This window comes from Vitis vinifera, chromosome 11, assembly GCF_030704535.1.
Source record: "Vitis vinifera cultivar Pinot Noir 40024 chromosome 11, ASM3070453v1".
In the NCBI taxonomy this organism is placed as follows: domain Eukaryota; kingdom Viridiplantae; phylum Streptophyta; class Magnoliopsida; order Vitales; family Vitaceae; genus Vitis; species Vitis vinifera.
Genome location: NC_081815.1, coordinates 16,058,187 through 16,202,365, shown reverse-complemented (window position 1 = coordinate 16,202,365; position 144,179 = coordinate 16,058,187). Strand labels below are relative to the sequence as shown.

At 34.3% G+C, this 144,179-nt stretch overlaps 5 protein-coding genes and 2 non-coding genes across 7 annotated transcripts; 6 read left to right on the top strand and 1 right to left on the bottom strand.

Moving 5' to 3' along the window:
- Positions 1 to 32,935: 32,935 nt before the first annotated feature.
- LOC100264221 (methyltransferase WBSCR22-like) lies at positions 32,936 to 39,618 on the bottom strand. Its single transcript, XM_002269232.4, has 9 exons — positions 39,405 to 39,618; positions 39,134 to 39,209; positions 38,563 to 38,646; positions 38,401 to 38,456; positions 36,675 to 36,731; positions 35,647 to 35,696; positions 35,297 to 35,449; positions 33,517 to 33,652; positions 32,936 to 33,430 (listed from the first exon to the last, which is right to left on the bottom strand). The coding sequence occupies exons 1-9, from the start codon at positions 39,501 to 39,503 to the stop codon at positions 33,266 to 33,268; spliced, it is 876 nt and encodes a 291-aa protein (XP_002269268.1). The 5' UTR covers positions 39,504 to 39,618; the 3' UTR covers positions 32,936 to 33,265.
- Positions 39,619 to 72,856: 33,238 nt separating this feature from the next.
- LOC100254023 (protein NUCLEOLAR FACTOR 1) lies at positions 72,857 to 121,644 on the top strand. Its single transcript, XM_002267138.5, has 25 exons — positions 72,857 to 73,226; positions 73,563 to 73,664; positions 73,977 to 74,112; positions 75,008 to 75,102; positions 76,049 to 76,208; positions 80,973 to 81,117; positions 83,804 to 83,927; positions 87,558 to 87,658; positions 87,766 to 87,897; positions 95,181 to 95,261; positions 106,205 to 106,407; positions 109,309 to 109,381; positions 111,687 to 111,746; positions 111,872 to 111,910; positions 112,034 to 112,122; positions 112,451 to 112,515; positions 113,063 to 113,109; positions 113,384 to 113,443; positions 115,959 to 116,030; positions 118,990 to 119,019; positions 119,128 to 119,222; positions 119,387 to 119,492; positions 120,656 to 120,718; positions 120,825 to 120,896; positions 121,049 to 121,644. The coding sequence occupies exons 1-25, from the start codon at positions 73,190 to 73,192 to the stop codon at positions 121,121 to 121,123; spliced, it is 2,262 nt and encodes a 753-aa protein (XP_002267174.1). The 5' UTR covers positions 72,857 to 73,189; the 3' UTR covers positions 121,124 to 121,644.
- LOC132254703 (small nucleolar RNA snoR109) lies at positions 94,221 to 94,316 on the top strand. Its single transcript, XR_009467009.1, has one exon. It is a non-coding gene; the product is annotated as a small nucleolar RNA snoR109 (small nucleolar RNA).
- On the top strand, positions 105,426 to 105,529 carry LOC132254707 (U6 spliceosomal RNA). Its single transcript, XR_009467012.1, has one exon. It is a non-coding gene; the product is annotated as a U6 spliceosomal RNA (small nuclear RNA).
- Positions 121,645 to 123,027: 1,383 nt separating the features above from the next.
- On the top strand, positions 123,028 to 125,005 carry LOC100259048 (large ribosomal subunit protein P3). Its single transcript, XM_002269577.4, has 2 exons — positions 123,028 to 123,457; positions 124,647 to 125,005. The coding sequence occupies exons 1-2, from the start codon at positions 123,260 to 123,262 to the stop codon at positions 124,812 to 124,814; spliced, it is 366 nt and encodes a 121-aa protein (XP_002269613.1). The 5' UTR covers positions 123,028 to 123,259; the 3' UTR covers positions 124,815 to 125,005.
- A 3,222-nt stretch (positions 125,006 to 128,227) lies between these two features.
- LOC100248929 (F-box protein At5g07610) lies at positions 128,228 to 132,342 on the top strand. The gene is made up of 2 exons (XM_002267190.5): positions 128,228 to 129,609; positions 132,230 to 132,342. The coding sequence occupies exon 1, from the start codon at positions 128,334 to 128,336 to the stop codon at positions 129,579 to 129,581; it is 1,248 nt and encodes a 415-aa protein (XP_002267226.1). The 5' UTR covers positions 128,228 to 128,333; the 3' UTR covers positions 129,582 to 129,609; positions 132,230 to 132,342.
- A 95-nt stretch (positions 132,343 to 132,437) lies between these two features.
- Positions 132,438 to 134,000, top strand: LOC100253912 (spermidine hydroxycinnamoyl transferase). Its single transcript, XM_002269754.4, has one exon. It carries the CDS (start codon positions 132,451 to 132,453, stop codon positions 133,819 to 133,821), a length of 1,371 nt encoding a protein of 456 aa, XP_002269790.1. The 5' UTR covers positions 132,438 to 132,450; the 3' UTR covers positions 133,822 to 134,000.
- Positions 134,001 to 144,179: the final 10,179 nt, after the last annotated feature.

Here is a 144,179-nt window from a genome sequence, read left to right as displayed (position 1 = left end):
ATATTTATGATGTAAGAAAGTTTGTTGGGTGATTTAGGAATTTTCCTTGGGATTTTTTGTGTGATAATGGAAGCATTTAATTATGGAAAATAATTGTGTTTGATTGTAGGAATTATTGGGATTGTTGAGAAATAATGGAATGTTGGTGGAAATTATGCTCAAGTGATATTTGAATTATTGGAAATTTATTTGGTTTGTTTTTAGTAATTTTATTGTGGAAAAATAATTATATTTGATTATTGGAATTATTGGGGTTGTTGGAAAATTATGGAATTTTGATATAATTGTAATTTTAATGATATTTGAACTAATTGAAATTTTATTTGATATTTGTGATATTTGTGAATGAGGATAATTAATCTCATTGCATTTCATTTGCATCATGGTTGTGTGAAGAAAAAATAAAAAACTGTGAAAAGTGCATGAAATGGAAATAATAATAATAATAATAATAATAATGAAAAGTAAAGGTTCGTGTGAGACGAATTAAAAAGGGAGTGAGATCCCTAAGTGAAAGACCCAAAAATCTACCTCGGGAAGACTTCGAATTGGGAGTGTATTTGGGTATGGATGCGTATTCTTCGGTGAAAACCCAAAAACGATAATGCATTATATGATTGTGTGTCACATATCCACATGCATTTTATTTAATTGTTGAATTGTTATAATTATAGAAATTAAAATACGTGGGTTGATCAATTACGATGGAATGTTTATTTTGTGTTCACTTGAAACTTAGTAATCCCAATTAACCCCTTGGGTGTAAGGCACCATACTGAGCAATGTGAAATGTTCACCCCTTCCTTCTTATATCTTTTTAAATGTAGATGTGACTCTTGAGGATCCACAGATGGGGCAGAGAGGACTTTAGGATGCCCCAAGAGATTTTGGAGCAGTATAGTGGATTGTGACGTATTTGGTATGTTGACTTATTTTGGAACTTGTATTAGCAAACTTGAAACTATATATTTGTAATGAGACTTTATTTTGATTAATTTGCTCAATTGTGAACTCTTATTTCTAGACTTTAATGATAATTATTATATCTTGTCACTCTTGAATAGTGGTTGGTAGATTGAAAAATTGGAATGTTAGTGGAGGGACCTCTAGTGTGATTTATGTTTTAAAAAAAATATCAGAGCGTTTTGGTTAACTGCCAACATGGATTAAGAGAAACCCTTAGAGTCAAACCTTTGACCTGGGGTCATGGGCCAAATTCCGGGTTGCCCAGAATTTGGATCGTGAAAATTCTCTTCTTCGGCACTGCCATGGGTATTTTTCACAAGCAGCTCCAACAGGTAAAGGTGTGGATGCAGTGTTCTCAATCACAGGAGAATCACTCTAACGCCTTGCATATAGAAAGTCAATTGCTACCTCCAATTTTCTTCACTTCGCAAACTTTAGTTTGTTTGAGAGTTAATGCATACCCAAACTCGTCAAGACTGATGGTAAACCAATTGTAACCTCTTAGCAAAAAATGCACATATGAACGAAGTTGGATATTCTGAGTGAAAATATCATAATAGTGTTTAGATTTTATGACATGCATGGATTTCGCATGTCTTGCGGAGTGCAAGTTCCAGAATTTTCCAAGTCTTTTATAAGGAGTTCAAAGTTTCATATTAAAGGCCAACAAGGTTCGAAGCTAGTCCAAATCTAATTGGATGAGTGGGGGGCAAATTGGGGTTCACTGAAGGCGCTCATTTCTGGATTATAAACAACACTGAAGCAAACTAATACCTCTAACAGTGGGTTCCATGTCAAAAACCCATGTAAAAGTGGTCCACTATCAACAAGCTTTTGTTGTCCAATATGTGTCCCTGTAGTAGTTGTTGCCTAGATTCATGAGAGTACCCACAGTCATTCTTCACATACTACACAGTATTCGGGTCTAGAATGACATCGGGGTCCTTGTGGGTATGCGCTCAATACGATTTAGGTTTAGCATAGGATCCACCTTTGGGCCTTGGGATAAAAGCCATGAAATCATTGTCATGAAGAATGGTATTGGGTCGAGCATAGAGCATGAACTGGGAGGAGAGTTGGGTGCTTAATACACAGAAAGAAAATGTGGCCATGCATGGATTTTCATGAACGTAGGGGGTGAGTGGTGGACCAACTAGGAAGTGGGTGCAATTAGCATCAAGACTAAGAAATGGGTCATTCTGATTCGGGTGCTCTAAGCGAACTCATTCCAACTTGTCATATCATATTTTCTAGAATATCAGATGTCCTAATATAACCGAAATTCTTGCTTCTTGAACCATTCATCTAGTTTATGTTGGATACATGCAAAGAAGAACTAGACCAAAGTGTGCATCGGGTTTGAAGTGATCTTCCAACCCACTCACATTCAACCCCATGGCTCTTCATTTCATTCTTCTTCGAGCTTCATTGCTTGTAGCACTAATGGCAGAGTTGGAACTTCCTTGAGCATTTCTCACATCTACGTCAGTTCTCTTCATCCCGATAATCACTTTCGGCTACAACACTTCTAGTTAAATCCATCACACCATGATGGTCCTTCGGAACATATTCATCTTCTAGCTCATGGTAATCACCATTTTTTTACAGGTGGATGGAACCCACTCTTTATTATCATTTGATGGCATGACATGGGAATAATGGAATAAATAGACATAACAATTACCAAAATCATCCAAAATTTCTAAGTCTTTCACTAAATAGATTCTAACAACCTAAACATTGCTGAGATTTTACCCATTAAGAAGAATATACATGAAAAGGTCATTATCTGGATCTTAAGGTTACAGTGGGATTCAGAAGATTCTCTTAATAGAGCAATAATTTCAAAGGAGCCTTGGACCCTCTTTTCCTCACAGATTCAACAATGTCGTCCATCTCAACAACAATTTTTTTTGTCGAGGATGCAAGTTCCAAGCAGGACCCTTTCTTATGAGCAAAAGAATGATAAGCAAAAGCATTATCTTGCATGTGATGTTGAGATTAGGGGCACAAAGACCCACATTACTGAAACCTTGAGAGCTCTTTGGAAAATGACCAAGAGAACATTGCTCAGATGACTAAAACCTATTCAGCTTTTCTGGAATCGACTTAACAGGACCCAACTCTCTCAAAAGGATGTCAGAAGCAAAGAAATCCAAAATGGGTGAAATAAAGACGCAACAATAATGAACAAAGCAAAATACCCATTAAATATAACTCTATTTCATGGGTTGTCAATGAGCTTTAAAAGCTGGTAGGAAGGTCTGAATGATCTTAACACATGAACAGTGGCATAACCATCATGCAACACACAGGTGAAACAGAGACCAAATAAACAGAATGGGGAACATACTTAACACATTCAAGCATCAAATAAAAATCCAAATATCAGTAAGAAACATAGTATGACAATGTAAAAAAAATGGTGAACCTAAAGTGTGAAATGGTCATACCTGAGCAATTCCTCTTGAGCAAATGTTGCTTGGCTTCCACCAAGCTGCAATCACTTTCCTCTGTTCCTCGTTTCCTCCTCTCTAGCCCTCTGTTTTGCTCTAAATCTTCCAAAAGCTCCACTTCCTCAAAAACAACTACCTCAATCTCTTTAAAAACTAGATCACAACTTGCTCACCCTCCCTAAAAATAAAAAATAAAACAAAAATAAAAAACCTCCTTCACCATCATAAAATGCTCATCTCTTTTCTTTGTTCCATACTCTTTTCTCCATCTCCTCTCAACCTTTTTGTTTTTCCTATTGTTCTTGCTTTTCCTTCCCAACTCCCCCAATGGTCTTTGAATCATCCCCTTACGTGTCACTTGTTGGTTTCCTATAGAAAAAATCCTTGCCAGCCCACTATCTCATACACCTACTGCCAAAACCTCCTAAAAATTGGTAAAAATATGATCCAAAATATCTCTTATCTCCAAACCAAAAATGAGGGTCTACACTTATTTAAGTAAAGAAACATGTGCATATGATTTTTCTTTTTTCTTTTTCTTTTTTATTTTTTTTCATTTTATAAATTACCATTGTAAAAAATTTTGTTGCTAAAATCAATATATAGAATATTTTCATTGTGAAAAACTATGTAGAAAATATTTTTTATAACCAAAAGCAGTGTAGAAATGTTGTACCAAGAGTTTTGCAAAATATATAAAGTCCTCTAAAGTTATGTAGAAAATTATGTTATTTTTCTCATAATTAGAAATTACAAAAACATCACCAAAATCTATATATGCAATTTTTAATTCTTTTTAATTATATAATATAGCTGAAAATTATACAAAAGGGAGCAATCAAATAGCCATTTATATAATTTTGCAAAATTCATATAACTAGAAGTCATACAAAGAATACTTGATAGCCCAAAGCTATGCACAATCTAATACATTTTGTCACAATAAAATATGTAAAAAATAATTCATAATACAAAACTATGAAAACTATTGGTTCTCAATTTTTATTTTGTTATTGTTACCTTATGGTTATGGATTTTTTTAGCATATTTGTAATAATGTTATAGCAATAAAAAATATAAAAAATCTTAAAGCATTGTATTCTTGTCGTAAGCAAATATTATATTTTATTTATTTAATAAAATATTATTCATATTAAATAATTCCATATATTTTTTCAAGTAATATTGAATCTTACCAAGCTTGAATTTGTTACCCTCAATATTTCAAGTGAAAACTACTTATCATAGATGCAATGAATCTTTGAATAATTAATAAAGACAAAAATGAATCATCTTTTCAAGATCACATCAAAGCTTTAATACTCCTTCACCATCATAGTGATGAAGAATTAAAAGGTGGATATTTTAGGGCTAAAGATCTTTTCATCATTTGGAATATTTTGAAGGAAGAATATGACCATCAAGAGATGATAATCCTTTCAAACGCATGTTATGTGTGGATGAAATAAAGATTTGAAGGAGGAATATGACCATCAAGAGTTGATAATCCTTTCAAACACATATTATGTGTGACTGAAATAGAGATTATAAAATTTCAAATTTGTCAGTGACTACAACTCCACATTATTCAAAATTAAATCCCAATTAAAATTATATAAAGAAAAAAGTCATGAAGAAGATATGTTTGAAAAGACACTTAGGACATGTTTGGTATGTGGAAATGAGGAATAAAAATGAATAGTTTTATTTCCATTCTTATTTCCTCTTGAATAAGAATGAATTTGGTAATTACAATTCTTGTACTTTGATGTATATAAAAATGTAAGGTTGAAATGATAATTTGTTTCGGTTTAAAATATATATATTTTTTTATTTAGAAAAAATCTCACATTGAACCTAAATTGAAATATTTATTTTTTATTTTCATTTCAAAAACTCCTTGAGAGTTTTTTTTTTTTTTTGCTAAATGATAAAAACCTATTTGGACATGTGATTTTAAAAGATTTAAAAAAAAAACCAAATTTATATCACTATTTGGTTGTTGTTCTTTGAAAACAATTTTAAAAAGGAAAATAAAATAGAAAATTGTTCTTCCGATTATTTTTCACTAGAGAAAATGAATTTTAAATCAAGTAAGACTTTTTATTGAACTTATATATATGTATAAACTAATAGACATAATTAACGTTTTAAATTCTTTAATAGATCTTGTAATTTTTAAAAATAATTTGAAATTCAAAAAATTAATTAATTAATTATAAATAAAATAAAATAATTCAAATGTCATCTTCGTAATTAAGGAATAAATGTATGGATATAATGAAAAATTTAGCTCATTTATACCTTAAAAAAATATTTTACTTGTTTTTATATTCATTTAAAATAGAATAGTATTAGCAATTTCTAATTTTGAATACTTATTCTTTATTTTTAACAAAATGAATTAATTATGCTTTTATAAGAGGTTAATAACCATATTTTTATAATATTTATAAAATAATATAAATAGTCTTAGAAGTTATTTTTAGTATTCATAGTTTATTGAAAAATATATATTTGTAATTCAAAATTTGTTTTTATTTTTAATAAGATGTAAATTAAATTTTAGTTTATATTATATAAATTGAATTTACAATTTATATTTTTTATAAAATCAAAATAAATAGTTATTTTTAAAAACAACTTATCTAAAAAAGTCTTTAGTTTTTAGATTTTTAAAAATAATTTGCATTACGGAATCAAAATATCTCCTAGTAAGATGAATTGAAATCCTGCTTATAAATAAGATTTCATTTTTATTAGAATCACTTTTAATTTTATTCCTATTATCATTTAAATTATCCAAGCATAGAAATGAAGGACAAAAGGAATGAGATAACCATTCTCACTCATTCTCGTGTACAAAACACATCCTTAATACTTATATGCCTCAAATGTACTCTTCTAGTAGCAATATTGATAGAGTTATTTCATTAAATATTTTAAATTAATCTCATGTCTTTTCATAGTTGACAAAATAATGAATTTTTATTAGAAAAAACATCAATCTCATCATGTTAGGTCTATGCTATTGCTTGTAGCAAATGTCACGTTTGTACAAACTCATAGATGTAGATGTGGATATCGACATTGACATGGACAAGGTTGAACACATGATCATGGTTTTGATAGACTCAATTCCTAACAACGCGACGGTTATAGTTATTCTCAAAATAGAAAAAATAATTCAAATTATTTAAAAGAAATAATTCAAATGCAACACCGGAAAGAAAAAGGAAATAAAATTACAAAACATTTATGCCCCGTGAGAATCAATGCTAAAGTTGCTATATATTTAGGCATAAAACAATGAGACCAAAACTATAAAACAATGAGATTAGCATACGAAACAATAATATATTTGGCCATCCTAAGCAAATATACAAATTTATGAAGTGGAATGATTAATTTTGGGAGTGGTATTTGTAATTTTGAAAAGATTTACTGATTTTATAAGCATTTCTACTACTTTTAGGTGTAAAATTGTATTTTGATACTAGAATTTATCTCCATATTCGGTAATTTCAAAAGTAATTGTGTGGACCCCGCATTTCGATCTATCTCAATGCGTTTCCCACTCGATGGCAAGCTCGATTTTTATTTTATTTGAAAATTTGATTTTTATTGATTAGGAAAATGACTTGGAGTCGCCACTTATTTTTGTTTTATTTTTAAAGGGTAAACAAAATAAGAAAGAAAAACCCTAAGTGTGACTCCTTATTTTGGAAAAGGCGGTCTATGAAAAACCGGATCGGATTAGGGGTCAGGTTACTTATTGGGAAAGTACGGTAAAGACCGTAGCACCCCTCTAAGTCCCTAAAGTCGGGTCTCTACTAATGAGATGAAGCTGACATGGCAACCGATGAGAAAGTCAATGAATACTCAAATCGATCATGCACATATGAGAATTAAAACAAGCATAAGGAGTGTCCATGATGCGAGAAAATACGTACCAAGCTCAAAAGCTGTTTAGGAGTTCACCCATGCTATTCATCCGCCACTTCATCTTCTTCCTCAAAGCTTCCTTGCCTCTCAAGCTCAAGAAAACCCCAGCAAAACTATCAAAGTTTACTCCTCAAGAAAACATCCTCCTAAATGACCAGAAAAATCACCTTCCTCTCTAGTTCTAACCCTCACCCAAAAGACCTCACTCCTTCAGCAAAAGCAGCTTAAGCTCAAGGAAACTCTCCAGAAAAATCTCTCCCTCTCTCTAAAGCTCTCTGCTCTCTTCGTCCAACCTCTAATGTCTTCCCCAAAGCTCTCTAGCTTGCTCCTCCCTCAAACTCCAAATCCCTCTCTACAACTCCTCACCTCAGCTTAAAAGAAATCCTTCCTCCCAATGCCACTGCATCCCCCTAAAAATATCTCTAACGGCCTTCCCAAAAGCAAAACCTCTCCCCCCCACTCCTCTGCCAGCCTCCACTCTCTCTGCCCAGACGACACCCCCTTCCTGCCGCTGGCAACCTCCACTACTCCACTAATAACAGAAGACGCTCCTCAAGACAACCGCCTGCAGATCCTCATGCCACCTGTCAACCTTCCATTGGCACTTCAAAAGCAATATATGATTCTGCACTGTCCTCTCAAAAGAAGACACGTGGTTGAGCAAGGCTCTTCCACGTGGCAAAATGAGCAGCTGCATGAAAGGCCCCAAATGGGGGTCTACAAATTGATTTCTTTATTATCATAAATAAAATTTCAATTTTTCTATAATATTAATAAATAATTTTTGTTTTTTCAAATTGTAGCATATGATCATCTAAATGAAATAAACACTTTTTTTTTTTTCTAATTTTCCCAATATTTTATATCAATAATTTCTTTTGAGATAATATTTTATTTCAATAAAGTAAGAAAAGTTTCTTACTTTTTTTTTTTATCTATTCATTGAGATAAAAATAGATTTGTATATAATAATCTTTTAAAAAAAAAAAAATCATTTTTCCTATATTAGTTATCATATACATAAAATTAATTTTTATAAAGGCTTTTTTAGGATACATGTAACTTTTAGGAAGTGTAATTTAGTCAATTTAATTTGAATCCCACACGCGTGAGGTCATACGTGCCACTTTCAGATCGATAGAACGACGTCGTCTCGAAATTGTCGTGGAAGAAGCCAGACTAATCGAGGATTAGAAATAGGTGAGAAGGGGGAGAAGGAGAGAAAGCGCTAGGGCAAAATCTGAAGAGAGCAATTAGGAAAGGGAGAATGGGGTGGGTATGGTTGCAAGCAGCTCTTCCTCTGGGAATCATTGCCGGAATGCTCTGCGTCATGGGCAATGCTCAGTTCTACATCCATAAGGCCGCTCATGGCCGCGTACGCTTTTCTCTTATTTGTTTATTTTTTATTTTTCTTCTCAGATCCAAAACCCTCCTTTTCTTTCTTTTTCTTTTCGTTTTCTGTTTTTTTCATTTTGTTTTCTTCCAAATTTCTGCAGCCGAAGCACGTAGGTAACGATTTGTGGGACGTGGCTATGGAGAGAAGGGACAAGAAGCTCGTGGAGAGCTCCTCTGCTGCTTCTCTAAATTAGCCCTAATCTGTGGTACTATTTCCTTTCAACTTTGTCATTTATCGCTTTTTTGATTGTGATCGTGGGTTTTTTTTATATATAATTATTATGAATAAAAGATTGATCCTATATATACTATCAGGAATGAGAATTGTCATTGTATTAAGCAAGTGAATTTACACGGATAAAACTGAAACATAGGAAGTATGTGAAAGCGTAGGGGGCATTTGATGCCAGACGATGTCAACAAGAGAAATGACTGCTTTCGTAACGAAGATGTTGCCACTATGATTAGCGGATGTGGATTTTAAGGATTAGAATAACCCCAAACTCTGGGGAAATCCCCAAATCTTTGGATTTAATTGACATATAGTTATGATCCTCTCCCTTCATTGGCAACACGAAAAAGAATTGTCTCCGAGTCGCCCCCCCCCCTTTCACCACGAGACTGGGGATTCCCAACCCTCCGGCACTCTTCAGGCCTTTTGGTAATGCTAGGATTTTTGCTTTGATATCCAGGCCAAAATCAGTTATCTTCAAGAGCTTGGATAATCCTAACTGTGTGGTCCGTATGATATTGCCAATTCCCAATTGACACGAGTTACCTAAGGAGCAATTGTTGAAGTTGAGCTTCAAGGTACCTTTAGACAGAGGAGTCACTGCACCCAGATCTCCATCACTCTTCCATGTGAGAGGCATACTAATCTCCATTCTCAAACGCCCCACCACCACCACCACCAAAAAGGGGGAAAAAAAAATTAGAGAACTAGATAAACCCAAAAGTGTCTTTATGCATTGACATGGATTCTTTGTTGGGAAAAAGAGGAAGAAAGCTTGGAGACCAGCTTCATTGTGCTTATTTTCGACAATCTGGAAGAAGAGAAATAGGAGAGCTTTTGAAAACATTGGATGGGATCAAGCAATCAAACAATTCTTTATGTATAACTTTTTGGGATGGGTCAAGAGTGTATTATGTGATTACTCAATATTCACGTTGGGCTTCATTGATTGATTGAGCTTTTAAGTAGGGGGAGAGTATTGTTTTTTGTGCCCTTCTTTGCTTTATTTTGGCCTTTTGGCATCTTTTTACACACCATGTATACTTTTATACACTTTTTCTAGCCGCTTTTAATAGAATTGATTTTTGCTTATTAAAAAGAGAACTACTCTTCTGCAGATCCATTAGCATTCTTTTTCTGTCCAAAAAGTCTGGCATTTTTACCCATAATGTTGGTAGAATAACCTTTCTCCGTAAAACCATCTTCCTGTGACTGCTTCTGAACCCCCTGGAAGGAGATAGTCAACATGTTGGATTGTGTTTGCAAAGTTGATACAAGATGATGGTTAACTGGCCAGTGGTGGTAGCTTTTAGACAGGTAGAATATAGAGGTCAGTGGGCACTGTTGTTTTGAAAGACGATTCTATGGTGAGGATAGATTTTATGACTAGAAAGTATTTTAAAATATGCATAGAAATTCAGGATAAGTTTGTTCTCTTGATGGATTAATCTATGCCATTGAGATGGACTAAGAATACACGAAAGACTTGAAGACACATTCTTGTGATTATATACAAGACTTAAGGTGGAACTGTATTAATTGGATTGGATCTAAGTTAGTGGGTATATGGTACAATACATGCAAAGTGATGTGGCACAATTTGGGTCATAGGGTGCTTGTTTCAGAGCCCCACTATTTTGCGGTTGTTTGCACAAGTATCATTTCAATATCCTGATAATTAAAAATTTACTGGTGAGCTTTCATTTTTCCTTAGGACTGCTGAGCCCTCATTCTTTCTACTTGTCCCTTGAATGGTTTAACTATATTGCTCCTTCTTGGTGTAATACCAATTACTTGTCTTCCCCCTCATATTTCTTGTGTGCTCTTCCAAGTTCTACCACTTGCATCCTTTATTGTAGAATTCGTCTATTATCCACACATAGGCACGCACATGACAAAGGCAGTGAGCCCTAATAGATGGGAGGCATACATTGAAAACCTAAAAGAAAGAATATGTGATTCAGTAAAAAGAAAAATAACAGACCAGAAAAACACGGTCTATGAAACAAAAAACAGAACAGATGAAGGCAAGATCCCCCTCCACGAAAAGGCCATCAATAAAGTCCCCAAAGAAACAGTTCTGGGCTAATCTGAAGGTTGAGATCCAAGGTTTCAAGGATGTAGCCAGGTTGCCTTCAGCCTTGTAATTGTATACTTCTCCCTCAAAATTCATTGTGTTGTGCTCATTCTAAATGACCAAAACAAACATAAAGGAGTCGGTTTCCACTTTTACATCTTATTTATTAGATGCTTTGCATGGCAGTTGGTAATGACTTCCTATATCAGTCCAGTAGGCACCTGCACTGCTCTGAAGAGGAATTAAAAAAAAATTAGGATAGGAGCTATTTACTCATTGGATAATGGGAAAGAATGTGATTGTGTGACTTCTTATTACTTTTGCACAAAGTACACTCATTTGCACCACTGCATCAACTGTTCAATGGTGAGGATTTCCCTATTATGCCTTCTGCACAAGGAACACCATGTTGGATGGAACAACTGCCCACCAGATCTTATAAGTTGGAAACTTCCTGCCCACTTACAATTGTTGGATAATTGTCCATCCCCTCCTAATGCTCTTTAACAATCCCTGGATGAAATTTACCGTTTTTATTAATTTAATCTAATTTAATTTTTGAAATTTCATAAATATCAATATGCATGCACCAATATATCTCACACTTACCATGGGATACTTGGCTGGTTGACTCCTTTGACTGTGAAATTGCCTCGGACCGGTAAAAAGTATTTATCTTTTTTATTTGTTGAATTGTCCAATGCAGATTTTTTTTTTTGACCAAAAAAAAAAAGGAAGAAAATCTGTCAGATTTTTAACCTTGAATCCTTAAACTGTTTTATCTTATTGAATCACATGTTTTGTACTTGATAATTGTATAATTGTACAGTGTTAAAAACTTATAAAAATACTGACTTTAAATAAGACAGGCACGGTTTTTGCTATGTATCAGCCTTGAAAAAGAAAAAAAAATGACACTAACTTCGCATCATCCTCTGTTCTCTACAGTTGAGCAAGGCCGATGTTGGTGCTTCTGGGTGTGAAGGAAGAACATTGAGCTTTGAGGAATTTAGCTTGTTCATGAATCATAATTGTCTGCCATTGTTCCCAAAACTGGCTTTGATGTAATGACTTTTTTGGAACTCGTCACTTTTTCTGCACATTGTCAACAAATAAAGTTTTAGGATCGGGGCGCATTGGTTACAAGCTTGGAAAAAATGGCGTTCTTGCTGCTTGGTCCTAACTTGGACATTGGGTTAATGTGCTTTGAATTAGACTGTTAATATGGAATTTGAAATTTTATCATTGTGAAATAATGTGGCTGTATCAGGGTGATATTGATGATCTTCTTGGAGCTTATTTGGAATTAAGAGTCTGTTCTGTTTAAAGTAAGGGTTATTTGATTAAAAGGGATGAAATCATCCCCATTTTGTAAAACTAACCCCCACTTTAAAAAAAACACTCATTTTGTACAAAAATATTCTCATTTTTTTCTTGCAATATATATATATATATATATATATATATATATATATATATACACATGTTTCGGCTTATATTCCCACGAATATAATTTTCATTACAGATGGACAAATATTCTTATCCATCGATTTATTCAATGCTGGAATCAGGTTTGCTATTAATGTGGGTATTTCCGTCTCCAGAGTAGGATCCGCGGCTCAAATTTGAGTAAATAATGGAAGTGTTTGAGGATATTTATGAATTGGTTACATTTTAAGTTTAGAATTAGGAGAGGTTAGTTTTATAAATTTGGGATGTTTTTATCATTTTAATCATTTGATTCTTAAAGTTATTCTTAGAAGATTTAATGGGGGTCTTTGAGTCCGTTTGACATTGAGTGTTTTTTTTTTTTTTTTTATTTATTTTATCTGAAAGGTGTTTTTCTTTATATATATATAAAATGTGTTTGATAAATTTTAAGAAACACTAGTCAAAATCTAAAAAATCACTTGTAATAATTATTTAGATGCAAGAAAATATTTTTACTACTCTGAAAGTTTGGAGCCTTTATAAAAATGAGGCGATTATCAAAATTTTAGAAGTCTACACTTTTTGGTTTCTATATCCTAATTTTTCTTAGAGGGATTGCACTGTTAAGACTGTTTTAAAACTGTTTTTGAAATATTAGGAGAAACAAGAAATGATTCTTAAATTATTGCGAGGTAGATTTTCTTATAAAATTGATTTTTCCTTTTTTAAATGAAACATTTTATCAAGGAACACTGAGAAGAACATTTTTAGTTTATATCTAACTAGGCATTTGAATATGATTACAAGAATCATGGCGAACTCTGTAGGTGTCTTTTGGATTCCGTAAATTTGTGAAAACCATTTCTTAAAGTATAAAGAATCCCTTGAAAAAGTTCTTTCAAAATTACTTTCATATTATATAGCACATTATTAAAAAAATTGTCAAAGTAATTTATTTATTTATTTTATATATTCAAATATTAAATGATCTTTTGACAAAAAAAACATATTTGATGGTAATATTAATAATAGTATGTCATGGATTAAAAATATTTTGATAGAAATTACTTTAAATAAAGCCTTAACTAATAAGATAACCGATTAAAAGGAACAAAAGAAGCGTCAAATTGCAAATTTAAGGTGGTGTTTGTTTTTTTACTTAATTCTAAATAGAACTTTAATACTTAATAGTATTAAATATTAGGTTGTTTGTTTTTGTAGTATTTTATTTCTATTAAGTATTAAAAAGTAAAAAAAATCATTGTGTTATTTTTTCTATTTAGAAAAAGCCACATATTCTGGCTTTTTCTATTTAATAAAAAGTTTATAATAAGTCATAAAAAAGTAAAAAAACAAACAATCTAAATTCTAAAACTAAATGGTTTTCAACAAAAAGTCAAAAAAACAAACACCACCTAACTTTTCACTTTTTTTTTCACCCAAAAAAACACCCATGTTGGATAAGAGCTCTCCATTCTTGTTTCTCTAGGTCCTCCGAAACCACAAGAATCTTGAATTAGAATGAGATTTCAACTCAACACCTTTTTAGATTTTGAGAAGAATTGCTCTTTGAAGAGAGCAAGATACTATAAAAGTTGTAAGTTGTGTTTGAGGAGGAGTTATTGTCTATCATTTGCCCTTATGGTAGAATCAATATGGGGACACACTTTTTTCCTTACAAAAACAAACTTTTCTTTTAAAACACACATGTAAATAATAAAAATATTGAAAGATAATCATGTAAAAAATGAGTTACTCTTCAAGTGAAAAAATAAAAGAGATTAATTTTACAAATTTAGGATTTTTCATCATTTTAATCAATTAATCCTTAAATAATTCTCTTAAAGAATGCCTATTTTTAGAATTACTCTGGAATCCATGCCGTCAATTCCCTAATCTAGTGTTTTATTTATTTATTTATTTATATTTAATAAACAAGTATATAATATTATCAAACTTGGTGAGTATGGTTTGAAATTTTCTAAAATTTTAAAATTATTAATAAAAAAAATATTATTATTTATTTGACAAGAATTTATGTGTAACAGTTTAGATTAAAAAATTTTAAATCTCAATCTTGAAATTGAAAGAATGACCTTTGTACTCAAATTTTTTTTTTAAATGACTCTATAGACAAAAATTTTAGTAGATTAAATTACCACTAATTTGGTATTCAAAATAAATAAGTAAATAAATAAATATCCTTTTATGAATAAGTTTTGTAAGAAAAAAGAAACTAATTCCCAACTATAAAAAGGATAATAATAATAAGGAAAATATTATTATTTTTATCATCTTGTTGGCAAAACCTCCAAAAGAAGAGAAATTGCTAAAATCAAGGAACTAAATCCCTTGAATTAAGCAACTAAAATTCAGAAATTCGAAATTCAAATTTACTGTCTTCACCTATAAATAGAGGTGACTTCTTTCAAGAAAAATGGGGAGGAGAAATTCAGAAATCAAAAAAATTCATAAAGGAAATTCTAAAGAGAAAATTTAGAGGCTACTTCGTATGAGAAAGAGGCTTCACAACAAAAGAAAAAGTTTCATCAAAACTCTTTGCAAGTTATGTAAACGACAAAAAGACTACACGTGTGTTCTTCGCCATTTAACAAGTTCATTCGAGAAAAAACCATTTAGGCCATAGATTGATCTTCAGATTCAAGGAAACAAGTTTGTTATCGTTCTTCAAGTTGTGGTCAAAACGAAGAAATCAGAGAAAAAAAAATTATTTTGTAAAGAATATTATATTTGAGATTGTACCCCACAATATTTTAATTTCAATAAATATTTTGTTTGCATTATTTTTTCTATTGTTTTGCTAATTTCACAGGACTTTTCCAAAATTTGTGTGTACAAATTTATGGCAGACTAGGTGGGACTTCTTTGTGCCTCATCTCTTTCATTAGAAGATTGATCACTACTACGTCGATGACATCCAAAATAACTTAAGTTGTGCATGTCAACAAGGGCAGTGACAAGATCGTCATTATGTAATCGACACACAATACCATTATGGGCCCTATGACTCATAGCAAAGCGAAATCAACATCTTCACTTTCAAAAAAACAAACAAGTGAGCCTACTTGTTTTTTAAAACTGGTATGGACACGTAATAAGCACCAACCATTCATCACTTTGGCCTCTTCAAGGGCAAGGAGCCATAGTCCTCATAGTAGGGGAAAACTCTCTTCAGCACTAAAGGACTTTGGGGATAAGTCTCTCAATTATGCTACCAATGCCAACTCTAGCACCAACTCACACTTAGTATCACCAACTGAATTGTCAAAAGAAGAAAAATACTCCAATCATTCTAACTCTTTTACTTCTCCCTTTTCGATGACTATGCCAATAATGACAGCCGACACTACATTTGTAGAAGAACAATTGGCAGAGATGGCTCACGCCATTGCCAAACTCACCAAGACAATCGAGGAGAAGGATATGCAGATAGCTTCCCTCTTAAACAAGGTCGAGACACAAGTGCAAAATACAAGTGAGTCTAGTCAAGGATTCAACCACCTTCCGAATGTTTCATCTCCTCTCAATTATGCATTACATGCATCTAGGACAGTACAAGTCGAGAGACAAACGACGGAATTTGCCTCGGTGGCGTCATTATCTATCTAGCAACTTCAAGACATGATAACTAACACCATTAAAGCACGGTAAGGTGGACCCTTATAGAGTACGTTCATGTATTTTAAACCTTACACTAAGAGGATTGATCACCTACGTATACCTGTAGGTTGTCAACCTCTAAAGTTTCAATCATTTGATGGGAAGGGGAATCCAAAACAACATGTTGCCTATTTCGTTAAAACTTATAACAATGCAGGTACAGATGGTGACTTGTTAGTAAAACAATTTGTTTGTTCTCTCTGAGGGAATGCTTTCAATTGGTACATAGACCTTGCACCTGAGTGTATCGATAGTTGAGACCAAATGGAACGCGAATTCCTCAACCGTTTCTATAGCACCTGATGAACTATAAGGATGATGGAACTTACTAATACTAAGCAATGGAAAGATGAGTCAATTGTAGACTACATCAATCGTTAGCATTCCTTAAGCCTTGATTGCAAAGATAGATTATTCGAGATATCAGTCATGGAGATGTGCATACAAGGGATGCATTGGGTTCTCTTGTACATCCTCTAAGGAATACGACCCATACCTTTGAAGAGTTAGCTACTTGAGTACATGACATGCAGCTCAACATAACCAACCATGGTTTTAAGAAGGACCTTGTCGTTGACTAGCAAAAAGAAAGACATGATGGGAAAAAAAGTGACAAAACCTCAAAGAAACCCATCCAAGAGTCAATGACAGTAAATATGACTCCTATCAAAATCTCACCAAGAGATAAAAAGAAGGAAGTAAAAAAGGCTAGACCAACTTAGGAAAATGAGAGGCGTCGATTCACCTTAAAGGAATTAGAGGATAAGAAGTATCATTTTCCTGACCCTGATGTGTCTAACATGCTGGAAGACCTGCTCCAGAAAAAGGTTATTGAGCTACCTAAGTGTAAGTGTCCAAATGAAATGGGTCATGTTAATGACTCTAACTATTGTCATTACCATCGAATCGTCAATCATCCGATGGAGAAATGTTTCATCTTAAAAAATCTCATAATGAAACTTGCAAAGCAAGGAAGAATTCATTTGGATCTAGATGAAGTAGTAGAGTCAAATCATGTTATAGTCACATTTGGGTCATTCAATCTTGTTCCATTACATGTTCCACTTATGAAACTGGGGACATGCACCAGTACTATTCAATGTGAGTCATTGAAACCAAAGCAAACACAAGTGTCATGTCGGAATAGCCTTTTTCGCCTTTACTTTGATAATAAATCAATGTCATACGACAAAGAAGGTTGGACATTGGTGACACAAAGAAGACCTCGCAAGAAACAAGTGTCCTATCCATACACTAGTCTTCCTAGGAAATGACAACATGAGTAGAATAGTTGTCAACATCCAAATAAGAGAAAAAAAGAATTATGAAAGAAAACAAGAGATTGTACAAATAAACGACCTTTTGGTGCAGAAACTCATCACCCCTGTCACCCTGGGAGAATACTTCCCTCTAGGGTTCTTTGGTAAAAGGGTGACAGTATTAACTCATATGGTCTCTTGCAATGAGACTTCAAAACAAGAAAGGTCAAGTGAAGATGAAGAAAACACTCTTGATGTAGAGTCAGGCAAAAATAAGGAAGAAGAGGGGGTAGTGGTAAGCCTACAATACTTACCCTCACTTTTTAGTAGCAATAAAATGCTACAACTTCCTAATGAGATGCGAAATGCATTAATTCAATCATTTAAGAATCCAACACCCTATGCCACCAAAATAAAAAGAGGCAAAAAGACTTGAGGATGAAAGCCAAAATTGTGCCAAATATTGTGCAACCATCACCTTTACCGATGAAGACCTTCAGTTACGGTCAAAACCACATAATCAACCCTTGTTTGTTACTTGGTACATACGAGAACAAAATATCACTCCCATCTTAATTGTTGGAGGGTCTGCAGTAAATATCATGCCTAAAGCAATGATGAAACTACTCGAGATTGCTATGAAAGAATTAATTTGAAGTCATCTAATGATCTAAGGCTTTAATTAAAGGGGACAACGAGCTATTGATATGATTTTCCAAGTGCTTGTTATAGTTGAGTTGAGTTCAAACACATTATTTCATGTAATTGATGCAGAAACATCTTACATTGTATTACTCGAGCGACCATGCTTTCATGAGAATGAGGTAATTCCTTCGACACTACACCAGTGTTTCAAATTCCATAGAGAAAGGGTAAGGAAAGTAGAGGCTAATACTAAGCCATTTACAGAAGTCGAGTCTTATTTCGCTAATGCTAAATTTTACATAGAAAATGATGTCATACAGGAAGTCCTTCCTTCAATCATTCCCTCCACTGGAAATGCTAAACTTAAGGGAAAAGTTTAGCAGTGCAATTTGACATTATGAAGGGAAATCTCATAATTGATAATGACTCAAATTGAAGAAAAATACAATTCCTCAAAAAAATTGACTCTAGACTTAAGGAGTGTCATTACTTCCCCAGTCTTTAGGTACATCCCAAGATCTCGACGAAGAGAGGGTCAACCACCTTTCATAGAAGATAGAAGCAAAGTACAACCTTGAAGATTGGAAAACAGGAATCTTCATGTTTTAAAAGAAGATGTAATAATTCCCCTTCCAAACTTACAACTTATCTCTAAGGATGAAACACAAAAATCCGTCAAATCCTTAGAAAATCAAACAGAGCAAGAATTCTTCCCTAGTAAAAGAATAAATGAGGGGTTCAACCCTAAGGCTTACAAGTTGTTATCCATGACGGGGTATGACTTCACTTCCTCATCATGATTAGGAGAACTTAGACTCGAGACTACAGGTGAAAAGATGTATGACCTTAACGAAACTCGAAAGAAGTTAAAACAACAAGGGTATACAGTCAAACCTTCTAGGGTTGGTTTAGGGTTTGTACTTTTCGAGCCTATCAAAATTTTAGTGAAGACTAAAAAGACTAAGGCAAGTACACAACATAGCACTGTGGAAGACGTAGAGGAGAGTAGTGGGTCAAATTCTCCTCAAATTTCAGTATTTGATAGGATTGAAGCTCCAATTACACAAGCTTCAATATTCACTAGGTTGGGTAGTTTTAACCAAGTAGAACGTAATTCAACACATATTCCACAAAGGTCAATTCAACAAAGGATTAGAACTCTACCCCGAAAGTCATGGCAACGAAATCCCAATAAGAAGCGATGTATTGAACTAAAGGAGGATGTAGAGACAATGAGTTTAATCCCATCAAGGATGAAACACCATTCAACTTAGGAAATCTGTACCAATGGTTTGTTATAATTAAAACGATGTACCATCATGATCACCAACCAATTGGATGAGGAATGCCTTGAGGATGTTGAAGAAAGTTTGATGCACACTAGCTACCATGTTAGTGGTAGAAGTTGACCCTAATCCACAATCTTCAAAAGACAAACCAAGGGAAGCTTATCAAGCATTTGAGAATGGGGGCAAGTCACTATAGATGAGTTGAAAGAACTCAACTTGGGTACAAATGAGGACCCAAGATCAATCTATGTTAGTATGCTTTTAAGTCCTTTTGAAAAGAAAAGTTATCTTAAGTTGTTACTCGATTATAAAGATGTTTTTGCATGGTCGTACAAAGAAACGTCAAGTCTTGATCCAAAGGTTGCGGCACACCAACTCGTAATGAAGCATGGTGTCCAACCAATTAAGGAAGCTCAGAGACGATTTCGGCTAGAACTTGTTTCATAGATAGAAACAGAAATTGACAAACTGATTGAAGCTGGTTTTATTAGGGAGGTAAGGTACCCGACATGGATTGCAAACATTGTTCCAGTTAAGAAAAAGAATGGGTACATTCTCATTTGTGTGAATTTTAGAGATTTAAATAATGTTTGCCCAAAAGATGACTTTCTATTACCAATCATTGAACTCATGGTTGATGCAACTACTGGTTATGAAGCTTTATCCTTCACAGATGGATCATCAAGGTAAAATCAAATATGGATGGCGCCAAGGAATGAAGAGCTTATTGCATTTTGTACTCCAAAGGGTATTTACTATTACAAAGTGATACATTTTGGACTACAAAATGTAGGTGCAACATATCAACATGCCATATAGAAAATCTTCGATGACTGCTCCATAAGAATGTCAAGTGCTATGTTGACAACCTGGTGGTAAAGTCTAGGAAGAGAGAAAACCACCTACGAGATCTTCGTATGGTGTTTGACAGGTTAAGAAGGTATCAACTCAAAATGAACCTACTCAAATGTGCTTTTGGTGTTACTTTTGGTAAGTTTATAGGGTTTATTGTTCTACACCGTGGAACTGAAATGGATCAATCTAAGATCGTAACCATTCAAGATATGCTAGAGCTGAGGAATCTTCAAGAACTTAAAAGTCTTCAAGGACGTCTTGCTTTCATTCAACGGTTTATTTCAAACCTTGTAGAACGATGTCAGCCCTTCAACCAACTTATGAAGAAAGATGTCCCATTTGTTTGGGACGAAGCTTGTCATAATGCATTTGAGAGCATAAAAAAAGTATTTGGCTAATTCACCAATCTTAGGTGTTGAGTGCTCATATGGCAAGGAAGCCATTGATACTCTACATTACTACATAAGAATGCTCTCTTGGAGCATTACTTGCATAAGAAACTGAGGAGAACAAAGAAAAGGCATTGTATTACTTAAGTCGAACTCTAATGAGGCCATAACTAAATTACTTCCCAATAGAGAAGACTTGTCTTGCCTTAACCTTTTTGGCAAAAAAGTTAAGACATTACATGCAGGCATACATGATACACTTAATAGCACACGTTGATCCCATTAAGTATGTGCCATCAAAGCCAATCATTTTAGGATGATTAGCAAGATGGGGGTTGCTACTCACTGAATATGAAATAATTTGCATCCCTCAAAAGGCAATCAAAAGACAAACACTTGCAGATCTCTTGGCAAATCATCTTATCTCTACAGGATGGGAAATTTTAGATGACCTCCCTGATAGAGAGATCTTTTATATTGACATTTTTCCTTCATGGATGATGTTCTTCGATGGATCAACACACTATGATGTAAAAGGTGCAGGTGTTGTATTTGTCTCACCACAAAGGCATATACTACCATATTCATTTGTTCTTAGTGAGTGATGTTCCAACATCACTGAATACCAAGCCTTAATTATTGGGCTACAAATGGTGATCAAAATGAAAATCACAAGCTTGGAAATATGTGGGGATTCTAAGTTGGTAATTAATCAACTTCTAGCCTTGTATGAGGTTAAAAGTGATGACTTGGTTCCTTACTTCCAATATGCTACCCAACTAATGGAAAAATTCGAGCCAATCTTTTTGGTTCATATTCCAAGAAAAGAAAACCAAATGGAAAATGCTCTAACTAATTTAGCTCCAAGTTTAACACTATTTAAGGATAAGACTGTGCACGTCCCTCTTTGCCATAGGTGGGTACTCCTGCCATTACCAATATTACAAGAAGAAAATGTGAACGTTATATCAATATTCACTATTGATAGCGAAGATTGACAATAACCATTAATTGACTACTTAGAAGATAGAAAGTTACCCAATGAACTAAGGCGTCAAACAGAAATACGACATTGAGCTCCATGCTTCATTTACTACAAAGAAACACTATATTATCGCTCATTTGATGGAGTACTTCTTTAATGCCAAGGAAAAGAAGAGGCAAATCAAGCGATTGAAGAGGCACATTCCGGAATCTGTGGGACTCACCAATCAGGGCCAAAACTTCATTTTCGAATCAAAATGATGGGTTACTATTGGCCAACTATGGTTAACGATTATATGGAATATGCTAAGAAGTGTCAATCATGTCAATTCCATTCAAATTTTATACATTAACCCCTTGAGCCACTTCATCCTACAATTGCGTCAATGTTATTTGATGCATGGGGACTTAACATGGTTGAACCCATTACTCCTAAATCCTCTATTAGGCATGCTTACATATTGGCAGTGATGAATTATTTTTCTAAATGGGCGGAAACAGGACCACTTAAATAAGTGAAGAAATAAACTATAGTGAACTTTATTCAAAGTAACATCATCTATCGGTATAGGGTACCGTGGTACATAATCATTGACAATGGGAAACCCTTCTATAACAAATTGATGAGCAATCTCTATGAGAGATTCGGTTTCAATCAACACAATTCATCAATGTACAATGCATCGGCCAATGGTCTTGTAGAAGCATTTAACAAGACCCTTTGCAACTTATTGAAGAAAATTGTTGATAAGTCAAAGAGGGATTGACATGAATGAGTAGCTCAGTTGGTCCAGCCTTGGGTTTGTTCCCCAATGGTCACCAGTTCGAGTCCCCTTAGGGCCACTGAAGGTTTATCCGATCGTTAACTTCAGGACCCCGTGGGATTAGTCGAGGTGCGCATAAGTTGGCCCGGACATCCACGGTTATCAAAAAAAAAAAATCTACTCCTATATTATTATCCCACAATATTGTAATTTTTCCTTTATCACTACCACTACGTTATTCATAAGAAAGTCATATTCTAGCTTCCTCAATTATACCAAATATTGAATGACTTCAAATATGTCACTTGAATAGGAAAAATTAAATAAACAAAAATATATTAAAATAAAATAAAGTATTAGTTCTTTTTTTCTTTTTCAAACAATAAAAAATGTCCAACCAAACCCACACTCCCCACCTAACCAATATGCAATTAGTATAAGATGGTAATAACATAATTCTACAACTTCAGCAAAACTTCGTAAATCTTCCATAAAATCAAACACATTTACACATTCATTTTTTTGAAAATAATGTTCAAGAAAAAACTAAGTATTTTAAATCTTTCTCTTCAAAAACATAATCAAAATAGTTAGAACAAACTCATTTTTTCAACAAAAAAAATTATAAAACGAATGAAAAGAAAAATATAAAACAGAGAATATGGGAAAAGTTACATAATAGATGAACTAGAGTCTACATTATTGTATTGCATCTTTTTGAGGTCTTGAATGTAGAAAGGTAATAGAAATCATTGCTCAGGATGGGAAAGAAGGTGATTGTGGTGGCCAGAGTGGTAACTTTAAAGTTTACTTCGTAAATTTTTTTCTCTTTCAAAGTTCATTTTCTATTTTTTTTTTCTTTTTTTCTTAACTTTTATAACAATTAGTTAGGTGAAATGTACATTGCACATGAAGTGCAAGTGAGTGATGAATGTTAGTGTGTAGGTTTTGGGTTAAAGTATTTGATTATATGTTAATATCTCCCTTCAAAATTATTATATTTGATCATATTAGAATTTGTTAATGTGCAAAAATAATTTATTTATTTAGACTATAAATCAATTAATTCTTTGAAACTGGATCAATTTAAAAAAGCACATAAAAAAATCAATTAATTCTAGTTTTAAAATTTTAAATAAAATAGTTGGAAAAAAAAAATTGGATAAGAGAGTTTTAGCTTACTTAAGAACTAAAACTTTCATTGCTTGTAATAAATTTAAGTGTGATACTAACAAGTGTTCTTACTTCAAATATTAAACCTATATTTCACTTGTGCATTTTTAAAATATTTGAAAATGTAATAATATAATAATAATATTGCTTCTTTTAAGATAATATTACTTAGATTGAACTAACATCTTCCTAATAAATTAAAATGTGCAATGCACGTATAAATATTGTTACTCATCTTAAATAACAAATTTATTGGGTTAAAGTATTTAATTATATGTTAATATATCTCTTCAAATTTATTAAATTTGATCACATTAGAATTTGTTAATGTGAAGAAATAATTTATTTATTTAAACTATAAATCAATTAATTCCTTTAAACTGAATCAATTTAAAAAGATCTTAAAGAGTCCAAATGAAGTTTTTTATTTTCTAGTTTTAAAATGAATTTGATCACATATAACTCAAAATGAATTAATTTATTTATTTGATCAAATTCATTAACAAAAAGATTTTAAAGATCAAGAGTCAAAATGAATTGTTTCTTTCTAGTTTTAAAATGAATTTGATCACATATAACTCAAAATGAATTAATTTATTTACTTGATCAAAGTCATTAACAAAAAGATCTTAAAGATCAAATAATTTATTTATTTGTTCACATATACATTATATAAACTCCTCATATTTATAGTACACAAAAGCAACAAATGGAGCTTTGACAACATCCTCATCTACAAAATACCATTGGCTAACCCATTAGGAAGAAACTCTAAGATATCATCAACCTTACAACTTTCATAAATGAAATAAGAAATGTGTGAATTTATGAATAAAATCATTACCACAAGCTACTAGTTAATGACTTTATATGATGCAGTGTTATGTGATAAGTTGGAAAAGAAATCTACCAAATATAATATTTCGTGATGTATCACAAAATAATAAACAAGCAACACTACTAAATAAAAAGATAATTGGTACATGTATCACAACATTTTAGTGGTTTTCTATATTAAATCAAGACTAATTCAATTAGTTGAATTTTACTTAAATATGCATAATACAATCAAAAGAAAAAAAATTGGCATATGAATGTTGTATGCAACACTTACCTTACTCATCAATCTAATTCACCTGATATACTAATAATATATAGAATATCATCTCGAGAAAATTATACCATAAAATGTTTAACACCTCATCCAAAATTTTAACATCTTCCTATGTTATATCATATATATTTATGAAACAAACTAATATATAAATAAAACAGAAATAAATTAAACTTACCATGTCATTATGAGTTACAAGATTTCTTAAAATGCAAAAATAAATAAAATAAAATAAAAGCCAAGGGCTATCATAATACTGAGGACCTATCTCAAAACCATTTGCAATTCTTTGTTATTCACCTATCTAGTATTATTTTTTATGCATTAGGTCCATAAAGGACCAATACATGGATATCTTGTTAACATTTTTTACAAAAAATCACATAAGTTTTGGTATGTATGTTAAGTTATGATGACACAGACATGTGTGGGAGAGCAATTGAAAAAAATTACGATGAGAATGGTTTAAAAGAAATGGATGTCTATGCATAGTGTGGACCCCGCATTTGCGATGCATACATTCCCCACTCAAATGGTGCAACTTGTTTTTTATTTGAAAATTTGATTTTTTGAAAGGTGTTTGGAGTCGCCACTTATTTTTGTTTTATTTTTAAAGGGAAAAAACAAAATAAGTAAGAAAACTCTAAATGTGACTCTAGAAGGAAAAACAGGTCTGTGAAAAATCGAGTCTAGGTTTGAGGGTCGGGTTACCTATTGGGAAGGTACAGTGATAGATCGTAGCACCCCTCTAAGCCCTAAAAATTAGGTCTCTACTAATTAAGTTAAAGCAAGTGTGGCAGCTGATTGATTAATTGTGGGTACCAAATAGTGATCAAGGGTGTGAAAGCAAGACACGCATGATAATGAATAAATAGATAAATATAATCAGGTACGAGACGTACCTTAGTTGCAAGTTGAGTGCTATCATGAGAGACATGTATGTCATAAAGTGAGGCAAGTCAATCAAGAATAGCAATCAATCAATCAATGAGAAAATCTCATATGTTGGGCCTCACCAAAGCCTGATTTGTTTTAGCATGAATTAACTCCATAAATTTCATTATTTGAAATTATAGAATTATTCATGCTTATTAAAAAAAATGAAAATCAAAAAATTATTAAAAAAAAAAAATCAAGGAGAATTTATGAAAGGTGCTTACAAGAAAGAAATGTGACAATAAATTTTATTAAATAAATGAAAAATATTTAAAATCAAGGAAAAAAAAAATAAAAGATGTGTGCCTAGTGGAAAATGGTAGGAATTGATTTATTAAAATTGGATTTATTTAAAATAAAGAAAAAAACTAGAATTTTAAAATTTATTTGAAAACGGGAGTTTGGGAAATTATTTTTAAAATCAAATATGAAGAAATAAGAGGGATGACACGTGGCTACTAGGATTGTATGCCAAAGGTGGCCACGCATAGGTGTAGAAATAGGAAAGATGGTGAAGGACAACCATGCAATGAAGAAAATCCTACTTTTCTGGCAATTCTTTTCGATCACAAAATCAAAATCATAGACAGCATATCGACACTCATCAACAAGAAGATCTATAGTGAAATCTTGATAGCTTTGAGTAGGCTCACCAACCTTTTCAACAACAACTTGCTTTTTCTTCTCCTCGATCTTGAAAACTACGAAGCGGTAAGTTCTTTTTGCCTTCAATTCTAAGAACTTTAACTTGCAATCATCATGCACAACCATACCTGATGTTGCTTTAGCCATTTTCGTTGTACACAATTGATGAGACGATAGATGACAACCGAGACTTAAGAGGATCTAGCATTTGTAGACAATACAGAAAGGACCCCTTCGATGACGAGGACTCAATTTTGCATCTATCAAAACTAAGATAAACAATTCAAAATATCTAGTTTTTTTTTTTTTCATTTACTTCTAGCTTTTGACATTTATTTAAAGCATCATATAACATATGTGCAATATTTCTCCTAATCATTTAAAAATATACTCCTTTATTATTATCCCAAAATATTGTAATTTTTCCTTTATCACTACCACTACGTTATTCATAAGAAAGTCATCTTCTAGCTTGCTCAATTATACTAAATATTGAATGGTTTCAGATATTTCACTTGAATAGGAAAAATTAAATAAACAAAAATATATTAAAATAAAATAAAGTATTAGTTTTTTTTCCTTTTCAAGCAAAAAAAAAATGTCCAACCAAACCCACATTCCCCACCTAACCAATATGCAACTAGTATTAGATGGTAATAACATAACTTTACAACTTCAACAAAACTTCGTAAATCTTCCATAAAATCAAACACATTTGCACATTCATTTTTTTAAAAATAATGTCCAAGAAAAAACTAAGTATTTGAAATCTTTCTCTTCAAAAACATAATCAAAATAGTTAGAACAAACTCATTTTTTCAACAAAAAAAATTATAAAAAAAAAATGAAAAGAAAAATATAAAATAGAGAATATGGGAAAAGTTATTTAATAGATGAACTAGAGTCCATGTTGTTGTGTCGCCTTTTTTGAGGTCTTGAATATAGAAGGGTAATAGAAATCATTGCTCGGGATGGGAAAGAATGTGACTATGGTGGTCAGAGTGGTAACTTTAAAGTCTACTTTATAAATTTTTCTCTCTTTCAAAGTTCACTTTCTATTAATTTTTTTCTTTTTTTCTTAACTTTTATAACAATTAGTTAGGTGTAATGTGCATTGCACATGAAGTGCACGTGAGTGATGAATGTTAGTGTGTAGGTTTTGGGTTAAAGTATTTGATTATATGTTAATATCTCCCTTCAAATTTATTATATTTGATCATATTAGAATTTGTTAATGTGCAAAAATAATTTATTTATTTAGACTATAAATCAATTAATTCTTTGAAACTGGATCAATTTAAAAAAATCATAAAATGTCAAAATGAAGTGTCTCTCTCTAGTTTTAAAATTTTAAATAAAATAGTTGGAAAAAAAAATTGGATAAGAGAGTTTTAGCTTACTTAAGAACTAAAACTCTCATTACTTGTAATAAATTTAAGTGTGATATAACGGGAGAATTATCGGATAGGGTGAGCTAGATGTGATAATTACTAGGAAGGGTGGTCTCATTTGATAATTCTTAGGGAGGACAATAATAGGCTTAAATACCAAAATTGTCCTTCAACTAAAACTTTTAAAACTCAAAACATTTAAAGCATTTCACTTGGTTTGTCAAGACATTTATGGTGCGTGTGCCCCACATTTATTGTAATTATTGAAATTCAAATTTTAAATCAAAATTTTGGGTTTAACCCGTACAATTATTATATATAATGATAGTATAATTTGTTATTTAAATTTACTATTTAAAACAAAATACTTCAATTTTTTTTTTCAAAATGTCATTTATTGTGTGTGTGTGTGTGTGTGTGTGTTTTATTCTAATTTTTAATTTTATTAAGAAAAAAACAAGTTTCATAATTATATAATAAAATTGATGATTTTTCATATATATTATTTTAAATTTTAAATTGATAAATTATATTTTTGTATTAAATTCGAGGAAGATAAAATATTTAATTTTTCATTTGGATTATCTAAAAAGAATAAGAAAATGATAGAGAATGTTTAATCATTTTTTATTTTTTATAATAAGATAATTTTTAAAAATCTATATGATTTTTCTATTTCTTTCCCTTTGCATAGTGTTTTTTTTCTTAATTTTCATATAAAATTTTTTTGTTCTCAATGCATCAAGTGGATGATGTTAATACATTTGATATGTTGAATATTAATGAGGTATAAAAGTGATCTTCAAGATTATTACTTCTATTATAAAATAAAAGTACAACAAAAATATGTTATAATTACAATATAAATACATTTACAGTACAATAAAACCTAATTGAGAAAATTTTGAAATTTTTTATAAAAGTGATCATTTGTATGATCATACCATATTTCATAACAAACTTATATTATAAATCATTTCTGAAACGAAATGAAATACTAATTTGAATTCACAAGACTCATAGTTTTGTTTTTATATGCAAAAATTATTAAATAATTTCAATACATCAGATGAATGTTATTAATATATTGATATGATGTGTTAATACCAATAGGGTATGAATAAACATTTTTAGAATTATTACTTTTGTAATGAAATATAGGTACGACATAAATGCATTATACTAACAATACAAATGCACTATCGTTACAATATATTACAACATAATTTAATTTATTTTTGTTTAATTTTTTTACGTGCTATATTACCCAATGAATAGTTGTGAGTTATTCCATTTAATAGTTGTGTATTATTCAATTGAATATTAATATATTATTTAATTAATGAGTGCTCATGAAAAATAATTATTCATTCTATTAGGGTAACAAAGTTTTTAATTGTATGCTTCATATATAAAATGAAATAATAACCTTAGGATATGGTTTTTATTTATGAGATATTGAATTTTTTTTTTTTTTACGAGGTTCTTTAAAAAAATCTCAATTTTTTTGAAAGAAAAATAGCAATTTTTTAAACAATCGCTTGATTGTTCAAAGGTGAATAGCAATTTTTTGGGGCCTGAAAAATGTACTATTGATTACTTGTACTTATCATCAATGATGTGGGGGTCCCACATCATTGACAATCTCAAATTGATTTATAAATAATATAAAAAACGTATTCAAGGGTAAAATTGTCCTATGAAAATTCTTAAGATAAGTGACCGTAATTATCACATCTGCCCATCCTATTCGATAATTCCCCTTGATATAAAAGCAAAAGGATAGTTGGGCTTTATTTGTTTGCAAGTAGAGAAAGAAAAAGATGCAGCTTCAGAGAGATAAGGAGAGAGAATGAGTGGATAGCAAGCATGGGAAGAATGGCTATGGAAAGTGATGGAAATGGGTTTTGGGCAGCCCAAAGCATGGGTTGTGGTAGAAAAATGACGGTTGATGAAGGTGGTAGAGATAAGTTTTTTGGATAACCTAAATAATAGGTTGTTGCAGGGGGATGTCATGGTCTAATGGGTGTTGTACTAAGGTGTCTTGAGTAACTAAAAAGAACAAAGGCTTTTAATAGGGAGTGGTAAGGCTCATGCATGGGTTAAGGCACGTTTTGAGCAGTCTAAAATATGGGTGGTAGCAAGAAAGAACAATTGATGGGTAAGAGAAATGGGGCAATTGGGCTGATGGATTATGCATGGGTTAAGGTGTGCTTTGGGTAGTCAAGAATGGAGGTTGTTTTGGATGTCTAATGAAGGCTATATGTAATAAGATCATGGGTTGGTATGAGATAAAAGAGTAGGTGCACGGGTTGGTGTTTGATCATGAGACCTTTGGTGCTTGTTAGGGAACATGCTAAAATTTACATAAAAAAGGAACTTGTTACTAAAGTCTATAAATAACGTATTTGTTATCAATTATAAAGAAATGAAGAATAACAATATGATAATGAAAAGAACAAGAAATCCATAATACCCTTATAAGAGAAATCCTCCTTTCAAATAAAAATTGTTTGGCTTCGTGCACTCCTTCCTATTCTAATACCATGAAAACTAAGATGAAATTTTTTTTCTTCCTTTGTATTCCTCTGAGAAGTGTACATAATATATTACGATCTAGGTTGACCCTCAAGGATCAAAAAAAGGAAACACTACTACCTATTTACAACATATTCTAATTACACTAGAATCCTAGGGATACAAAAAAATTTTGTTCAAATACACAACTATTTTAGGAAGAAAATAAATATAAAATATTATAATTTCAATCATAACCCCAAGATTGTAGCAGCAAGCATCCCAAGATTATAGCAACAAAATATTTCAACAAATTGAATCATTTTTTTGAATTTCAAATCATTCTTAAAAATTAAAAGATTTTTTAAAGATTATAAATTATTAATTCTGTCTCACTTTATTTTGAATTTATTCACCTAGTAAGACAATTTTAAAAATATAGTTTTGTGTATAGAAGAAATAATAAAATTATAACTCATAATATAACACTTTTGATCTATTATTTTTTTTTTGGCAATTAGATCTATTTTTTAAGTTCCAAATTATTTTTTAAAATAATTAATAAATTGTATACATGGTGTTGCTTGATTTGAAGTTCATTTCTTTAATAAGAAAATTTATAAAATATAATTATGTAGAGAAAACAAATAATATAGTCATTGTGATACATTTCTAGTATTATTGAGTTCACTATTTAGGTTTCAAAATATTTTTAAAAATTATTAGATTCGTTAATAAATCCAACACATTAAACCTTATTTAATTTAAAGTTTATTAATCTAATGCAAACTGTTGGAAAAATATGATTTTAAGTAAAAGAGAAACAATAAATTCGTTTTAAACCAATTTTGTTCATAAATTTTCAATATTAACTGTATTACTATTTGAGTTCTAAATTATTTTTAAAAATTGTTAGATTCAATAGTAAATTGAATATATTAAGAGCCCGTTTGGTAGTGATTCTAGTGGAAGTGTTTTTATTTGAAGTGTTTTTTGCTATAGTGTTTCTGTAAAAAACACTTTTATCATAATCAGAAAAAATGATTTTAAAGTGTTTTTGATAATGAATTGTATAAATATAAAAACACTTTTAATATTAATAAATTACCAAAAAGGACATACAATTTTAATTAAAAAAAATGGTATGATAAACAAAAAAACTTTTTATTAATGAAAAAACATCTAAATCACTAAAAAAAATAACATTGAATAAAAGATAATTTTAAAATTAAAACAATATATGATTACCAATTAATTTCTAAAAAAAAAAGACTTTTCTAATTAAAAATAATAATTTTTTTATCACTATACTAAAATTTTAAAAAATATTTACAAAAAACATCTAAATCAATAAATAAATAAAAAGAACATTGAATAAAAGATAATTTTAAAAGTAAAACAATATATGACTACCTATTAATTTCTAAAAAAAAAAAGATTTTTCTAATTAAAAATAATATTTTTTTTTTATCACTGGGGGGCATTTTTGGAATATTTCAAAAAAATTGAAGTGTTTTTTTTAAAAAAACACCTGTCAAGTGATTCTCTAAAAATCACTTCAAGTGTTTTTCCAGATTTTCAAAAGTGTTTTTTAAAATTTGCCAAACACTTTATTTTCATCCCAAAAACACTTAAAAGTGTTTTTAAGGGTAGAAACACTTTTAAAAATCACTGTCAAACGGGCTCTAAGTCTTGCTTAATTTGAAGTTTATTTGCTTAATAAAATTTTTTACAAAAATATGATGTATGTAAAGAAAAAACTAACCAAATCATCTAAAATAAATTTTTATCTAAAACTTTATAATGTTATTGAGTTCCATGCTAGTATTGACTAAATCAATTTTTGAGTTTCAAATTAATTTTGAAAATTAATAAATTTTATGTATCAAGTATTGTTTCATTTAAAAGTTATATGCTTAATGAAAATTTTAACATAATTTAAAGGAAATTAAAAAAAAAAACATGTAATTTAAAAGAAAATCATATTTAAAGATTTTTTACATTGGTATTGGATCATGATACAAGAAGAAGAATGATCATGTTCAATTTTATTTGTTGTTTATGTTTTTTTTTTTAAATTTCTTTATATTTTCCTTTTATTTTTAAAAAATGAATGAAAACAACATTTTACTTGTTCCATATACATTTGTTTTAAAAAACTGAAAATAAAAAACAACAATTAAATAATATAATGAATTTAAAAAAAAAATGTTTTTTTTTTAATTATATAACCAATTCATCAGAAATTATTCTTGAGTTGTAACTTCCACTAGAATCTAAAATCACAATAAAATCTAAGAATCATTTATCACTCATCTACTTCATAGAGAAGACAACATGAGACCCCTTTTTCACTCTTTCACTATATCATTGATTTTTATTATTGTTATTCTTTATACTACTACACTGGTTAAAAAAAGACTAAGAAAACAATATATATTATAATTTATTAATTTTAATTTTTTTTCATTTTAATATATTTTCAAACCTTTATACAAAAAGATTTAATTCAAAATAATTAATACGGGTCTAAAATAATATATAAAAATAATTCACAAATTTTATTTTATTTTATTTTATTTTTTTTTTTGTCTCAGGAGTTTCTTCCTCTTCCATCTTTCTTTAAATTTGTTGAGAGAATCAAACATAACCTTCCTATCTAGTCTCTTTCCCTTGCATTTTTCTTCTTTTGTTTTCTACAGAAAATAAAAATGAATCATGCATTGCTTTTTTTGGAGCACCCTAATAGACAACACTTGCTCTAAAACATTTGAGTTGGGGAGTTTTCAGATATAAAAATTGCAAATTCTAGCTGCCATATAACTCATAAGGATTCAGGAAGCCATTCTTCAATGCACTAAATTAAAATTAAAGCAAAATTTGTAGCCACACCACCCTCTTGGTTCTCAAATAAATTTCCTAAAACTCTCAAAAACTGGCCTGGTGCTTAACAGTTCCCTCAATTTACCAAACCCATTACAGATCATATTTCACCCAATTGTTAACCTTATCCGTCAGGCCAGGTCAGGGAAGCAACAAAAGAACAGCAGCAGCAATAGGCCATCACTTTAATAACCTCCTAAAATGTACTCTGCAGATATAAGCAAGCACTCAAAGGGAATCAAAAGCGAGCCTTTCGTTTGCGAGCGGTGTATTTTGTATCTGGCGGCACAGTATTTCCTTTTCTCCTCATGTGTTCCTTCCTCTTCAGTATCCATTCCCTCCCCCTCCCTTTCTTGGTTATTTTCTGCTTTTTCCTTGGTCTGTGCCTGTCTGAAATGGACACCTGCACAGAAACATGCACCCAAAGTGTAGTTAACAGAAATGAAGACAGAAACAAGAAAAATCAATGCCCAATAAAACTCAACTCACTGTTTGATTTTCTTCATCTCCACTACTCTCATCATCAGAGCAACTCTCTCCATCTTCACCTTTCGCCTTTGGGACAGCTGTGCTTAGTGAGGGTGGACCACAAGTGAGGACAAAGTATTCTTTTCTACTCCTAGTACTGTTGCAGAATAGTAGTCCTCTAGTTAGTAACATATGTAAATTTCAAGGAACGAGGATTCTACTAAAATTAAATCTCAGATATTTCATTCACAACTTCCCAAGAGAATTCAGCCCATTTTGTAACTTTCCAAGTGAATTTAGCCTCATTCATCATAAAATCTTCAAAAATTGTCACTATTCAGCAATTCACAACCAATTAATCATTTCCCTTTTTCCAAGTTCAAAGGAAAAGGTTTGCTAAAGCAAAAAGCACCAAGAGAAGGTGAACAGTAAGACACCATACTTGGGAGCAAAATGGAGAATTAGCATACAAAGTAGGAACATACCTAAAAGTTTATTAGCATATATTATTAACACAAGGAACTACCAGTGTAAAAGCACAATGGCTCAGTTTCCCTGGAATATTTTGTCCCAAGGGAACAAAAAATATTAATTTACTGATTCAGCAGTCATGATTTTTATTTTTATCAGAAACAAAAGATGAATATATTAATGTTAAAGGAAACATGAGAAGGATGAGGAGTCCTCCCCACAATTACAAAAAACCTGATCCAAATAATGATTGAACTCCATTACACAAGGAATCCATACAAAAGGTTTAGACTACAACACAATACACAGAGACTCCATCTCCTCAAGCTCTAACTAAGCTCTCTCTGACGTCTAAATCCTTTTGATTTACATACTGAATGCCAATTGATTCAGCAGTCACTATTTTTACTTAACAATTTTCTTTTATCAGAATCACTAGCACTTGATTTATCCTACATAATTCTCCTTGAGTGTGGAAATAGCCCCCCTTCAAGCTATCCATTTTTAGCCAAATTATATGATAAGGATATTCTAAATGACTGCAAAATGTTGCATTAAGCCCTTAAAAAATCACAACTTTTCCATTTTTTGGAAAAAGAAAATCCTTGATTTAGACTTTGATTCCCTATAAAATGGATTGGAGATACAAAGGGAGGATAAGGAATTTTTTAAGTAAACAATTAAGAAAACAAAGACAAAAATGCTAAAAGTAGCACCACCCTGGGCAAAATCATCTCAGGGATTGAAGAACCATAAACAAGAAGTGTTTGACTCATGTTTCTGGAGTGGGGGCCTCATGATGAAGAAGATTCCGAAATATATCATTCCAATCCATTTGAATGAAAACAGACACTAACATCCATTCAGTATTCATTAATTTGAATGTCAGGAACATTTGTTGTCGATGTATGTGCTTGCTGACATGCACGTATTTTGAAACTTATATTTCACTCTGAAAAAAAACTACATTTTCCTCAGTTGGAAAATCTGCTGGTTGGAAAATCCCTCAGCTTGTGTGGCAGATTATTGAAGATTTTTTCCAGCTTGTATGAGCTGTAGCAATTGTACAGTTGTATATAGAATTTCCTCAGGTTCTATCCTTTCCTAGCATTCTTCAATTATTTCATTTACCTTTGATAGCATAATCATAAGCAGTATTTCCTAGGCTATTTTTAGACAATCATTCTGCTATGCAATAAACAGAGCAGAAAGTAATCTCATGCAATGAAAACATCCTGAACTGCAGCCAGTTTCCTCCCCATGAACAACAAGCAAAGCAGATTATTTGATAGGCACATTATAAGATTGACCTAATAGATATTTCGCATACCTATGCGGGAAATCGACAACCACACCACCAGAAAATCCAGCACGCATTGCAAAACCCAGAATCAACTCACGTTGGGCAACATTTTCAGGATATACTTGGAGCACTGCTCTTGCTCCCCTTGCTAAGCATCTATATAATGATGTAAAGAAAGCCCTACAAGGAGATTAAACCAAACACACTAAATTACAGGAAGGAGACACGAAATGTTAACCATGCTTCAATTATTATTATTATTTTATTTTATTTTTGGTTAAAAAAGAAAGAATTTTTCAGATTTTCTTCACTCCCACACAAATGAAATAAGCATGCTCTTTTACTCAAATTGGGGAAAAATAAGAATCTAGATATACTTCAATCTTAACCGTGGCTCGTGCGAGGACTTGTCAGCATTGCATAACCACTGTAAATCAAAAATGGATAAAATAAAAAGATAGCACAAATGCAGTTATAAAAAGAGGAACATAAATGCAGCCAAGCATCTAACAGAGTATTGTTTTTCCTAAAGCACCAAAGAACCATGTAGAGGATATATCAAAGCAATTGGTAACACAAAAAATTAGCCCATCACAAGCTGAGCCACGTCTATGGGCTTAAGGCTCAGGCATGATTAAGTTAATAGAGTCATTCCTCAACTGGGTTTCCTAAGGTGAACTAACATGATCAAGTAAAAGAAACACTGCAAAAGCATGAAGCTCCAAAATGATAGATCAAAAGAGATAAGGCATTGTTTTTTTATCAGAAAGAGATAAGGCATTATGTCGTACAACATTCCAGACCTCACATGCTTCCAAAACTTTTCTTCCAATGTTTGTAGTCACTCAATCTCCTATGAACTTGTCTACTTTTAGTGATATATCTAGAAAAAAACCGCAAAGAAAACAGTTGAAGCACAGGCTACAAAAACTCTTCTTCTAATGTTTGCATGTCACTCAATCCCTTTGAACTTGTCTACCTTTAATTATATATCCATAAAAAGAACCAAACAGAAAATGGTTAAAGCAGCAACCACTGTATTCTTTATAAACATCAGGTATAACCACAAATTTGTGCATGTTAATGCGTTACAGCCAAGCCAAGTGTAATCTGCTCAGCACCTGAATCTGTTATGGAGATGAATTGGTCTTGATCTACAGCAGTTAAGTGAACATGGGCCTAGTTTAAATACTTGGTTTACATACACTTTTCAGTGAAAATGAAATCTACAAATACAGGGCTAAGCAAGAATTGGTATATCTTGAGTAAAAATACATAATTCTGTAATTTCTGTGCATAAATGCAAAATAGAGCAAATTCTAATAACATAAATATTATCTTGTCAAAGAAATCAATCACAATACTTATGCCAAGAAAACAGAGAGCTGGAACAAAGAAGGCAAACCTGAACTGCTGAGATGCTAATAGCACCATCAATGACTCCTGGTCGAAGTCCTAAACCCTGAAAATCTAAACATATCAGCATTTCCTGATAACTAGCAATTGAAGTTTGATCAACACCAAAACACCAAATTAAGCACTAGTGAATGGGATATGGAATCCAACAGCAGTTGCTTCAACAAAAGCAGTATAAGGAAGAAATTAACCTTCTGTCCACAATCAGTTAGACAATACTGAAGCATAGAATGTCTCTGGACATCCCTAGTAACTATGAGAAATGACATGAAATGACAAAAGATACATCACAGTACAACTGAAATCACAAAATAATACATCACAGAGGAACACCATCCTCTATTTCATGCACAGAATAGGTCAATAGAGCCTGATCTCTGCTGTTTAGATTGGCTACAGAGGACACTGATCATTATTCTGCTCAATTGAGTAGGTCTATTTTTTTATTTTTTTATTTTTGGCTAATTCATAGCCATGTAATTATATTATTTCATAGTCTCAATGCTTATTCTTTTTGTCCTACATATCATGTAATCTGTTCAAATCAAAAGAAACTATTCTGTAATGGTGTATTCATTGCTCCTGGTTGCACATGATCAAACCATCTGAAGCAATTTTTGCTCATGATATCCTGATTATTTCACATATATGGACCTTGTTTTGTCAAAAACAACCATTTCATTGCAATGAATCAGTAGGGGCAAAGGACTAGAATTCCTTCCACAATGTACAAAATTTGATAAATATGGACCCTGATTGGAACAAATGAGGTGACAAGCTCATATTGTGTAAGAATTTCAAGAGGAATCAAAAAGAGGAATGGAGGTAGAATACTTCCTATTAAGGTTTGTAACACTCAGGCTGCTTCAACAATACTTCATAGCAATCTTCTCACAGAGCATCACTTGATAAATAGAAATGAATTTCATGTATTAAGCGTACATCGACCATTGGGAAAATAAAATCATTAGTAGAAAATAATTTTTATCTGCATAAATATGCTATTCTGACTCCAAATCATCAAAAATCCAGAAAAGTTCTTACAGCCCAGCATGGTTATAAACTGCTGAAGCTAAAGGTGAAATATATGATTGAGGAACAACCATGGTTCTCAATTATGGACACGTAACAAGAATATCTATTGGCAAGACATGAAAGAAAGGTTAGTGATATCTAAGTTGGGATTTTTTAAAACTCTATCATTGATTTTAAGGGACTCACAATCAGGGTGGACATATTTCCATCTGTAAATCTGAACCAGTCAGTATGTCTATGTGACTAATTTCACAATTGACATTCAGATGACAAACAAAATGTCAAATTTTCACTCAATATGCAGTTTATTAAACAATACAAACTTAATCATGGCCAGCAGTCACAAATACTATGCATTTTCCCTTGCTTAGAGTTCAAAGTTTTTGATTCACATGATCTAGCTGATATGTAAAAACCCATCATATAAAGAAAAATAAAATAATTTCAAAGACTTGACTGCACATCTGTCCTTCCTTTCTCCTCTCTTATTAGAATAGAATCACTTCACAAAAGTAAAAGATTTTAGGATATAAATAACACAACACTTTTGGTGATGTAGCCTAAACCATGAACTATATTATGTTCTCTATCTGCAAAAGTTCTTTTTGAATGTAGCAGAGTACAAAATTAATATAGTAACAATAAATTTAAAAATCAAAATCTGATATTTAGGTGGCTACCTGACCCATGTCTCCAAGCAATAGATCACCATCAACGTCGCGCTCTGATGCAATATCTTGAATGTAAAAAAGAAAAACATTCTAAATCAAACCTGGAAGACAAAATAAAGCAAACTTTAACAAAATGATATCAAACTGAACCAAACTTGGCAGTCCACATACTAAGCATTGATTCTGAGATATCTAAACCAATCCATTGGTGTCCATTCTCAGACAGTGTCTCCCCACTAAGTCCAGATCCACAACCTATGAATACAAAAATGGTGAATGTTAATTCCACGACAATATGTTCAAAATAGTGAAAGAAAGGTATTGCTTTAAAAGTTAAAATTCTGTTATCCAGATTTTTAATAATAACATTATCTACAAAACATGCCAAACATGAACAAAATAAAAATAAAAATTCACTACTTTCCATTTGCTAAATACCAATGTCAAGAACTCACATATTCCAGTTCAAATTCTTAACGTTTCACGCTTTTTATCACATTCTGAATTTCTCTTTCTTTTAAACCCAATCAATTAAACATTTAAACGTAAAAAAAATCATTATTTTGGGATTTAAAAAAAACACACACACTAAAACTTCCACAAAACTTAACCTAGTCCAATTTAAATAAAAATTTCCAAAATATTTGATCCTAAGATGTTAACATCTAATTTTCTTTTCCTTTCTAAACAACCAAATAAACAATAAATTATTCAATCGAAATACTTCTCTGTCAATATTTACCAATGTCAAGGAGTAATCTGGGAACTCCATCATCGGGCAAAGCAAGCAGCTCCAATGCTCTTTCCGAGAGCTTAGCCTTTCAACATACAAACTAAAATGAGACCAAAGAAGAAATACATATATGTATATACACGCAAGATATTAAAAATTGAAATCAAGTGACGACTTGGCTGCTCAAAAAATATTCGAAATTTAATTTTCTGAGCAACCAAACCATACGAAGCTCCAAGGGAGTAGCAAGGAAAGGAGTTGAGTTGATGAACAAGAGTGCCTGAATTTCGATGATCCGAGAAGAGGAAGTGTATTTGCGAGCTTCGGTGTCATCGTAGAATATCTCTGGCGGCGCCTGAAGTTCCGGCCTCGACGACATCCCTCTACTTCTGTTCCAGTCGGTTACGGTGAGAAGAAAACTAGCAAACAAAACCCTAAATTATGGTGTGGGGGCAAAAATGTGAAGGCGAGCTTAAAAATTTTAGAGCCACCTCACGGGGCCCTTTTCTTAAATAATTCTATCAAAAATAAAAATAATTATATTTTAATTATTTTAATTTTTCACTAGAAATTTCAGGGTATTTGTGAAATTTCCCCCTTAACATTATTGCAATTGTGCAAATCTAATTACAAATCATTCCCGGGCCCGCCCCGCCCCTAATGGGACGGGGTTAAAATTTATTAAACGGGTTTGGGACGGGTATGGGATTTTTTTTTAAACCGGGGGCGGGTTCGGGTATTGTCTCATCCCATCCCGTCCCGCCCCGCCTCGTTTACATATAAAATTAATTTTAAAATTTAATTTAATTTAATTTTAAAATTAAATTAATTTAAAATTTAATTTTACTATTTTTAATATATAGATAATAATAAAAAATTTAATAAAATAAATTATAAAAATATAATAATTTTATTATTTATAAAATATATTTATTTTAATGTAATTAAATTTTTTTAAAGTAATTTAAAAAAAAAAAAAGCTAAACGGGGTGGTTACTCCCACTGAAATCCGTAGATCAGTAATATCTTATTTTAATCCCTTTTCTCATCCACTTTAATTAAGCATTTATGTATATCTAATTATTTTATTTTTATATAAAAGAACTAAAATTAAAAAAAAATCTAAATAATATATCAAAATAGCTTATTAATATATCAAAATAAATCTAAACAAAAACAAAACATAATGTCCAAACAAAATATTACGTTCTAACGATATCTTCCTTTAACGATTTTGTGATTCCATAAACCCCCAAAACTCTCAAATGGAGTTTACAAAACACTCAATAACGTTAGTCCAAACATATTCAATCGTCCATATGCAAATGACAAAACTATACATTCAATGTTGTAAAATATTCCTATATCTATAAACTTCATACACCAAACATAAATTCCTAAGTTTATGTTTCTAAGGTATTGATTTTCAAGGGAATTAACTAACTGTCTAATTTTATATTTCGAATTTGAATTCTTAGAAATCATTAAATATGTCATGATCTAATTAATTTATATTCAGTCAATTTAATCTAAGTTTCGTCAGATTTTTGTTTAACATAACATTCATTAATCTACATGCAACACAACTTTTCTCCCCCTCAATTATATATATATTTTTTTTCCTTTTCATTTTTATTTTTTATTTTTTAAATTTTTTTGAGAAATGTGGACATTGTACACCATTTATGGAAATCATACTTTGACTATGGTTGTCTTATTCCACTTAGGAGGTTTTTCCAAATATTGCAAGTGATAATAAAAAAATTCTTGGAAAGAATATTTGATTTTATTTTGTCAGATTTTATTTTACTTCGGGAAACAAAATATTGAGCGTAGTCAAACAAGATATGTGTATTAAAATTGAGTAGGCATGGTGTTTGTTAATTCCAAAAAAAAATACAAACTACTTTATTAGTTAAACTTAAGAAGGTTTCTTGAATAATTTTAGATTTTGCTTTATACAATAATTTTTATTTACCTTGATTCTTTTATCTTAAAAGTGATAAAAAAAATTTAAAAAATTAAAAATTAAAAAAAAAAAAAAAAAAAGCCTTAGGGAATAGGGTATACCATATGACCTTTAAGCAAGTAAATAGGGTAACCAAAGTTACATTAAGAAGAGTTGAGATAGGCCTATGAAGAAGAAAAGAGGTGCTAAATCAAGATCCTTAGCCCTATACCATATGACCTTTAAGCAAAAAGACATAAAGAACTCTCCCTGTGATAAATACTCCCCCCTAAACAAGAAATCTATTATATATATATATATATTAAAAAGGGATTCTAAGAGAAGAAAGGACCTACAAATACCATAGTTCTAAGATAGAGAATAAAACAAAGGGGTAGGTATATATAAGAAAATTTGACTTTCGTTATTCTTTTGTATCCAACATTTCTAACGAATAAATGGGTTATAGTATTTCATGTTGGATCAAAGAATTATTGGATCGAGCTAGATTTGAACCAGCATAGACATGCTGCCAACAAATTTACAGTTTATCCCCATTAGCCGATTAAACATTGATCCAAGAAGAATCAATTCTAGGATTATTGATAATCCATGATCAATTTCCTTTCTTCCTATCCTCGGGGGAAGTTGAATCCTCGTTCCGTCCTTGAGAGAGAGATGTCTTGAAGCACTAGACGATGGGAGCATACTTCCCCGAACGTCCTAGGGCTATGGAACTTAGTGAGCTAAGTAGATGTAGAAGCTCCTAAAGATTTTACAAGATTCGAATTCCTATAAAAATCTAAAGGAACATTCTCAAAATTAGTTAGGTGTTTATTCTAAAGAAAAATGAGATCTCCTTTCTTTACCCAAATTTGCTTTATTCTTGGAAGAGTGTTAGAGGAGTTTTTCTTATTCCTAGGCTTATTATTTGTTCTTCCTTCTTTTTCTTTATTCAAGATTTGATTCTTTAGAAAGTTAGACTCACCCACTAGTCTATTTAATAGGGACTCATACCTATTAAAGAATCTACTACAACATTTACTGTAAGTATGTTCAGACTTATTACAGTAAGTGCATTGGGGAGAAGTGCTAGAATTGGCTATATACTTAGGAGTTTTCTCCTTACCCTTAATAAAAATTGTCTCCACTAATGAGATTCGTAGATTTGTTAATATAGCCTACACTCTTTTATCTCCATGAGACTTACATTTATCAAATAAGTCATTCAAAATTTTATTTTTGAGATAAAAGGCCTCATTAATGGAAGAAAAATATAATTTTTTAGCATTCAATCTCCCGAGTTAGAGTATTGTTTCTCTCAAGGAGAGATTGATACTTAGTCTCAAAAAACGATTTTTTTCAATATAATTATCTTTTCTTCATGTAGCATATCAATCTCAAATTTATGTGAATTAACATGAGTTGTGAATTTCATGAATTTTTGGAATCAAACATTAATACTGTCACGACCCAAATTCCAAGCAACCCAAAATTTGGCCCATAACCCCGGGTCAAAGGTTTGACCCTAAGGGTTCCTCCTACACCACGCTAGCAGTCAACCAAAACACTCTGAAATTTTTTTTTCTACACATACATCACACTAGAGTTCTCCCCAACTAACAATATACCAAACAATACTAAAAAACAACAAGATTTAATAATTATCATTACAGCCCAAAAACAAAAGTTCACAATTAAACAACTTAATCAAAATAGGGTCTCATTACAAGTCCATAATTCACTGTTTACTAAAACAAGTCCCAAAACCACAAACTCAATAAATACAACACACTCCACTAGGCCGCTCCAAGGGCATCCTAAAGTCCTCCTTGCCCCACCTATGGATCCTCAGGAGTGATATCTGCATCTAAAAAGATGTAAAAAGGAAGGGGTGAGCATTCCACATTGCTTAGAAAGGTGTCTAACACCCAAGAAATTAATAGGGATTACTAAGTTCCAAATAACACAAAAAAAACATCTCAACAATATTGATCAAGCCACATAATTTAATCTCTAATATTATACACAATTCCACAATATGAAACAATTAAATGAAATGCATATGAATGTGTTAGAAATATTAGGCTAATCCAACCTATGGTAATCACCCTAGAGAGGGGGTGAATAGGGTGATGGTCTCTTTTTGTAAATTTAAACAAGTTAATGCAAGAGACAACTATATGCAAGTATACAATAATCAATATATAGACAATTGCATATTAATTAAAGAGTAGGGAAGAGAGAATGCAAACACAAGAGTTTATAGTGATTCGGTGCAACCCGGCCTACATCCACTCTCCTCTAGCTTCAATCTCAAGGTTGAGGTTCCACTAATCCTAAGCTTCCAAACCAAGCCTTCAAGCAATACAATTGGATTATGGTTTCAATTCACCCTCTTGGACTTTTGGCTCCAAGCACCTTTTACACTTCTCAAGAGATATCTCATTCTTGAACAACCCCTCAAGTGATACCCCACACTTGAGAAACTTCCTCTCAAAGATTTACAAATGAATGATCTCTCAAAAATCCTAGCACAAGAACTTTAAGTTTAAATGATATAAGAAAAACTAGGATTGAATGGTGCACTAAAGATATGCAAGTTTTGAAATAATGGTGCACTCAAAAATACTCTTCCAATGCTCAAATATAATCAAGAAAGATTTGGGAAGGTTAAGCTCATGAAACAATGAAGATTGGAGCCTTTTTATAGAAGAAAAAAGTCAAACTAGCCATTGGGGGTTCGACCGATCGAGATAGGGGTCGATCAATTGACTAGCCGTTAGCATTTAATGCTTGGCAGGTGACCATTGGGCCTCAACCGGACCTCAACAAGACCTTGATCGGACCTCAACCGATTGAGGTTCAACCTTGACTAGGAAGAAAAGGCCACTAGGAGAGAGAAAAACTTTTTGGCCTCTCAACCGGTCCTTGACCGGACGAGCACAACCGGTTGAGCCATTTTTTGGCTCAACACCCAACCTTTTTCAACTTAAAACCTTTTAACACAAGTTTGAAAATCATTTAACACAAGGTTTTAGTTAAAAACATGAAATCATCCAATTCTTAAGATATTTAAAACAATATTACTCTTGGATGATTTTTGTGCATAAATAAAGAATGAAATGCATAAAGGTCCTAGTGCACCAACAACCTTACAAAGAGATCTTATGAAGTTTTGGTCTTGAAAAACTCTTCTCTTTGAGGTGATCTTCTTTTTCATGATTTCTCCTTGGCTTGATTTGTCTTTGTGATTGCCACTTTGGAAATCGTCTTGCCTAATCACACTTGAAATATGATCATTAGTTCTAAACCTTGTTTTGTTATCATCAAAATCAAAATTAACCAAACATTGGTTTCATAGAACATGTGACACAGTCATACAATGCACTATCGTTCTTGGGCTTTCACTAAATGATATGCATCTACACACAAATACACTCCCTATTCAGAGTCTTCCTTAAGTAAACTTTTGTGTCTTTCACCCGAATGATCTCTCTCCCTTCTTAATTTGCCTCAAAGGAGCCTTTACTTTTCATCACGATTTCATATTTTTCTTTCTTTTTCTATTTCATACACTTTTCACAATTTTTTATCCCTTCTTCACACAACCATGATGCAAATGAATGTCATGAGGTTAATTACTCTCATTCATATGTATCACCAATATCATTAGAATTACAATCATGCCACAATTCCAAAATTTTCCAACAATTCCAACAATCCCAATAATCCAATATAATTAATTTTCCATAATAAAATTTTCGAAAATACTCAACCAAATTCTCAAAAATTCACATATCAATAAATTTGAAATTATACCACAATTTCAAAATTTTCCAATAATTCTAATAATTTCCAATAATCGAATATAATTAATTTACCACATTAAAATTACCGAAAATATTCCAACGAATTCTCAAAAATTCACATACCAATAAATTTGAAATTATACCACAATTTCATAAATTTTCAACAATTCCAATAATTTTAGCAACCTAAAACAATCATTTATCAACCAAAAAGAAATTCCCAAAATTACAAAAATTCCAAAAAAATTCCCAATCATCCAAAAAAGTTCTTACAGCATCAACATTACCTAATTAACTCATAATGACAAGATCTACAATTTTTTTCCAAGGAAAAACGCATTTAATTAAAGTTTTAGGGTTAGGTTCCCCTACCACATGTATACGAATCCAACCGTTAAAAACAAGATCGGCCATCGTAGAATTATTCATCTCGTCGAGTAGAGCACCTCCTCAAATTTTCAAGCAAAACGGATGACGATCGATCATCCAAACGGCGGCCAAAATCCGGTGGAAAAAGAATTCTCCATCATCGTCGCAAGTCCCCTTTTCTGCCACTTCTCCCATTTTCTCTTTTCATTTCTTTTTTCTTTTTCTTCTAAAACCCAATTCCCTTTGTTTTTAATCTAACCAAAGCCCACGACTTAATATCCAACCTTTTTTATTTCTTTTCTTTTATTTATTTTCATTTGCTTATTTTTCATTTCATTTCCAATTCACTTCATTTTTTATTTTTTTTAACAACACACAAATTAATTTATGAACCACCAGCCCAAAAATTTAATTTTCTCAATTTTATTATTAAGTAATTTAATTTAATTTTTACTTAATTAATTCTAATTAATTCACTTTTCATTTTCGTTTTCGTTTTTCGTTTCGGAAATTTCCAATTTCTAAAATCCTAAGATATTTTCTACCATAAGGCTGACATGGCAAAAAATTTTCAACTCGTTTAATTGACCAACAAAATAGTTCAAATTTCACCAATCCAAAATTAACACGTGTTCTCCAAACACTTTTCTTTTTTACTTTTCAACCACCACTCAAAAGAAGACTTTTCAAACTAGAATTTCCAACATGACCTAAAAACCCGATCATTACATTCTACCCCCCTAAAAGAAATTTCGTTCTAAAATTTAAATGAGCTTACCTTAAAAATTGTAGAAGAGTTGCAGATTATGTCGTCTCATTTCTTCCTTAGGTTTCCAAGTGACTTCTTCTATCCCATGGTGTTGCTACCACACTTTGACTGTGGGAATCACCTTGTTCCTGAACCTATGCTCTCCAACTTCCAAAATTTGTAAAGGTTCCTCCACATAAGAAGTATCTTCACCAATCTGAACATCTTACAAGTCCACTACCCATGTTGGATAGTACATTTCTTAAACATTGACACATGGAAGACATCATGCACAAAGGACAACTGTTGAGGCAAGATTAACTTGTATGCCACTAGGCCAATTTTCTTATCAATCTGAAATGGTCCCACAAATCTAGGGGTTAACTTCCTCTTTTTCCCAAATCAAAATATACCTCTTTGAGGGGACACTTTTACAAACACCCAATCCCTTTTCTCAAACTCCAAGGGCCTTCTCTTTTGGTCTGCATAGCTTTTCTACCTATCTTGGGCAGTCTTAAGTTTTTCCTTGATGAGTTTTATCTTTTCTGTAGTCTCTTGGACAATCTCAGGTCCCAACAAACGACTCTCACCCATTTCTATCCAACACATGGGCGATCTACAAGGTCTCCCATAGAGTGCTTCATAAGGTGTCATGCCAATACTAGATTGATAATTGTTGTTATAAGCAAACTTTGCCAAAGGTAAATAATCTGCCCAATTTTCTCCAAAGTCCAAAACACAAGCCCTTAACACGTCTTCTAAGATCTGGATCACTCTTTTTGATTGACCATCTATCTGATGGTGAAAAGCGATGCTAAAATTCAAATGGGTGCCCAAAGCCCTTTGTAAACTCTACTAAAAAATGAGAAGTAAACTTAGGGTCTCTGTCAGACACTATAGACAAAGGTATCCCATGCAATCTCACAATCTCCTGTATATACAACTTAGCCAAAGAGTTCATGGAATTAGTAGTCTTCATGGCTAGAAAATGAGCTGACTTAGGAAGACGGTTCACAATCACCCAAACTCCATTTTTCTTATTTCTAGTTCTTGGCAACCCTATCACAAAGTCCATTGTGATATGATCTCACTTCCACTCAGGTATAGGTAAAGGTTACAACAACCCTGCAGACCTCTGGTGTTTAGCTTTCACTTGCTGGCAAATCTGACAGTTGGCTACATACTAAGCAATATCTCTCTTCATCCCACTCCACTAGAACTGTCTCTTTAAATCTTGATACATCTTGGTATTCCCAAGGTGGATGGTATACTTTGCCCTATGAGCATATATTAGAAGTTCATTCATCAACTCCACATCTCTTGCCACACACAACCTTCCTCTAAATCTCACACTCCCATCTACATGTATAGACCAATTTTCATCTTCTTCACCTTCTACCAATTGGGCTTTAACTTTTTCTAAAAACTCATCATGAACTTGGGCCTCCACTATTCTTTGGATAAACATCAGTCTAGTTGATATACTATACAAGCATGGACCTTGTCCTTCTTAACCAAGACATAGCTTAAAATCTTCAATAACTGCATGCATCTCAAACTCTCTCAACTCCAAGCTACACAACTGCCCATAGCTCTTCCTACTCAAGGCATCTGCTACACCATTCACCTTTCCAAGATGGTAATGAATAACAAAATCATAATCTTCCAGTGTCTTCATTCATCTCATTTTCCTAGAGTTTAGATCTTTTTGAGTGAAAATGTATTTCAAACTCTTGAGATCAGAGTACACCTCAAACTTCTCTCCATACAAATAGTGTCTCTAAGTCTTAAGGGCAAACACCACTACTGCAAGCTCCAAATCATGTGTTGGATAATTCTGCTCATGCTACTTTAATTGTCTTAAGGCATAAGCTACCATCTTGCCTTGCTCATTAGCACACACCCTAGCTCCACTATAAAAGCATCATAATAAACCGTAAACACTCTCCACTAATTGGAACAGTTAACACTGAAGTAGTGGTCAATTTTCACTTAAACTCTTGGAAAGCACTCTCACACTCCTCATTCCATTCAAACTTCACTCGTTTTCTAGTCAATTGAGTCATTGGTGTTGCAATCCTAGAGAAGTATTCCACAAACCTCCTATAATATCCAGCTAACCCCAAGAAACTTCTAACCTCAAATACATTAGTAGGTCTTTGTTACTCTTGCACAACATCCACTTTGGAATGGTCCACTACTATTCTTGCCTCAGAAACCACATGACCTAAGAAATTCACTTCAGTAAGCCAAAACTCACTCTTGTCAAACTTCCCATACAACTGATGTCTTTTTAAAGTTCTAAGGGTGGTCACCAAATGCTGCTTATGCTCCTTCAAACTCATTGAGTAAATCAAAATGTCATCCCCAAAGACAATCACGAACTGTTCCAAGTAAGCATGAACTACTATGTTTATTAAATCCATGAAAGTAGTAGGGGCATTAGTGATTACTACTCAAAACATGCTATTTTGTAGCTTGTTATTAGCTCTTTTAAGCACCCTTGAGTAGTAATTATTACCTTTTAACTCAATTAACATGTTAGGGACCCTTGCAATCGTTTCTAATCAATTTGTGTTAAGTTTTGGTGCTTTTTGATAGCTTTATGCTCACCAAAGCAATTTAAGAATGAGGGAGAGCTATATATAATTCATGGCAAAGCTTTTGGAAGCTCAAATTTATGAAGAAACCAAGCTTTGGAGCCTCATAATCCTTTGCCTTAGTCATTCAAAGTATGCAAGGAAAGAACAATGGAGAAGAGGAAAACAGGGTGATGAAAACAGGGGACACAGTTACAGTCTTTCATCACACTTTTGGAGCACTTCCCGAAGTCCATTTTTTACATTCTATATACCATTTCAAAGCTCAGAAAGTCAAGAATCCAATGATTCAAACCATGTACGATTTGGAGCTGAAATGAGGAAGATATGGCCTCCGGAAGACAATTGTATCAAGCTGAGGGACAATTTCGCATGATGGAAATCAAGGTGCGAATTCCTCAGTCCAAAGTGTGGGAATTTCGCACACCTCAAACCAAAGTGCGAAATTGGAACTCCAGTGTGCGAAAATTGGATATTTTTGCCGACTCTTTTTCTTTTGATATTTTTGTGTCTAAATTTCCATTTTCTCCTTGTATTCAGTCACTCATGTAATTCCTTAGCTAGGAAGTATCCAAGGAAGGGTAAAATTACCTTCTTATATAAATTCTCTTGTAAACACTGAAAATACACTCTCGGGGAGCTTTCTCCAGGAGACCAATTGATGTAAATTCTACACTTAGTGAAATACAGAGATCTCTTTTGCTTTCTTTTTCTCTCTACTATTTTCTATTTTCTTGGAAGCCAAACAGCCTCTGAGGATGTTTTCCCAGAGGATGAGAGGCTAAACTTATAGTTTCTTGGAGTAAAGGAAGCTAGGTGAAAAGTCCAGATTAAAAAGTGGAACGTTTCCGTGCATTAAATTCAGGTGGTTGGAGTCCATAAATGGTTTCTAAATTCAAAGTTTTGCTTTAAATCCCTTAGAATCACTTTGACTAGCCAATACATGGTAAGCTTCAGGTCTTTGTGGATGCTTATTGCTAGATCCATATCAGTCCATTAGTTATCATGTACGAGCTAGTGGAAAGTGATTCAAAGTGATAACCCATAGTGTCTTAAGCCATTAATGGATCTCGACTACCATCTCTATTGACTTTTTATGGATTAAATCTTCATTGTCAAACCTATACCGGTTCGGGAAATAACTATAGGTTAAATCCCCAATGCGAGGAGAAAAATCCGGAATTTTCCACTTTGCATCCTGAACTTGAACCTAGCAACCTTTAGCTCCGGGAGACTTTCTTTCTTATATTTTTACTTAGTTTCATGTGAGTTTAATTTCAATCACCACTTTCAAAACAATTTTATTTTCTTTTAAATTTCAAGTTTGTGCTAAAGGAAATCATCAGAATCAATTTCTAATTTAGAGTCTGTTACTGATAGAGTGAAAACACATCCCTGAGTTCGACCCTAGAACTGCTATACTATAGTAGCTTTGCTACGCCAGTATAAGGTCATAGGATTTATAAATGTTTTTTATTAAAAGACCCGGCTGGAACCAAATGAATCAAATGGCGCCGTTGCCGGGGATGGTGCCACAATACAGTGATGCAACCTTTTAGAGGCTACTTGTGAATCCATCACAAGTTTGGTGAATTCCTTTTTCATTAACTTCATTTCCTTTCATTTAATTTTTTTTTTAGGTTTATTTTCATTTTCTTTCTAACCTTAATTTTTTTTCTAGGTTTCTTTTGTTTTTGTTGTTTTCGTTTTATTTCAGGTAAGTAGTAACTTGTGCATGCCCTATTGGATTAGGGACCAAGAGGGAAGATTAGTAAGGATTGAGAATCCTCAAGACACAGAGTTGGATATCTGTGTAAACATCATGGACCCTCCACCAGAGGATCAGAATTCTCAACAAGGTCAAGGGGGTAATCCCAATGCATATCTATCCATGAGGGATAGAATGCATCCACCAAGGATGAGTGCACCCTCATGCATCCTACCTCCTCTTGAGCAGCTGATTATAAGGCCTCATATTGTGCCCCTCCTACCAAATTTCCATGGAATGGAGAGTGAGAATCCATATGCCCACATCAAGGAGTTTGAGGAGGTGTGTAATACCTTTAGAGAGGGAGGAGCTTCAATAGACTTGATGAGACTCAAGCTATTCCCTTTCACTTTGAAGGACAAGGCAAAAATATGGCTTAATTCTTTAAGGCCAAGGAGCATAAGGAATTGGCTTGATCTTCAGGCTGAGTTTTTGAAAAAAAAATTCCCCACCCATAGGACCAATGGGTTGAAGAGACAAATCTCAAACTTTTCTGCAAAAGAAAATGAGAAGTTCCATGAGTGTTGGGAAAGGTATATGGAGGCCATCAATGCTTGTCCTCATCATGGTTTTGATACATGGCTCTTAGTGAGCTATTTTTATGATGGAATGTCTTCTTCCATGAAGCAAATTCTTAAAACCATGTGTGGGGGAGATTTTATGAGTAAGAATCCTGAAGAAGCCATGGACTTTTTAAGTTATATGGCTGAGGTGTCAAGAGGCTGGGATGAGCCCAACTCAAGAGAGAAAGGAAAGTTTCCCTCTCAACAAACCCAAAATCCAAAGGCTGGAATGTACATGTTGAGTGAAGACGTGGACATGAAAGCTAAAGTGGCAACATTAGCTAGGAGGTTAGAAGAACTTGAGTTGAAAAAGATGCATGAAGTCCAAGCCATTTCCGATACCCAAGTTCATGTCATGCCATGCACCATTTGCCAATCATGTGATCATGTGGTAGATGAGTGCCCAACCATGCCAGCAGTGGGAGAAATGTTAGGTGATCAAGTAAATGTTGTGGGGCAATTTAGGCCCAACAACAGTGCATCCTATGGTAACACCTATAATTCAAGCTGGAGAAACCATCCAAATTTTTCTTGGAAACCAAGACCACCTCCATACCAACCGCAAGCCCAAACTCAAGCACCTCAACAAACCTCTTCAGTGGAGCAAGCCATTGCAAACCTAAGTAAAGTCATGAATGACTTTGTGGGTGAACAAAGGGCAATCAACTCCCAATTGCACCAAAAGATTGAGAATGTTGAGAGTTCTCTAAATAAGAGAATGGATGGGATGCAAAATGATCTATATCATAAGATAGATAATATTCAATACTCCATCTCTAGGCTTACCAACTTCAACACAGTGAATGAGAAGGGAAAGTTTCCCTCTCAACAAAGCCAAAATCCCAAGGGTGTTCATGAAGTTGAAACCCAAGAGGGGGATTCTTCAAATTTGAGAGAGGTCAAAGCTGTAATCACTTTGAGGAGTGGGAAGGAGGTTGATCAACCCTTGCCTAAGGTGAGGCAAGATGAAGAACTCATGTCAAAGAAACCTTTGATTAAAGAAAGCAATAACCAAGAAGAGCAGAGTGGGAAGAAAAGTGCATCCAAATCAAGCATTGAAGAAGAACCAAGGATAGTGATTAAGGAGGATATGATGAAGAAACATATACCTCCCCCTTTTCCTCAAGCTTTACATGGAAAGAAAGAAATCAAGAATTCATCAGAAATTCTTGAGGTTCTGAGACAAGTGAAGGTGAATATACCCTTACTTGATATGATCAAGCAAGTCCCCACATATGCAAAGTTTCTAAAGGACTTATGCACGGTCAAGAGAGGGTTACAGGTGACAAAAAATGCATTCCTTACTGAGCAAGTAAGTGCTATCATTCAGAGTAAGTCCCCAGTTAAGTATAAAGATCCGGGATGTCCCACCATATCAGTTAACATTGGATGGACACATGTGGAGAAAGCTTTACTAGACTTGGTGGCAAGTGTGAATTTGCTCCCATACTCTGTGTATAAGCAACTGGGACTTGGAGGATTGAAGCCCACAACCATGATCCTCTCCTTAGCTGATAGGTCGATCAAAATCCCAAGAGGGGTGATAGAGGATGTTCTAGTTCAAGTAGACAAATTCTACTATCCTGTTGATTTTGTGGTACTTGATACTGATTCCACTATCAAGGAAGAAAATTATGTACCAATCATCCTAGGGAGGCCTTTCCTAGCTACCTCCAATGCTATCATTAATTGTAGGAATGGGGTGATGCAGCTCACATTTGGAAACATGACATTGGAATTAAACATATTCCACTTATGTAAGAGGCATCTTCACCCTGAAGAGGAGGAAGGATTTGAGGAGGTGTGCTTGATCAACACTTTGGTTGAAGAGCATTGTGACAAGAATTTAGAGGAGAGCTTGAATGAAAGCCTGGAAGTGCTTGAAGATGGGTTCCCTGAACCCTCTGATGTGCTAGCTATTATGTCTCCTTGGAGGAGACGGGAAGAGATCTTACCACTGTTCAACTAGGAAGACTCACAAGGAGTTGCTGTGGAGGACTCTCCAAAGCTTATTTTAAAGCCACTTCCTGTGGATTTGAAGTATGCATACTTGGAGGATGATGAGAAATGTCCAATGGTGGTTTCCTCAACTCTCACTAGTGATCAAGAGGATAGTCTTTTAGGAGTCCTCAGAAAATGCAAGAAAGCCATTGGATGGCAAATTTCTGATCTGAAAGGGATTAGCCCTTTGGTCTGCACCCACCATATCTATATGGAAGAGGATGCAAAACCAGTGAGGCAACCCCAGAGAAGGTTGAATCCTCACATACAAGAGGTGGTGAGAGGTGAAGTTCTTAAGCTACTTCAAGCTGGGATCATATATCCCATCTCAGACAGCTTATGGGTGAGTCCCACCCAAGTAGCCCCAAAGAAATCTGGAATTACTGTAATCCAGAATGAGAAAGGGGAGGAAGTCTCTACACGTCCTACCTCAGGATGGGGTGTGTATAGACTATAGGAGGTTGAATTCAGTAACTAGGAAGGACCATTTTCCATTGCCTTTCATGGACCAAGTCCTTGAGAGAGTCTCAGGACATCCTTTCTATTGTTTTCTAGATGGTTATTCAGGGTACTTCCAAATAGAAATTGATTTGGAAGATCAAGAAAAGACAACCTTCACTTGCCCCTTTGGTACTTTTGCATATAGGAGAATGTCCTTTGGTCTATGTAATACTCCTGCAACTTTCCAAAGATGTATGCTAAGCATCTTCAGTGATATGGTGGAACGCATCATGGAAGTTTTCATGGATGACATCACTGTATATGGAAGTTCTTATGAGGAGTGTTTGTTGCATTTAGAGGTTGTTCTCCACAGATGTATTGAGAAAGACCTAGTGCTAAATTGGGAGAAGTGTCATTTTATGGTGCAACAAGGAATTGTCTTAGGACATATCATCTCCAAGAATGGCATTGAGGTAGATAAGGCAAAGGTGGAGCTAATTGTTAAGTTGCCACCTCCCACAAATGTTAAAGGAATTAGACAATTCCTAGGACATGTCGGGTTCTATAGGAGGTTCATTAAGGATTTCTCAAAAATCTCAAAACCTCTTTGTGAACTCTTGGTAAAGGATGCCAAGTTTGTGTGGGATGAGAAGTGTCAGAGGAGTTTTGAGGAATTGAAGCAATTCCTCACAACTGCACCAATAGTCAGAGCCCCAAATTGGAAATTACCTTTTGAGGTAATGTGTGATTCAAGTGATCTTGCTATGAGGGCTGTTTTGGGGTAAAGAGAAGATGGAAAGCCCTATGTGATTTATTATGCAAGCAAAACTTTGAATGAGGCTCAAAGGAACTACACAACTACTGAGAAGGAGTTGTTGGCAGTAGTTTTTGCCTTGGATAAGTTTCGTGCTTATTTGGTAGGGTCCTCTATAGTGGTGTTCACTGACCATTCTGCTTTGAAATACTTGCTAACCAAGCAAGATGCCAAGGCAAGATTGATAAGATGGATTCTTTTGCTCCAAGAATTCAATCTCCAAATCCGGGATAAAAAGGGGGTAGAAAATGTGGTAGCTGACCACTTGTCCAGACTTGTGATAGCACATGACTCACATGGTCTGCCTATTAATGATGACTTCCCTGAGGAGTCTCTCATGTCAATAGAGGTAACTCCATGGTATTCTCACATTGCAAACTTTTTAGTTACTGGAGAAGTACCAAGTGAGTGGAGTGCCCAAGATAAGAGGCATTTCTTTGCCAAGATCCATGCCTATTATTGGGAGGAGCCTTTTCTCTTTAAATATTGTGCAGATCAAATCATAAGGAAATGTGTTCCTGAGCAAGAGCAATCGGGAATTCTTTCCCATTGCCATGATAGTGCATGTGGAGGTCATTTTGCCTCCTAGAAAACAGCTATGAAGGTGATCCAATCAGGCTTCTGGTGGCCCTCTCTTTTCAAGGATGCCCACTCTATGTGCAAGGGATGTGATCGGTGTCAAAGGCTTGGTAAGCTAACACGCCGAAATATGATGCCCTTGAACCCCATCCTAATAGTGGATATCTTTGATGTTTGGGGGATAGACTTCATGGGACCATTTCCAATGTCATTTGGACATTCCTACATTTTGGTGGGAGTGGATTATGTCTCTAAGTGGGTAGAAGCAATCCCATGTTGGAGCAATGATCATAAAGTGGTTCTTAAATTCCTCAAGGACAACATCTTTGCAAGATTTGGAGTGCCAAAAGCCATTATAAGTGATGGGGGAACCCACTTTTGCAATAAACCTTTTGAGACTCTTCTAGCCAAGTATGGGGTTAAGCACAAAGTAGCTACACCTTATCACCCTCAAACAAGTGGCCAAGTTGAGTTAGCCAACCGTGAGATCAAGAATATATTGATGAATGTGGTGAATGTGAATAAAAAGGATTGGTTTATAAAGCTCCTGGATTCCTTATGGACTTATAGGACCGCTTACAAGACCATTCTTGGAATGTCTCCTTATCGCCTTGTTTATGGCAAAACGTGTCATTTTCCAGTGGAGATTGAATATAAAGCATGGTGGGCAATCAAAAAGCTCAACATGGATTTGACAAGAGCCGGGTTAAAGAGATGTTTGGATTTGAATGAATTGGAGGAAACGAGGAATGATGCATACCTCAATTCAAAAATTGCCAAAGCAAGATTGAAAAAATGGCATGATCAATTGGTAAATCAGAAGAATTTGACTAAGGGACAAAAAATTTTGCTTTATGATTCTAAACTTCATTTTTTTCCAGGAAAATTGAAATCCAGGTGGACGGGTCCTTTCATAATTCATGAAGTGCATCCCAACGGAGCGGTGGAAGTATTCAATCCAAAAGGAAATCAAACCTTCAAAGTCAATGGCCATCGTCTCAAGCCATTCATAGAGCCTTACAGTACAGACAAGGAGGAGATCAACCTCCTTGAACCACAGCAACTCCGAGGGAAAGTAGGGTCTCATGGACTATATAAGTCCATGAATTTTTTATTTTAATTTTATAGTTATATCATTATTTTTATTTCTTTTTATTATAATTCTTGCTCAAACTTAGTTTATTTTGTCTTAATTCAAGTCAATTTTAATGTTAAATTTCAGAAAAAAATCAAGAAAAAGGTGGAGAACTCTTCAAAAGCAAGACAGGGGAGTAAAACCAAGGGAACAGAGCACTGCATTTCAAGGTGCGAAAATTTCGCACGATGCATTTCAAGGTGCGAATTCCTTAGTCGAAAGGGTGGCAATTTCGCACACCTCAAAACAAGGTGCGAAATTGATTTCAAGGTGCGAAATCCCCTGTTCAAGGTGCGAATTCCCCAAATGCCATTTTCGCACACCACTGTACAAGGTGCGAAAATTTTCGCACCGTGCGAAATTCCCTCCTGGCACACGAGTGTCATTTTCGCACAACTCAAGCCAAGTTTCGCACCGTGCGAAACAAGGTGCGAAATTTTCGCACAGTGCGAATTTGATTTCAAGGTGCGAAAACCACTGTCCAAAGGGTACCATTTTCGCACACTCAAATCCAAGGTGCGAAATTTCTAGTCCAAGGTGCGAAAATTTCGCACGGTAAAATTTTAAGTTCCAAAAATTTCAAACTGACTTTTAAACTAAAATTTTACCCCCGAAATTGTGCCTAACGTCCAAAAACGACTTTTCAGTTGCCTTGGAAAATTTTAAACATCAAACCCCCCCCCCCCCCAATCCCCATCCCTATATAAACCCTTGAAGCCCAGAAACTGAAAACACTATCCGCGCACCAGCTGAGAGCTTCTGGAAATTCCCGAACAGCCATCTCACTCCATTTCGGCCATGCCAAAGACTAGAGGAGGCCTTTCCGCCTCCCCCTCACCACCGACGCCTCGACCACATCAATCCACCATGGGAGGCGCCGCTTCGCCACCTGTTCAAGACCAGGCCATTCCCCCATCTGAGGGGGGAACCCCTTCTCAGCGCCGATACCCCACCAGGAGGCCACCCACTGAACCTGTGTCTCTTGCCGACCAAGCTAAGAGGCCTGCTTCTCGGCCCCCTGCGAAGAGAACCAAGTTCTCGGGTCCTGGAGAGCCATCCCATGCGCCTCAGTCAGAGCCGCCTACAGAGGACTCTCGGATTCCTATGGGTATTCCTCTCGAGACCGTTATCAGGCGTCCCATGATAGCTGGACCACCGATAGAGGGCAACCTGGATTGTAGAGATCGATCCTTCCACTCCGAGACCTACTTTGATATAGAGGCCCTCAGACAGCAGCCAGAGCTCAGAGATTCCTTCTGACTGCTGCAGAGGTATCACTTGGAGCATCTTCTCACTCCTAGGCAATTCTATTATCCCAGAGTAGTTCTAGATTTTTATCAATCTATGGCTACTCGAGGCCTCCGCAATCCTTCTCTCATCCAATTTACCATAGACGGACGCCAGGGTGCCATTGGAGCTCGCCACATTGCTGAGGCCCTCCGTATACCTTATGAGCCTGTGATTCAAGCAGACTTCAGGGAGTGGTCCTCATTCTCTCAGAGCGACATGGTCTGTATCTTGTCCAAGGGGACTTCTACAGCCTCAGTGTTGACTAGGAGAGAGCTGCCATCTGGGATGCTCCTCATTGATGTGCTCCTACGTGCCAACATCTTCCCACTTCAGCATAAAGTTCAGAGGAGAGGAGCTATACTTGAGGCATTATTTAGGATTTCTGAGGGCTATTACTTCGGCCCTCATCATTTGATTATGACTTCTCTTCTTCATTTTGAAGAGAAAGTCCATCAAAAGAAGCTTCAGAGAGCAGATGGCATCCCATTATTATTTCCGAGGCTCCTCTGTCAGATTTTAGAGCACCTGGGCTATCCTGAAGAGCCCCGCCTTGAGAGGCGCCGCCATTGCCGAGAGGACTTCTCTCTTGACAAATGGCATCACTTGGCAGCCTACTTTGCACCTCAGGGAGCCCCAGCTGTGCCTGCACCTCCAGAGCTACCCCGAGATGAGCAACTACTTCAGGCCCAGCAGGATGAGATTCTCACAGACACCACACCTCTTGCCCCTACAGCACACACCTCAGTGCATATGCCTGAGGCTATACATCCTACTTCTCCTCTCACTCAGGGTACTCCACCAGTAGTGCCAGCTACCCCAGCACCTCCTCCTTCATCTGAGCCCAATGTCACCGTTTCTCTTACGAAATTCAAAGGCTTAGTGCATTCATTGCAGACACTGAGCACTGCTCAGGATTCTATTATTCAGCAGATGGCCACTATTCGTGCGCACCAGGATCAGATCATTGCTACTCAGGCCCAGCATACCACGATCCTTCATCAGATCCAGCAGCATCTGAGTATGTAGACACCTTTTGGGCATGATAGGTCTACACCATCCGAGCCTCTAGTGCCAGATGAGGAGACCATACCAGCTGAGCAGCCCATATCAGCTGAGGAGATCAGAGCAGAGCCATCACATGATCCCACTACTATCTGATCTTTTTATGTTTTACTTGTTTTTATATATTAGACTTGTAAATCCCATCTTTTTCATGTTTATAAACTGGGATTGGATGTATTACTTGACCATCATGCATTGTATATTTCTTTTTCAAGTAATATATATATATATATATATATATATATATATATATATATATATATATATATATATATATATATATATATATATATATCCTTTTTTATTATATTCCCTTTTCTCATTACTCTTTTGTCTTTGGAACATGTGGTTTAAGGTATTCCATACCTCCTATACACTCAGACTTTGAACCACAGGAGGTACCACTTCCTCTCTTTTCTTTTAAATCGCTCTTTAAACATTGAGGACAATGTTTAGCTTGGTTGGAGGGAGAGTTGAGAAAGGAAGTTTTGTACTAATGCTAAGTTATTTTTGTAATTTAGTTGATTTTTGCTTAATTTTTAAAATTTCTAAAAGTTTTTTGAATCATTCTCTATGGTTGTTAAAGATAATTTCTCAAAAATAAAATAGGATAAGTCGAGTTTTAACTTAATTATTTAAGTCTTAGAGTTTGTTTTATGCTTTCAAAGTTGATAATCTATTGAAGCCTCTTTGATTTCGAACTTTCTTCTTCCATTTCAAGCTTTACACACACTGTGCACATTAGATCTCGGATATATGATGTAAAACTTTCTCACTTTCTAAGCTTAGGAAAATTTTGACTCGGTTCATTACTTAATCTCTCTTTAATAGTGTTGGGACACCTCATAAAGGCCATTGAGTCTTTGAAAAAAAAAAGAAAAAAAAGAATAAGCTTCTATTCTTTCCTTGAAACCTAAGCATGATCCGAAGGGGTGGCGAAAGTCTTTAAAACCCGATGCCCTAAACCTTGATTGGTTGGGAGTCATCGATCCTCTGCTTGCTACATAGGTGAATTGGTTAAGTTTAGTGAGTAAAAAGAATTGTGAATAAGAAGGTGCGTTCCTAACCTATTAAGAGTTAATTAATTTTGCCAATGTTCGAGAAAAGCTTAGGTTGGAGGGAGAGGATAGTTGTACATACTATATCCGGAAGCTAATCTCATTAACACTTAGCTCATTATGGAAGAGTTTGATTTGGAACCTTGAGAGTAGAGATTCTTTTGATACTTAATTGCATAATCTCCACTCTTTGTACTTTTTGTTTAAGTTTTAGTTTTGACAACTCCTATTGTATTTTGAATCTTCATATCTTTAGTTTACCATGTGAGATGTGTTTTGATATCAGTCATGCCACTCAATTATTTTATGGAATGATTTGCATGACCTCTTTTGTGTATATTATTACGTTTGCTTAGTTTTTCTCTCCTTAATTGCTAAGGGACTAGCAATATGTCGGTTGGGGGGAGTGATTACTACTCAAAACATGCTATTTTGTAGCTTGTTATTAGCTCTTTTAAGCACCCTTGAGTAGTAATTATTACCTTTTAACTCAATTAACATGTTAGGGACCCTTGCAATCGTTTCTAATCAATTTGTGTTAAGTTTTGGTGCTTTTTGATAGCTTTATGCTCACCAAAGCAATTTAAGAATGAGGGAGAGCTATATATAATTCATGGCAAAGCTTTTGGAAGCTCAAATTTATGAAGAAACCAAGCTTTGGAGCCTCATAATCCTTTGCCTTAGTCGTTCAAAGTATGCAAGGAAAGAACAATGGAGAAGAGGAAAACAGGGTGATGAAAACAGGGGACACAGCTGTAGTCTTTCATCACACTTTTGGAGCACTTCCCGAAGTCCATTTTTTACATTTTATATACCATTTCAAAGCTCAGAAAGTCAAGAATCCAACGATTCAAACCATGTACGATTTGGAGCTGAAATGAGGAAGATATGGCCTCCGGAAGACAACTGTATCAAGCTAAGGGACAATTTCGCACGATGGAAATCAAGGTGCGAATTCCTCAGTCCAAAGTGTGGGAATTTCGCACACCTCAAACCAAAGTGCAAAATTGGAACTCCAGCATGCGAAAATTGGATATTTTTGCCGACTCTTTTTCTTTTGATATTTTTGTGTCTAAATTTCCATTTTCTCCTTGTATTCAGTCACTCATGTAATTCCTTAGCTAGGAAGTATCCAAGGAAGGGTAAAATTACCTTCCTATATAAATTCTCTTGTAAACACTGAAAATACACTCTCGGGGAGCTTTCTCCAGGAGACCAATTGATGTAAATTCTACACTTAGTGAAATACAGAGATCTCTTTTGCTTTCTTTTTCTCTCTACTATTTTCTATTTTCTTGGAAGCCAAACAGCCTCTGAGGATGTTTTCCCAGAGGATGAGAGGCTAAACTTATAGTTTCTTGGAGTAAAGGAAGCTAGGTGAAAAGTCCAGATTAAAAAGTGGAACGTTTCCGTGCATTAAATTCAGGTGGTTGGAGTCCATAAATGGTTTCTAAATTCAAAGTTTTGCTTTAAATCCCTTAGAATCACTTTGACTAGCCAATACATGGTAAGCTTCAGGTCTTTGTGGATGCTTATTGCTAGATCCATATCAGTCCATTAGTTATCATGTACGAGCTAGTGGAAAGTGATTCAAAGTGATAACCCATAGTGTCTTAAGCCATTAATGGATCTCGACTACCATCTCTATTGACTTTTTATGGATTAAATCTTCATTGTCAAACCTATACCGGTTCGGGAAATAACTATAGGTTAAATCCCCAATGCGAGGAGAAAAATCCGGAATTTTCCACTTTGCATCCTGAACTTGAACCTAGCAACCTTTAGCTCCGGGAGACTTTCTTTCTTATATTTTTACTTAGTTTCATGTGAGTTTAATTTCAATCACCACTTTCAAAACAATTTTATTTTCTTTTAAATTTCAAGTTTGTGCTAAAGGAAATCATCAGAATCAATTTCTAATTTAGAGTCTGTTACTGATAGAGTGAAAACTCATCCCTGAGTTCGACCCTAGAACTGCTATACTATAGTAGCTTTGCTACGCCAGTATAAGGTCATAGGATTTATAAATGTTTTTTATTAAAAGACTTGGCTGGAACCAAATGAATCAATTAGTTAACCCAAAAGACATGACTAAGAATTCATAATACCCATATCTCGTTCTAAAAGCGGTTTTAGGAACATCTTCTTCCCTAACTCTCAATTGATGATACCCAATTCCCAAGTCAATCTTACTAAAATACTTCACACCCTTCAACTAATCAAACAAGTCAACTATCCTTGGAAGAGGATACTTATTCTTCACAGTAACTCTATTCAACTTCCTATAGTTAATACACAACCTCATGGTGCTATCCTTCTTTTTCAAAAATAACATTGGGGCTCCCCATGGTGATGTACTCGGACGAATAAAACCTTTACTCAGCAATTCCTTCAATTGAGTTTTCAACTCAAGAGACACCATCCTATAGGGGGATACTGAAATAGGATCCGTTCCTAGGTAGACTTCAATAGAGAAATCAAACTCTCTATGTGGTGGTAAACCTGGTAACTCATCTGGGAATACATCCTAAAACTTTTTCACCACTGGAATTTATGTAATGTCCTTCTGAGCTTTCTCCTTACTACAAAGGCAAGGTAGGAAATTTATTGATCTCTTCCTCAACATGTACATATATCACGGATCGGATTGCGAAAAAGGCAAACTAACGCACTTCCCTCCAACAAAGCAAACCTCAAATTTATCTGGTAGAAAAAATATTATCCTGCGGCGATGACAATCAATAAGCGCTCTATACACCGTCAACCAATCCATTCCCAAGATAACATCATACCCAGTCATATCCAAAATCCTCAAATCCACCTTAAGTGCTTTATCCGCCAAGGTAATAATGCACCCTTTGCATATTCTATCAACTCTAGAATTTGTACCCATAAGAGACTCGATAAGGAACAAATTTTCTACCATTTCTATTTTCAACCCCAATGCATTAGCCTAAGATGCAGAAATGAAATAATGAGTTGCACCAGTCTCAAACAAAACACGCACACAAGTACTATATATCAAAATCATATATTCCACTAAAAGGGCGTCCTCATCTGACTCTGTTAGGGTTAAGGTAAAAACTCTTCTTGCTGCCTGTCTCCCTCTACCTTTAGCATTCGACCCCTGAGAAGAACGAGTCTGACTACTCATGGTAGCTGTCCTGGCTCCCTACGCTGCTGGGGGTAAATGTGGCATCTGGTAGTAAGCCAACTGAAATTGAGGAGGCTGGAAAGGCACTATCGACTACTACTAGGAACCTCCCTGAGATTGAGGTCAAGTCTGCTATGCGCCCCGTAATGGGCAAGCCCTCCATAAGTGGTCTCCCGCTCCACAACCATAACATACTCTAGTAGTAGCCACTCTTTGAGCACTCTGCTCACCTCCTGCATAGAATGAAAAAAACCCCTCAAACTGCTGACTCTTCTGTCTCTGCTGTGGGCCCTGGGATCTAATTTGGAAACTTTCCCCCATTCTTTGTTTGCATTTTCTATTCCCCATTTGCTCTTGTGGAAATATGGGATTATGATTTGTAATTAAGTGCCAAGATTATAGGGATTGTGTTAGGATACTTTCTATTTTATGGATGAGAGAATCTCTCCTAATTAGTTATTGTTTCCTTAGAGATAGTGATTGTGCATATTATATGGCTTAGATTAGGAATCCCACTTGTATATATATAGGTCACTTTGTATTCAGTTTAGACAGAGAAAAAAGAAGAATATTTTCTTCATGGTATCAGAGCATTCAGATCTGAACCACATATAAAAAATAAAAAAAAATCATCTTTTTCCATGGAGAGCAGAACGGAAGGATTAAACTCGGAGGTGACGTCCAGACCTGAAGCAGTTCACTCCGGCAGTTCCAGCACCACAGATGGCATCATTCTTCCCATAACAGGTCATAAACTCAATGGGCAGAATTTTATTCAATGGGCTCAGTCTGTTCGGATCTTCATCTGCGGGAAAGGTAAGGAAGAATACCTTACGGGAGCCATTGTTCAGCCGAAGGAAGATGATCCAGGATACCGAACCTGGAAGTTGGAAAATAGTATGGTGATGTCTTGGTTAATTAACTCTATGACCAATGACATAGGAGAAAACTTCATGTATTATGGCACAGCAAAGGAGATATGGGATGCAGCTAGAGAGACCTACTCCAACATCGATAATACCTCGGCGATTTTCGAAATCAAGAGTATTCTCCAAGATCTTCGACAAGGAGATTCAACTGTTACCGAATATTTTAATATCCTTACACGGTATTGGCAACAACTCGATATTTATGAAGAATTGGTTTGGAAGTGTCCCGAAGATGGACTCCTATACAAGAAGGTCATTGAAAAGGAACGCATTTACAAATTTTTACTTGGCCTTAATAAGAATTTAGATGAGGTACGTGGAAGAGTTCTAAGTATTAAGCCATTACCTAGTGTTAGGGAAGTTTTTTCTGAAATTCGCAGAGAGGAAAGCAGACAAAAAGTGATGTTGGGAACCCAAAATTCCTCCAAAAATCTTGAGAACTCAGCCCTAGTTGCACGAGGAACCCAATCCAACAACAACAACCACCAAACGAAGAAGAATCGTCCATGGTGCGACCATTGTAGAAAACCTGGACACACGAAAGAGACTTGCTGGCATCTACACGGTAAACCTGCTGATTGGAAACCTTCTCGGCCACAGCAAAACAGAGAAGGCCGGGGTTACACCGCTGCAGCCGAAGAAGACACATCTGGCACTAGCTCAAATCCTGGACCGTTTAGCAAAGAGCAATTGGAGGCACTACAGAAAATGTTCCAACAGACTCTTCAATCAACTGGAACAACTATTGGTACCGCATCTGTAGCCCAGAAAGGTATTTTTTTCCATGCCCTAAATGTTAGACAGGAAAATCACACTACATGGATAGTGGACTCTGGAGCTTCAGATCACATGACTGGGAATCTCATGGTTTTTCATGAATATACTCCTTGCCATAACAATTGCTCTGTTCGAATTGCCGATGGAACCCTTTCTAGGGTATTCGGCACAGGTTCAGTTATTATTTCCAAGGATATTACTCTTCACTCCGTGCTCTATGTTCCAAAATTGGATTGCAACCTATTGTCTATAAGTAGACTAACACAGGATCTTAATTGTGTTACTAAATTCCTTCCTCACATGTGTGAATTTCAGGCCTTGAACTCTGGGAAGAGGATTGGCAATGCTGAGGTGCGTGCTGGACTTTACCTTCTAAGAGCTGAGGAAATTCGAAGGCTACCAATGAAGACTGCTTGTGTAGTTTCCAACCCTAGTACCAAGACAGATAGTGTTGTTATGTTATGGCACTACCGATTAGGTCACCCAAATTTTTCCTATCTTGAAAAACTATATCCATCATTATTCAATAAAAATTCCAAAAATTTTCAATGCGAAATATGTCAATTGTCCAAACATACTCGCAACTCCTATTCCATTCAACCATACAAACCATCTCATCCTTTTTCCTTGATTCACAGTGATGTTTGGGGGGCCTCTAGAATCAACAACATTACAGGTTCTAGATGGTTTGTCACCTTTGTTGATGACCACACTCGAGTGACTTGGGTATTCCTTATGAAGAAGAAATCAGAAGTGAGGGAAATATTTGAAAACTTCAACAACATGGTTCAGACGCAGTTTCAGGCAAAAATTCAAGTCCTTCGGACAGATAATGCTCGAGAATACTATCACAACATTCTTGGGTCATATCTTCTAGAGAATGGCATCGTACATCAAAGCTCGTGCATTGATACTCCACAGCAAAATGGAGTTGCAGAAAGGAAAAATAGACATTTGATGGAGGTTGCACGATCCCTCATGATAGCTTCAAACGTGCCTAAACAATTATGGGGTGAAGCTGTACTCACAGCAACCTACTTGATCAACCGAATGCCTTCTAGGATTCTTCAATTTAAAACCCCGTGTCAAATCCTCCTCGCTGCATATCCATCCGCTCGAATAATCTCGTCTATCCCAATCAAAGTCTTTGGTTGTACTGCTTTCGTTCACATCCATAAGTCCCAACGTAGTAAACTTGATCCGACAGCCACTAAATGCATCTTTCTCGGGTACTCACCAAACCAAAAAGGATACAAGTGCTACTGTCCAACAACCAAGAAATTCTACACTTCCATGGATGTCACTTTCTTCGAAAATCAACCCTTTTACCCCAAAACTGCAATTCAGGGGGAGAACTGGTCCACAGATGAATTCCAATTTTGGGAAACCGAAATCAGCACTACTTCTCCTTTGAGTTCATCACTGCCTCCTCAAACAGATACTACTCTTTCTGTCCCCGAAAACAATTCCTTGGATGTCCCTTCTGTCACACCTGAGTCAACTACACAAGGCAGTAAAGAGGTAATAGTTTATTCTAGAAAAATTTTAAAGGAAAAGCCCGAGAAACCTCCTCAAAAGGAGCCCGAGGACAGCACTCCACCTGAGTAGAACCAAGAATTGGACCAGGATCCAAGCAACCCAATCGCACAACCAGGTAACACAATTTATGATCTAAATTCCAGTAATGACCTTGATGATCTTGATCAACCCATTGCTTTAAGGAAAGGTGTAAGATCCTGCACTCAGCATCCAATCAGTAATCATGTGTACTATGGAAAGCTTTCACAGAACTTCCAAGCATTCATCACTTCTCTTGAAGATGATCGTATCCCATCCAACATCCAAGAAGCACTTCAACAACCTGAATGGAAGACTGCTGTTCAGGAAGAAATACAAGCATTGGAGAAAAACGGGACATGGGAAATCTCAGAATTACCAGAGGGTAAGAGGCCTGTTGGATGCAAGTGGATATTTACCGTGAAGCACAATCCGGATGGAAGTATAAACAGGTTCAAGGCTCGACTAGTAGCTAAAGGATTTACTCAATCCTATGGCATTGATTATGAAGAGACATTTGCACCAGTAGCAAAACTCAACTCCATCAGAGTGTTATTGTCAGTTGCAGTAAATTTGGACTGGAATCTGCACCAACTTGATGTCAAAAATGCATTTCTCAACGGAGAACTAGAAGAGGAAGTCTACATGAAGATTCCACCTAGTATGGAAACTCCAGAAAATTCAGGAAAAGTGTGTAAACTGAGAAAGTCCCTATATGATCTAAAACAGTCACCTAGGGCCTGGTTTGATCGACTGACTAGAGTTGTGAAAAAACATGGGTTCATCCAATGTCAAGCAGATCACACACTGTTTATGAAGCACTCTAAGGAAGGTGAAATGACTTTGTTCATTGTCTATGTTGATGATATTATAATTACCGGAGACGATGAAGAAGGGATAGGGAATCTCAAGAAGCTGCTAGCAAGAGAATTTGAAATCAAAGATCTTGGACAACTCAGATACTTTCTTGGCATGGAAGTTGGCAGAACTAAGGAGGGAATTGTGGTCACGCAAAGGAAGTATGTCCTTGATCTACTTCAGGAGACTGGAATGCTAGGTTGTAAGCCAGTGGACACGCCTATGGATCCTATTGGTAAGATTGATAAAGATAATGACAGTCATCCAACTGACAAAGACAGGTACCAGAGGTTAGTAGGAAAATTGATCTACTTAACTCACACAAGGCCCGATATTGGTTTCGCTGTGAGCATGGTAAGCCGCTACATGAACAATCCCAATGAAAGAAACATGAAAGCCGTATACAGAATTTTACAGTACCTTAAAAAGAGCCCGGGTAGAGGACTCTACTTCAAGAAAACCTCAAGTAGGGAAGTTGAGGTATTCACAGACGCTGATTGGGCAGGATCCTTGACAGATCGGAGGTCAACTACTGGGTATTGTTCCTATGTGTGGGGAAACTTGGTGACTTGGAGAAGCAAAAAGCAGTCCGTAGTGGCGAGAAGCAGTGCAGAGGCAGAATTCAGGGCAATGGCTCATGGGATATGTGAAGGAATGTGGCTCCAAAGAATACTCAAGGAACTTGGAATTATATCAAACTCCACTATGACAGTTTTGTGTGATAACAAGGCTACCATAAGTATTGCAAAGAATCCAGTTCAACACGACAGAACCAAGCATGTGGAGATAGACCGTCACTTCATCAAGAAGAAACTTGAAGGGGGAACAATCAGACTTATGTATATTCCTTCAAGTCGTCAAACAGCAGACATTCTGACAAAGGCACTTCCAAAGACCACCTACGAAAACATGAAAAGCAAGTTGGGAATGCTAGACATCTACTACCCAACTTGAGGGGGAGTGTGGAAATATGGGATTATGATTTGTAATTAAGTGCCAAGATTATAGGGATTGTGTTAGGATACTTTCTATTTTATGGTATAGGGATTGTGTTAGGATACTTTCTATTTTATGGATGAGAGAATCTCTCCTAATTAGTTATTGTTTCCTTAGAGATAGTGATTGTGCATATTATATGGCTTAGATTAGGAATCCCACTTGTATATATATAGGTCACTTTGTATTCAGTTTAGACAGAGAAAAAAGAAGAATATTTTCTTCAGCTCTCAAATTTGGTTAGTTTCCTCAATGTCCTGTTCCACCAACAAAACCCTCTTGACCAACTCAGAATAGTCATTTATTGCCAGTAGGACTAATCTATTCCTAATAGTAGGCCTCAACCCCTGCTGGAACCTCCTAGCCTTTTTTCCTTCCTCATTGATCATCCCTAAGGCGAATATGGACAACTCTGAAAAGTGTGACTCATACTCCAGCACCGACATGGTGCCTTGGATGAGGTACTCAAACTCCATCCTCTTGGCATGCTTATCCACCTCTCCAAAATACTTGCCTAGGAAGATTCTCTCAAATTCCTCCCAGGTCATAACCTCAGTATCATACACTATTTTCATTGATTGCCACCAGAAATCAGCTTTGTCAACAAGCATGTATGCCGCTAGACTTACCCTCAAAATCTGATAGATAGCGAGTGTTGATTCCAACCACAAAACCCAAGTGAAGCTTGTTCGCTTCTTATGAGGACACTGCAACATGTTGATGTAAGATTGTCATGCAAAGTAAAAATATAGCACATGAAATTTTAAACAAGCTGAAATAAAAATGAAAGATTATTAATTGTGCAACCTATTTATAGAATTTATAAATAAAATATTTTAAATTTAGAATCTAAAGAAGATAACATTTCATTAATCTATTTTAGAAACCCCAAAATGTTGATGAGTGATAATATGCCCGTTTTCTTAATAAATACTAAATCCTAAATCTATACATATCATTCACCTTTTGGTACGCATAATCTTGAGTTTGTTTTAATTAGAAGTAGAACTTGGCATAACCATCCTCCATAGGAGACTTATTCATTCTAGCCTTTATTTTCTTCTTAATGTATGAGTTTTAATGAAATATAGACATCATGTATGAGTTTTAATGAAATATCATGTCTCACACATGGACTTCGTCATCCATTCTTAATGAAAAATTTTAACCAAATAAATTATTAGGTATTTACCCATTGATATGTGATTGTTATAAATTGTTAATGACTTGATTATAAATCATTAAATTGTTGATAACTTTCATTCTTTAGATTAATGTGGGATTTTTGTTTCTAATTTGATAGAGAGAAAAAAAAATGGAATCAAACTTGACTCCATCCTCTAGTCAAGATTCAATTACCAATTTACAATCAACTAGAAGTAAGACCGATCTTGCATGGGAGCATATTTCTGAAGAAAGATATGCAAATGGAAGGAAATCTCTTATTTGTTTGTATTGTAAAAAGATTACAAAAGGTGGGGGTATTTATAGAATGAAACAACATCTTGCTGGAGTGAAAGAAGATATTGGTCCATGTAAATCGGTCCCTCCTGATGTCAAATTTCGAATGAAAAATTCTTTGCAAGAGTTTGTGAATTCTAAGAAAGCAACCCAAGAAGCATATGAATATAGAAATCCTTATGGTCCTAATGTGTCACAATTTGAAGGGGATATGACAAAAGGTGAAGAAGAGGTTCAAGAAATGCAAAGTCCTATGGCAGCTAGTAGTGTAAAAAAGAAAAAATCAACAATGGATAAGTATTTTGCACCAATAAATACTCAAGGAGCTCAACCTTCCATGAGGAGTGTATTAGTTGGGAAAGAAGCTACTTGGAGAGCGGATATGGCGGTTGGGAGATTCTTTTATGATGCATGCATTCCTATTAATGCAATGAATTCCTTCTACTTTAAGCCAATGTTGGATGCTATATCTACAATTGGTCTTGGATATAAGGGTCCAAATTACCATCAGTTGCGCGTTAATCTTTTAAAGGATGTCAAGAAGGAAGTTCAGTTACTTGTGAACTCTTATCGTGCAATTTGGGCAAAAGTTGGGTGTACAATAATGGGTGATGGTTGGACAGATAATAGACAAAGAACACTCATCAACTTCCTTGTGTATTGTTATGAAGGAATATCGTTTGTGAAATATGTTGATGTTTCGAACATTGTCAAAGATGCAACTAATTTGTTTATATTATTTGATGTGGTGATTGAATGGGTGGGTCCACTCAATGTAGTTCATATAGTGACTGATAATGCAACAAATTATGTGGTCGTGGGGATATTGATTTCTTAGAGGCATAAACACATCAATTGGTCACCTTGTGCAACTCATTGTCTTAATTTGATCTTTAAGGATATTGGTAAGATGGACCATGTTGTTGAACTTGTAAGACGTTCATTAAAGGTGACAATTTTTGTGTATAATCATGTTGCTTTGTTAAGTTGATTGAGAAAAAAAGAAGGATGGATAGAGATTCCGCGACTTGGTGCAACTCGCTTTGCTACTACATTCATTGCACTCAAAAGTCTTCATGATCATAAACATGACTTGCAAGCTTTGGTAACTAGTAAGTTCTTTGTGGACTCTAAATATTCAAAGGATAATAAAAGCAAAGTTGCAATTTCCATCATCTTGGATAATAGATTTTGGAATGATTGTTTGATTGTTGTGAATCTTATGTCTCGACTAATGCGCTTACTACATATTGTTGATTGTGATGAAAGGCCTTCGATGGGATATGTGTATGAAGGCATGTATAGGGTTCGTTTGGGCATTAAGAAATTGTTTAACTACAATAAAAGACTATACAAGTCTTATACAAAGATCATAAAACAACGTTGGGATCAAAAACTAAAGAAAAACATTCATTCAACAGCTTATTGGTTGAATCCATGTTTCCAATATGGTTAAGAAAACTTTTGTAATAAGCCAACTATTATTGGAGGTGTCATGGATGTTATTGATCAGAAAGATCTGAAAAGCAAGCTTGAAACAATGAATGAAATGAAGTTGTTTCGTAATCGATTGGGAAGTTTTGGAAGAGACCTTGCTTATTTTCACGTGAAGTACTTCAACTTGGTAAAAGATTATTTTCATTTATTAGTGTGTTTGTTCTTTTTTATTAGTTATCTACTTACTATTTAATATTTTAAACTTGCTAATACGTTTTATTTTTTTTCTTATTTTTAATGTGAAATGGTAACTAGATGAATGGTGGAGACTACATGGATACAGTGCACCACATTTGCAAAAGTTGACCATTCAAATATTGAGCCAAACAACATCGTCTTCTAGATGTGAGAGGAATTGGAGTGAACGTATACATACCAAAAGAAGGAATAGATTGGAACATCAAAGGCTTAATGATCTTGTATACGTTCATTACAATTTGTGGCTAAAAAATCGGTATAAATGCTTTCTTAGTTGTTTTGAATTAAAATCTTTTATTCACAATTATATGCTTTTCTTTTTTAGGTTCTATAACAAGAAAAAAAATCTATGATACCATTGACTATGCATGCATTGATGAGACCGATTTTTGGATAGTTGATGACGATCAACCAGTAGAACTAGATGTTGAAGAATTGGAAAATCTTCTATACGAAGAATGGTCAATTCCAATAAATGAAGTGGAAGGTTCAAGTTCTCACATTGGTTAGTATAATATTTAAACTTATAAAAGTTCAATAATTATATTTTTTTTCTTCAAAAATGATTTCTTGTTGATATATATTCAATATTTTTGTAGATGATGAGGATGGTGGTGGCGTGGCTATAGAAGGGCTTGATGTGGAGAACTTTGGTTTTCCAGATGCTCATTTTCAATCTCCATATTCCAATTTCCAAAATGAATGAAGGCATTAATTTTATATTTGTTAGTATGCAAAAATCTTCATGAATATTCAAACATTGACATGTTATATTTTTATTTTGAGTAATTATTTAAGTGTTGTGAACCTGTGGTTGACATTTGTATTATCTATTATGGACAATGTGTTAACAACTCTTTGATAATTTGGTTATTATAGGATAATAATGGTTTGATTATTTGATAAATATCGGGTTTATTGACATTATGAATGTATAACATCTTATATTGTGTTATAGATATCATATATGATGATTGATGACTTCTACAAGTAAAAATTTTTCTGAAAAAACTCAACAAAGTAGATGCCGTCAAAATTTAGATAGAATTTATTAATTTTTATAATGTATAAAATAATAAAATATATATTTATGATGTCACTAGTTCGACCGCTGATCCGACTAGTGAACTGTGAATCGGTAACTTTTCCGATTTAATAACCGGTCTGGTTCTGAAAACATTGGTATTTAACCTTATCACCAACAACTACAAAATAGGCTAGCTAACTTAGTAGTAAAAGATGAGAGAACATAAATGAAAGATGAAATAGCGGACACTTCTGAATCCTTATCACATGGATTGCCACTCTTTTTATTTATGATTTGACTTAATAATGAAAAGAGCAAGTCATATTTGATTTTATTATAAAAAATATCAAAAAATTTAATATAATTAAAATTATTTAAAAATTTATGCATTTTAAAACTATTTTATCTTTATATAATGAAAGAAAATAACTGGAATGAATTGGAAAGAAAATAACCGGAATGAATTTGAAAAAAAATATAAAAAAAATTGATTAATTTTGAATTTATTTTCTTACACTTTTCCTCTTATTTTCTCTCTCTAATATTTTCTGAACCAAACATTAAAGAAAACACTTCCATTAAACACGACTAAAAACCATTATAACAATAAAATTCATGAGAGAGGGAAAAGCAAGAGAGAGACAGACACACTGGATGGGATGGGTAGGAATGGCAACGGGGCGGGTTCGGGACGGATCGCCCCCATCCCAACCCCGCCCCGTTTATTAAAAACAATTCCCATCCCTATGTCATTTTAAAAATTACTTTAAAAATTTTTAATTACATTAAAATAAATATATTTTATAAATAATAAAATTATTATATTTTTTTATAACTTATTTTATTAAAAATTTTTAATTATTATCTATATAATAAAAATAGTTAAATAAAATTTTAAAATTTAAATTAACTTAAATTTTTTAAAATTAATTTTATATATAATCGAGGCGGGACGGGATAGGATGGGGCAATACCCGAACCCAAACCTGTTTAGTAAAATTAAATCCCGTCCCATTAGGGGCGGTACCCGAAAAACCCGTCCCATTGCCATCCATCCGGATGGGTGGCTAACCGTTCAGTTTCATGAGGTCACGAGCCACAGGAAGAGCGTCCAGGAACAGCCGAACAGCCAATTGAGCGGTGGTTGAATTCAAAGCATCGCCCACTGTGTAACAGGGCGGCCTCCCAAAAATACTTCTGGGTCCACGAGCGCAGGGCCCTCAACAGGGTAAGCCTGCCCAAATCAGAGAGGGGTAACTCTCCAACCAAAGAAGACCGGCCCAAACCCAAAAAGGGGCTTCAAACTGCTTCGCCCACCGACCCAAGAGGATATCCCTGAGAATCACACCACTGCCCTGAAGAACTCCTCGGGCGGCGTCTCTCTCAGAAGCTACGTGCAGGAGCCCTAAAATCCCCAAACCTAATGGGAAAACGATTCGGGAGAAAACGAGGTGCCCGAGGTGAGTCTCTCCACCTGCTTGGCAGCCCAGAAAACGAAGGAAACCGATAGAAAGTTTTGAATTTTATATATTTGTCTGTTAATAATCAGTATGAACTCCCATTACAAACAAAAATTCATTTAGTTTTCAGAAACATTTATATTAGAGAACTACATGACAATAATCTCCACATTGTGATAAATTAGCAAAAGAGGAGTATGGGATGTGATTGTAATTCATGTTGTTGTCATTATAATTATTTTTAGTTCATAGTATCCCTTATGCTGCCTTGTTTTGTCATCTGTAAGTACTATAAAAGTTGCGTTTGGGTTTGTTTAATGCTTACTTGTTAAGCAGGATTGAAGGGAACTAATACACCTGCCAAGTATGACACAAGCAAGCGTGTAAGGAGACGAACTGAAGAGAAGGTTGCTAGTAGCCCCTCACCCAGTTCCTCAGGCATGATTACTTTGCTCCTTTATATTCTTTTGAAAAATGGTGTCTCTTAAGGTGTTCTTTCAAACTATTTCAGCTTAAATGGGTCCTTGTAAACTTGCGTTTGAGACCATCCATTGACCTTGCTGTGGGTGTTTTTGATGTTTGGATTCAGTTTTATGCTTCAAGTTGATTTAATGAAGTTCTTGTTCAATTATTGAGGATATGTGTGTCATGAATTATTTAAAAGTTTCAGTCTTAGATTCAGTGTCAATGGTTAACATAGAAACTACACATGCAGCTAACCTGACCCTTTTTACTGATCATTTGGTGCAGGGGAATCATCTGACGAACAATCAAGTGGTGTGGCTTCTGAAGAAGAAGTGGTTTATAAGGAACCATCTATGTATGACAATTTATTGTTTACATTGGGAACGGGTAGTGAATCTCTTGCCAATGCATATAAAAGGAGGTAATAGTGTTATTGTAGGAGTTAAAACTGATTCAAGCAGCAGTGGGGCATCTTGTACACATTTTGCCTTGTTTGCAGGATAATTTTTTGTCTGTGTGACTATTGTTGAATCTAATATTCAGGGTGCAGTTTGGTTCAGTTTGTTATAGGCAATCCTGAATATCTATTGAGCTATACTCAGATTATTTTAAGCATGCTGTATGCAGGTTATCTTATGTTTTCATTTTCCATTCTTTTGCTTACATTGTGAAAGGAGAGTTTCACTGGATAGTTGTCTTCAAGCAAGCATTTCTTTGTGCCATTTAGATATATTGGATTTTCTTAGTATGAAGTCGTATGTTCCTTAATACCTTGAATGTTGTCCAATTTAATTATCACCCTTCATGATAAAGATTCACTAATGAGGATCTTTTTGTTTTCATAGTATATCTATTAGGAGTGCCACGGTTTCTATTATTATTATTATTGTTGTTGTTGTTGTTGTTGGTATATACTACAAAAATTACAAGTTATGGGATAAATCGAAAGGTCTTATTATATCTTCTCTCAATGAATTATGGTGTTGGAATTTCTTTTCACTTGAAGGAAACCAGTGTAGCTAACCAGCATAACTGAAACCTTGTGTTACAAACTTAAATGGAGAAGAGAATTCTTTTATGCGGTTACCATATTTCTATGTTTGACAAGTGACGTTGGAATCACTTCATGTTTGCTGGATATTTATTTTTGAGCCTCAGATCTAGTGAATTATGAATGTACCTCCTTCACAGACTTCTTGACATTTTGATGATATGCTTGGTTTTCCTAACTAATTTCAAAATGCTGTTGATTAATTGAAAATCTTAAATTAAAACTTCATGGCATTATTGGTTTTATGTGTTTCTATCGTGTGTAGACGAAGAGATGAAGAAGGTAGAAGTGACTCTGAAGAAGACATCAATGGTGGTTCTGAATCTTTGACAGTGTCTGAAGAAGAGGACAATGAGGAAGGTGAGAATTGTTTTATAGGTTTTACTACTGTTTTATATGGTTTACTGCTCTATTTACATCCATACATGTAAATATGCATAACATGCATATGTATGTGTGGTGGTTTTCAGTCTTTAACAATGTTTGAAGAAGAGATATGTAAATTTTTTTTGATAGGTAATTGGAGAAAGGTAACTATTGTTTTATAGGTTGTACTTCTCCATTTGCATCCATATGCATAAATATACATATTAATATGCCTGTCTCTACATATATTTTGCGTCTGTGGGTGTATATATATATATATGAATGTCCATGTATTTGTTTCCATTCATTTTCTTTTGTTAAGAAATCAAAACTTTATCTGACAAGGGAGAGGTACAAAGAAAAGGTGGAAGCTCTTCAATAAAGTCTTAAAACAATTTTCTTATAGGTAGATAATAAATTAAATATGTATAGGGAAGGTGTTTAATATCATTTTGCCAGTGGGTTTTGATCTATTGGGGTTGGTTGTCCTTGTAACATAGATTATCATAGCATTTTGCCTCCAGGGACGTCAAAACCAGGAAAGATGAGCAAAAGTGAGAGGTGATAGTACTTGGAAACATTTTTTTCATGCCAAAAGGAGAAGCCAATGAAGAGATGCTCATGGTAGTGAAATATCCGATAAAAATAATTTGTTGATTATACATGTAATTTCTTTATGTGAAGTATCTGCTCTATAATTTACAATTCTCATGAAGAGATTGTGCCAGCTGCCATCATGTCTGTCTTGTATTTTTATTTCATTAACAGGATTACATGTGTATGTTGTTTATATGGTCTAATGACTTCATAGATTTGATCTTATGAAGTCTTTTACCATCCATGTGAGTTGCATGATCTTTTGTGCAATCATTCTTCAGCATCCTGAATTCTGCTGTTTGTTATTTTCTTTTCTTTCCCCTCACTTGTTGGATTTCCTCAGGTACTGATAATGAGTCTGCCAGGGGTCATGCTAGTGAAAGTATTATGGAGCAGAGTGAAGATGCTGAAACTGAAGATGACAATGAGGCTTCTGACACAGATCAAATGCATGACCTAGATGTTGATGATCAATCTGCTGTTGGTGCATCAGAGAGCACAAGGTTCTACATTTTGTATATTTTGTAATTATAATTATTCCTTTAATTATTCGTCCTAAATTATAAAAAGGAGATTTAACTATACAGCACATATATATGTTGAAAAAGAGAGACCGAGAGAGGGAGTTTTAACAGAGAAAATGTGTTGTAGCTGTAGCGTGAGGGGACATGATATGTTGTCAGGATAGGTTCTATGAATCTGTGAGCTTGGACAAAAGTTAGTTCCATTTTCGCTGGCAGAATTTTAACCTAAAAGTTAAAGGTTTACTCTCTCAGAAGGACTTCTCCCTAAACCCCCCGAAAAGAGAGAACTATTATATCTGCATTGCCTCTTGGGGGTAGCTTTGGCCAATGAGAACATCCTACCATAAAAAAGGCTATAATATATCTGCAGTGCTTCTTGGGAATGCCTAGGTAGCTTGGCTGATGAGAACAGTCTCTATCATAACTTTAGAGCAATAATGCAATAAAGGAAGAGATAATCTTGATTCAATTATGTTTGATTCACATTCCTAGGTATTTTCTCTCTCTCATTAAGATCTCTGCATCAATAGCCTCAAAGATTGAGAAATTGCAAAGGGACTTCCTTTGGTCTGTGGTCGGGGATGATGAGAGATCATCTTATTGGTTGGGAAGTGGTGTGTAGGCCAAAGGAGATGGGAGGTTTGGAGTTAGGGAAGACTTCCTTAAGAAATAGTGCACTCTTAGGGAAGTGGTTTTGGAGGTTTCTTAAGGAAAGTTGTGGTCTTTGGCATCAAGTTATTGCGAGCATTTATGGGACACATCCTAATGGATGGGATGACAACATTATGGTTAGATGGTCACACAGATGTCCTTGGAAGATTATTGCACAAGGCTTTCAAGAATTTGCTCCACACATTTGCTACGTGATGGGGAATGGGGAGATAATCCAGTTCTAGGAAGATTTATGGTGGGGAAGTCAACCTTTGTGGTCCCAATTTCTAGAACTTTATAGAGTTATCTTAGTGAGACACCATATCATCTCAGCTGTCTTTGGTGGTTCCAACTTGCCTTCTTGGAATTTTAATTTCCGCTGCAATCTCACTGATGTTGAAATTGATTCTCTTGAAAGACTCGTGTCTTCACTCTCCTTGATGTGGTTCTTCATGGGGAACTGTTGCAAAGGCTTCTTCAATGGACAAAAGTGGTTTCATTCCAGTAAGTCTCCCCCGAACTTCATCTAGATCCTGGTTCTGACCACCAAGAAAATCATAAACTCGTTCTTTCTCTATCATCTTCCTGTACATCATAGCATCTTCAGGATCATGCCACTGGCAAGTGTTGAAGAAATCTAATTCCTGCCACAATTTGGTCAAGGAATTGAAATATTGACTCACATCTAGCTCACCCTGTCACAGGTCACGGGCTCTGTTTCGTAGCTCAAGCATTTGAGACGAATTTTCAAGGTCTGAGTATGCCAAATTTATAGCATCCCAGATTCCTTTGGCGGTGGAATAGAATAGGTTTGTGTCTCCAATCCTGTCTTCCATTGAGTGAATTAACCAGGCTGTAACCATTGAGTTTTGAGCATCCCAATTGGAGAATGAGGGATCATCACTCTTGGGCTGGGTGATAGTACCATCTAGGTAGCCCATTTTTCCCTCTCCACGAATTACCAATTGAATGGATTGTGACCATTGAAGAAAATTCTTTCCGTACAATTTATGTGTCGCGACCATTGAAGAAAATTCTTTCCGTACAATTTATGTGTCGTGATTTGCAGGGTCAGATTATCAGAAATTGCAGTGGGAACAATTTTAGAGGTTGACTGAGAGTCACCATCTCTGCTTGCTCCTGTTATTGTTTTCCTCAACTAATTGTTAGCCCTTTTTAAAAACTGGCTCTGATACCATGTAAAAAACTAACAATAGGAGAAATACAATCTAAACACTGCAAGTTGTTCAATGAAAAATGTATTTCATTCATTCTTTTTATCATAAAAGTACAATCTGGCCTTTATAGACTAATCAGTCCTACTAGTTATGGTTTTCCTGAAACTAACTCCTAGAAATAAGGATACACATATTTTATTAACAACCAGATATATACATTTTCTAATATTCCTACAATATGTATTTTTTTTTATTACCATACTATAGTTAGGCTATCGCCTTGTTTTTTGCCTCTCGCCTTAGGCTATAAAGAGTAATTATTAAGCCTTTTGCCTCAATACCTAGTGAGTTTTACACTTCTATAGGCTTTATGCATAGATTTTATAAGTTTTGTCTTAGGTTCAGATAAACTTTTTATAAAATAAGGGCTTAGTTGACTTCCCTATAAAAAAAAATGAGGCTTAGTTGACTTCCAATTCCCATCAAATGGAGGGGAAAAAGTGTGTTTGAGAAGAGGAAGTAGGCATTGTTGGCTGTTCTAGTGGTTAAGCTCATATGTAATCATTATCGTATTAGATAAGGAAAAATACTATTGTAATTGAGGGATGAAGAAGAAGAATGGGTAGAAATAGATGATTGGGGGTTGGTGGGAAGGGGATAATACAATAATTAGATCTGCACTTATTTACTTTGACTTTCACCTATCCAAAAAAAAAAAAAAACAATAATTAACTTTGATTGTGATTTCTTGGAGGATCCCATAAATGATCATTATGATTAGTGCTAAAGATTATTTGATGAGGCCGCAACAGAGTTAGAAAAGAGAAAAATGAACTAAATCAGAAACTACTGATAGTAACAAACTTTTAATTTGTTATTATAAATATTGAAGAGTATGATATATATTGTGAGCCCATATCCTACAAGTTTAAACTTTTAGGAAAATTGGTAATTCAACATGGTATCAAAGTCTCATTTGGTGGGATGTCATGTGTTCAAACCCCACCACTGTGCTCATTTCCTCAATTTATTTAGCCCATGCGAAAGCCCCAAAAAGGCTACACGCGAAGGAGGGTGTTGAAGAGTAAAATATACATTGTGAACCCAAAACCTACAATCTTAAGTTTTTAGGAAAATTGGTTATTCAATAATAAATATTATGATTTTCTTATTATTCAATTTTCATGTGATTTTATCAGCATTTTACTGATTTTTTGAGAATTTATTATTATTTATTTATTTACTTGGCTTATATTTCATCTGATTTGGGAAAAATGTCTCAAGATTGCCTTTAGCCTTTTAAAACATTAATTGTAGATTCCTAGTATTGAATCAAATAGTGTTAGATGATAAAATGAATGCAATGAATAAAGTCCTCGTAAACTTGTGACACTGGGATAGCAGGAAAAGAAAAGAACTAAATAGATAGGAAGGAAAATACAAGCTCACCACCCAAGAAGAAACAATAATGGATTTAGATTCAATCACCCTCCAAAGGAGTCCACAAGGGATATAGAGCAAGAAACAATCCTCTGTTCATAGAATCTACCATTTGCCTTTTTATTCAAAGCCTCTGCCCATGCTCAATCAACTTCCTCTCTTTTGGACTTCCAATTGCCACAACTTGGAACAACCCTCCAAGCATGAACAATTTCCATGATTATAGTTTCTAGGTAAAAATTATGAAGTCTAACTCAGATTACAAATTCCACTGTAATACACTAGGAAGTAGAATTTCTTCAATACTTGAGTAGCACTAGACAGCTGGACCTTTCTATGGAAAACTGAACATAACTTGTTCTATAGAACTCCAAATGAAGTCCCATAAAATGCTTTTGAATCTCTACTCAAAGACCTTTAATGTGGGAAATTGCATGCATAGGAATTTTCACTATCCCAGTACCAGATTTACCCTGAAAATACCCCTACAAAAAAGTAGTTTCTGCCTCCCCTGCATCTCACATGATTAAAGTAAGGAGTTGGAACTCTTTTTGAACTAGGTGTTGGATCATACAATGAGACACTCCTGTGTCAACCTGGGATATTTCTTTCCAACTTTATAAATGTGTACATCCTAGCTATAATGATGGCACTTCACGTATCACTATGCACTCCATAGATGCTACTGATACTGTGATACCTCATACCATAAAGAATTACACTCTCCGGTGAACCACCATGGCCACTATCAACTAAAAGCTACAAAAGGCCCTCTTTTGTTTTGTTTTTTCTTTCAAAAGCAATTCCCCCTAGGCTTACCCTACCACTAGGGACACCAATAACATGGTCAACCTTCATTCCAATTAAGAGACTTTTATATATATTGATCTTCAACCTGAATACCACCCAAAATGTCTAACCCACCCAAAAAGTCTAAGCACTGTGGATGGATGATCTTCCTCTCGTGTTGTTGTTGTTAACATGTTTTTTTTCTTTCTATTGAAGTTCAATTTCTAGAAATCTAGCATTTACTTACCATTATATACTTAGTGTTTGTAACTGTAATGCAGTGAGTTTCACATACTTGAGATTTCCAGTTACAGTGGAACAACAGAAATGTCAAATATTTATGTAACTTCTCTATATTTTTCAAGAAATTTTTGAAGATTGCTTAAATATTCTTCATCCTTATTGTTTTTATATAAAATCTTAAAAATTGTCTTGAGCTTTTGACAGGAGTTCGAAAATCTTAATCTAAAGGAAATAATAGTTAGGATTTGGGACAATAATTTGTTTTTTATTTTTTATTTTTTTACTTTTCCTGTTAAATTAATTTATGAATTTATAATTTTTAAACTATGAGAAGTTTCTAAGAAAGATTTACATTGGCTTTTGTCTTTGAATTTGTTTCATTTCCTTATGCAAGTTTGTCTGTCTTACCTTTTTTTTTTTTTAATGATTTTTCTTCATGCAGTTCCTTTACCAGTCACGTGGGCCACAAATTATCAAAAGAAGAAGTTGACAATCTAACACGAAGGAAATGGAAATATAATTGGGAGATGCCTGCTTTTGACATGTCAAGTTGCAAGTGGATGGGTACAGGGGAGTCTTTTCTAAAGGTATATCTGTCATTTGTATTGTTTACTTGTCTAATGAGTTTCTATTGCTTAAGGATCCATTTGCAACATTCTTTATTTTAATAATTTGAATTCATGCACCAGTACACAATGTGAAAATAATGAGATGGCAGCTGGTGCCTTTACGTTAATTTTGTTTGTTGACCATATTTTGTGGGATTTTTTCAATCAATTCTTGGTGATTGGTAAAATAGTGAAAAAGATTAATGGGATAAGTTGATAAACTATAAAGATGAATACATGATCTTGGTGCTTCTTAATACATGATCTTGTTGTCTATCAGAAAAAACAGAAAACAAAACAAAACAAAACAAAAAACTATAAAGATGATCCAATAACAAATATGCTTTGATATAAAACAGCTGGCAGGGGGCTATGTTCAAGATTTCCAAGTGGATTGAGGAGAAAGGGGGGAAGTTGATTTCTCACTTCCTCTTGGTGATGTTGCCCTTGTTTTCTTTAGGGCCGACCTATATCCACTTTGATGCCTTAGGTTTGTCTTGCTTTCTTTTGAAGCAGTTTCAGGGTTGAGGTTAAACTAAGAGAGAACTCAAATCAGTTGTGATTGTGGGGATATATCTTCATTAGCAGCAGTTTTGGGATTCTGGAAAAAGAAATTATAAGCCTGCCTTTGGGCATAATTTAAGGGCACATCTATGTGGGATCCTGTAGTTCAATGGTTTAGGTATAGAGTGGTCATTGGAAGAGATGGTACTTCTTGGAAGGAGTCATTTTGGCTAGGCATTTTTTGGAGCTCTACTTGTTTGCTTGAGGCCCACTTTCTTCATTTCAGTGTCTGCTTATGGTTGTAAAAGTTTCAGGAAAACTTCCTTTAAGGAAGATTGGCTGGGAGAAAAATGCTTCTTGTGGACTGTGATGTGGTGGGCCTTTCTTTCCAAGGACTTTGGGGTTTTAGGGGTGAGGAAGTTGAAAATTTTAGCTATCCCATTATAAAATGGCTTTTGAGGTTTGCTAATGTGAGAAGCAGCTTGTATAGAAGGGTCATGGGGGGACAAATACGGGTTTGAGAAGATTGATGTAAACAGTATGAGCAGTTTGGATGGGAAAGGTTTATGGTAGAACACTAAAGGGGGTAGGATGACCTCTCGAAGTTTGCTTTCTTTCTGTGGGCAATGGTCAAAGAGTTAGTTACAGTATAAGTGGTGCAGAGATGCTCCCTCATTTCGACATTCCCAGATCTCTTTTCTATAGCTTGTGATAGATAGGCCTCAATAACTATGTACTGAGAGTTCTAAGAGGCAAAGGGTTTTGGCACCTGAATTTTGTGAAGAATTCCAGGATTGGGAATTAGCTTTAATATGATGCTGCTTGGATGGTTTCAAGTTTGTTGGGATGGAGGGAATGGGTTGAGATGTAAGGCCTCTAGGTCATGCCGTTCTTATTGAAACCTTACTTCCACCTGTTATTTCCTGATGGTGGTCCCATTTTTCTGACGTTAAATTTTTGCCCCTTCTAGGGTGGCCTTCTTTTCTGGACTAACAGCCTGAGAGAAAACTCTGATTATGGGTTGTTTGAAGTTTAGAGGCTGGACTTTGGAGTTTGGTAAATTGGTCTTGCCTTCACAAGAGGAGAGATGAAATCAATGAAACACTCACTTATCTCTGGGGCTGGTTCTATATGAATTGTGGTCTATGGTGTTTGTTCTGTTCTAGATCAAGTTGGTGCTGCCCAGATCCTTAAAAGAGCTTCTCAAAAGTTGTCACAGGAATTTCATCACAAAGAACAGGAGAAAGGAGTGGAGGGCTATCAGTCTATATTTAGCTTGGTGTTTGGAAAGTAAGGAACTTGAGAACTTTTGAGGGATAAAATATTCAGTTACCGATCTCAACGATATTATGATTATTTTGCCATTTTTTTTCCCCTGCTTTGGCAGAGGCTGGGGTTTTGTTTAGGAGGCATTCTTTTTTAGTATTCATTAGCAGCTTGGACAGTAACTGTGTATAGGATGATGCAAGCCTTTTCTTTTACTCTTTTTCTTGCCTTATTATTGTTTTTAGCACCTTATTTTATAAAACTTCATTATACATACAAAAAGCTTCTGAAAATTTTCTTTTGATTTGGATTCTTTTTTGCACTTAGTGGAATAGGACCAGCATAGTTTCTGGGGGTTGGATTTTTTATTAGTCAGCTTTCATGTGTTTAACTTCTTGGCAGTTGGTGAATTATCTATCCACTGCTGTGTTGCCTCTTTAATGCAGTCCTTCATTTTCTTTTGGTCTAGGTTCTCTCGGGTCTTATGTGTCTTTCTGGTATTGTTTCCTTTTGATGAAGATGTACTGCTTTGTTTCTTTTTGGGTTTATTGAAGTATAAGAATGGCCGGTTCTTTAATTGGAGATACAAGATATTTAGAGGATTGAAGTGAGAACCAAGGCTTCTATTTTAATTTGACATTTTTGTGCCATAATTTGGAGGTGTCACTTGAGGAATCCTTACTAATTGGGACCTAAAAAGGAAAATTGCGATGAAATTGTGAAATATGCAAGTGTGTTTAAATGGAAGGAAAGTTTTGAACATGCAACATGGTCCGTATCCCACCTTGGTTAACTCAAGTTGCTTTATTATATTACAATCTTTAAGCTAGCTTCTTAATCACATTTTGTTAACCTGCAAAAACATTTATGTATAATACAATTTCCATTTTTTCAGGATGTTAACACCAGTTCTGGCTATGATCTCAAGCTAAAATTGTACAAGCATTGGTTGGAAAACTATAAGACATCTGGTGGCAATGATTTTCATTCATCCAAGCAAAGATTGTTCTTCTCTCTATGTGAGTGATGCTGATCTGTTTAGCAGCACCTTTTAACATCATCTTTTTACTCACGTTGGCTGATTTTATTTTATTTTATTTGTACCTTTACATATTTTTCCTGCGATCTTGCTTGTCCCATTTTTTTCCTCTTGTCGATTCATGATGTGCGGCAGGTAGAACTCAAAATATCTTATGGTCATTGGACTATTACGAGTCTGTTGACTTACAATTTGATTGTGAAAGTATTCATATGCTCATACTTACAAGCGGTCCACTCTCTCAAAATCTCATCTTATGATCTCAGCTTTGGGCAAGAAAGTCTTTAGAGGGTGCCTCTATGTCTATTCTAAATTTTATTGATTGGTTGGGCTCTTGTTAATGTAAGAGGGGTGCCTTTGTCAGTCTCTCCATCTAAATGTGCCTTTTTGGCACCTTTGTATGCTTCTTGTGTACTTTGGCGCACCCTCTTTTGATTAGGTGCTGTTAATAATATTATTTTTTACCCATAAAAAGATTAAAAAAATATATAAAAGGATGAGAGGTTACAATCTTGAGGATCTGCCCTCTAAGACTTCTGGATGGTTTTTTGGAAGCATCTTGACTTTTGTTGTGTCAAGATGCATATTCTTTATATAGAACATCCATATTCTTTTAAATCTTCAACAGAAATTTCTAACGTTCATGCTCAAAAGGGGATAAATATTCAAGTCTAGAATCTGTAAATTTGAGGGATATCTATGGCTTAATTGACAATATTTTAGCCATCTAAAGCAATCGATCTTGTTCCTGATCTGTAAACCTTCTATTTGTTGTTGACCACAAGAATGTCGATGGTATTTTTTCCATGAATGATGATTAAAAAAATCCTTGTGTTTTGAGATTGTGTAAGAAATTCTTATGAATTAATGTTGTGTTGCTGATCAAGAAAAAAGAAAGAAAAGAATATTAACTTTACTGTTGTGTGCTTGTCTCTTAGCATTATGGTATTATTTCACTATTATGTTTGTTTGGGTGTATTTCACCTATTCAAGGTTATGCTTTCCAAGTTCATTGCCATCCCCCAGAAAACTCAGAAACAAACATATTGATATGAATTTAAACGAACAAATCAAGGATGAGGAATCCTTCCAAAGTGTACAAATCTGATAAAAAAATTATATGAAGCAATATCTATTCATCATTTCCAAATCAATATTGAAATTATTTTAATTTTTGATGCTTGAATTCTTCAAATTCATCCAACATACTTGCATCGACATGAGTCACATGACATGACAAGGGTGTGGCAGTGAGGTCCTTGTTGTTGTGCCAATTTTGCTTCAGATACTTGCAACATACTTGAATTCTTGAATTCAAATTATTTTAAATTTTTTGAATTCTTGAATTCATGTTGCAACATACTTGCAACATAATTGAAATTATTTTAATTTTTGATGCTTGAATTCTTCAAATTCATCCAACATACTTGCATCGACATGAGTCACATGACATGACAAGGGTGTGGGAGTGAGGTCCTTGTTGTTATGCGAATTTTGCTTTAGATACAACTATTTTCATTTTTTTCTTTTCAAAACAGGAATAAAAGAAAAGAAAGGGGGCTTCTTTATTTAATTTTATTGAGGTGTACACCTATATATATATATATATATCTGGCTTTTGATTGACTTCTAATTGATTTTTTTCTTTTCTGATCTTAAGCACTATTGGGATTATACTCGGCCAAGTATCCATATCCTAAAATTTGGAGTTATGAAAGATCAAATGCCTAGACACATAGCTGAAACCAACACATGTAATTGACCCTGTAAACATGGATTTAATAACATGACCTTTGTAACATGGATTTAATAACACTCTTTGGCAGGAGGATTCCTCATCCTTCTTTTGTACTTTTTTTCTATCAATAAATCTTTGTGTCGTTTCCAATAAAAAAAAAAACATGGATTTAATAACACTCTAATATCAGTGGTAACTATATCTACACTCAAGCTTCAATACTCCATGTGTATCTTTGACAACACGTCTACAATGTTTTCATATTTCCCTCTCTTTTCATTTTTGTCATCCATTTCTAGAATTAGAGCCTTTGATTAATCATGATAATTATCTTTTATTATCAATCAAGACCATTTTTTTTCCTGATAAAAAAATAGTCTTTTAGGAGAAACATATTTTAAAATTTGATTTTTCTTTAAAAACATGAAAAATAGTTAAAGATGCTTGTGTATTGTGTCATACTGTGTTGGATGGGTGTGGGTTTTGTGCATGGGCATGTGTGTAGGTAGATCCTTTACACCTAAAAATTCTAGGGTATGAGGATTCAGCTAGAAATGATCTCAGTGATGGGTATGGACACTTGGATACGATATAATAAAAGGGAAAAATAAAAATTAATTAAATTTCAAGAAAAGACAAAGATACCTTTGATAAGAGCTCTCCTTTTTGTTTCTTTTGATTCCTAATTATTTTTATAACTCTCTTTCTTCCATGTAATTATCTGTTGAGAAAGTTAAGAAAAAAAAATCAATGAAAATCAAATAGCTAGATCCAAAGCAAAGTAGGATCCAATAAGAATCCTATACCTACACCCATGTTATGTTGTATCATGTCGCCATGGATACGTTGGGTGAAGTTGGAGAATCTGTGTATTATAGGTATCATATTATCTATGAAATTATATATCATATGATAAACTTGCTGCTGATGGGGTACACTCTCTTTTAGGTCTATCTATGTACCTGGGGGCATTTTGAAAGTTTACTGTTTTTCCCTTTTAACTCTCTTGTTGAATTGGAAATTAATTTGGCTTCCTCAAAATAGGGGTGCAGTTTTTAGAGCTTATTGAGCTCCTCCTCCTGTTGGGAGCCTTTGCTGAAATTTGGTGATTGCTTCTTTGATAATCCTTGTGAAATGGGTTTAGTGTTCTCTTTCAAGATAATAGGAAAAATGGGATTCTCAAGGCATTCTTTAAGCAGACTGATATCAGGTTTGTAATGAGGGAGATGTTTTACTTTGGAAAGCCTGAAAGAGGTGATGATATTAGGCATTTCTAGCTTTTTGATGGAGTAAATCCAAGGACAGATTTTCAGTGTCATAGAGTAGAAGGACAAGGAGATACAACCAGTAATTGTATCAGATTGTGTATCTATCTAAATATGTGGTTTCTTGCGTTCACTTTGGAGCTAGGTCAATTAACTGGGAAGTTAATAAGCTGTCTAAGAGTGTATCCTGCTCCTGTGCTCAGTTGTTGGGGACTTTCTAACTCTTGGGTTTCGTTGGTTTTGCTTCACTTTTGCCTTTGTCTTGGGTTGTATTTCCAAGGTTGATATCTTGTCTCTGGGTGCCTTCTGGCATTCCTTTTCTTTTTTCTTCCAATACTGTTTGCTTGATGGATTTTTCATCCTTATTTTTACTTACCTCTTCTGTATTTAATTAATATTAAGAAGATGTTATTTCCAGCTTTTTTTCCTTTACCTACAGAAAACTCAATCATTTTGGTTACTTTGTTCTGCTGACAGTAAGAGTCCAAGACAATTCCTCTTTGTACAGTTTAATTTTGGATGATTCATTTGCTTTGTTGCTGTAGTTTGAATCCATTTTTATGGTCTTTCTGCTTATTCATTTGCTTACTGCCTGTCACTGTTTTAGGTAACAGCTATCGAGATATACTGTACTGTAACAAGAAGCCCTTTTATCTCAAAGGCCAGGAAGAAGATTCTTGTATCATGGATGCTTATATTATGCATGCGGTGTGTGGGCCTTTGCCATTGTTATTGAAATGTTTTATTTCTTTTGCTACATTAGTATATTTTGTAAGCCATTTTCTTACAATAATTAATAAGAATATGTTTTGCAGCTTAATCACATATTCAGAACGGGAGATCTTGTGACCAAGAATGATTCAAAAGTGGCCAAGCACCAAGAGACAGTTAAAGAGGAAATTCTAACTGGTGATAGTTTCCTTGACCATGGGTTTACTCGTCCTAAGGTAGTGTCAGTTGCTTTCTTTTAATATGTTTGGGGTGCAAATTGGCTTTGGAATAATATAAAATCTTCTAGCACTTAAATATTGTAACAGTTAAAAGGACTTTCATCTTTAGCCTTGGATAAAATATGGATTGCTCGTAGGTTGATCTCTAGTTGTTGGCTTTTCCCCAGCTAGTTTAGCATGAGGCACGTGGAATTATGTGTGAATTAGCAAGGATCACCTTGCAAGGCTAAATGTCAGTACCATGCAGAATTCGTGGGCCATCTTATAATTCCTTTCCCTTTTTAAATCTTGTGTACTCCTCTTTCTTAGTTCTTTCAGGCATTCACCCATCTTTGGTCCTTGAAATGATCCACATTTCAAGGTGGCATTTACTTTTAGGGTCCAAGGACTCACCTAGTTCCTCTCTCTGAAGAGCTTTTTGAGCTTTCAAGAAATATACAAGAGTGTATGCTTGAGCTAACATATATGTCTCACAAAAATTCACAATGGCCTTTCAGTGGGTTGTTTTCTATGATATTGGATTGAACCCTTGTATTTATTGTATCATTTTTAAGGAATGGTGAAATTAACATTTGTGGAAAACATGATGCTTCTTGGACATTCAAATCATATGCAAGTGGCAAAAAAGGAATTTAATTTTATGTCGACAATTTTTTTTTAATTGATTATTTAATTACTTTATGAAGGAATGAATAATTTCTCACTCTTGATTTTCAAAAGGATGAGTACAACTTATATAGATACAAGGTTGACTAGGCTATAGCTAATTTGAGACTAAATCAGGGAACCTAATTACGGGCAGATTTCTAGGGAAGAAATGAGCAACAAAACAAAATATACAACCATGCAAATCAATTACAATATTTGCAAACAAATTATAGCAATTCAAATCTGGACATAATTTGTCAAATCTTTTGACAGTCCCCCTCAAGCAGGTGTAAAAATGTCTTGCATTCCTAGCTTATCTAAGATTTGATGAAAAATCAGATTTGGTAAACCTTTGGTGAGGATGTCTGCCAGCTGCCTAGTTGAGGAGACATATGGTGTACCAATCCGTCTGTTTTCTTTTTTATGAAGTGTCAATCCATTTCTGCAATTTTGGTGTGATCATGATGACTGGGTTATGAGCTATATTTATTATTGTCTTGTTGTCTGTAGAAAAGAAAAGAAAAAAAAAATTATGCTTCCTTTTATAGAAAAGTTACAACAAATCAAACTAAATCTACAACTGTACACCCAAATTTCTAGGAATAAAATAAATTTAAAATATAAAACTTATCCCTAAAATATAGAACAACTTATCCCCAAAAAACAGCAACAAATTATCCCTAAAATATAGGTAACAACTTGATCAAAAAAATTCTGATATGGTTAAGATTCTCAACGCTCCCCCTCAAGCTGGCTTGAAGATGTCATTCATGGCCAACTTGCTTACTAAATCATCAAACTGCTTCTTTGGCAATCCCTTAGTGAGTATATCTACAACTTGTTCAATCGTAGGTATATAGGGCATAACAATCAGTCCATTTTCCAGTCTCTCCTTGATAAAATGTTTATCAACCTCAACATGTTTAGTTCTATCATGGAGTGCTAAATTATGTGCAATGACAACTTTAGTATCACAAAAGGCCTTCATAGGTAAAGAGCTAGCAACCTTAAGTTCTTCAAGTAATTGTTTAATCTACAAAACTTCACAAATGTCATGGGCTACGACTCTAAACTCAGCTTCAACACTACTTCTAGCCATAACACTTTGCTTTTTACTCTGTCAAGTCACAAGATTGCCTTGAGCAAAAGTACAATACCCCGAAGTTGATCTCCTATCAATTACACTTCCTGCCCAATCTGCATCAGTAAACACATCCACTTGGAGATGTCCTCGGTTCTCATATAGAAGTCCTTTTCTTGGAGTCCCCTTTAAGTACCTTAAAATTCTGTACACTGCATCAAAGTGTCCCTGATTTGGCGAGTGCATGAATTGACTCACCAAAAGCAATATCGGGATGAGTATGAGAGAGATAAATAAGTCCTCCCAATGAGGCATTGATGTTTCTCTTTGTCAATCACCTCTACTGGACTTGCTGGTTGGAGTTTCAAATTTGGTTCTATAAGAGTTTCTGTAGCCTTACATTCAAGTAAACCCGTTTCATTTAATAAGTCAAGTATATATTTTCTTTGAGAAATGAAAATACCTTTCTTGGATCTAGCAAACTCCATACCAAGAAAGTATCTCAGGGGACCCAAATCTTTTATCTCAAATTCACGAGTTAAAGCTTTCTTCAATCTCTCAAGTTCTAGACTGTCATCACCAGTTAGAATAATGTCATCCACATAAACTATCAACACAACAATCTTTCCTTCTCTTGAGCGTTTATAAAACCTTGTATGGTCAACTTGACTTTGAATATATCCTTGAAGCTTGATTACTTTTCCAAATCTCTCAAACCAAGCCCTAGGAGATTGCTTAAGACCATACAAGGACTTCTTTAATCTGCAAACCTTTTTTTTTTCTAGCTTTTCTTCGAAACCCGGTGGTAAATCCATAAACACTTCTTCCTCCAAATCACCATTTAAGAAAGCGTTTTTCACATCTAATTGGTGTAAAGGCCAATTAAAATGTACTGCAAGAGAAAGTAAAATCCGAATGGAATTGATCTTTGCAACAAGCGCAAAGGTCTCTTGGTAGTCAATTCCATAGGTTTGTGTGAAACCTTTGGCTACTAACCTTGCTTTATATCTTTCAATGCTACCATCGAGCATACACTTGATTGTGACAACCCACTTGCATTCCACTGTCTTCTTCTCCTTAGGTAAATCAACAATTTCCCATGTTCTATTTTTCAAAAGAGCATTCATTTCTTCTTGAACTGCTGATCTCCACTCCGAGTGTCCTAGTGCTTCCTGTATAGTTCTAGGAATGAATAAGTGAGAGATATTTGGAGTGAAAGCTCTATATTTTCTTGAGAGTCTTTGATAAGACAAATATTTGGCAATGAGATATTTGGTACAATTCCTAACTCCTTTTCGGATTGCAATAGGAATATTAAGATAAAAAATAGGTAAAGGAGTGGAGTCCATAGGAAGATTACCTGGATTTTGAGAACTAGGAGCTGATAATTGATCATGCTCAAGATTGACTTGATTATTCTCAGTATTAGAATTAAACTTGCGCCTAGTATAAACACGGAGTTCAATGGACATAGGTTGTAGAGTTTCTCCTCCTATTTATGATGCAATTTTATTTGGCAGAGATAAATCAGTATTTCCCCCTTTTTCACTAATTAAAACATTTGATTTTTGATTTATTAGGAAGAAAAATACTAGGTTTTGGTTGTTCTTGTTTCCAAAATTGATTTTCATTAGAGCTCGCCCCCTGAAGGGTAGTTTTGTTATAAAAGGGAATATATTCAATAAAGTTGACATCCATTCTAACATGAATTTTCCTAGTGGTAGGATTAAAACACTTATACCCTTTTTTATTAGGAGCATAACCTAGAAAAATACATTTTTCGGTTCATGGATCGAATTTGGATCGAAGATGAGTTGGCACATGGACGAAGATTGTACAACCAAAAATTTTTAAGGGTAAATCTGAGGTGAGGCGTGTGTTTGGAAAAGTATTCTTAAGAGTTTGTAAAGGTGTTGCATAGTTTAGAACCCTTGTAGGCATTCTATTAATCAAATAACAACTTGTTAAAATTGCATCCTCCCAAAGGTGTGTAGGAACATTCATATCAAACATAAGAGCTCTACCTACTTCAAGTAAATGTATGTTTTTACGTTCTGTAATTCCATTTTGTTGAAGAGTGTCCCTACAAGTTGATTGATGTAAAATACCTTTCTCTAGCAAAAAATCACCTAAACAATCATTATAAAATTTTGTTCCATTGTCACTCCAAAGAATACTTATTTTGGTTTGAAATTGGATTTCAACCATAGAATAAAAACCCTGAAAGAGTCTTGCAACCTCAGACTTAGAGTTCATTAGATAAAGCCAACATAGGTGCGTGTGATCATCAATAAACGTCACAGACCATTTTTTCCCAGTTACAGTAGTAATCTTAGAAGGACCCCAAACATCACTATTTATCAAATAAAAAGGCTTTGAGGCACAATACGGTTTTATTTTATAAGAATTACGATGACTTTTGGCCAAAAAACAAGTTTCACAATCAAAAGAAGTACAATCTAATCCTTTAAATAAACCCGAAAACAAATGTTTTAAATAGAAAAAACTAGGATGTCTTAATTTGTCATGCCATAGCATTATTTGATCATGCACAAGGATTGAACCAACACTACCAATAAAACCTTGAGCTTGTTTATTCTCAAACCTATTGTCATCAAAATAGTAGAGATTGTCGATCAATTTAGCACTGCCAATCATCATCTTTGAGTTCAAATCCTAGGATTCACAAAGAGAGGCACAAAAAACAACATGACAATTAGAATCCTTAGATAAACGACTTATGGATAAGAGATTACAAGAGAGTTTTGGGACGTGTAAAACTAATTGTAAAACAATCTTATCAGACCAATGAATAGAGCCTTGCCCAACAATAAAAGATAAACTTCCATCTGCAATACGTACTTTTTTATTTCCAGAACAAGGAGTATAAGAAATTAATTAGTTGTGTGGTAAGATGCACTTGAATCTATGATCCAAGGTGTAGATAATGAAAGAGAATATGCACACAAAAGACTACCTGACTGAGTTAGAGATGCTATAGGAGTACCAGGAGTCAGCGGAGCAGGTTTTAGCAGCTGTAGCAGTTGGTCTAATTGTTCTTTGCTCAATGAGGGTGTCTCGGCAGCATGTGCTTTAGCAGGAAAATGATTAGAGTCGCCTTGCTTATTAGTCTTCCATTCAACGAGCTTCCAATTAGCTGGCTTCCCATGTAATTTCCGTTTCACGAGTGTGGCGTGGTTTATTACAATGATCACACCAAACTCTTGGCTTGTCATCCGGATGACGCTGGTTATTAGGATTGCGAGAAGCTGTTGCTGTAGTGCCCAATAAGGTTGAGTTTTCCACAGGTCCAGAGAGCTTCTTCTTAAGCATAACATTCCTTTGGCTTGCCTCACGATGCACTTCAGAGAACACTTCACCTAGAGAAGGGAGAGGTTTCCGACCAATGATTCTACCTCGAACTTCATCAAACTCAATATTAAGCCCAACGAAAAATTTGAATATTTGTGAACTTTCTACCATCTTCTTAAAATAGTTAAAATCATTCGTATTTTTCCACTCATGATCATTGAATAAGTCAAGATCTTGCTATAACCTAAGCACATTAAAATATTTAGTAACCGAATTCTCACCTTGACAAATATCGCCTAGTTTGAGTTGTAACTCATAGATTTGGGACTGATTTCCAAGGTCTGAATACATCTGAATAATGTTGTCCCAAAGAGCTTTGGCAGTAGGATAACATATATAATTTGAGCTAATCTCCTCGTCCATGGAATTTACCAGCCATGCCATGATCATGGAGTTTTCTGCATCCCAAGTGGCATAGCTAGTCTTTGTTGGTTCTTTGGTGTCACCAATCAAATAACCAATGTTGCCTCAGACCTTAATGTACATCCAAACAGATTGTGACCATTTGAGAAAATTGTTCTCATTAAGGTGGATTGTGGTGATCTGGATAGAGTGGCAATGAGAATTGGATGTGGGTAATTTTGAGGAATTGGAACCAACAGTAATGGAATGAGTAGATTTGGAAATTTCTGGCATGGTAAAGAGATAGCAATAGAAACAAAAAGGGAAGAAGAACATAATTGGAAAGAATGAGAGGAAAAAGAAAGGGAATAGCTAATTAACTTGGCTCTGATACCATGTAGAAAAGAAAAAAAAATGTCATATATTAAATTAAGGAAGGGAAACATGCTTCCTTTTATAGAAAAGGTACAACAAATCAAACTAAATTTACAACTGTACAGCCAAATTTCTAGGAACAAAATAAATTTAAAACATACAACTTATCCCTAAAAAACAACAACAAATTATCCCTAAAAAATGGGTAGCAACCAGATCAGAAAAATTCTGATATGATTGAGATTCTCAACATTGTCACAGTACAACATCATTGACTTTTTTTAATCTTAATCCAAAGATCTATGAGTATATTTTTAGTTATAGTAGCTCACACATACCTTGAGCCATGGCTCTAAACTTAGCTTTTGCATTAGATCTAGCCATGGCTCTCAACTTGATTGTCTCTTTCAGTTTTTACTAGGGTTAGGGTTCAAGATGTTGTTTGGCTACATGTACCAAGAGGAGGGAGCAGTGAGTGCCCTTGATCTTGAATTGCCAAAGGTGTCTGTAGCTATATCAAATCAAATGGCTGAGAAGTTAACTGGCCGGTTGTCGTGAATCTCTGTCGACAAATCTGCTTACCGAACTTCTCACATTTTTTTGCTCCTCTTCTGTTAAAATCTATCAAAAAAACAGATTGTTTTTTGCTTCTCCAAGTGACTAAATGTCCTTCTAGAAATGTGCAATACCCGGTAGTTGATCTTCTATCTATCATTGAACCTGCCCAATCTGCATCAGTATAGGCTTCCAACTTGAAATCATCATTCTTTTGAAACATTACTCCCTTGTCATAATTTTATAGACAGCCTCCATATTAGACTTAAGTGGAGAATGCATAAATTGATTTACCACACTTATAACATCAGGTTTAGTGTGCAATAAGTAAATTTGTTTCCCCACCATTCAACCATAGGTTCTTCATACTTTTCCCCTAGCTTGTGGTTTGACTCTATAGGGGTATTAGCAGGTTTGCACCCTAGCATGTTTGTGTTTTTCCAGTGCTACATCCTCCAACCTTGGTTATAATGGCTTGCTTTTTTGCAGTAGTATACATGTTTGTGATTTCTGTGAATTTATACCGAAAAGCTCACTGCAGCGTAACTTATATGATTCCTCCCATATTATTTTTATGAAAATGATTACTCTCTGCATTTACATTTTATCTCTTATATATATATATATATATATATTATTATTATTATTATTATTATTATTATTATTATTATTATTATTATTATTATCAGATGCATTTACATTTCATCTTCAATATGAAAGATAGAAATTGCATTCATGATGAGAACTCTAAATTGTATTTTACTCACAATTTTTTTTTAACCACCAATTATCAAATAACTTATATTTTATTCTAACAAAATGTAAGTACAGTTTTGTACAAAAAGAAATACTCCATAATCTGAATTGTATTTTTCTTGCTGATAAATTTTTTTATTATGTGGTCCAGGTTCTGATCTTATTACCACTTGCAAGCATTGCACTTCGTGTTGTTAAGAGGCTAATACAACTGACTCCTTCATCAAGCAAGGTATTTCAACATTCTTCTGTCAGATCACTTCCATAAATTACTGATATATGTTTGATGAATTGTTTACCTTGTTTGTATTTTTCTCATCATTGGTGACATGCTTGTTTCCCCTTAAGAAAAGGGGAAAAAGCATTTGAAGCAGAATAGTGTGGTTTTCAACAATTTAAGGACTGAGTTTATGTCATAGGGTAAGAGAAGGCCCTAGAGATATGACCAGTGGATACATTACTTATTTCCAAGGATTAGAATATCAGGAATTGTGGAAATCTCAGTGGTTGGATTTTCGAGGTAGTAAGATCATTCCCGAGGTGGAGTTCTATGGTGGGTGGTTAGCCTCTCTTTGCTATGGATGATATGGCTTGTGAGGAATGCTCTAATTTTTTAGGATGGATAAAGGAATTAGGAGGCCTTGGGGGATGCTTTTCAGTTTCTATATTCCCTTTAGGCTTTGTTCATAGATGACTTGTTTTTAATAGGTACTTTACTGAGTTTGATCTTACTAGATTGGAGCTTTGCTTGTACTTCCCAAAAGAGAAAAGGAGAAGAGAGAAGAGTATTTGGTTTTTCTTTTCTTCAAAATTTTCTGCTTTTTGGTTCCATTTGTGGTTTAAGAAGGATAATTCATTCTTCTTTGTACATTCCTTTGCAATTGTATGCATGAATTTCTTCTTTTTGATTAAAAAAGGGGTGGATGGCTTTAAAGTGGATTATATAGAAGCTTACAACAATGTTAATAGGGATATGTTAGATCAGACCCTATGGCTCAAATAGATCAGGAAGTGACTATCATCAACTGGTTTTGCTATTAGTGTTCAAGCCATCGGTTGGATTGAGGTTTCTAGAGGTCTTTGACTTTAACTCACTCCTCTTTATTTACTATGGTGGTGGTGTCCTAAGTGGGTTGATTTGCCGCTTAGTTGCTAAAAACTTATGATATTGATACAATATAAGGATATGATACATTTTTTGTGAAAATCAATATGTATCACAACCCATATATTATCTCAAGTGTATCTTACAAATACTTATACAATACTTGATATGATATGTGATACAGTAATACAACAATATACATACTTTTAATTACTTTCATAATTTTCAAGAAAAATCAAATTCAATATTTTTTTCTCTGTAAAGAGTTATTAAATTAATTGTTTAAACTGTATGGTTATTTTCAATTACAGATGACACAATCTTCTTCTACACGGCTAATTTAGAAAATATTTCTAATCTCAAAATGGTTGGAAAAAATCATACCTGACTTTATGTGACTTGGAGATTTAAATCTATCTTTAGGATCTTGATTAGTGTTGCCTTTAGGACTGAAAGGATTTAAGGGAAGTGGGGAGGGAAGGAATTTATTTTTGGGCCTGGTGAGATTGTTAGAGGCCATTTAGTTCAAACATCAGGTAGTTTATCAACCCAAGAATAATAGTGGTGTAGGTCTAAGCAATGTGACTTAGAAACAAACCTTGAGTTTTAAATTTTCATGGACATCTCCTAAGGTACTTAAGAGTGCTTTGGCATTCAATGATTCGTTGCAAATATGGGTTTATGGTGCAATGGCTTGGATGCAGACATTCCCCCCCCCCTAGAAGCTCATCTCTTGGCAAGGTTCAAAGTATCGATCAAGTTTGATATGACTCGACTGAATAGTATCGCTTTGGTTAGGCTCAGGGCAATTTCGGTACTTGAGTTACAATTTTACAACATTTAGCATTTACTCGTTGTTGACTTCACTTGAATTGATTGGCTTGGCTAATTTCTTGAAACAACTCATTTGACTTAAATGAGTTTTGGACATGACTCAATTAAGACACAAACTCTCCTCCTTCATAGACAAAATCCCTTTCTTTGTTGCTTGTTGGGCTCTCTGTCAGCAGCAAAATCTTTGATGATGGTCTGGATTTTCTGTTTGCAACATCTCTAGTGGTGGCTTGGCTTTTCTTGTAGAGACATCTCCTGCTGTACTGCACAGTGACAAACCTTAAAGCATGAGAAGAAGATTTACTCTTTAGGCTTGAGAATAAGATTTAGATTTCGGAAAAGATTGACTATTTGGTATGATACATACACACACACACACACACACACACACACACATATATATATGTATGTATGTATGCATATATAACATCACAGATTCTTTTTTTGTTTTTAATGTTTTAATTATCTATATGTTATGTTGTTATCCTATTTTTTAGGAGTTTAAATTTGAATTTGTTCATCCCTAGAATAAAGGATTTGGTCTAGGTCTCTTGTTAGTTACCGAGTCTATTTATTCAACAATTTTTTCTATTTTTTTTAATTGAGTAATAGTGCATTTATTTTTTTCCCTTCTTGCATCCGGTTTCATGGTATTAGAATTGGAAATCAGTTGAGGGAAAAAAAGAAACATGGTGAAAACTGCAATGATTGAAGTGAGCAGCTCCTAGGTTTTGACAAAAACCTCTCAGCTGAGCCCTACAATCGCTCTCACTGTTTTTTCTGGATAGTAACTTCCTGTAAATCAAAACCCACCAACTTAATGACAAAAATTACCTTCAATGGTCCCACTCCGTTCAAATGGTGATACAAGTACATGGAAAGATGGGCTATTTTACTAGTGTGAAGAAGGAACCGAAATAAGAAGGTGCATCTTTTCAGATAGGGGATGTAAAAAATTCCATGATCATGGCCTGGCTTGTGAACTCGATGGAGAACAATGTCGGTGTGGACCCGTATTCTTCACGTGCGCCCCCACTAGATCGGCGAGACTCGCTTTTTTTTTTGTACAAAAATTAGTTTTGGAAAAGTCGGAGTCGCCACTTATTTTATTTATTTTTAAAAGGGAAAATAAAACAAGAAAGAAAACCCTAAAGAAGTGACTCCATTGTTTATGGTTAGGCTCAAATAAATCATACTTTGTTTTTTAGACATCAGGACAACAAAAAGTACTATTTTCATTGTTTATATTCATGACATAATCTTAACAAGAGATGATGTTGATGAAATGAAACTTTTGCTACCAAGTTTGAGATCAAGGACTTGGGTTTCTTGAGGTACTTTCTTGGCATGGAGGTGATGAGGAACAAAATAGGTGTATTAGTTTCTCAGAGAAAGTATACTTTGGACTTGTTGAAAGAAACGAGTATGATGGGTTGTAAACTGGTGATACTCCAATGGATTCAAATTTGAAATTGGGAGAGCTAAATGATTGTAGTCTAGTTGACAAAGGGACATATCATCATTGTTGGGAAACTCATTTACTTATCTCATACAAACTACAGACATTGCTTTTGCTGTTAGTATTGTGAGTCAGTTTATGCATTCTCCTTGTGAGGTGCATTTGGAGGCTGTTTATTGAGTACTAAAGTATTTGGAAGGAACTTTAAGGAAAGGTCTATTCTTCAAGAATAATGGAGGTAGGAGCATAAAAGCCTTTACAGATGTAGATTGGGCTGGTTCATTAAGCGATTGAAGGTTGATGTCAAGATATTGTACCTTTGTTTGGGGGAATTTGGTGACTTGGAAGAGCAATAAGCAATCTTTTGTTGCTAGAAGCAGTGCAGAGGCTGAATTTAAAGCTCTGACCCAAGGGATTTGCGAGATATTGTTGTTGAAGCTAGCGTTAGAAGAATTAAAAGTTTCACATGGTGATCCTATGAAGCTTTATTGTGACAATAGAGCTGCCGTAAGTATTTTTCATAATCTATTTCATCATGATTGTACTAAACATGTTGAGGAAGATAAGCATTTTATAAAGGAAAAGATTGAGAAAGGAATTATTTGCATGTCGTATGTCCCTACATTCGAGCAGGCAATTGATTTGTTGACAAAAGGTCTTGGAAGACCAATGTTCGAAAAATTGGTAAACGGTGTGGTTAGTTGCATAGCTGTGGGAGATATGTTGTTAAGAGAGAGAGCGAGAGAGTGTGAGAGCGAGGGTGAAGGGGATGGCGACGAGGGAGATAACCAAATGGAGAAGCGGAGGAAACGGCAAGGAAAGAGTTTTGGGGTGGAATCAAAGGTCTTTGAAGTAGAGGTGGAGAAGAGAAGAGGTAAAACCCTACTCTTCATTGTGGAGAGCAAGAAGGGGGTATCGTCATGGGTTAGATTGGGGCCGGCAAGCGCTAGGATTTTTCTGGAGGGGTTGGATCGGTGCGTCAAGGATGGGAAAGAGGACAAATGGGAGAAGGGGAGAAGTTATTCCATGGTGTGCGAAGTCAATAAGGCGGGGAGCTTTATACGGTTAGGGGTTGTAGATGCGGAGGAGAAAAGATATAGTATTTGTATCTCGAGAGGCAGAGGGGAAAGGGGGGGATGGTCAGCTATGGCGGAGGTTGTACGGGATTTGATCGCGAGGCTTGACAGAAGGGAGGAAAAAAAGGAAGAGTCGATCCCTGTAAGACTGCAAGCTGAAATGGGTAAGAGATGGGGGAATAGGGGCAGTCTTTTGGTCAGAATGGAGGTAGAAGGAGAGGAAATCAGTAGAAATGTGAATAGATTGGGGCACTGCTTAGTTGGAAAATGGAACCCTAGGGTAGCAGGAGGAGAGAATCTGGCGAGGTTGGGGTGGTTGATGGCGAGCGCTTGGGGGCTGAAAGGGAAGCTTGGTTTGGCTTAGCTGGAAGAGGGTCAGGCCCTCCTAGAATTCGAACTTGTGGAAGAAGCCAGGAAATTTTTTGCCGCCGGGAAAAGGTCGGTGGGTGGGATTCAGGTTGGTCTGGAGCTTTGGAGTCCAAGTTACGAGTGTTTGGAAGAAGGGGAAATAAGAGAAGAAGTTTGGGTGAGGATCATGGGCTTGCCAATATTGCTCTGGGTCCCGTCCATTCTGAGAAGGGTGGGGGATGAGTGCGGTGGCATTGTAGCCATGGATCCTTCGACGGAAAAAATGGAAAACCTCCGGTGGGCTAGGATCCTGGTGAAAACAAAGGGAAATGAGTTGCCAAGTTCGTTAGAAATTGGAGTCGAGGGGATATCTTATAACCTTCCTCTTTGGTGGGAGGTGTTGCCGTCGATTAGACAGAAGCTGGAGGGTTATCGGGGCTCAACAGATCGTGCCAGAGGAGAGGTCAGGGGCGATGGAGGTGCACGCGCTGGTCCGCAAGTGGAAGAGTGGGGTAGAACAAGGCTTGAGGCGCTGTCATGGACAACTAACGGGATGGAAGGGCAAGTGGATGGGACGGGTAGGGTTTTGACTGTGGGCCGGATCCAATTCGGGTCGATGATCCGACCCTCAGTGGGTGGGGCGGAAGATGGGCCGTCCTTGTTTGGGCTCACTGAGAACACTCTGGGCTTGAGAAGGGCTGGGGGGCCTAGTCCGCAAATCCTCTCTGAAGGAGCAACTTCAAAGGGGGCTGGAGTTGGTGGGGTTGGGCCTGTGGATGGGTCGAAGGGCTCTAAGGGAAAGGAGAAGGTTTTAGAGGTGGAGTTTGGGCCGCGATTTGGGCCTACAGTGGCCCAAAGAAAGAGCAGCGGGCCGTTACTAAGCCATCTTAAGGATTTTGGGGTGCAGCCTGGTGGGCTTTCAGTTATGAGTAGAAAAGGCCCGATAGAGGTTCAGTTTAATAAAGGTCCGATGGGGATCTTAGCCCAACTTGGGCCCTATGGGGAAGCCAACTTTGAGCTGGAGTTTCTAAGTACGCGGGAAAAGGAAGCTGAGAGAGTTCAGCAGGTAGACTTTCACTACTTGTTGACAGATAGCGCCCTAGTGGAAGAAGTCTCAAGGTATGGGTCTCTTTCAAACTTAGGGGGTTTAAGGGATTTGGGGACTCCTTCTCATTCTTTTTTGTTTTCGCTTGGTCGGACTCCAGAGAGGGAGTTCTTTGATCATTCTGAGGTGTTAAGGGAGGCGTGCCAGAATGGAATTGTGTCAAATTGCCAAGACGCAGCTGGGCCTAGTGAGGTCCAGGCGGCTTTGATGGGTATGAACGGGGATAAAGCCCCAGGCCCTAACGGCTTCACTTTGTCCTTTTGGCAAAGTTGTTGGGACTTTGTAAAGGAGGAAATTTTGGAGATGTTCAAGGAGTTTTATGATCAGAATGTTTTCCTCAAGAGTTTCAACAATACCTTTCTGGTGCTGTTACCAAAGAAAGGAGGGGCCGAGGATCTAGGGGACTTTAGACCCATCAGTCTATTGGGGGGGCTTTATAAGATGTTGGCTAAGGTGCTGGCCAACAGGCTTAAAAAAGTGATAGGAAAAGTGGTCTCCCCTTATCAGAACGCGTTTGTCACGGGAAGACAGATTCTAGATGCCTCTCTAATAGCAAATGAAGTGATTGACACATGGAATAAAAGGGGTGAGAAAGGGTTAATCTGTAAGCTAGATATTGAGAAGGCCTATGATAGCATTAATTGACAGTTCCTTTTGAAGGTTATGGAAAAAATGGGGTTTGGTTCAAAGTGGCTGAGGTGGATGTGGTGGTGTATCTCCACAACTAAGTTCTCAGTCATGGTGAACGGAGTCCCAACTGGCTTCTTCTCTAGCTCGAAGGGGCTGCGTCAAGGGCACCTCCTTTCCCCCTATCTCTTTGTCATGGGGATGGAAGTGTTGAGAGTTCTAATCAGAAGGGCCACGGAAGGGGGATTTATTTCAGGGTGTAAAATTCAGCATGGTAGAGGGCGGGCTGTCCACATTGCACACTTGCTCTTTGTCGATGACACAATCGTTTTTTGTGAGGCAAAAAAGGAGCATTTAACGAATTTGAGTTGGATTCTATTTTGGTTTGAAGCCGCTTCAGGGTTAAGAATTAATTTGGCTAAAAGCGAGATCATTCGAATAGGGGAGGTGGAAGAGGTGGATGAGTTGGCTGTGGAGTTAGGGTGTAGGGTGGGGCAGCTGCCTGCAGTTTACTTGGGGCTGCCTCTGGGGGTGTCAAATAAGGTCGTCTCTGGGTGGGATGGGGTAGAAGAGAAAGTGAGAAGGAGGCTTGCCCTTTGGAAAAGACAATATATCTCAAAGGGCAGGAGAATCACTCTTATAAAGAGCACAATGACAAGCATGCCAATGTATCAAATGTCCCTCTTTCAAATGCCCATTTATGTGGCAAGGAGACCAGAAAAATTGCAAAGAGATTTTTTGTGGGAGGGGGGAACTTGGAAAGGAAAGCTCATCTTGTCAAATGGGAGGTGGTGTGTGGAGATAAGGAGAAAGGGGGGCTTGGAATAAGGAAGCTAACCCTTTTGAATAAAGTTTTACTTGGCGAAGTATGGTCAAGAGGACTTCGGTTGGAGGAATAAAAAGGTTGCGGGTGCGTTTGAGATGGGGGTTTGGAAGGAGATTTTAAAAGAAGCTGGCTGGTGTTGGGAAAACTTAGCGTTCAAAGTGGGGAAAGGCAATAAAATTAGGTTCTGGACTGACATTTGGTGTGGGGATATAGCGCTGTCCCAAAGATTCTCGCATCTCTTCATTTTGGCAGCTCATAGGAATGCGACAATAGAAGAAATGTGGGACCAGAATTTTGGAGAAGGAGGTTGGAATTTGAGATTTATTAGGGATTTTAATGATTGGGAGTTGGATATGGTAGGCAACTTGCTCCAGGTGTTGAGGGGTTTCAGGATTACTTGGGAGGAAGATTCGGTTTTTTGGAAGGGAGGGGGAAGTGGGCAGTTTAGAGTAAAGGAAGCATACAGCCTGTTGGATAGGCCTTTGGAGGTCGTTTTTCCGAAAAATAAGATTTGGGTGGAGAGAGTTCCAACTAAAATTATGTTTTTTGCGTGGGAAGCCACTTCGGGGAAGATATTGACTCTTGATAGGCTCCAAAAGAGAGGGTGGCAGCTTCCCAATCGCTGTTTCTTGTGTGCTTGTGAAGAGGAAAATGCGAATCACATTCTTATACATTGTACAGTGGCCAGAGTGCTGTGGGATTTAGTTTTGGGATTAGTTGGGGTTCAGTGGGCTTTTCCTAATTCTTTTGTATGTAACATTTGGGGTTGGGCTAAATTGTATAGTGGTGAGGAGCCGCATTCCCTTATAGGATTCCTGGAGTGGTTAGCCTCCAGTTAAGGGGTGGTGAGTTTTTGGTTTTTTTGCTTGTAAGGTCTTAGCTGCCATGTATACTCCCTGTATACTTTGGGGCTTTTTTGCCTCCTTTGAATGAATTCTGTGCTTACTTATCAAAAAAAAAAAAAAAATGGTAAACAAGCTAGGAATGCTCAATATTTTTAGCCCAACTTGAGGGGGAGTGTCGCAGATTCTGTTTTATTTATTTATTATTTTTTATTTATTTCAAATCTTTTAATTATTTGTTTGTTAGGTTGTTATCCTATTTTTTACGAGTTTAAATTTGAAGTTGTTTATCCCTAGAATAAAGGATTCAGTTTAGGTCTTCTGTTAGCAACTGAGTCTATTTATTCAACAATTATTTTTATTTTTTTGAATCAAATAATAGTGCATTAGTTTTTTTCCTTCCTGCATCTTGTTTCATATATATGTGTGTGTGTGTGTGAGAGAGAGAGAGATAGAGTTCTCTTTACTGACACACTTTTGGTGTACTCCTTTGGGATTGAAGCTCATCTAAGATGCACTTTTGGTGTGCCTTTTGTGCACTGCTTCATGAGGTGTAAACCTCTGAAGAATTCTCTTTGCTGAGGTGGCTCAAAAGAAAGAAAACAACCCAGTCTTTAACCCAAAAAATCTTGAAAAAATCCTTACCCTCACTCTTGCCATCACCACAATACCTCACTATTGTTGTCACCACCACCATCTTGGGCCTCTCTCAGCAATGTTGACATTTTCTCACCTTTGTTCCGGTATTGGCAGCTTCTTTCCCTCTCGTTGTGCTCCACTGTGCTAGGTCTTTTCTCATTCCCCTCCTCTCTTTCGTTCCTCTCTTTCCTTTCTCCTTCATCATTTTAAACATTTTTCCTTTTATCTTTTTATATTTATTTATTTTTTACTTTTATGTTTTTTTATTTTCCTTCCTAAACAAGTTCTCAGTCTACTTTTTTTATTTAAGTATTTGTTTTCCTTTTTTATGAGTCAAGGTTTCTTAGCCTATTTTTTTTTCTTTTATGTTTTTTTTTATGTGAAAAATTATCAAATTAAATAAAATTGATTTATTTGATCTTTGATTATATATCTATTTTGCCAATGTATATTTATGTTGATCTTTGAATGAATTACATAATTTAGTTAGTAAATTAAAGAATAAATATTTAATTACTGTTTAGAAAAAGATGTTAGGGAATTAGCTCAGTCAATGGCTCATAGAAACATTGATACAAGTAAAACCTCCAAGCAAGGAGATCATACAAAGCTCTCAGATCATTATGTGTTTCATGTGCTGGAAAGTTAAGAATAAGTTGGTCATCTATTCTTCTATCCTTCTGTTTCATATGTGGTTTGGAAGAGATTGTTTCTTAGGCAGATTTTTCTGAGGTTATCCCAAGAGATACTCCCTACTGTTGAAGAGAAATTTTGGAGAATTTACAGATGCTAATAAAGGTAGAAGTTCTCTACTATGCTATCCCAGCTACTGTGTAGCTGCTATATGGAAGAGGATTCTTAAGGTTTTTTCTAATACATCTATGGTAATGTGGATGAGATATGGACATGTTCATGTTTTTGTCATCACTTTTGAGCCATATCTTCCAGGATTTTTATATGGGGATCTCTCTTAGTGTTATTACTTCAAAACATAAACATGTTAGCTTCTGGAGATTGGATAGATGACATTCTCAGAGTGTCAGTATGTTGAGGTCCTCACCAAGATGCACTAGACTTGAATTTTGATGCTTGATCATATGGGAATCTTTGCTGGGTGGCTGTGGAGAAGATTTTGGTTAAAAGTGGAGTAGCAGCAAGCAGAACCCTTAGGCATCATCATTAACCTCAGTTCTTGTTTGGAGGTATCTTTTTTAATATTTTCATAGCTGACTGGTTCTGCATAACTACACATTGTATTTTTTGGGATGGATCTCATCCTTTTATGGGAGTTAAGTGAATGGTCAGATGATTGAAAACTGTAAAGTATATGGTGGTCTGTTTTATTTATACATACCCGAACGTTTGAACATAGTGTCATATTAGTGATTTTCAAGCCTCCATGGGCAGCTCAACTTGTAGGTGCTCCCATGCAAGAATGGCAGGTCCTGAGCTTGAGACCCTGGCTTACCTGATACATGATTCTTGGGGGAAGGTTTGTGCTTCCATAGTTTTCCCTGTCCTATGAAGCAAGGATAGTCTTTTTAAGGCACCTAATAACATTGGAACAATGCAGAGAGAAAATTAGCATGGCTTGTTTGCAAGGATGATGCACACAAATGGAGAGATGGTCCACATTTTTTGCCCCATCATGGGAAGATCAACTGCCAGGCACACTTGCGGACTACTCAACTACAATCCCAATATTTCATTGCTAATATACTATTTTTGGACAAACCTTGTTTTATGGAAATCGTTGCAGAATCTAGTAAAAATAAAGAAAGAAATCACCTGAAAGAGACATTGGATTTTTTCTAATTTTTAATTTTTATTTATTTTGGCAAGATTTTCTATTTCCATCATGAGGAAAAAATCCACTATCTATGATTTGAAAGGGTACCTTAAAAAATATTACTCCTCCCCTCAACCTTATATTTCCAAGACATGTGAGAACATCTTGCTCAACAATAATAAGGATAATTTAAATTTAAAAGAAATGGAAAAAATGACTGTTGAAATGGTACAAAATAGCCTTTTTTTTTTTTTTTTTCAGGCTTGACAAAAAATTTTCAGGCTTATTAGCCCTTCAACCTCTATAAAGACCCCTTGCCCTTGGGCTTAGAAGGCCACTGAGACATGAATGCAAGACACCTCATAATAGATATATATCATATATATATATATATATATATAGCATTCATTGTTTCTCATTAGAATTTAAAATTTTTAATAAATATTAGTTCTGTTTGTAAAAAAAGTATTAAAACCGTTGACTGGTTCTTATCCTTTCATAATACTATTTTATTTGCTTTCTCAGGTTAATGTGGAGCACATTGATCGTTTCTCTGATGAGTTTGGAACTGGAGTGGTTGAAGATGACCAGGAGCAAAATGAGTTATTCCAGAAAGTTCAGGATTATGAAAATTCAATAGTTCAAAAATCTTCAAAACCTTCCGACTTTCAAGCGCTTTTTGGTGCAAACAACAATGATCACTTTATGATAGGCATTAAGTTTACCAGGTGAGTATCTGCTTTTCATTGATAAATAAATAAAGTAAAAATTTATTTTCATTAGCCTTCTGTAGTTGAATGAAGCATAAAAATTTGGAAGTTTGTACCTAGGTTACCGACAACAAAAACACATATGAGCCAAATGATGGCATAATGGGCTCTATGATATGTTACATGGGTGGGTATGAGAGTTAGTTGGTGGTGTGCATCTAAGTGTTAAATTCATTTAGTTTGCAGATCTTAAGTCATGGGAACATGGCTGAATATCTAATTTCCCTTTATTATTATTCTATTCCTTGGGTGAAATTGAGGTATATGAATAAGAATGTGCAACATGAGTCCAAGGTTACTTACAATGAAATAGGAAGTTGTTCTTCTCATTTCTCTTTTGGATATACCTGTTGACAAAGATAGAATCTGAAACATGAGTCCAAGTTGCTTTCAACAAAATAGGAAGTTGTTATTTTTCTTTGTTACATATACCTGTTGGTTACATGTCTTAGCAAGGCAATTGGACACATGTACCACACCCAAACCCTCATCATATCATATCCAAAACAGGTACTTAACAGACTTTGAGGTGTCCAGCTCTAGGAAATCTCCAAAAGAGCTGCGGAAATAAGGATATGTACAGGGTCCACAGGGAACATCAAAAGAAATAGATCCAATCAAATATTTTCGAATTCCTCTCTTTAATTAAGCTCTAAATTAGGCAAGATTGGAGGAGTGTCAATGAAGGAGAAGATGATGAACCAACTTGGCCAAACCTAAGGAAAAACCACTTCCTGTCATCCAAATGATCAAACTATAAGAATATTCATCCAAACTATGGAGGAAATTTTGGTTCATTGTGAATGTTTTCAATGATTTTTATTGGAAAATTCTTCTTCTTGGTCTAAATCAATGACCTTAAAAAAGAGCACAGAGAAACCTATAATCAATTCCATATAGAAAAGCTAAATGCCATAAAGAGAATATGCTTCCTGGGCTTGCAGTTCCCTACAAAAGTTAGTGACAAAACAAAATCCCTAGGTTCACTCATATCATGTGTTTGCTCAGTGCTGAATCCTGTTTAGCCTCCACATGATGCACATCGAGGAGTTATTGATCAAGAGGCCAACTAAGCATCCTTTGGGAAACTTCATTTTACTCCTAATTTCCCCAACTAAATCAGTATCCTTTCCTAAAACATAATCTGAGATGCTTTCTCACAGACTACAATAATGAGACTACACAAACTTAATCAGAACCCAACCAAGAAAGCTGTCTGCATACTTTCTAGCAATCATCTGTCTCCATTGGCTATTTCTGTCGTCATAAATCCTTGAAAGTCATTCTCTCATCAATGGCTAGTTCATTGGATGAAGGCCAAGTATTCAATCCGCTTTTAGGAAAGTGCTCTGTTCCACTGGATATTTGAACTCATCACCCTTATCTTTCTGATAGAGATACCTCTATTATTTAACAATCATTCTAATAGCCAAAGCAAGAATAGCAAAGAGATACAAAATAGTTTCTTTTCACCTCTTGTGAAACTTCTATCCTTCTTGTAAGCATTATCATCAAACAAGTTTATCAAGTTAGTCTCCAGCATGAGATTCTGTAAAGGAGGTGCCCTGGTGTGAGGATTAGGTAAGTGGATGGAAATATTGATTGTAAATCCTAGCTCGGATGCCCTCTCATTAATATTCTGTTCAGCCCCTCTCCCATTCTTTAATCTTAAATCTTGATTTTAGGGTCATGAATATGGAGTTTGGAGGCATCTTAAGTTACATCTGATGAACCAGGGTTGATGGTTTGTGCCAGTCTGACTGGGTTTGAAACAGCTCATACTTATTCTCTCCTTCTATACACTGTGTACCTGAGTTCAGCCCTTTTCTATTAAGCACTTTTGAATATATATCCTACTTGTCTCTAGTAAAGTAAAAATGAAAACACAAGAATTGAAAGCATCTGATGAACTCGTTGGGAATGAAGTGCACCACTGAATATGGTATCTTTTCTGCAAACTAATGGTGGGAAATGCGAGGGCCATTCTAGAAATAAGAAATCTTCACCGGGCCTCTATTCAGCCTGCTCAGTCCTGACCTACAATTTGAAAAGGAAGAGGGAAGAAAGGATTCCCTTGTTGGATTTCCTACTGATCCATGAGCAAGAGAGAATACACCAAGAGATACATTGTCTACACCTTTGTCAATTTTGTTTTTGGTGTTTTTTAAATTTATATCAATAATTCAATAGTATGAATTGTTAAACACAAGCAAAAGATGGTTGGATCCTTCTAAAATTACAAAAGATGATTAAAAAAAGAAGGGTGAACTGCCTAACAAGAGTAGCAATATAACTATACAGAAGTTCTCCCAAATGAAAATTTATGCTTTTAGTTTGTACTTGAACACAAGTGGTAGTTGTTAGATGCTTTTATATGTCCTTGGTCAATTTCTTGTTAGCTTTATATGGCTTATGCTGTGGTGTTACCTAGCTCTCTGCATGAGTTAGTGAATGGGTGGGTTTGTGTGTCAGGGATACCAAGGGTAAAATTATGTGGAATGTTATTATTTAGTTTCCTGGTCACTGTTGGAAGAAACAAATGGTTTTTCTGGGGATTGGATTGCCAAATTTAATTGTAATTTGGTATCTTTCCAGTGCTCGTGTAGTTCAGTGAAGAATTTAGAGAAATAATGAAGCTTAAGAAAGATGATTGGGCTAATTGTTTTCACTATATGTTATTGCCATTGCAATAGATACTCAGTGAATTCTATGTTATTGTAATTCAGATCAATTTTCAACCTGTTTCCGTTATATTTTTTAATTGCTTGACATGAAATGTTGTGTCAGTTTATTGCTTGTATATTTGCAGTTACCTATCTTCTATGTGACTTTTTTCATTTATCTTTTTGTTATTGGTAGGAGGACCATAAAGTTGTACAGTGATTTCTATTCCTCAGACATGATTATTGCTTCTCCCCTTGGTTTAATAACTGTAAGCATTTACAATTTCAGTTCTTTAGTTTTGGTAACAATTTTATAGCTGGAAACTGCTAAAATTTTTGTCAGATTCTGTTCATTCTGTGCATTTTTTGTCACCTAGGAAAATCCTTGTTTAGCACAATCCAAAATGATGTTTGAGGGACTTATTTAATAGAGGTTGTTCTGATTATAATTTTCTGATTATAATTTTCTGATTTTGTTAAATTCGTGGGATAAACCTTTATCATGCCCAATCTGTCAGGACATGTTTCAGGAAATTAGTTAGTGGACTAGCTTTATTCATATTTTGTTTTTTCTATTTCGAGCTCTTTTGGTGGACACCCCTGAGAGATCTCTTGTGTTGATACATAAAATATTTCATTTATGAAGAAATGGAAGGAGGGTGCAATATATGGTGCTTCAATTCAAAATTCAAAGTTTAAAATACTGTTGTTTTAGCACAAAGAAATGAATCCTATTCCACAGAGCCTTAACCATGAAAAACTAATCCTAAAAATTCCTAGCACTTCATTCCATCTGAATTACCCAAATGGTGACCGGATTACATGAGACCAAAGAACTCGTCTGCCCCTCATAGTCTCTGAAGGACATCTGGAAGAGGTATTTTCCTGGAGCACCATCTAGCATGGTTCTGCTTATCCATCAAGCAGATTTGAAGCTGAAAGGCTGCATGGATTTGATTGAACAAGTTATAAACTGATTCTTTGTGCCTTTTATACATAATATGGACGCTTGAGGCATATAACTAATATTTGCCTTCTAATTTGAACTTTGAAGTATCTCATTGGCATTCCCTCTATTCTGGGAAACTATCCCAGCAAAAGCCTTAAATTTTTGAGACACTTTTTTTCCCCTTTTCCTCCTCTCTCTCTCCTCTCTCTCTCTCTCTCTAAGCAATTCATTGATATGACCTTTTAAAAAATTTCCGATCGGAGAACATCATTTCAGTCTCATAGAAAGCTGCACCCATGGCCCAAAACTACCAAGGATGATCAAAAAGGAAGGGAGAACTATCTAATAAGAGTAATAACATTGCCATACATTTGCCTTTCGAGGAACTTTGGCTTTCCAAATGGAGCTCATTGAACCAAAATTAAAAGTATCTGATTTATGAACGAGGAACTTGAAAAAGATTCTGGAGAGTGAATCTTAGCTTGTTAATTTCTCAAACATTAACATTACTGAGGAAATTAATGTTTCAAGAAGAACATGTTGTCACCATAGAATGAAGTCAGTAATGGGGAACCATATCAATGCAGGAATCCTAGAAATACCAGGAAAAATCTTTCTAGGATGTTCCTCACCAAAAAAAACCTTGCAAAGGAGACTAGTCTATTTCTGACAATGAATTTGTAACAATGAATATCCTAAGATGGGAAAACTTTTGGCACCTAGAATGATGAACTTAGGACATTTTTGTGTCAATTTGGTATCCTGCCCATTTTCCAAGTGGCCATCTGCTGTTTTAATCATGAAATGCCACATCAAGTTTTGCCTTCTAGGGAAGTCCACAATATTTTTGCAAGAAGAGAAGAGTTCATAAATTGTAGGAGTTACAGAAAAGGACTTTGGCTTTTGGTTAAACATTTTTCCACTAATGAAGAACTAATTAATAACCTGTTTTGTTTTGGATCAATGATTTTTAATTTCTAAGTTTTTTTTTTTTTTTTCAAACCAAACAATTCCCATTCTTGATAAACCTTAACAAAACCAAAACGTAACTATTGGCATTTTCACTAAAACCAACATTGATTTGACTAAAACATTGTGGAAATCTGGAGTATTTTTGTTCGAGTTATTTAGTGAAATAATCTCTTAAAAAGATCATATCCTATTTGCCCATTTGAAAATTAGATTGTTGCTTTGGTGTTTGTTTGCGTTTGTGTTGTCAAATAACACCTGTTCTAAAACAATGCTATGCTAACTCCTGTATCATTATTTGGGAATGTTGCTTTTCCAAGCCAACTGTTGGATTTTATACTCCCATTCATGTCGGGCAGACTGAATATCACATTGATGGGATATCAATAGGTGTAGGATTACAATCCCACTTTTCTCTTAAAACTAATTATAAAATAAAACTTTAATTTCAGGCATTGTATGGATAGAACAATGTTGAGACTTGATAAACTTTATATTTTGCATGCAAGATGAGCATAGAAAGCATATGTTGTCCAACAGTCAGTTTGATGAAACATATTCCCACTTGAAATTATAAGTAATGAGAGAGTAATAAATTCTCATACATCTAGCTGGACATATGACTTACAATTGGCTTCATTGTTGGGCTCTGTCAGAAAATTGGGGAGGCTGAGGTAGAAAAGGAAAAAGATGTTGATTATCTTTCTTCTATAGAGGTATTCATCTGATTTATTTTTGTTGACTTTTAAGGATTATGTGTTTGTACTGTCTTTTTCTTGATTATCTTTGTATGACTTTCTTTTCAATTAATTGGGACGGTATGTTTTGTTGGTTTGAACAGGTTCTAGTGATTGATCATGCAGATGTAATATCAATGCAGGTACATCATGTGATTAATATTTTTGGCATAAATAGTTTGTTAATTTTTTCTCCTTCAAGCACAAAGTCAACTTCCATTTCTTTTCTTATCTCGTTTTCCTTTTTGTTGAAAAAAAAAATGCAGAATTGGTCCCATGTGAATTCAGTTGTTGAACAATTGAACCGCATACCTTCTAAGCAGCATGGAACTGATATTATGCGCATTAGGCAATGGTATGTTCTAATCAGTTTGGATGTAATATAAACAATGTTTCTAAGTATTATAATTCATATCCATTCCTGTTCATGGAGGGCAAGCTCTATGGAATCATAAGGAAAAGTTCCATTTCTGGATATTTTCAAGTTTACTTTATTACAATATGTGATGTTCATTTTTTTTTCCTTTTTACTGAAAGTTTGCATGCTGTCAGGGTAAAGCATTACTGCTTTCATGAATTGTTTTACTAATAAGGATTGGGCAATTTCAGGAAGTTCTCTTTGAGTTTTGTTTTCTTCCTCGAGTTGAATTGAATTGACACTTTGTTCTGCCTTTCTCTCTTAGGTATCTAGATGGACATGCACAGTTTTATCGGCAAACAATAATTTTGGGTTCTTATTTAAACCCAGGTAATTGGCTTATCTACTATTCCTTTCAGTTAGATTTCTTGGAAACACCTTGTGTCTTTATTGCCTTGATTTGTTTGTTTGTTTAGTTTTGTTTTGTCTTTTTCTTCCCTCTGTTGGAGAGATGGCATTATGAATCATTTAGAAAAATCCAAACTAGTAAAGCTTGTACAAAATCCCCCCTTATTCCTTGCCAATTCATTGAGTGATAGAGATAGGAGTATGCTGGGTCCATGTTCTTTCCTTAATATGTGCATGGCAAAAATATGCTACAATCTATATAGCCCCTGGAACAGCGAAATGGAATCAGATTTTCTCAACTTTTCTTTCATCATCTCTCCCTCTTTTGATATTAGATATTCTGATCATGTACAGAAGATACTTATAATTTGAAGTTCCATATTTGGCATGGTAACTCATCACTTAAGCATAAAGTTTGTTCTTGGTATGCATTCTGAAAAAAGACGCTAGAACTAGGAATGGTATTTTTTTTTTTTTCCACAGAAGACACATCTATGAATCTAATCTACATCCACACTTCATTTTCCAGATATGAATGCCTCATTCAATCACCATTGTGTTAACTACCAAGGAAAGGTGTGTCAAAATTCTTCCTTGTATACATACATACATGCATACATACATACCTCCACTCTGATAGCAAGGCATTTATTCCAACTGCCCTACACCACTTAAGCACCATGGAGGCTTGAGCTAGGGACCTTTGATTCATTGCCAAAGGCCACTATTGCTGAGCTACCCCATGGGGCAATGTTCTTCATTCTATACACTCCATGCATATGTTGTAAACAGAATATATGGGGCAATTTTCTTTTAGACTTCATGTAATTTATTTTATTTGCATCTATAGGTGAAGTTGGTCTGTGAATATAAAGGTGCTCTTGCGAAAGTACTACTTCAAGTGCGGCAGGTGTGTATTCCTTTCTGTTCTTGTTCTTGGTTTGAACTGGACCTGATTTTATGCCAAAATCAAATCATTGACATGTAATTGGTTTTGTGGATTTGTTTATCTCCTTTTTCTGATATTATTCTGAACTTGGTATTATACTTTGTTTTTGGAGATCGATTTCAGGCTTGGGCTAATCTTAACAATTGCTTCATATAAAAGAAAATTTATAATCTAGTGCTTCTGCCAATAAGTACTTCCAGATAGGACATATGAGAATTTTGTATGACACATTATCATATCATCAAAACTGTATTACAGATGGCAAGAACAAAAAGTCCATCCCATGTTCACAGTATTCTAGCTACTTGTTTCTAACGTGCCTCAACTGATTGAGAATTTAATATGATACATTGGCATATCATCTTTAATTGTATTCTATGTGGCTTGAAGCAGCAAATCATTCCATGTTTATGGCATTCCAGGAGTTGTTTTCAAAAGTGACATGGACAAAGTCTTTGTTGGTTTTGAATTGGTTGAAGGCAATCCCTTGATACCTCTTCAATGGCTCTAGGACCCAAGAAAAAACTCCAATTCTTTGACAAGATAACCTGAGTCCATTATTACAGAGCAGCAAAAGGAAGAGAAAAATAAATGAGTTATGATAAAAATTAGAATCTTTTTTGTTAATAGCTATTACACCTCCAATAATTTAAACCAAACTGTGTCAATTGTTGCCAGCTCAAGAAGTTCGTATGGAAAAAGTACTTTCTATCAGTCTCTATGATTACTGCCATGGATCTAGCAGTTTTTCAACAAGCCAATTCCAATTAATATCAGAAAAATCTTATACTAACTAATTGAGTTTTTGAAGCTGCATGTCTCTTGTTAAGTTATAGGTCCACATGTTTTTTCTTTAGCCTTGGGTTGCATTGTCTTGCCCTTGTAGCACCTTTAACTTGGAACAAATGCTTATGGCTCATACTGGTGCAGTCACTGTCTATTACTTTAATGGGCCTTGGAATTGCATGCAAACTCAATTGAATTCAACTTAATAAATCTTGACTCAAATACATTTTTGTCATCTCCACAAATCCTTTCATTTTTTTTACCACTCTGCTCTAGGTAGGCCATATCTCCTGATAAAGCAAGGGTTTTTTCTTGCAAACTTGATTCAGTCTTTTTGGCCTCAGTCATAATATCCTTGTCACAGCTTTGTCATGAATCAGATGATTTTTTTACAAGGCAATAGCTTATCTCTGGTGCATGTGACCAAACCATCTTTGCTGTCCATCTAATTTTTCCCTAAATTGAGGCTTTCTCTAGCATCTCATTAATGCATTCAGTTCTTATTCTGCCATTTCGAATAATCCCACTCCATCCATCTCAACATCCTCATTTTGACTAGATTCATATTTTTAACATGTTTCTTTTTTATCCAACAATTTTCAATTAAGAGCTAAGTTTGTTTTATGCCTTACTTTCACTCCTAGTTTCATTGAAATTACTTTTTCTGCCTTTTTATTTCTGATTCCAAAGAAACTTTTTAATTTGTAGCATTTTCCATACATGTGAGACTGTGAGGTAGAAATATAGGAGTATCTTGTATATTAAAGGGAAATAATGATTAACAAAATTATTCACATTAGAGAACTAACATTCCTTGTCAAGTTTTGGGTACATGTTGGAGTTAAGGTGGGTCAAGTTTTGGACAGAGGGTGTTAGACCTCAGATTGATTTCTAGACCAACCAGCCAAACCCACTGAGTTGCGGCCCAGCATTTACCCATTCTCTAGTCTTATGAATTAAAGATATGCAATCATGAAGCTCCACTAGAATATGGAGCCAATTCATCCATAACAATCTGATAGGGGATGAGTGTGACTCTTTATGTAGTAATATTGTAATTGGAACATCACTTTTTTTTCCCCAATAGTTCTCATGTATGTTATTACTCCATCATAGGTTGTTGATCATGACTACCAGTTACCCTCCTTTTTTGTTACACCAACTATCTTTCCAAGGATGTTTTTATATGTTATCACAAGTCATTTAAAACCATGTGGATATCTTTCTTTTATAAGTGTTCCCAATTTGTTTGCTAAGAAAATAATACCCATGATCAATCTCCTTCTCTTTCCAAGAGGCCACACTGTTTTTGGATCCTCTTGGTTCATGTCTTATTCTTTGTTCACTCTCTTGAAAAATAGGTCCAATATCACAACATTCAGTTATTTAGATTTTACTCTATTGAGTTATTTTGTTGTAAAGCCAACAAAATATTTTCTCCATTCATCTGGAATTCCTCGATTTTTGTGATGTTGTTGAACAATATGATGAACCAAACATTTCATGCTTATACGCTTTCAAGCCTCAATTGTCAATGTTGGAGATTTTGCCATATTATTGGTTTTTGAGGCTCCATTCATTTGTGTGTGTGTGTTTTTGAGGCTCAAGCCCCTCGTCAATTTTTATGTTCTCTAAGTAGACTTTGAGTTTCTCTATCATGCTGATATATTGTGTTATTCTTCCCTTGCAGATTTATGAGCGTTTTGATGCAGATTCAGTAGTAGATTCTGATGATGCTCGCTTTGAATATTTTACTACGAAGGTTCGTTTAAATAATTATCATGTTTTTTGTAGTTTATCAAATGAATGAATTGGTAGAAAGAATTTTTCACAGCCTGTCTCCTCTTAGTGTCTATATTCTTGTATTGAAGCTGATCAACTTGAGTTTAGTTAGCTATTGGTTAGAAAAAGATTGGAAGCTTGTTTTACTTTTAAACCATGCTGTATTATCAGCCATCCAAAAATAGCTACTCTAATTGAACGAATACATACTTTGGGGTCTTTATGTTTCTTTTAGATAATTTGAAGGAAGCAACTCCAATTGAGGAACTAAAATAGGGCAAAGAGAGGGAGGAAGGGAATAATGCTAATGTATTAAAGAGAATATAAAGCCATGGTTTGAAATGCAATGCTCTTCTTTTTGTGGCTTCAGAAGCAGAATAATAATCTATTTACGTATCTTCCAAACCAAAGTTCTTTGAAAAATCCTACTCATTAGAGCTTCTGTGAAAGAGATGTGCTATCTTTGCCATGTCAGTTCATTTTTTCCCTTTTCCTTCCTTTTTGCTGGGAGTTTGGAGTGGACTATATGGATAGAAACATGGATTCCTTAATGCAATCATTTATACTTCTCTTTTAATTTTTTTCCCTTCTTCTGTTGAAGCATAATAACTCATTCTTCCTTGACTTTTCCAATTTTCATTTTTAATAAAATGTAATTTTTTTCTGGATTTTCTGGTAAAAAAAAAGTTTAAAATTAAATGTTTTTAGTTTACTGGACATTCTCATTCATACATATGTGCAAAGGTTTATATGGAGTGAGACTTAGACCTTGCCTTTGATTGTTTTGGTTTAGATATCCTATTTCCTATAATTGGCCTCACATTATAAAGAATGTTATGTAACTCATATTAAAGTTTGTCATAAATAGAGATAAATAAAAGAGAAGAGACATCATAAAAAAAAGGCAATTCTACAGAGATTTTTGACACTTAGTAGCATAATCTGGAAGAAAGAAATGGAGGAAAGCAAGAACAATTTCTGTAAGGAATTTCAAATTTGTGCTTAATGCATAGAATGAGGAAGAATGTAAAGTAGCATTCCTCATTTTCTAAGGAATTAGAAGGGGAGAAAATGAAATAAAAGGGGTGGAAGGTTGCATTTATATGTGGTCTGTTAGATTTCAGTTACTAGTGAGTGGTTTTGACAGCTAAGGATGTCAACATGGCGGGTTTGGGACAGGTTTTCCCTACCCAGATCAAAACCAAGGCAGGACAGTTGGGGTGGCCTCCTTGTTTAGTAACACCTCTGTAATCCCATTCCCAGCCCATGTTGCATATGCTTACACATCTTTCTCAATCTTTGTCTACTGATTCCTACCCACAAAAATGAAGCACCTTTGAAGAAATGAAAGATTCCATGTTCAAATCGAACAATTTCCCCAAAATGTTAAAATAAAATCAAACCTGACAAGAAGAAACTAATCAAAAACAAAAATCCAAAACTACCAACATGAAAAATTCATTAATGATACCCATATAGAATGGGTCACAAAAACCAACACTAAATAAAATCAGAAGAATAAAATCTCACCAGACAAAAAGAGAAGATGTAGGAAGATGTTCTTGGATCTATAAAGAATCATGAATCTGCTTGAGAGTTGAGACAATGGGTGTAGACAGACTAAAGGGAAGCTTTTAGAGAGATAATGGGATCTGTGGCTGTGTCGACCTACCTACGGTGAGGTGTGGCTGTTGTGACCTACCGCCAGTGAGATGTGGCTTTGGTCTTAGATTTAGGGATAGGGATTTGGGAGGAAGCTGAGGATGAGCAGTGTGGAGAGAAGGATTGGGAAAAATAAATTCTTAATTATATATGGGATATGTTGTGAACTTTTGGAATTTGAATAATATTTATGTAATTCTATGTATAATCAGAGTGAGGCATGACGAAGTGATGAAACCTGCTCTGATCCAGATTCAGGTTTGGGGACAAAATTCCATACCCTTTCCTACCCTGATTACCATTTCCCCAAACCTGGCTCATCAGGGGTGGACCAGACCAGGTTTGAAAATCCTACCTGATTGCCACCCGTAGTGGCAGTGGCATAATGGTTGTTGGGCCCAATATATATTTATTTATATATGACCTTTAAGAAAAAAAAATTCTGTGAAATTCCCCCTTGGAAGACACCCTACCCAAAGGAATTGAGATGATTATACTAAAAGTGCATCAATACGGGAGGAAGAAAAGCAGTAGTAAAAGAAGCTTGACTTTTTCCCTTTCAACTTCCATTCACCTATGATTGCATTGTACTTCTTCACAAAAATACACCTAAAACCATTTGAAACTAATCTTACCAACATGGTAACATATTAAAGCTGATGGTATAAAATTTAAAAATCAATCATCAATGATTCCAATCTTGTGTTTTATTTGATAGACTGGGACCTGTCAGAAATTGGGTGCCTTCACCATAGAACTGCTGCTTACGTGACAATCTATGTTCCGCTAATCTGTAATGATGGAATTTCCTCTTGTTAGGGGCTTTTCTCTGTTCCAGCATGTTTTATAATGCAGTCAATTAATTTTGCAATCCTGGCATTTTCTTCCCTGCCAAATTTAATATGTAGAGGTTTTTTGAAAATTCTGAGTCAGGTGTTGAAGATTGTCTAACCATAATGTTTGTTGGCATATAGAACCCCCATAACCTAGGTTTATCTAGTATTTGATGTCTCATGATAATATGTCTATGACATGTCTATACAGTATCCAAGAATCTGTGGATCCAGCATGAGAAACTAATGCAAGATTCTTCCTTTTTTGTAACATATACCTTGCTGTTAATCAAGTTGATTAGCTTCCATTAGGAGTGCTTCCTGTCTGAGTCTTAAATACTGGGATGCAAGAAATAATATATGGTTTTTCCAGCTTTGAGCTCAAAAAGTTGGCTTCTGTAAGAAAGGATATTCATTTTGATTCTGGTTGCTTCCTTCTTGCAGGTTTTTCCCAAGATAAAAGATTCTATTCAGGTATTTGTACTGTTAGTTTAAAATATTTAAAAATGAATTGCAGTAGGCCCAAACGTTTAGCTAAATTTTGTAAATTCTGTGTAATCTTTTCCTGAACTTCTCATGCAGGGTGGGATTATGCTATTTGTCAGTTCTTATTTTGAGTATGTTCGTATAAGAAACTTCTTGAAGTCTCAAAATGCATCCTTCTGTTTGCTTGGAGAGTAAGTAGCTGTTTTTCCCTCTTCTGATATTAGTTTGACACTACCTTTTGAAAGCCTTCAGGATGTCCTATAGGAACTGTCTCCTGCTTTAATTGCTAGCATCATTCTCTGGGAAATAACAACCTCTTTTTCATTTTTATTTTTTTCCTTTTTTGCAAATTCAGGTACACAAAACAAAGTGATATTTCTCGTGCACGGGTTTGGTTTTTTGAAGGAAAGCGAAAAATCATGCTTTACACTGAAAGAGCTCACTTTTATCACAGATACAAGGTTATCATTTGATTGCTGATCATATGCTTTATTGAAGAAGTATACCTCCAGGGAAACTGCTTTTACACACATGCATTCTCTTGCCTGACTAAATACATCTGCCTGTTGTTTTTCCCTCCAATGGAGTTGTGATGAGTTAATATCATGGAGATTGAAAAAGAAACCATGAATATGATTTTGATAATTTTTCACTTTGTTTTCTGTGAATGGCATTTCTGAAGTTTACACCTTGAAGAATGTTTCATAAACCTTCAGAGATCATCCTTTGAGTGGAATCCAAGTCACATTATAGCTCCTTGTTTTATGCTTTTGCCTTTTGAAATATTGTTCAAAATTTCCTAGTGATGAGAGTTTAAGCTGAAGGATTTTTAGTCACTGCTACAAAATTCTCCCACTAAGTTATGTGCAACATTTAGATTACATCCCATTTGAGCTGATGTATCAGATGTACTAATAATGAATTCAAATAATTGACACGAATCACGAAGTTTGCATAGTGCTGAAGTCACATATGATCATCTGAATTGCTTGAACATGACAAGAATCACAAAGTTTGCATAGTGCTGAAGTCACATATGATGCATCTGTATTGCTTGAACAATAGAAGAATGCTACTTCAGTTTTTAATGATATTTATTCTGATACCTAGTTAAAATTCTCATGGACTTCAAACATGACTGGTTGAAAGAGAATGCAACTATGGTGATTTTTGCATTATTTTCTGAGTCATCAAAGAATATAGTGTGATGGTTAGGGTCATTTAAATAATTAAATCCTGGCCCAGTAAACCTTGGTTCGACTTGTTTAAAGCCTCATGTTCAATAAAGATTTGGTGCCCTTAACCTTGATCAAGTATCATCACATATTTTTTGCTTTGCTAGAATAGAAAATTTTCACACATCCATTTCCATAATAACTTGTGAACTTGGTAGAATTTTTTAGTTCATCAGATGTTGCTAATTTTTTAAAACATGTGCTGCTTGACATGCATGCCTCCCATATAAGACATGTTTAAGGATTTTGACACCTGACAGGTTGGGTGGAATGCTTGATATGCTCTTATCGCATTTCATAACTTGAAAACAATTGTTAGTGAAAACTGGAAAACATTTTTAACCTAATATGTCATGTTAATTTATATACTTGTTTTTCCTGGTGTATAGATCCGAGGCATTCAGAATCTAATCATCTATTCTCTCCCTGAGAGGAAAGAATTTTACCCTGAGGTGAGCTTGATCCTTCATTTTTTCCCCCTGATCTAGGCCACTTCTTTATCTTTAGGATCTTTTCAAACTTCCCCTCACTTTTTTTGCTTTGGATTATTATTTGCAGATTGTGAATATGCTTGAAGGGTCCCATAACATGACTTGCACTGTGCTTTTTTCTCGCTTTGATCAATTCCGGGTAAATACTCTAGTTCTGTTTATTGGTAGTAGCATAATAGAGGTGAATGCATGTAACTGTATGGATGGTGCAGTTGCAGGGCATTCAGATGGCTAGTGGGTTATGGTTGTTTCAGTGGATTTACTAACTAAATTGTTTTGTGATTGATATAGCTGGAGAGGATAGTAGGAAGTGGGCCAGCAAAAAGGATGGTGGCATCAGAGAAGAATGTTTTTGTCTTCTGTTAGAAGATTTCTCCATGCTCTGCAATTTTGGGAAATTATTGAACTGCTTTGGAGTATTTCTATTTGAAGTGCTTCTAGTCGAAGTATTTTTTGAAAAGTGTTTTTTAGATAATCATCTGTTAAGTGCGTCTCTAGAAGCACTACAAGCGATTTTTCACAACTTTTTAAAATAGTTTCGAAATTTTTCAAAACCTTTAAAAATTAATTTCTAAATTTTGTCAAACATCTGATTTATATTTTTTTAAAATGCTTTTCATCTTAAAAGTGATTTCTAAAAGCACTTCCAAATGGGCTCTGACAACAAAAGGGTAAGGAGAAGGGGTTGAACAATTGATGCTTAGTACTGAATATGGGTCTTCATCTTCTTGAAAGGTCCTTGGTGAGGTGATTTATTAGGAGCAAGTCCTCTGCTTCCTAATCTATATTTGAATTGCTCTTAAATATTTTGTGATAGCATAGTCACAAGGAATTATGTAAACCTTGATTATTTTGTTACAATTTTCATACTTCATTTACATTTTTTATTTTAGTTAGTTTATGATTAAAGATGAATTTAAATACAATTATTATTATTTGGTTTTATATTTAACCAATTTGATAATTGGTTAATATGATGCATATCACAGCCTTACCAATTGAAAAATAACGAAATTATTAGAAAAACTTAGTTTAAAAATGAGACAAGTTGTCTCTGTATTTTTTTTCTTTCAAAATTAATTTTAATTTATATGAGCAGACAAAATTTCCATCTGGTAAAATATATATGTGAATTTGCTCTTAGCAAACATATTTTCAATAAAAATGTTCAAAATCTGTGTTTATTTTTATTTTTTTGATTTTTAAAAATTTATTTTTAAAAACTATTTTCATAGGATGGGCTAGATCATGCCCTATGGATTTTAAATTTCTTACTGGGAATGAAGAAATATGGTGAAAAAAATTATTAAGAACTTGTCCGGTGGTAACTGTTTTCAAAAATAATTTTAAAACAAGACTAAAATTTTATATAATTTTGTTTTTAGTTTTTAGATTTTAGTTTTTTTACTTTTTTCATTTTTAGTATTAAAAAAAAAAAAAAAGAGTTGGTATTGAGAAAGAATCGAAAGACTTTAAATTTAGGGTTATATTTAGTTTCACCTTTTCTTTTAACCTTTTAAAGATATTTAATTGGACAGTTAGATATGGAAAAAAACTATACAATATAAAAAAATAAAAGAGAAAAATATTAACTTGAATAAGAAATTAATGTTTTATTTTTATATTTTTAGTTTTAATTATATTTTTTATTTTTTTTAAAAAAAATTAATTAAGATTTTAAAAGTATTTAAGAAGAGAGTTATAGGTAGAAAGAAAAATAAAAGATAAAAAAAAATAATTAATTGCTTAAAAGGAATAAAATAATGAATTTAACTAAATTTATGTTTTTTTAAAAAAGTAATTCATTTTTGACATAAATGTCCTTAGTTATTTTTAATATTTACAGGTAGGTTTTAAAAGAAAATGTTATTTTTACAAGAAAAGATAAGAATATTTTTGTTAAAATGTGGTAAAAAGAAAGATGAAATATTAGATTTTTAAAATTGAGTTTTTAATAGTCCTTTTAATCAAATAACTGGAGAAGAAAATAGATAATAATATTGCGTGTTTTGGAAAGAAATGTTGGATTAATAAAATGCCAAGTGGTAAATAATTATTAACAACTTAAGTAATATATTTTTAATATTTTTTAAAATTTATTGTTGAGGACAATTAACAGAGTTTTTATTCAGTTTTATTCATTTCCAAAAAGAAATAAAAAAAAAAAGTCATATTTTTCAAATGTTTTTATTATGCTGTAGCTTATGCGAATTTTCCCAATTTATTTCCAAGTTTATACAACCCTTCAAAAGTTTTGGGCCCGTCATTGTGGTCCAGCCCAAGACCTACCCATATCCTTAAGCCCAAAAACGTTAAGAGATGATAAAAAAAAAAAAAAAAAAGCGCGGGGACAAAATTGTCCTTTTGCCCATGGCCCAAATCTCTCATTCTAGGGTTAGGGTTTTGCTCCTCTACATAAAGTTAGCACAACGCCCAGAAGCCGACCTCTCATCTCTTTGGGCTGTGAATTAGGGTTAGAGTTAGGGGTTTGGAGAAAGAAAAATGGGAGTCTTCACATTCGTGTGCCGGAGCTCCGGCAAGGAGTGGACCGCGAAGCAGATGAACGGCGATCTTGAAGAGTCCGCGGCCTCCACTTACGATCTGCAGAGGAGGTGCGTTCAGTCTGCTCTCTCCGCCGACTCCTCCGGCGGAGTTCAGTCATCTTTCTCCTACGTCACTCCTTCCTCTGCCGTTATCCAGGTACTTCTATTCTTCTGTAACTCTGTTTGATTGCCCAGAAAATTTTGAGTTTTCAAACTTGCAAAGCATTTGAGATTTGTTGGATTTCTCATCAAATGGAAGGTATTAGGTATTTTTTGTTTTGCCTTTTTTAATAAGTTCTATTTTTAATAGCTATATAAGTTGTGAGTTTATGATTGAAGTATTCGGATTGATGGATGGTCGCTCCTCTGTTCTCTCAATTCTATATGAAGATATGGCTGTAGTATATTGATTAATTGTTTATTATGCATAGCGGTTTATTCCGTTTCAGAATAATATAACAACATTGCATGTTAAGCTGGGTCTTTTGCAAATACCTGGGCAACAATCCTTGTTATCATTTCCTGCCATATCAAAAGAAATGGCAGATTCCTGAGCAATAGTCCTGGTTACCATTGCCCCTAATATCAAAAGATATTGGTAGATTGTATGGTCCCTATGTGGTTCTTTGTGAATGAAAATACTATTTAGAAATGCTCGTTTTTGGAAATAAACTGGGAACATTTTCTAAAACAACATACTAATCTTTTCTAAAATTGTTTTTTTTTTATTTCCTAAATAAAAGCTTTTGATGTCATGTTTCCCAATATTCATTCTGTTCTGCTTTCAATTTGGTAGCTGCATGGCATTGGACAATTGTTACCAACATGGTCAATAAGAGTGCCAAAAAATAGTTTAGATCAGTAAATATATGCTTCCATCCTTTATTCTGGTGACTCAACCATTAATCCAATTGGGGTTGGTGGATTGCTTGGTGTATTCAGATTTCATAAAATGGATGTTTGTTGTTTTCGTGAGTGAGGATTTAAATGGGTTGGAGCAGGAAAATCATATTTGTGATGCAAATCTCATGTGGGTATTATTTTTAGTTCTTGCTTTTAACCTGGAAAGCACACTCTGTGTAGTTGATTAACAAGTTTGTAATAATCTGATTGGTGGTTGGGCTATTTTAATTCCAATTCGATGTTGTATTGTTATTGAACGTTAATATGATGCAGAAGATGCTGTGGGCCACTGGAGTGGTCTGGACCCATGTATTGGACCTTCTGTGATTAGGGTTTTGTTCTGCTTGATTTTGTTTCAGCAGAAGATGTTTGCATGTTATTGAAGCTAAGAGTGTAGGCTTGGGTTTTGTATTATATATGATGTATGAATTTATGTGATGCAGGTGATTGTTGGTGGCGGTGGAGGCGGCGGCTTCTTTGGTGGTGGTGGAGCTGCTGCAGCAGCACCTTCTGGGGGAGGGGCACCGGCAGCTGATGCACCTCCAGCTGAGGAGAAAAAGGAAGAGAAGGAAGAGAGTGATGACGATATGGGATTCTCACTCTTTGATTAGTGCATCTTTATATACCCAAGTTTTTATTTTATGGCCTAATATTTCCAGAACTTTCTGCATTTGGGGTTTTCCAGGTAGGTTAATGCTGAGTTTGGTCAAAAGAATTTTTGTTGAACATCTCACAACTTTTGAGTTTCTAGTGTGATCCTCCTATATGTTGAAATTTGAATTCTCCTTGATTTGATGATGAATGATGTCCCTAGTAAGAATGGGGCAATTGGAACTCTGATAGAATCTATTTTTTGTTTTTTACCCTTAAAAAATAGAAAATAATATAATAGTAACTCATATATGAAATATATTAAATATAAGAACATTTTGAGATTTACCTTGAAAAAACAATTATTTAAAAAAAAATTATTATTTCATTTTTTTTTTTCAAATTTTGAAGATAACTTTTAAGTTGGTGAGGAAAGCTCGTGTGTCTTTTTTTTCTTAATATAAAAGTTATTATTATTGTATTTTTATATTGAAAATTTTTTATTTTTTTGTTTGGTTTGATAATCAAAGAACATCCTGCAACAGCCAGCTCAGGTGTTTAGGATATTTTTATATAAAAGTTATTAGATTTTATGTAGAAGTTATTAATTTTTATTCTTAAAAATAGAAAATTTAGGGTTCTAATTTGGTTTTTATTTTTTTATTTTTTTTTAAAATGATTTATATTTTTTTAAAATAATTTTTATTTTTGTTTGTTTTTTTAAAAGAAAAAGAAAGAAAGAAAAAGAAAACTGTTTTGTTTAGGTGAAAATTGTTGAAAAAAAATGAAATTTGGAAATTTTGGTTTGATTTTAAGTTTTTATTAATATAAAAAAGAAAAAGGAAAGTCTATTAATATAAAACGAGTAAATTTTTTATTAAACTTTCCAAGTTCGGGTTGTTTTGAAAAACATTTGATGAAAGCAACAAGGTGCATTTAACATAAATTTTGGGTTAAATTGTGGAAATAAATAAATTGTTATAACAAAGAGGAAGAAGAAGATCATCGATTCGAACATGAAATATTAGGGGTTACTCCTTTTTATAGGGATTCACGATCATCCGTAAATTATTGATACAAAATCTTATATTTTATAATATAAAATGATTTATTAATTAATTAATTTATTTGTATATATTATTATAATTATTTTGTAGTCTAATAAATAGTTAAAATAAATACATGATACTTTTAATATAATATTTGTTTGATATTGATAATCTTTATCTTCCGTTTGTATCATGGATCTAATAAGATTTTATTATATGATTTTAATTTCCTTTTTGTTTTCAATATTTTAGAAATAATTTTCATTTTTCTTAATTTTTTTTTAATGCCATCCAAAAGCATTTTTGGACTTTATTTCATTTTTCTTTAGAAATAAAAATGAATACGGTTTAAAGAAATGAGATATTGTGGACCCTGCATTTTGCACAATGCGTTCCCACTTGATGACGTGACTCGTTTTTTTATTTATTTGGTAAAATTTGATTTTTAAAAAAAGATTTGGAATCGCTACTTATTTTTGTTTTATTTTTAAAGTAAAAAACAAAATAAGAAAGAAAAACCTAAGTGTGACTCCTAAAGGAAAAACTGATTTGTGAAAAACCGAGTTTGAATTCGGGGGTTAAGTTACTCATTGGAAAGGTATGATAAAGATTGTAGTACCCTTCTAAGACTCTAAAAACGAGTTTCAACTAAATAAAGTGAAGCAAATATAAAAATTAATTAGGAGATCAATTGATATCGAAATGAAATAATCATATAATAATGCGAATCATGCATAAGACTAAACGAAATGGGAATGAGATTGTACCTTAGTAGCAATTAATAATGCGCTATCTAAGAGTGAGACAAAGATTAGGTAATACTCATCAAGCATGACAATTGACAATTAGAAGAGAAAACTCATATATGAAGCCCCCACCAAAGCCTAATCTATCTTGCACGAATTAGTTTCACAAATTCCATTATTCTGGAATTATGAAAATTGCATTCATGCTTATCTAAAATCAAGAGAAACAAAAGAAATATTTGAAAATCAAATAAAACACCCAAAACCAAACAAATTAACATTAAAAAAAAAAATACCGAACGTTCAAGACACAAAAAACAAAACAAATAAATACAAATCAACAAAGAATCATATCGGTTTGTAGATACGTGAAGATATGATTCCTATGGAGAAAATGACAGTAGCGTAAACTAATGAGACTGCTAGTAGTTGTGAATATGAGATAAACAATGATGAATCGAGAGGAGATGGAGGAAATGAGATTATTAAATGGATTTTCGGATGGATTTTTGCATTGAGTGGGAGGAACAACCCTAGCGTCGAGAGGAACGAGAACCTTAAAACGAGAGAAGAAGACCTGAAATGATAGAGGAAGAAAATATTTATTGGTGGGAGGTAAAGTTGTAATTCCATATTTGAAGGGGGTGGGGGGAGAGGACGGGGCGGGTCAAATTATTATTAAACCCGATCCCGCCTCGAACCCAATTCGGGTTTTAAAAAAAAACTTGAACCCGACCCATCCCTGATTTCTATGTTCCCAAGCCCTTTCTAATTGGGGCGGGTGACCCGAAAAACTTGCGAAATTGCCATTCCTAGGTGTATATAAGTTATTATATGACTCTTGGTTTGTAAAGTAATTTGGTGGATGTAACCCGAGCCATGAATCATATAAGCTTGTTTCTTGACCATTCTGAAATGTGTCGAGTGCTGTTTGTAATATGATTTAATTTTTCAATTACTCTTAAAAGTAATATTTTGCATATCATAATAAAAATTACTTAAAAAATGTTAAACTTACATTTTGAGAAAATTCATTTGTCTCATGTCTTGATCCACCTTCCATGTGATTTTGTAACTAAGGCATGTCCCCTATATTAACATGTCGAATTCAATTTTTTCTTTCAACCAATTTAACCAAATAAAAATAACCATAAAGTGAATAATTAATAAATTTAGTGAATGTGTGTTTGAACATACCATTTCTTCAATTGAATCTTAATTGTGGATGAATACATTGTGAGTGTTAACGAACTTTGGGCATTTATATGAATAATGAGAGTATAAGGGTAGTTGGTAGGATTTTCTTTTTTTAGATAGAGTTAGGTAATTCATTAAATAATAAATTATATTTGATATTTAATAATAAATTATAAAAAAGTTGTAATATTTAGATATATATGAAATATATGTGATTATTTCTCACCAACAAGTCGTTACGGTTTGATAAATTTTTTTAATGAAATGTATTTTATTACCAGGATCAAATTTGAGTAGGTACACCAAAATGAAGAGTGGGTATAAGAGTATGAATTTGAAAAACATCAATCACTTGAAATGGTAAAGACTTGTAGTCGCATTAATGCGGTGATATCTGATCCCCTTTTAAATGGGTGGTTTCGCTGTGCGTTTTTTTTATAATATTTTTGGTGAAAAAAAAAGAAGAAAAAGAAACGTTCCAAACGTGGTATTGGCCATCAAATCCAATGAGAAATTGGGATGAAAGTTTTTGGACTCTACCCCACAAATGCCCCTCTATGTCTATAAATCTCTGATAAACATCCTCACTTTCCCATTCGCTGGCTTCAATTTTCCGATGTCCACTTCGTCCGCCGAACAAGTTGCCGGCAACGGTGACCTCTTGACTGAGATCTTCCTTCGGACGCCGGTGAAGCCTTTGCTCCGCTTCAGGTCGGTGTCTAAGAGGTGGCTCTCCCTCATCTCAGACCCACACTTTTGCCACCGACACGCTCGCCGGAGCTCTGCCTCAGTCCCCGGAGTGCTGTTAGGTCTTCCGAATTCGAACTTCGATTTCATCTCCTTCGACGAGAAGAAAGCTTCGGAACCTCCGCTCCGCTCCCTCGATTTCATTGGCGATCCTCTGGGCGTTAAGGTTTTGCAGGTTTGCAATGGACTGCTTTGCTGCAGCACCGTTCGGAGTCTCGGGACGAGCCGGAACTACTACATTTGCAATCTGGCGACTCGGCGGTTCTCAGTGTTGCCGCCGCCCTGCAGTAGTGGCGGACGCGACACCGTATTCGGCATCAATTTGGCCTTTGATCCTTCCAAGTCTCCTTACTATAGCGTGATTTGCGTTCGGAGTTGTGAAGTGTCGATTTCCCATTATCAGATCGAAATCTATTCCTCTGGCACTGGCGATTGGAGGCTCTCTGGCAAGCCTTTCAGAGCTCCATTTGATATGGTGTTTTACGATGGAGTGTTCTGGAACGGAGCGGTCCACTGGATCAGCCCTAGCGGAGCTTCACTGTATTTTGGGATTGATGAGGGTCGAATTGACACAATGCCGCCCCCGCCACCTGGCCCTGGTGGTTGGGGCAAGAGGAGGATCAGACACTTTGGGGAGTCCGGGGGCCATTTGCATATAATCGAAATCTACGGCCCTCGGACCACGCAATTCGTAGTGTATGAGATGGAAAGGGACTATTCGAATTGGGGTGTGAGGTTCAGTGTGGATCTTGACAAGGTCATAGCTGCCTTCCCTGAGATTACTCAGAACTACCTTGATGCTCATGACTTGTACTATTACGCATATAACGTGCTTTGCTTAATTCGGGGAGGAGGAAATGAAGAGGATTTTTCACTGCTGTTGCAAATTCGGGGTAAGATCATATGTTATAATATCAAGGATGGTAGTTTCAAGAATGTTTATGATGTAGCCCATGGGAATCCCCCTGCTCTTCCTCCTGTTAAAGCTTCCTCGCTAATCGGATGCCTGGAAGCTTACCCATACATGGAGACTCTTACTTGTGTTTAGTCCTGTCCTGCAACTGTTGAGAATGAAGGTATTTTTCCTTAATAGTATGAAGTTATACATTGCATAATTTTTGGGGCAATAAATCATTGATTTATGAATGATAAATTTTCAATGGGATATTACTTATAGCCCTATGAATAGGAAATCTCCTCCATATTTGGTGACCTAAAAGGACTACCCAAGTTTATAGGTGCATTAATGGTTTATTATATAGCTAAAACTAGGGCAATCACTTCATTAAAAAATTATACCTCTTTGATCCAATCAAGAAATGTCATCTATAAACTCCTGAATGCAACCTCTTCCATTTACATATTTTAGAATAATGGGTCTTGGGTAATTGTATCATCAGAAGCCAACAACAATTTATGTAACTATATGTATACATTTGGAATTAGGTTGTGGACCATTTTAAGAGACTTCTTGCTCCTCTGTGGGAGGGGTGGGTGGAAGGCTTACCCTCTTCAATGAAACAATGATTTCCTATGGAAAAATCAGAGGGTAGGGTTTATGTTGGGTCTTTAAGGTTGGATGGGTTACCCTGCCCATAGGGTCTTTGAAGCTCAACTTTGGCTTGAAGAAGGCCTTAAGAATTGCTCTTCTATGACAGGCCACTAGTAACTATGATATTTCGGTACCCAAACCCATTCAAATCTTGTGGCCTAATGGCTGAGTAAGGAAATGGTGTCTTGAGCAGCTTCAGGTGGGAATTTCATCTCTTTCACACTGCTCATATTAAAGTAGTGTATTCTGTTGTTCATTAGAATGGCAAAACCCGTGTCTTCATGATAAAGATAAGATGGAGCCGAGCCAGCCGTGAAACTTGTGGTTGACAAGTAATTGAGCAGCTTGGGGATCTTATCCATGGTATAGTGAGTGTGAAACCCATTCAAATAATAACATACATGTGTTGTAGGGCCCTCAAATTACAATTCAACCATCTTTGATCATGTCCTATGACATAAGGTAAAAAACATGTCATAACATATTCTCATTAGTCCACCTTTTATAATTTGAGCTTTCACCAATGGACAATTATCATGATAAAATGACCAAACTCTTGCCTGGTGATGACACAATCTCTCTAAAAGATTCTCAAGTTTCTCCATGTTTGATTCTTTCTCAATGGTCCAACAATCTTTTGCAATCTATTCATGACAAGGGGAAATAAGCTAAAAAATCTCTCACTATCTAAAAGATTATCAAGTTTCTCCATATTTGATTCTTTCTCAATGGTGCAACGATCATAACTCATTATCTAAAAGATTCTTAAGTCTCTCTCTCTCTCTCTCTCTCTCGGGATAAGGATATGGCTGTCTAAAATATTCTTAATCTTGGGATAAGGATATGGCTAATAACATTAGCCAACTTACTATCAAAAAGATTCTTAAGTTTCTCCATATTGGTCCAACGATCTTTTTTATTTCTAGAAGAATAAACCATCTGATACCTTTCTACGGGGCTTCCCAAACTATATAATGGGCTTAAAGGATCTCAAAGATGTACAATTGGGCCAAGACCTAGAAACTGATTTATAATTGATGTAAATGATTTTTGACTATCCAATAACCCAAAATATACTTTAAAAATAATTCTCAATTCATTTGAAAAAAACGTATCCCTGAAATTCTCAATTCGTAAGCAATTTCTTACTAATTAGTAGTCAACCAGTCAACATCGACAATCAGAGTTGTCCAAACTCTCCATTACAATTTATAGTGCATGACTAAAATCTAAACACAATACTACATGTTTTGATTTTCTGTTATAGTTATTAGATCATGGGAATTAATTTGTTGTCAAGAAACTGATTTTTTTCCCTTTTTTTTTCTTTAATTTTCTTTCCTTTTGTTTTCTTTGGATTTAAAAAATTGGAGAGGAAGAAAGATGGACACTAAGGCCCTGTTTGGTAATTACTTTTTAAAATAGTTTTGAAAAACAGTTTTTAATAACTATTTTATGATGTTTTATAAAATAAAAGTTTGTTTAAGTTTGTGTAATTATTTTTAAAAACAATCCTAAGAAAATAAGTGAAAAAAAAAACTAAAAAATGTTATTTGAAAACACTTTGTTTTGTGATTTTAAGAAAAGAAAACATAAAATAGAGAATACCATATTTTTTTGTTTTTAAGAATAAAAACAGTTTTTGATTATTAAACATTTTTTTTTGTTTTTTTTAATTTTAAAAAATAGAAAAATTTTTTGGTTAACAAACAAGCCCTAAGGGAGTTTTTGTTTCTTCAATTTTTTTTTCTTAATAAATGTTTTATGAGTTGTTTTATATTCTTAATCAATTAGTTCTTTAATTTGCATGTAATAATTAGGTATTTAGAAAACTTGTATGGATAATTTTTAAAATTTTTAAAAATTAATTAAATGTCATTTTTAAACTACCTTTTGATAGATTTTTTTTCTTTTAAAAAAAAAAAATAGAAGAAATTTTCTATTATGTAGTATATTAGAAAAAAAAATCTAAAACAAAATTATGATTTGTATGCAAACTCAAATGGTTTTCTATAAGAATATTTCTAATAAAAATGTTTTTGGTAAAAGCACAATCCATGGATCAAGTAGTAGAAAGAAACCAAATCAGTAAAAGCACTGTTTTCATGTCGATGAATTACACTAAAAATTTGGCACTTTTTCAGGGAACTACCATACATGAGGACTTCGTTTCAGGCAGTAAGTTGCAACATTTTCAGCCAACTGAATTAACCAGAGATCATTCCTTCTTCATTTCTTCAAGGCTGCTATCACTTATCAAGCGAAGTCTTTTGCCAATATTGGGCCCTTAAATACCAGTACCACTACTATGCCATTTCATTGGCATATGCCTGATCTGTGATCTCTCCCAGTGGCTGCTAATAAGATGGTTGTAGTGAGCTTGAAAGCAAGTTACACAGTGAAGCCATCGGAGCCCACTTTCGATGGTCGTTTATCTCTGTCGGAGTGGGATCAGATTGGAACCATAACTCATGTGCCGACCATCTATTTCTACAGACCCTCACAGGACTGGATTATGCGGGATGGTGACATCTTGGCAACTCTGAGGGACTCATTGAGCCGGGTCTTGGTGCATTTCTACCCGCTTGCCGGTCGTTTGTGCTGGATTCAAGGAAGCCGCCTGGAGCTTGAGTGCAATGCTATGGGGGTTCAGCTGATTGAAGCTGAGTCCCAAGCAACACTAGATGATTTTGGCGATTTCGCTCCATCTCCAGACCTTGAATCCCTTGTCCCTTGTGTAAACTACAACAGTCCAATTCATGAGCTGCCACTGATGCTTGTGCAGCTCACCAAGTTCAGCTGCGGTGGCATCAGCCTCGGCACGTCCATATCACATGCTGTGGCCGATGGCCAGAGCGCACTTCACTTCATCGATGAGTGGGCAAGGCTTGCCCGGGGCGAGCCTTTAGGCACACCGCCATTTCTTGACCGGAAAGTGCTGCGAGCTGGGGATTCCCCAATTGCGCCTCCTTGTTTTGATCATGCAGAATTCAGCCATCCACCGCTATTGATGGGAGCATCAAGTACTGTCGAGGAGAGAAAAAAGGGGACGACTGTATCATTGTTGAAGCTGACCAAAACCCAAGTTGAGAGACTGAAGAAGATGGCCAATGATAGTCGGCCTACAGAATGTGGCCGTCCTTATAGCCGGTACGAGACTATTGCAGCACATATATGGAGATGCGCATGCAACGCGCGTGGTCACAAGCCCGAGCAGCCAACGGCAATAGGTATATGCATTGATTCACGCAGTCGTATGCGGCCACCATTGCCTCAGGGGTACTTTGGCAATGCTACACTTGATGTGATCGCGACTGGCCGCTCCGGTGAGCTAGTGTCAAAGCCATTAGGCTATGCTTCGAGTAGAATAAGAGCAGCAATAGAGAAAGTGACGGACGAATACGTGTGGTCTGCCATAGATTTTCTGAAAAATCAGCCTGACTTGTCACAGTTCCAGGATCTACATGCCTTAGGGAACGATGAAGGACCTTTCTATGGTAACCCAAATCTTGGGGTAATAAGCTGGTTGACGCTACCCATGTACGGGATCGATTTTGGATGGGGGAAGGAGGTGTACATGGGTCCAGGACCCCATGATTTTGATGGTGATTCTTTGATCCTACCAGGTCATGATGGAGATGGATCCTTGGTTGTTGCCTTGTGTTTGCAAGTTGCTCATATGGATGCTTTCAAGAACTTCTTCTACGAAGCCATGGCAGAATCTTCAATAGACTGATAACATCTCATCTAATACTAATGGAGTAAAAATAAAAATGATGTTGCCTCATGATGAAAATATGAGCATCTCATCTTAGCTGTAAACTCCAATTAATAAGCATATTTTTATCAGATCATGTCCGAATTCTTAGATCAAGAATGAAAGATGTGTTTCATTATCTGACAGAATGTTGCAAAGACCAATGGGAGATTTCATGAGGGGCCTAACCATATATATTACATACGTATACATTCAATAATATTTGACAAAAAATTTCCTCAAATTGTCAGTTGGATGATGAGAAAAAAGAATGAAGATCTTTGAGTCAAAATTTAATTGGACATTTTTTTTTTGAAAAAAAATCGATTTTCCTTTTTAAAATAGTTATATATATATATTTGGAAATTTGAATATATATGTTGTAAGAATTAATTTAGTTATTATTCAGTAATTATTAGTGAACTTTAGTTAAAAAAAAATTAATTTTACTATGTTCAATTGCTATGGTGAATTTTTTAAGAAATTGAATTTAACATTAGAATAAATCTTATTCAATTTTCATAATTAGAATCTAACCTTGTGGAATTATAAAGGATTGAAAATTGAAATTAAAATTTTGTTTTATGTATGCGAGAATTTATAGGAATGGCAAATTGATTAGATAAAAATTTAAATTGTTAATTAATGGACTTCAATTTTGAAGGAATGATTTAGTTGAGATATAATTAACAAATAGAATGGATTTAATTCATATGATTACAAAGGACTAAGACAATTATTATAAATTAAATACTTAAATAATAGATGTTAGGAAGAAGATAATTATTACAAGTCAAATAATGAAATAATAGATGTTTGATGGATTATTGAGTAAGGTTAAAATTGATATTTACAAAATATTTCATTAAATTAAGACTTTGTATTTTCATATATCATAATATGGAATTTAATTAATTTAGGAAGGCATACATTTAAAAAGAAATATTTTTATTTCTGGGTTAAATGATTGGTAACAGATAAAAAATGAATGAAATTAATTAAAAGAAAGTATAAAGTTATATATGTGGATTTTATCAATAAGAAAATATGATAAAATGAATTATATAAATATGGTTATGAAAATTAATTATTGACCTAATATAAATTTCATGATGGTTGTTTTTTGATTGAATAAAAAATATTAAAATATTTGACTTTTTTATTTAGATAAAAGAAACTTATTGATATCAACCAACATAATTAGAGTATAAAAACAAATATCATCTTGATATAGATAATATATATATATATATATATATATATATATATATATATAAATGGAAACAATATGAAGTGAAAAAATGAGAATAAAAGTTTAAAATATGTATGTGGGTGGTTGGATGTGAAAAATCGCGGCTGGATCTTTCTTTTTTTTTTTTTTTTTTTTTTTTTTTTTTTTTTTTTTGGACAAAAAGCCAATATTTTGGAGGGCTCCCTTTTTCAAGAAATTTTAGGAGAGGGAAATGCAACTAATATGTCAAATTTGAATTTGAGTACTCAGATTTTCAATACTTGGAAGGGTGATTTGTTCTCGAAAATTTTGTATTATATTTTTTCAAAGAAAGATGAGTGGTTGATACCGTCTTATGTATTTTCATGTTGTTTTTATGTGATTTGTATATATGTTTTTGTGCTTTAATTATTTTATTGTGATTATGCCATTTTTGGTCCATTATTGGTGATAATGATACTAGAATAAAATTTCGTAGTTATTTGTTAGTGATTAAATTCATGTGGGTATTATAATGTTTCAAATATTGCTTGGAATATGAATTGAGCATCCTCGATCATTATTTAGTGATATGTTGGTGTTGCAAATTTCACTTGCATATAATGTTGTATGATAGGGAAAAAAAAACTTAATAGAAATAAAACATTGCAAAAACAAATAACCAAATACTTGAACATTATTAAACACTCTTTAATTTTAAGTTTGATTTAGAATTAAGTTAAAAAAAACAAATACCATCTTAGTTTTGTATGATTATAATTTTATTATAATATACAATATGAATGGATTTTTACATCTTGAAATACACTAAATTGGAATTCTTATTTTCCTTGTGTGCAAAGTAGCTTACTAAGCATTGTGGTTTGCTCAACCCTTTCCCTAATATGAATGATAACTTCTTTTGGATTGGTTTCAATTTTGTAATTGTGAGTTTTTTTTTTCCATAAACCTATATATAGGTGTATTTATTTATTTCCAATAAATTCTAGAAGGAAGCTAAGACTAAGAAAAAAATCAATTCACCACTTAAACAAAGTGACTCAGAGCTCTAGGTTATGATAATTCTTGAGCTGGAATTATATGTGATTATTGGCTTTTTGCATACTGTTTTGGTACTTACAATAGACTTGCAGGGATATGACAATTTGTGGTTGGTGTACATGAGAATATATTTTTTTTTCTACAGGTTAATATGCTATGCATGATATATACATGCATGTTGGTGATTTTGGGGGCATGTGAGATTATAAATTGTATATATGAAATTAATGGTAATAATAAATTTAACAACTTTCATGTTTGCATTGTAAAATTGTTAATCAGAATTTGATTGTGAGACGTTTGAAGATATTACTACTTTGTGGAGATCGTAAATGATTTTGAAGTTTTCCTAAGCTATTTATTTAGAAAAATTCTTTTATACTTTGGTTAAATAAAAAAAATTAAATTTGGATTGCAATCTCTACAAATGTAGATGAGTGAATTACTTGGAGAGTGTTTGTTTTTTTAGTTTTTTTATTAAAAAATAATTTGCCATCAAACTCTAAGTTAATTTTTATTTTTATTTTTTTCATGATTTATTATAATTTTTTGATTGAATAGGAGAAAATAAAATATTTGACTTTTTCTAAATGAGAAAAAAGTATCATATTGATTTTTCTTTACTTTTTAATACTTAATAGAAATAAAATATTATAAAAATAAATAATTTAATACTTAACACTACTAAAAACCATTTAATTTTATGTTCTATTTAGAATTAAGTGAAAAAAAAAACCCACTTTAGTGGGATTTTGTTTTAAAAATTTTGAGTTGATAAAAAAAATAAAAATGAAGAATATGATGCGTATAAAGTTAATTATTTAGTTGCATGATATGAATATTGATGTGTTTAAAGATACAAGGATAACATATGGAATGAAAGAGTCTTGGGAATGGGACATCACATTCAAATATGGCATACCATGAGATGGTAACGTAGAATTTTTAAAAAAAAAATAAGAAAGGGTAGAATTGCATCTCACGGCATCGTGTGATGTTGAGGTATGTGGTGTGGAAAGTTATGCGAGTTGAAGAAAAATGTGATTAGATTAGAGGTAAAGTTGAAAGATGAGTGTGATTAGGTTTGGGATAACGTTGAAAGATGAGTTAATTTTTTTAAGATCTTGAGTGGTCAATTGGAAACCAACCAATTTACCAATTAGGTGCTGTGAGACGTCGTTTTTCCTTGGATCTTGTTGATCTCATCTCCCTTGCTTCATAATTGTGGTTGACATTATGGTGTGATTGCTTGTGCCAGGATGTATGGTATGTTGGTAAAAGACAATGACCCCATTCTACATTAAGGAAGTGTCGAAGGTGACTAAGATGAAGTAATTGATTGAAGGTATCGAGGAGACCCAAAACATTTCAATTATACTTGAAAGATTAAAAAAATTTATGCGTTAAAAATATTAAATATATATTTTAAAATTACTATCAAACGTACTCTTATAATGCTTTCAGAATAAGTGAATAAATTGTAAAAGATAGATTTCCAGAAACTCTCGGAATAAATGTTGATAATTAATTTGTTGGCTAAAAAAACTTATCCTAAGTGCATAAGTAAATAAATAGTACATGAAATAAGTGAGGAACATAAAAATGGAGGTTTACATTAAGGCTATATTAATATGACACCAAGAGTTTTGTATTGACACAGTTAGCATTCATGATTAAACAATTGTGGAAAGGCACCACACTATCATGGATTTCCACCTTGGTGTATAAGAGACTTCAAAAAACAAGTGTATGAATGGAAGAAAAATAAAAGAGAAACAAAACCAAAATGAAAGGAATCAAGACTAATTCATGCAAAGTGAGAAATTAGAAGTAGAGTTCCAGGAATTCATTTGGGAACAAATTAGATTAAAGAGGTGAAACAAGACGAAGATGAGTATATATTAAGGGACGTGAGATATAAGGAATGAAAGCACAATATGATATGATCGTTTGTGGATAATCTTCAAGGGGAATACTTTTAATGAATAAAATCCTAGAGGATTATAAGAAGTTCGAAGTTAGGATGGATTCGAAGACTTTCAGTAGTTCATAAGGAGAGTATCAAGCTATCAAAAATAGAATTTTGAGAATGAAATTCTTTAAAAGAGAGAGTGTATAAGTTGGATGGTAAAAGAGAATGATGAAGCTCTATGAATCAAAATTCAATTGAGCAAAGTTTTGGAAAGTTGGTTTAAAATTAATAGTTTGAAAATTTTCCATGTCACATCTTGAGAGTGAAAATTTTAAAAATTGAATTTAAATTTGAAAAAAAAAAATTAGCTATGGAATTTTTTAGATTATATTTTAAAATTTGAATATAAGTGTGTTTTAAGAATTAATTAATTATTATTGAGTAATTATTAGTGAACTTTTGTTAGAAAAAAAAATTGTGTTTATTGGACATGAGATTGTTATGGTGGATTTTTGAAAAAATTGATCTTATCATGAACTTGAGTCATATTCAAGTAAGTATATAAATGTCAGACAAAGAAAAAATAAAGTTAGTTAAAGCATAGTGTGGATGGTAGTTTTTAAATTAAACTAAAATCATTTTAATCAAGCTTGGGGAACTCCTTTAGCAATCAAGTGCTCATGGTAGAATTCTAGATTATTGATTTTCCTTTTTTTAAAGGTTCTATTTTGAGAAAATTCTAGATCCCATCCACTAGGTTTTTTACATTATAAATACCTTTTCTAAAAAGGATTTCCTCTTTAATGTGAATATTGAAAGAAACCTAGCTTGCCTTCATGTTCCCAAAACTCTAAAAAATGTTTGTTCTTGTATTCATTGGGTTGAAAAAGAGATCCAAATCCCCTTAGGTGTTGAGGTGAGATCCACTAGGAGCATGTGTGATGTTGCATTGCAAACGTGAAGTTTAATGTAAGTGCTAGAAAGTACGACTTGGTGATAACACCTGTCAGGTAAAGTTATGTATTGTTCTTTCAAATAGTTAATTGGTAATTAGAAATCTCTAATCCCATGATTTTTACATTTGCACAATCTCGAGGAGATTGCGTAAGATTTTTCAAGTAAGAATTTTTGTGTGTGTGGTATTGATTGATCTTTACTCTTCCTTGTTTAGTTTTTTTTTTTTTTTTTTTTGGGGGGGGGGGGGGGGGGGGGGTAAAAGGGTTTAAACACCTATTCACCCCTCTAAGTGTTCTCTAAAGTCAGACCGATAAACTTTCATCATGCAATTATTAGTAACTAAATTTTATAATTATGTGGTAGCTTTAAGTATTTGTTTATCAAGGTATTATCATTTTATTTAAGTTCAATAATAATGATTATTTGTCATGTGATGATGTAATTGAATGAATATTTGTTACATGATAATGTAAATGATATAAATTAATTAAACAACACTTTTTTCCTATAAAAACCCACGCAATTACCATATAAATATCCCAATATATGATTGATTTGTGAGTGAAGTAAAAAGAATAATTTAAATAATTAAGGCCTGTTTTCTAATGTTTTTCAAAATAATTCTTAAATTTGAATTTTTTAAAAACCGTTAGTAAAAATAATTCTTCATTATTTTCATGAATAAAATTATATTCGAAGAATCAAATATAAAAATATTTTTCTCAACTTATGTGCATAAGACAAAAATTTTCAAACTTATCTTTACGTTTCTAATTATTAAAATATTTTTCAAAAAAAAAAAAAAAGTGGCTGACCGATATTTCATTGTCATGCAGATGACAGTGATAAAGAAAAATGGAATAAATATATAGATAGGAGGAGGGAGGCAGATGAAGAACATGGGTGGGGGCTACATACCGGAACAAGGAGGGCATGGCCGCCCAAGGTTTCCATATTCTTCCATATTTATTGATCTGGAGCATTGTTGAATGTTGACTTCAAAGGCTTTAATTCTAATAAACTATTTCACAACTTGAAGATTTTGTATATCTAAAGTTGAACATAAATCATTGCCTCCCAATCCATATGCCCTTTGATGTCACGTGATTCAATGAGAAAGGATAAGATGAAATATGGAATAATAATAATAAAATAAAACAAAAATTGCTTCCCACTTTTCCAAAATTGATTTTAAAATTTTAAAATATTTATTTCTTTTAATGTTTTAATAATGATACGTGTCAAATTATGTATTTTATATGTTTTTATAAGATTAATTATTATTATTTTCTTATTTTAATTTTAATAATAATAGTAATGATAATAATTTAATAAATTTTATTAGAGCGCCAGAATTTATTACCATAAAAGAATTTATAACAATTATGTACTTTTTTTTAAATGCTCAATGGATGACAATTAGAATTTTTAATTACATTTAAATGGTGTTTTCTTAGGTTGAATAGAAAAAGCCAAAATATTTAATTTTTTTTACTTAATTAAAAGTAACCTATTGATATTCATCGATATAAGTAAAGTAAACTTATTATCAATAGATTCAATTTAATTATGTTAGTTGACATAATAAACTACTTTTAACTTAATTGAAAAGCCAAAATATAACTGAATAGAAAAAGTTAAATATCTTAACTTTTTCAATTTAGTTACAAAACAAACACTACCTTAGTTGTTAAATAAATATTAAAAAAAATTCTAAATGAGCACTTATGAATGTACCTTGGAATTTATGAATTTATGATCTAATTTAATTGGAATTAATGACTCTAGTAGACACTTAGATAAGAATCAATTAGGTTTTAGAGTTCTAATATTAAAAAAATCATTAGAATTTATGGTAATTAGTTTATTTTGGTCTGAATACAATAAATAATTGAAATTTTTTTCTAATTCAAATTTTATTAGTTGAGTATTATATATTTTCAAATAAGAATTCTGTAAACTTTAAGGAATTTGATCTGGTTAAAAATTAGATGATTTAGTCAACAAGAATAGTAGTTTTAAATTTTATAGATGCATTTTGGATTAATTTCTTATCCAAATTATGTAATTTTTATATTATTGTTGTTATTTTTTAATAATAATTATAAAAAGATTTGTTATCTAATTTTTGAGAAATAAGGGGAAAATGGAAAAAAAAAATATTTTCATAATATTTGATTATTTTTTTCGTGATAATTTTGCGCATTTATATTATATTCAATATTTGTAATCCAAATTGTACAAAATTAACGTAATTTAATTTATTTTTAATTTTTTTTACACAAAAATTGCAAAAGTAAATTTAGTTTTATTTTATGTGAGAAATTAGATTTACTATTAATAAAGTTAATGGTTTCAAAAAATAAAAAGTGTTTTGCTGAGTTAAGATCAAAATAGAAAAAGTAAAAGGATGTTTTTTTTTTTGCTTGAAAGCAATTTGCTTTTAAAATTTAAATTTTATTTAATTACTTTTTCATAATTTATAAATTTTTTGCTAAATAAAAAAGTCAATATTTAACTTTTTTTTAATAGAAAAAGTAATATGTTGGTTTTTTATTTTTTATTTTTTAATATTATATAAAAATAAAATGTAACATAAACAAACAATTCAATACTTAATATTATTAAGTACTTTAAATTCTATATAAAATTAAGTAAAAAAAAAAAAACAAGACTAAGAGAAAAATATCATACAAAAAGGATAATTAAAAATCAAACCACTTTAAAAATGACTTAGAATCTTAAAAAAGTTATTTATGAAGTTTAATAAATATTAATTCATTCCAAGTTGGAATCTCAAGAATGAAAAATGTTGAATAATGTGGAAAGGAAATCCATTCTTTTAGGAACACTTTTCTTTTCTTCATTTTATATAAGAGGATAGGCAGTAGAGGGACCAAGCCTAAAAATTTGATTCTTCTAACCTGAATTTTAAGTCACTATTTTTAATCATACATTTTCTTGGCATCCAAACAAATCATAAAAAAAAAAAAATAGAAGTTAACATTTGCTGTCTTTTCATATTCCCATAGAAGAAAAGCTTAAAGAAAAAAAAGTTAATGATCATGAGGAGAAAGCTACTATGAACTTTCCCCAACCTTGACCATACAAAATAAAACACACAAAAGAAAGAAGAGAAGGAAATTCTAAGGCTTATGAAGGTATCTTCCAGCAAGCAAAGCAGCCTCCATGACAAGGGTGATGACATCAATAACTTCATCTACTTGGCATTTGTTGCCCTTGAATGTATGCCCTCCTGAGCTCTTGAAGCTGTTCATGCAGTTTATGAAGTTTTGGCTGCACTCTTGGCTCAGATAGTCATCTGCACCACCAACCACCCATCATTTTTCTTGTGAAAAAAATATTCTTCTTTACACATTTATCATCTTATTATTGGGAGCTAAAATCTTAGTTGGATGAGATTCCCTAACAAAAGGACAAGATTGCCATCCGAGCATGCATTTTCTGGCCACTGCAATGAGGGCAATTTTGTCCTAAGAGTACAGGAAGGCCCTCCATTCCCAAAATTTTTGAAGATTATGAAGAATATAAACTAACAGTCAGAGCAACAAAAATAGTTGATTTTATGAGTGGCATGTGATGTAAAATTTTAAGAAATGAGGGTCATTTGACTAATGTGTCATGTTAGAGATGTGATAATTATAGATTCTAAGATGTGAAAAACTCACTGTTTTTGGCTTGTACACAGGCATCATGCTTCATGCAACAAGCATCCAGGCCATCACATGGCTTCTCCCCAGGGCACCCACTATACAGGAGTCCACAATACTTGCCATATCTCAGAAATGGAGGCACTACCATTCAGACAAAAAATGAAAACCATTAGTTGGAGCCCATTAAAGTGTATAAATTAAAGAAGTATTTAATCCCATCCCCATCCCCCCACTCCCCGAACAAACATCAAAAAAAAAAAAAGACAAGACAAGAAAGGAAGAAGAAGGGGGTACCTGAACAGAATTCAGATTCACATTTTCTACTGCATTCTTTACTCTGCAGGGATAGATTAAGAAAGAGGAATTAATTATTTTTAGAGGAAAATGGAGGACAAAGAAGAGGCAGAGACATAGACATACCAGAGTGACGGAGCCATCTGTGGCTTGAACACCAATGTTGAGAGCAAGGGTGGGAGTGGCAGAAAAGATAAGGCCAATGAGGGAACACAACAAGAGAGTCATAGCTAACTTCATTGTTGATTCTGCAGAAGCAGCAGAGAATTGAGAGAAGAGAAGAGGAGAGAAGAGAGGCACTGAAAAATGGAGCTTGGGGTTTCGGAAAAAGGGCTCTGATTTATAGAGAAAAAGAATGGATGGGGGAGTGTGAGGGGGAGAGATCGGTGTATAGAAGCCTAGGGGTGGGTTAATAGGCGTTTGTCTTGTAATGGCTCGTGACCTTTGTTTTTTGGAGTGTTGTTCACACTGGTTGTCAGCCAGTTTTTTTCACCTTAATTTCATTATAAATATATTGGTAGTTGTGGGTTCCATCTCGTGACCATGGCCTTTGAACCAACTCACTCATCATTCATCCAATTCTTCCCTCCTCTGTAGTCTATCCTCACCATGGGGTGTTTGTTGGTCAATGCTACTCATATCAATTATTGTGACCTGCAAAAGCAACATGTTTCTGCACTCTTCCCTTTTAATTTGGGAGAATTGTGTTTTGTGCCAACTGGTCCAAAAATAAATATTTGGTCTATATATCATGCATATTTAAACACAATACCCAAACAAAGTATAAAAATTAAGATGAAGGATCTTGTCCTTCATTAATCCCTAAAATACTGTTAACCCTTACATAGACACAAATGAGTGTGAATTTCAATTTTTGTGTGTTTTTTTTTTCTTTTTCTATTTCCTATTAAGTATTACTCATTTCTAACTTTTTTTTCTTTCTTTTTCTTCCAATCTATATTTTTATTTTATGTCAAATAAAAAGCAATAATGTTTTTTTGTTTTTCATTTTTAAAGATATTGAATCTTTTTGCTCTTATTATAAGCAATGATATAATTTTTGAGATTTTTCATCCAAATATTTTTTATCTTTTTGTATTTATCTTTTAGTTTAATTTTCATTTTTTATTTTAAATTTATATTACCCTTTCATTTATATTTTCTCTTATTTTTTATATTTTCTACATTAACCATATTTTAAAAAATTTAAAAATTGACTATCACTTCA

What these genes read in the sequence shown, in the direction of transcription:
- LOC100264221 (XM_002269232.4), bottom strand. Translation starts at nt 39,503, where the DNA reads ATGTCGTCGAGGCCGGAACTTCAGGCGCCGCCAGAGATATTCTACGAT. An exon ending in CAGATTACTCCTTGACATTG is followed by an intron (nt 38,647 to 39,133) that starts GTAAATATTGAC and finishes TTGTATTCATAG; the next exon opens with GTTGTGGATCTGGACTTAGT. An exon ending in GTTGTCGATTTCCCGCATAG is followed by an intron (nt 33,653 to 35,296) that starts GTATGCGAAATA and finishes ATTCTGCAACAG; the next exon opens with TACTAGGAGTAGAAAAGAAT.
- LOC100254023 (XM_002267138.5), top strand. Translation starts at nt 73,190, where the DNA reads ATGGGAAAACGATTCGGGAGAAAACGAGGTGCCCGAG. An exon ending in TGACTCCTTCATCAAGCAAG is followed by an intron (nt 95,262 to 106,204) that starts GTATTTCAACAT and finishes TTGCTTTCTCAG; the next exon opens with GTTAATGTGGAGCACATTGA. An exon ending in TTGAATATTTTACTACGAAG is followed by an intron (nt 116,031 to 118,989) that starts GTTCGTTTAAAT and finishes TCCTTCTTGCAG; the next exon opens with GTTTTTCCCAAGATAAAAGA.
- LOC100259048 (XM_002269577.4), top strand. Translation starts at nt 123,260, where the DNA reads ATGGGAGTCTTCACATTCGTGTGCCGGAGCTCCGGCAAGGAGTGGACC. An exon ending in CTTCCTCTGCCGTTATCCAG is followed by an intron (nt 123,458 to 124,646) that starts GTACTTCTATTC and finishes TATGTGATGCAG; the next exon opens with GTGATTGTTGGTGGCGGTGG.
- LOC100248929 (XM_002267190.5), top strand. Translation starts at nt 128,334, where the DNA reads ATGCCCCTCTATGTCTATAAATCTCTGATAAACATCCTCACTTTCCCA.
- LOC100253912 (XM_002269754.4), top strand. Translation starts at nt 132,451, where the DNA reads ATGGTTGTAGTGAGCTTGAAAGCAAGTTACACAGTGAAGCCATCGGAG.